The following is a 144,179-nucleotide window of genomic DNA, read 5'->3' on the forward strand; positions in this document are numbered from 1 at the left end:
CTCTTCAGGATTGTCCATGTGAATGTTGAAGTCTCCCACAATAATTAAACAGTCATAGTCAACACATATCACAGATAAAAGCTCATCAAAATCACTGATAATGTTTGTTTTGGACTTAGGAGGCCTGTAAATATTCAAGAACATGGTTCGGACCAGGCTCTTTACCTGGAGAGCCAAATATTCAAAAGAGTCAAATTTGCCCAAGTTTTTCCTGGACATGTTCATTTCTGATAGAGTTACCACTGGGGCCCAGACTGTATCACAGAGAAGTGATTTGAAGGTCCTGATTAGGAGGAGATAGGTTAGGAGGTGGTGGAGGTCAGCGGCATTTGGAAGATGTTGGTTCAGTAGCATGGCCTCGGCCACGGGGGGTGTTGAATGGAGAAGATGTCAGAGCCATTTGGGTCCCGATCTTAAGAGCTCCTTTCATGTTATCAGAATCCAGTAAAGCAAAAAGCGGGCTCAGTGGGGAGATGGGAGGGTTCTGTGCGGCCTGGGTCAGGGTCTGGGGTGAGGGGGGTTTACCGGGGGTGTCGGTCTGGGTCTGGATTTTGGGGGAGGGGGGTATAACGGGGGCATCCACCCCTCCTATGGATTTCGACGGGGAGACCTTTTGTGATGACCTCTCTGTCTCAGCCAACTGGTTGGTTGTTTCTGCTGGAGCTGTTGGAGGCTGCGTTAACATTGTTGTTGATACTCCATGTTCTCTGCTGAAGGTCGAAGCTGCTGGCGGATTATTTACTGAATAGAAGAGATTAGATGTGAGACGTCTGGCTCCTGGCTTGTTCAAGCAGAAACCATCTCGCTTGAAGAGTTGTATTTTTTCCCAAAAAAATATTAAAGTTGTCGATGAAGTTCGCAAGTGTGGTAGGACATGTTTTTTTCAACCACTTAATGTTATTAATCTTACTCATCTCCACAGAAAAACGGTGCAAAGGGTCCGCTGAGAAACACCTTGATATTGAGACCTCCAACAATATTCAGAAGACGAGTGAAATCCACAACCAGAGACAGAGAACCCAAATTCAGCCAAACACAAAGTGATAAGTTAAAAGGTTTATTCAGAAACTCACGATCAGAGAGCAGGAGAACAGCAGTCAGCTTCCAGGAACCACTGAGAACAGAGAGACTAGTTAGTGGCTGAATAAAACTCAGGATTTGCAAGGAGTTAGATAAAGCCACTAACCTTCTCAGTCTGGGGATGAGGCACAGAATCCAGAGGAGTATGTGATCCAGACAGTTAATGAGGAAGCGTCCAACAGACTGAAGTTGGATTGCCGATTGATCCAAATCCTCCGAGGAATCAGCTGAAGCAGTGACAGGAACACAGAGCTGTGATTGTCCTTTCGACAATAATTTCAGGCGGACTAGAGAGCCAGGCGGGCTCAGGCTCAATAAACCAGTGGTTAGGCTGAGGCGTAAATCCAAGGACAGAAACAGGGTCGAATTCCAGGGCTAGAGGCGTAAAACAAGGAGCAGGCAGGCAGAAAACAGAGTCGAAATCCAGAAATTCAATCCGTCAGACAAGGGGCAGGCAAGAAGGCAAAATCCGTGAGGCAAGGCAAGGTCAGAGAACGAGATCAGTCAGGAAGGAACGCTGGATAACTACTCACAAATGTTTTCGAAAATCTGGCACCGTCTGCCTGTCAGATGGCTGTATATAACTGTAGCTCCACAGGTGTGTGGCATGACGGTGATTGCGCAGCAGCGCAGCAGCAGACAGGTGAAGCAGATGAGTTGATTGCATGAGTGAGAGCAGAGCAGGCAGATGGGCCAGAATCATAAAACCTTCAGTCCTTCTGATTTTTTCTTAGCCACGTCATCCATCCACAGTGTATAATAAGGTTTTCTAGAGAAGGGCGCTTTTCTGTGATTGCAAGAATATTCTCTGAGATATCGGACACCACGTTACAGGTACCAATCATAACTTCTGTGTTTTTCTTGTTGCAGAAGTTTTTAATCCCATCCACAGCTGTGTTGGCCACTATTAGGGTTCTTGGTCTGGTGGGGAGCTCTTTCTCTGGCAATTTAGGAGAAGACTGTTTAGAATGAAGGTTGTTCTCAAACCTTTTATTGTTCTCAGAAGGTGGATCATTTTCCTGGTTTTCATTCTGTAGTGGGGCAAATCTGTTTTGGAGGGGAATTCCAGCTGTCTCACTCCTATCAGTTGTTGTGACAGCAGCTCACTGTCAAAGTCTCCTTTTCCCAGGGGAAACGGGGGCATTTCTCTGTAATTCTGGCCATTCTAATTTATTTAAATTGCTGAGATCTTCCAATGATTTTTTGGGCATGCGCCTAAAACATGCCAGGGGGGTCTGCCGGTAGGTTTATTCTCAGTGTTCTAATTGCCGGCTGAGTTGTTGAGCTGGCTGTCACTGTTTGGGATCACAGGCAGAGTTCAATCATTGCTGTACCCCATATTCACCTCCACATTCACTTCTAGTTGATGGAGTTTCATCTCCAAAACAGTCAATTTCTGTAAAAGTTTGTTGAAGTCCTCTGTGGTGAAGGGAGGCATTTTGTGCTGATTAGCAGGCGTCAACTTGTCCTTCTTTCGAGTTCAATTATGAAAACATCAAAATCCTTTAGAAAAAAATAAAACAAAAATAATAATAATCCTTGGGAGTCGCTGGTAAGAAGTAGTTTTAGTCCAATATTTCCGTAGTTTTGGCTAAGAGATAAAACGTTAAGAGTAAAAGAATGCAAGCAAGCAGGGAGCTTAGGAGAAAAGCGTTTGAGCAGGCAGAGAGGCGTAAGTAGAAAAAAATTACTCTAAATAGGGTTTGGAAGATTTTTTTTCTCTTCACTCTAAGTTGGAGAATTTTAATGATATTGGGAAATCTTTTAAAAAATCCACATTTAAAACCTTTGTTCTCAATTCTAAATAGTAAAGATGTTCAAATTTAAGGTTTAAATAGCAGCCAAATAAACCAGATAGAGTGTATAAATCAAATGAATTAGTGTCCAGTGACATTCTGAATGAACCAAGCAGGAAGTGTTTTTATTTTTATATTTTCAGCTGGACATGTCATGTTATCATAGCATCGAGAAAATGTTGGAAGTAAGTTGCGTTTATTTTGTTCTGAAATCATCCAAATTCATTTAATGAAGTGTTCATTTTGAAAGATATTCATGTGGTCATTTTTGTAAAGCTACAGCTAACAAAAACACAGTTTTATGAGCCATTAACATCCTGTAATCACTGGCTAATAATTAAGCACATCCTTTAATGGTGAAAAATGCAAAGTAGCTGCAATCTCTAGATCACTTACCAGCGTCCTTTCACTCTTTGTTACATGTGGTAAAGCTGTTAATAAGACTTGAGTCTCAGACCAAGAGTCCAAGTCAAGTCTCAAGTCTTTGGGGAAACAAGTCTGAGTCGAGTCTGAAGTCTTTTCTTTTTGCAACTGAAGAGTACTGGAGTTTGAGTCTAAAACTCCAGTCACCATCTCTGGGTCTTACCAATTAAACATTGTTTAAACATTACAGCTTACCTGAGCAATGTTGCTAACCTTGTCTATCCCAGTATGACCATAGTGTAACCATCTTCTGATAGATACTTAGAGAGGGATAAAGCACTATGTCACAAAGCTTATCACAAACGGGTTCCTTGAATAAGACAATGACTTAAGTGTACTTGATTTTTGTGGAGGAAGCACTATCATTTTATATTACTGAAAAAAACAGATAACACAAAGCGACACACAAAATATTATTTTATTGGCAACAAGGTTCTTCACAAAGATATTTTATTTAGTAGATGAATCAGGTGAAGGATGATGTGTGTATGGCTTTAGTTGCTACATTTTTAGAAATTATTTTCAGAGATCTTTTATCTAATGCAGACTTTTTAGATTTAACTCTTCATTTTATCTCCTCCATTTGTTCACTTTTGCTTATATTAAGCCCACACTCACTGTACAGTCTGCTGCCATTCTGTTTCAGTATTTGGCAGAAATATTTGTGAGAAAAAATGTTTGGAGAAAACCCACGTATGGATGGGGGAGAACATGCAAACTCCATGTAGAAAGACTGGGAGTGGAAAGGCTAGGAGTCGAACACAGGACCACCACCGTGCAGCCCTGCAATGGAAAATCTCTGAGGAATATTTCTGACACCTTGTTGAACATACTGGATAAAGAATTAGGAAATATACTACCAAGGTGTTCCTTAAAAATGTGTCTAGTGTGTGTACATGGTCTTCCAAATATCCATTGTCTGAATATTAATTTTTTCTGTTTAAATTGCAAGCATTTATTGTTTTCTTTTAATCCAAAGTGAAAGATGCCTTAGTATGCAGATCAGGCAGAAATGTCCATGATGTAAATACTACATGGACTCTAATGTGACTGCAGCCCAGAGAACAGATGCAGTGTCTAGACTATAACTAAATAAAACCTATGTTAGGCTGTCTTTTACCCTCCCAATAATTTGGCAACAGTTTTAAGAAAACTGAGCTTGATTACAGCCAGATGAAAAAAGTAAGTTTTAAGACGACTTAAAAAGATTACCCGGATTACAGTGTTGAAATTCAAAGATGAGTACTTTGAGGGCTTTGTCCAGTCACACTATGATTGTTCAGTGATTACATAAGATTAAGCTGAACAGCCTAATTCTTTTCAGAATCACACCCTTTTTAAGCACACCTATCACTCGGACTCTTGCTCATCACTTTCTTAGGTCTCCTCTTACCCTGAGGTCTATCTTTCCTCTCCCACTCTTCTCATCTCTTTTGCTCTCTGCGGTTGTAAAGCCTTTCGTGACTAGCTGTCATTAATCTTCTCTCTCCAGGGGCAGGATCTTGACTGCATGCCAGGAGGCGCCCATACAAAGCCAAGACAGCCAACCAAAACACATAGATGCTTTCTTGTTTGCCAGTGCTCTACATAGCTAAAACGCACACTGCTGCAGCCCTATGGGCAACATAGCGGCACACAACAAAAGAATAACTCTGTATGCAGCCTCGCACATCACATCTAAAATATAGGGCATATGTTCATTTACATGCGTTGTTATACAAATGCACTAAAGAATACTATAACATCTTTATTTTTTCAATCTCACATTAAGTTAACTTTTACTTATATGCTTTTACTTGTAGTATTCATACCCCTTGAACTTTCCTACATTTTGTAACATAACATTTCATTGGGATTTATTTGTTGAACCAACGCACATTTGCATATTTGCACAAACGTCATGATTGTAAAGTGGAGAGAAAATCATATATGGTTTTTCCAAATATTTCAATTAGTCAGTACTTTTAAAAATCTTTCTTTTTTTTTTGCGATTACAGGCGCACATCATTTGGGTAATGTCTCTATCAACAGTGCACATCTAGAGACTAAAATGTATTCCAAAATGTCTTTGCAAAAAAACTCAAGCTTAGATTGATTAGAGAGCTTCTGGGAATGACAATTTTCAAATCTTGCCACAGACTCTCAGTTGGAACAATGCATCATTTTCCTTCAACCTTACAATCATGTGCAACCCTGTGTTGGTCTTTCATATTAAATCCCAATAAAATACAGTGATGTTTGTGGTTGTATCATAAAAAAAACATGTAAAAAGGTTCAAGATTCTAAATATGATGTAAATTGCGGTCTAAATCGTCTTTTTAATATGCCATGTTTATCTTTCAGCAAGCATTGCCAAGTTCTTTTGTTTTGAATCTTAGAGACACACACACAGTAGCAGGAAGGGGAAAAATCAGTTACAACAATAATATGTCAGTCAACCACTGCTGACATCACAGTGTGATATGATCAAACTGCACACACCTGTTTACAAGAAGAAACAGAGGGCCTGCTTTTCAAAGATTCCAAATAAGGAGCGATAAATTGGTTGTTAAAAAAAACAACAAAAAAAACATATGCAAATAAGTATCACAAAGTGCTTCAAAACAACAGTAAAACAACTAAAAACATGAAAATACTAAAAGCTAAAGTTAAACCATGGCATTTCAATTATAAAACCTAGAAAAGCTGACGGTGACCATTAGACGTACATCAAATTACAGCTCTAAACATCTGTATTTACCTCTAACTCTGTCGGCAACTTATTTTGGTTTGAAATGAGGTACATGACTCGCTTGACCCAAACATTGCAAGCCAAGATGGACCCATAGTAATTTAATACAACATGAGTGTACTTTGTACAGAGCCATAATGGAACATTAAGGAAGAACAAATAATTATATATCCATGAGCAGCACAACAGGACACGTGTTTTTTATTATTATTTGTTTTTCCTTCAATGTGCCCTTGGCTCCATGATGGTTTTCTGGTCTCTGGTGGCTGTTAATGTTCAGTTTTGTTTGTTAAATAATATGGCACAATATTTTTACGTGCCTTTTGCACATGCCTTTCAAAAGTGCTAAATATAGATGCTAAAACAGCACCTGCAATCCATTTCACGTTGGATAAATCGCATTTCAGGTGGTAAGGGATTATAATTGCATATCCCCCTCCCACAAATTTGCACGTTTGTCTCATATGTTTTGGATATTCATGTAGGAAAACACTCTAAAAAGTTTGTGTCCACTGTTCCACTGATTTTAAACATGCTTTTTTATTTGCACCTGGTTTGTAGATGAGCAAACCCAGTTTGCCATGTTTTTGTACACACAAATCTTTTGAAGATCACGCCTAAAAAGAGCAACCTTGCCCACATTTGTTTCTGAGCATGCACTGTATTCTCCAACTGAGTTTCCTGTTTGTTATATTTCTGATTTGTTTTTCATCAAATGTATGAGCATTCAACTACATGTATAAAGGTTATAGTGCATGTTTTATAGTATTTCTGTCTTGGTCAGTGGCCTAGATGAGCTTTCAGCTGGGTGAGGCAGAGTTTACCTAACTGGCTGAGCTCAGCAGATGAACTGAGCCACAGCGTCATCCTCAGTGCGTTGGCAGCAGACTCTGGACTTTGTGTCGCAGACAGCAAATAACACACTGCAGCAATGAGGAGAAGAATGAGTTGTAATTTTAGCATTTGCCTGTCATAAAAAAACATCCTAGTCCTTCACCATCATAAAGAGCTACTGTGAGATTTATAGTCAATTGTTAGCAGTATAAATGTCAGATATAAAAGAGGCATGCCTAAGAACAGAAATGCAGTTGTGTAGTTATACTCTCTGTTCTCTGTATTACATCTCAGTGCCTTTTAGGCATCTTTGTTTTAATAATTTTTTGTTGCAAATGTAGTTAACATGGGTGCTATTCGATTATTTGAGTTACTTTATGAACTGGGAAATTTTGGTTTTATAAATATAGTTTTGTATTTTTTCTGCTGTCATTGCATCATTTACTTTTATTTTTTCTTAAAAACTTGCTCTCTCTGCGTTTCCCTTTTTATTGAGAGGAGATACAGTCTTCTGCACAATAAAAACAAATAAGGGGCCACCAGCAATAGCTGTGCTGCAGTATCACTTACGAACAACAAGTGCACCATTCAACCCTCATCAACCACATCAAAACACACACATACCCTCTTAGAGCACATCAGCCAACCTGTGCAACCACCACAACGCACTACTTAACTCACCCGCTTCCCTCCGCCCTCAGATCCTTCAAAGCTCTTTTGCTTCAGTCAAGACAGACCACCATGCTTCTACTGAAACAATCCCGCCATCTTCAGTGATCCACAAATAGGAACTTTAACCACAGTTCAGACATGTGAATAAATAAATATAAAGTGACCATAATACACACAATGCAAGGGTCTTTATGGTGAGATAAAAAATGGCTTTAATAATAAATTATAGCAGAGATGCACTTATATAATTTTGTGTCTCTTTAAATTAAATTAAAATGTCATTATGCACTTCTTTTCAACATTTTATCTATATTGGTCGTAAAATATGATACTGACCCTTGTCGAAAAGTTAGCGCACTGGTTTTGAAAAAAGCTATGACCTTGAAATGGAAATGTCCTTGATTCAGCCTTTCTATTGGCTGCTGAAAGTATCTGTCTCTTTTTATTTCTCATTGTCTCAATGAAATAGAGAAAACAAACCTGTTTAATATAAATTATTTGCTTCATCTAGAAAGATCGGGTTTTTGAGTTTCCTGCCAGCTGGTTATCGATCAAGGCCGAAGAAAAAAAGAAATTCTCCAGTTGTCCTTTTACGTGTCGATTAATCAATATGTTTTCATATCATGAAATAATTTTTATTTACAAATCTATCCACATGGTAACTTGTCTATAACTAACAAGGCGCAGTGTCTCTGACAAAGGGCAGAATGAATTTACAGGATTCTTTTTACATGTACAAATGACCTTGCCTACTATGTGCTCTGTAGGGGTTTTACACATGATGTTAATTCCAGCTTGTAATGTAATTATTTTTAAAGTGACTTGCAAATGAAAATCTTTAGCTTGTTTGAAGAGAACTTTCTGTCCCCTGCCTGAGGGCATCAGTCAGTCTGTCATATTTCAGTGCGCTTGTCTGCAGGGGAAACACATTAACGTGCCTCGGCTGTCACGCTATACTCATAGCTGAGAGTGAGTCAGCATCAGACATGCCAATCTTTCACATCAAACGAGCAGGCTAAAGTGACTCTATACAACTGGCCTTTGTGGCATGGCATGTGCCAGTTCAAAAGAAACCGGTCAGTGGACCAAATAGGAACAAAATGTTTTGAAGCAAAGGCTTCTTTGTGTTACCAGGTACCCTGAAAAGCATTAATTACAGTAGTTGGGATAGGGCTAATTATACTGGATTTGTCAGTCATGGAAACTGTTTACTGTTGCTTTGAAGTGGTTTTTGAGTATGATACACACCTAATAGTGCAGAGTTCAACAGAAATGGTGGTGCCCCTGCCAGATTTAGCACAACTGCACAGTAATAGCAAAAGCTAGTAGTTTTATAAAAAAAAGGAAATTGCAACAAATGTGTAAAAATTAATTTTAGATATTCAAAAACCACAAACAAAACACATTTTGCTCATATTTTGTTGTTTTCTTTTATTATGCCATTCAGTTGCAGAATAATTTCCCTATCCACAGAATAGTATAAGTTTTGTATTAAAATGTGATTCACTTCCTTCAGTTTTTTTGCAATTTTAAACTTACCTAACTGTTAAAAACTATGAAGGCCTCTGTGTTTACATTAATATATTATAGCAATATGCAAAATATGTTAACGCTTGCAAAATGGAGGACCTCAGAATGCAGAATAGCAGGCAGCATGACGGTAAGTGAAAAAAGGATTTAATGAATAAAAAACAAAAACTCACTCACGGACGAAGCAGGAACAAAACAAAATAAACGGGCAGGCGAGACAGGCATGGCATGATCCGAAAAAACAAGACATGAGCATGATCAAGAGAACTAGACATTAGCATGATTTGAAAATGATTCCGCAAGGAATAAACAGAACAGGTGTGTATATATGGAGTGTGAACCGGGTGGAGCAAGGAGACAGATTAGCTTGGAGCAGGTGAACCGAATAAAGATAATTAACAGACAGAACACAACGTGACAGGGGGAAAACAGAACTTCAAGGATACAAACAAATAGAAATCTAACTAGAAAATCATGAAACCAAAGCATAACAAGAAGCCCAATCCAAGTACACAACTTAACAAAACATGAATACAAAAACTAAAGCATGACCAGGAAAACAAACAGAAACATGATTCAAAAACTGAGAAGCATATATGAAAAAAACAAAACAGAAACCAAACAACCCCAAATCATAACAAAATATGGAGATTGTAATTGCAAAAATATGTTTACTTGATATTTTAACTTTACTTTGATGCTTTGCCTTGGATGCTTTTTTTTTTTTTTTTTTTTTGTGCTATAGCATGCCGAGCAGAAAGCTATGTTTTCCTACTTAACGTTGTCTTTTGATGTTTTTCATCAAACAGCCCTTTGCACGTTTACCAATTCATCCTTCTGTTTTGTAAACAAGCATTGCCATTTTCTTCTGTCCAACTTCCAAACCATTTTGAAACAGTTTGCTTGAACCATTATATATCAGCTATTTTCTCTTGTTGGTTAGGATTTTTGATTAAATATTGAGATAAATAATCATAGAAATGCAATCTTCAAATCTCATGCGTTACTTAATTTTATTGCATTTAACATTTTCTGAAGATTTTATACACGCCATTTCATTTAATTGTGGTTTTTATTCCCGTTTGGACCATTTGAATCTTTTAAACTTTTGCAGATTAGGATTGTATGGAGTTAAATTTGTCTCAATATTATTCAATCAAACAAAAAACTAATCTCAATCAAAAAAAACCTAATCTCAATCAAAAAAATAATATTCAATCAAAAAAAACTAATCTCAATCAAAAATATTAAGTTGTGATCAAAACGTTCAGAGTTTTTTCTCACAAAGAGAAAAAAGTTATTTGCAAAACATAAACTTTTATTTGCGCATGTCAAAAATCTTTGGTTACGAGTCTCGCTTTTTTGGTTTTGACGCTCTCTGTTTTTGGTTGAACTCAACGAATTTTAAATTCTGGACACATGAACATCCTGGGCGGGGCCTAAAGACGAACAATGTAAGATGTTTCCCTATTGGTTAGCGCTGACTACAGCAGCAGACTCTGATCCCCCGCATCTCTGAACTTCTGCTCGAACTGCAGGGCTTGCAGCGTCGCTTCAGTGAGGAGACATCAACTCTACAGAAGAAAACTGCGATTAAGTGAGCCGACAGTCAGAAATACGCGGTCACACCAGCCGACACCAGCTCTTCCTTAAAGATTAGCGTCGCGCATACAAGGCGCATTACGGTAATGGAGCAGAAAGGATGCCGATCCTGGCAACGGTTGAGAAAATAAGAGGAAAACAGAAAAGTAACCCACAGAACATTTATATTAATTAAATTTTTACAACTTTCACATTCATGTTTTATGTAAAAGAATAAATATTTTATATTTTACTGTACAGTTTTGTAGAATTATGTTGTCAAAATACCTCAAAATGCTCAACCATTATATGCATTTGTCCCACTTTCAGGAATTTATTTCTCCAAAACCATGAGAGGTGACAACACAATCTCTTCAGATTATATTAGAGGGTTATCTATATTATAACCAGAATTAGTATTTCATAATTTCACTGTAGGTTTCTGCAGAAATACACAACTACCCCAACAAAGTACCACAAACGCTTCTTTTTGGTGAGGTCGGTGAGATCCTGGGAAGTGGTCTGGACAGCTTAAAGTGCAAGAGCATCCAGATCTCCTCTGACCTCTTCTGGACCGGAAACGCCCCTCGCCTGTTGAAGAAGGTACAACAACAGCTCTTCTTCATCTCCTCAGCTGCTTACAGATATCTACAGGGCCACGGTGGAAAGCACTCTGTGTCTCAGCATGACAGTGTGGTGAGGGAACTGCACAGGAGAGGAAGGAAGTATCACGGGTTGTGAGGACAACACACAGGATTATGGGATGCCATCTGCCCGACATAGATTCTGTTTTATACTACACTCGGGGTAGTTGTGTATTTCTCCAAACCTTTACAGTAAAATTATGAAATACTAATTCTGGTTATAGCGTAGATGACCCTCTGATAAAATCTGAAGAGATTGTGTTGTCACCTCTCATGGTTTTGGAGAAATAAATTCCTGAAAGTGGGACAAATGCATATAATGGTTGAGCATTTTGAGGTATTTTGACAAGATATTTCTCCAAAACTGTACAGTAAAATATAAAATATTTATTCTTTTACATAAAACATGAATGTGAAAGTTGTAAAAATGTAATTAATATAAATGTTCTGAAGGTTACTTTTCTGTTTTCCTCTTATTTTCTCAACCGTTGCCAGGATCGGCGTCCTTTCTGCTCCATTACCGTAAAGCACCTTGTATACCCGACCCTAATCTTTAAGAGAGAGCTAGTGTCGGCTGGCATGACCGCGTATTTCTGACTGTCGGCTCACTTGACCGCAGTTTTCTTCTGTAGAGTTGATGTCTCCTCACTGAAGCGACGCTGCAAGCCCTGCAGTTCGAGCAGAAGTTCAGAGATGCGGGGGATCAGAGTCTGCTGCTTTAGTCAGCGCTAACCAATAGGAAAACGTCTTACAGCGTTCATCTTTAGGCCCCGCCCAGGATGTTCATGTTTCCAGAACTCAAAATTCGTTGAGTTCAACCAAAAACAGAGAGCGTCAAAACCAAAAAAGCGAGACTCGTAACCAAAGATTTTTGACATGCGCAAATAAAAGTTTATGTTTTGCAAATAACTTTTTTCTCTTTGTGAGAAAAAACTCTGAAAGTTTTGATCACAACTTAATATTTTTTGATTGAGATTTTTTTTTTTTGACTGAATATTATTTTTTTGATTGAGATTAGTTTTTTGTTTGATTGAATAATATTGAGACAAATTTAACTCCATAGGATTGCAGAATAAACGTAAAATAACTCTAAACAGCATAGTCACAAAGCCAGATTTTCTTACAGAACACTATAAGTAGATTATAGAAAAACACTATAAGTTAACAGCCTTCAAAGAAGGTAAAGCTTGGAACACAGAATGATGTCACAGTTTACGTAGCTGTGAAAGTGTCATACAATTTATTGAAATGCTTACTACTATTTGGAAAACATGTAGATGATTTTTTTTTCTATTGTATGTATTCAAATGTTATAGGAAAGTTCACAATTGAAGGTTTTACCACACTATTTGCTACAGAACTGCTAATAAATGATTTGCAACTTTCACTAAGTTTTCCATGTAAGGCGACCATTTTTAGATTCTGAATGCGGGGCTGCTTGACAAACTCTGACATCAGATGGTGGAATTCCTTCTTCAAATAGTTTTTGTTGTATTACCAACTGGGAACTTGGAAAATCTGACTTGTGAATACAAAGAGGGTGCCCCATAAAACCTTAAATACATCTGGCTGGATACAAGATGCCATAAAAGTCAACAAAACTGACAGTATACTCCATCTTTATTCTTCCAAGATTATATATATTGGATGCATACTCAAATATGTCCTTGTCTAGCAGACACACTTAAACAGTGGCTCCTTTAGCAGCTTTGTGTGCAAATTTTCAAATTCTCGCTTCACCAACCAACAATATTGCCACATCGTTAGTCGGTCTCCAGGCACACCTTGGGGTGTGAGGAATGACAATCAGCTCTTTCACAGCTCTGACCCAGCTGTCAGACCTTCTATCCAGGGCATCCACTGGCTCCAGGGACAAAGGCAATTGTTCCCATAGGAGCAGCAATGAACTGAGCTCCAAACAATAGACACAGACAAACAGCAAAGGTTAAAGTTACAGGAGAGCCAAGGGAGGTCTGTTTGCACAGAGCATTTCTGCCGTCTGCTCTAAGCTCAGAGTCTTTGAGCCAAGAAACACTAGAGAGTCTGAGAAGTATCCCTTCTTTCTTTCAGGTTGGTTGCTTCATATTCCCAATCAAATAGCCCCTTTGTCTCAATGTTTTGTCCAAGCAAAGCTGAACAGTACACTGCATTGACGAGACGCAGACAGATTATCTTGTTTGAATGGCTTTTCCAGAGCAACAGAGAGGCCAGCACAATAGGTAACTTGTTGTAGGCACAACAAATCTAATATTCATTTAACATAGCCTTGTTGTAGGCTATCCATGCTCACGCTGGTACAGTAACTATTTGTATTTGCATAATACACTTCACCTCAGCAGGACCGCTAATTGGGCTAGTCCGATTGAGCCAAAAGGCCTCTAATGAAAGACAGAAGCAGAACAGTTATCAAAAGAAACAAAAATGCAGGGATTGAAATAATTTATTTTGTGTGCTGACTAGCACACAGTGGGGATTCTGCATTTGTGAGTTCTCCAATGATAGTATAAAATATCTGTTGCACATAGCTCAGTATAAGTTATCAAAGCCAATTCGCAAAAGTGGCATAGGCATGATGGGCCGCTGCGGTGTGTCAGAACGTGTCAGACCTCTACTCAAACGAACAGTTTGTGTTGGAGAACAGCTTGAAGGAAGTGCGTGACAAAGGTTGGCACAGTTAACAAAGCTGCCTCTCATACTCCAGATTTGAGATTGTTTTATTACCTTCTGCTAGAGTTCAACATCTGTTAGATTGCAATCATTCTCACACACATCGATAATATCCACACACAGTTTTTTTAATCTTTCTGAAAGTTGTACAATGGGTAGGCACAACACATGAAACAAAGTAAAGTTCACAAAAGTTAAAAGTCAAAAAGTCAAAAGATTAGGTGAAGCCAATATTTTCTAACATCAATCATAGTCCTGTTCTGTGTTTTGAGGGGGAAAGCGGCAGTACTCATAGGGCTAGAGGCATGGCACAGCATCAGCATTTGACCACAGGGTCAAAAGGGCTTGAGGCAGATGATCATGCATGCATTCACACATACATTTTGGCAATTTAATGATGCCAATTAAACTAACATGCAAGTTTTAAAACTATGGGAGGAAATTGAAGTACAGAAAAAAGTTCCAGTTGTTTAGGGTAAACAAGTAAACTCTACAAAGAAATTGACCAGCTGAAATTCAAACTGGAATGTTCTAGCTATGAAGCAAATGTGCAAAGTACCACTTCATCTTAAAACCCTATCTTTGTTACCTTTTCTCATTGTTTTTGCTTGTTGATTTGAATAGCAGCTACACCAAATCAAATGCCTTGGTATGCATAAAACTAAACTTTATAATGGTTGAGGTGTTAGAAAAAATTGTGTTATTTTTGTGGTTTTTTGCATACCTGTGTAATATGTTGGAAAAAGACATAGCACATTGGAACATGTTAGATACTAAAGTAGTTATTGTGGTATTAAAAATGAGAAAATATTTATATCCTTGACGTCATTTTCAGGATAAGTTTCTGCCCCATTATTTCCAAGTGTGCCCTCTAAATAAAGGGTTAAAAATCAATGTCCCTTCCCCCATACCCCTATACCTTAGAAACAGCTGGGCTGCCCTACACCTTTGCATGAATGTGCAAATATATGTGTAGGAGAAAGAATTAGCAACAATTAAAACGAATTTCAGCAAAATATTTTGCAATGGTTACCTTTGTGATCCTACTTAATCTCCAAACTAATGTGGTTGAGTTAACTATTTCAGTTTTGACAGTTAAGAAACAATTGATCCCTATTTATAGTTCAGATCTCTGCACTTAGATAATATTATCTGTGCAGATAAAGGGTTCACCATCTATCAAACAAAACATCACTATCGGTTTTCCATTTTGTTTTGCTATTTCCTTGAAGATCCTGATTTAACTGGATAATTTACCAGTTCCTGAAACCACCGTCTGCATTCTGTTAACATGACTCATAGTAGGTCTACAGAATAGTGTATTGCTTAGTACGGTTATTGCGCTCAAAGTATGACTATTTTAAATTCATATTTATTCTTCAGCTGCATGTAGGTTTATTTGTGCTGTGCACAGCAGCAAAAAAAAACTAAACTTTTGTAGGTTCCTGGATAACTGGTCAATGAGGGTAATGAGAAGGAGCAAGGCGGACTGAAACGTACAGCTTTTATTTAAAAGTTCTAAATGTACTGTAAATCCAACCAGGACCTGCAAAACTGACATATCACAATTGCCCTCTACTAACAAGAATGATCGCCGGACAAGCAGAATGATGATTGGTTCACTGGAACCAGCTCGCTCCACCTTGGCTGCACGTGATAGCTGATTTAAAGTGTGTTTTTGAGTACAACATAAAGAGCGAGGTGAGTAAGGGGAGGAGCTAACATTAAAAGGAAGCACCTTATTCAGTTATGCATAATGTAGGCACTTTGTAGTTTTTTATTTTTATAACAGGGTATTTGTGTTTCATCTGAATGACTGTTATGCTATGATGTCATATTATTGTGACAACAAAAGCAGAATACAGTATTTAAAAATGGAAAACATGCTTGGAAATCAATCAAACAAAAAACTTCAAAAAGGAATACGAACAGATTTGTGCGGCTTGTTTGAGCCTCTTTGTCTATTTTAGCATCCAGCATGGTTTGTGGATTTTCTGAGCCATAGTTTATAAAAAATATATAAGTCTGAAATTCCCTCAGCCGAAATGCTCAACCTGTAATACCTGTATTATCCAGGAAAAAAATAATGATGTAATGTTAGAAACCCGTATATTCGCAATGCAAGTGGGAAAAAAATTTTAAGTGCGCTTTTATGGTTTTTCAGTTGGAACTGTACAGCGCCTTGGTCCTTTACTTAAAAAGTATATTATATATTTTTAGTAGGCTTAGTATTTTTAGAAGTATATTTAGTATTTAGTTTTTTATATTTACTATGGTTTTTTAAGTCCTCTGAAGCTACCCAACTAACATAACAACGGTGCTGCTAAACTGCAGACTTAAGTGATGACCCAACATTTTGACGTCAACTAGAAGAAGAAATAAATTTAAAGAGGTGCCACTAAAACCTGGATTCCTGTTACTAGTCAGTAAGCACATAAAGCCATCACTCAAGAGACACTTCAAATCTTCCAAAGGAAACAGGTGCTGAGTCAGTGTGGAAAGGAATGTCAGAAGAATAGGAAGGGTAGGACTGCATGTCGCCGTGGATATGCGTAAGAAAGAAAGTGTGAGGTGAGTGTACCTGGGTGGTGAGAGTGACTGTGCGTGTGTGTGTAACAACCAAAGCGAAGCCGGGGAATTGAGAAGAGAATAAGGGGAGGAGACTCTCTGCGGGTTGCGTGCGGACATCAAATGTTTACCTGTAACAAAAAGAAAGGGGAAGGTGTAAAAGGCAGAAAAAGGAGAGGAAAAAAAAGGCCATGGTTTACAGGGGTGGGCGGGGATCCGTGTGCTTCGCACGCAACTTAACAATACTACCTTTATGAAGACTGTATTGCATTAGTCAGTGAGCACACACGTGTACACACAAACACACACTCACATAAGGTATCAGAGACACACATCTATTCCTGTTGGATTTAACAGGAATAGATGACTGAATTAATGGAACTTTCAAACATGTAGAAAAGAAGTAAAAAACTTTGTGACTTAAAATATAGAGATATATAAACCAGACATCTTGAACTTATATTAGATTTAAAAAAAAATAAGTTATGATTTGAACCTTTTTCTATTATTCTTAACTTTCCCTTTGGGTTTCCTGTTTGTCTTTTATCATAAGTTAGCCTTCAAACTGAATATTCAGACCCCAAAAAGTTTTACCTTGATTGTGGTTCTTTCTTTGGCATTCTATCTCCCATTTAGAGAATCACGTCTCTTCATCTGAAGCTTTCATTATCTGAACTGCAAATAAAGAGCCTGTAATAACATGGGTTGGTGTAGATGAAATAACACATGTATAAAAGTTATATGTATATTTTGTTTATTAAGTCTTAGATCTTATTCTTGGAAACCCTAGAAAAAAGGATATTAATTCTCAACTTACTGTAGTATAGTGGTAGCATAGTTTACATTTGCTTCAGCGTTATTTGGATTTAACCCAAGGCGCCTGCGGTTAAAACGATATGCATACTATAAATAATTTGGCTCTTTAAGTTGTGTGATTGTGTGAGCGAGAGAGCTGCACACACACTCACACACTTACATCAGGGCTTTCTCTCTAGTGAGTGTCTTCAGTCAAAGCACGGGCACAATAGAGAGCATTGTTCAGCTGGCAGGCCCCTGCGTGCTGACTCCCCCTCCATACCTGAGCACACAGACAGGTGTATTCCTCCTAGTCACGCATATGCCCTGCCACAGTCCCAACTCCCGGCAAAATGCCTCACACCATCATCATCACACACACCTACAGACACAAACAGAGGCAGAAAATGATCCTATTATTTTATTTCAAATATTTCTGTTTTTATATTTTAGAATTAAAATATGGTTTAAATTACTTTTAAGTGGATTGTAAGACTGAACATCAGAAAGTTGGTTGAGCTAAAATATCCTCTATGGGTTAGTATTTAGACACTCAAGTACAGTGCAGGTCCGATGTTTGCACACAGTCATTTTGTGCATAAGAATATCACTTTAATTTGAATCCTGGTTTATGGTGTACATTGTTTTGTTTTTACTTATTTCATTTTAAATATTTATTAACTTTGTAACAAATTGCACTCTACGTGTAAAATTATTGTTTTATTTTAAGTGATTGTTTTTCTGAAGTGTGTGCTTTTGACCTATTGGCCAGGTCACCCTTGTAAAAGAGACTTCAGTCTCAGTGGTATTGTTCTACCTGTTAAATAAATTATTTTTTCAGGATCGAAAGCCAGTTCAACATGTAACTTCAATGGCTATTAGACAGATAAATTGGGTACTCAAATTTAAAATTATTGTGGATTTTCTCTTATCCACACTTGGTCCAAATTATACATACAGGGTCCATTGCACACATCGAATGACACAAATATTTGGTGAAATGTCACTTAGCAGGTTGAACCTCAACCACACATACTTTGTTACATTCAGCAAACCTCTGGCATAATGCTGGTTAAATATTTGACATCTACTCTTAGAGTGCAGTTAAACTGGTTGGCTTTCTGCCAGGGGTTTTTGGGATCATGGTCCTGTTGGATCACCCATATACAGGTACTTCTCAAAATATTAGCATATTGTGATAAAGTTCATTATTTTCCATAATGTAATGATGAAAATTTAACATTCATATATTTTAGATTCATTGCACACTAACTGAAATATTTCAGGTCTTTTATTGTCTTAATACGGATGATTTTGGCATACAGCTCATGAAAACCCAAAATTCCTATCTCACAAAATTAGCATATTTCATCCGACCAATAAAAGAAAAGTGTTTTTAATACAAAAAACGTCAACCTTCAAATAATCATGTACAGTTATGCACTCAATACTTGGTCGGGAATCCTTTTGCAGAAATGACTGCTTCAATGCGGCGTGGCATGGAGGCAATCAGCCTGTGGCACTGCTGAGGTCTTATGGAGGCCCAGGATGCTTCGATAGCGGCCTTTAGCTCATCCAGAGTGTTGGGTCTTGAGTCTCTCAACGTTCTCTTCACAATATCCCACAGATTCTCTATGGGGTTCAGGTCAGGAGAGTTGGCAGGCCAATTGAGCACAGTGATACCATGGTCAGTAAACCATTTACCAGTGGTTTTGGCACTGTGAGCAGGTGCCAGGTCGTGCTGAAAAATGAAATCTTCATCTCCATAAAGCTTTTCAGCAGATGGAAGCATGAAGTGCTCCAAAATTTCCTGATAGCTAGCTGCATTGACCCTGCCCTTGATAAAATACAGTGGACCAACATCAGCAGCTGACACGGCACCCCAGACCATCACTGACTGTGGGTACTTGACACTGGACTTCTGGCATTTTGGCATTTCCTTCTCCCCAGTCTTCCTCCAGACTCTGGCACCTTGATTTCCGAATGACATGCAGAATTTGCTTTCATCCAAAAAAAGTACTTTGGACCACTAAGCAACAGTCCAGTGCTGCTTCTCTGTAGCCCAGGTCAGGCGCTTCTGCCGCTGTTTCTGGTTCAAAAGTGGCTTGACCTGGGGAATGCAGCACCTGTAGCCCATTTCCTGCACACGCCTGTGCACGGTGGCTCTGGATGTTTCTACTCCAGACTCAGTCCACTGCTTCCGCAGGTCCCCCAAGGTCTGGAATCGGCCCTTCTCCACAATCTTCCTCAGGGTCCGGTCACCTCTTCTCGTTGTGCAGCGTTTTCTGCCACACTTTTTCCTTCCCACAGACTTCCCACTGAGGTGCCTTGATACAGCACTCTGGGAACAGCCTATTCGTTCAGAAATTTCTTTCTGTGTCTTACCCTCTTGCTTGAGGGTGTCAATAGTGGCCTTCTGGACAGCAGTCAGGTCGGCAGTCTTACCCATGATTGGGGTTTTGAGTAATGAACCAGGCTGGGAGTTTTAAAGGCCTCAGGAATCTTTTGCAGGTGTTTAGAGTTAACTCGTTGATTCAGATGATTAGGTTCATAGCTCGTTGAGAGACCCTTTTAATGATATGCTAATTTTGCGAGATAGGAATTTTGGGTTTTCATGAGCTGTATGCCAAAATCATCCGTATTAAGACAATGAAAGACCTGAAATATTTCAGTTAGTGTGCAATGAATCTAAAATATATGAATGTTAAATTTTCATCATGACATTATGGAAAATAATGAACTTTATCACAATATGCTAATATTTTGAGAAGGACCTGTATCTGAATTTTGCATTATTTGCTGTTATTTCAGTTTTTAACTTTATGTTCTCTCTCTTTTCTCTTCCTGACTCTGTGTCTACCTGTGACACCTTTCTGGAGAGGGGCATCGTCCAAGCTTCTGCTGGCAACAACTTAATGCTCACCTTCTACAGATGATCCACTTGGCCCTGTCTTTCAGTGCTTAACCCTTTCTCTCTCCTAGATATAGCAATTGACTGAGCTTTTACTGTAACTAATTATATGTGCTCTCTTTCAGACTCTATCTTTGAAAACTGGCTCCAAGTTTATCTGTTCTTTCTTTCTAGGTGAAACGACTAAAGGAGCTACATCCATTAACTGTCAGGATTTGGACTTTGTTTGTGTTTAGTCACTTTTTATGTTTATATTTAGTATGTTGGTAGTCGTGGTTGTTTTGGTTACTTCCTCTTACTCCTGATTGTTTATTTCCTCCTATTGTTGTCACTCTCCTCGTTCATTGCTCATTTGGTTATTGTTGCTTTCTTATTTTTGACATAGTATGGTTTTCTCTGTGTCATTGTTATTATTATTTATTATTTGTAGTGCTCTGGTTTCCTTGTATTTCCTAGTTCAGTTTCCCGTTCAGTATCTTTGTGTTTATTTATGGTTTGGTATTTGTTCTCTTTTATATTCTAATGGTTACTAGTCTTATTTTCTCTGTGTTAGTTTCCTTTCTAGTTGTACTCCTTTCTTGTTTAGCTTTATTCTCCAGCCCCTCTGGTTAGGTTGTGTTTACTTATTGGTTACATTTTGTTTGTTTACATTCTAGTCCTCATGTTCTCTGCTTCCCTTCCAGTCTATTCAGTCAGTGTGGTTTAGGTTTGTTTACTTTTGTAGTCAGGGTTTCTTTATGGTTTTGCTAGTTCTTAGGTTGTTGTGTTCCCTCCGTTTTCTCAGTTTCCTTTAGTTCATGTTTATTCTTGATTCTTATGCTTTATTTATCTTGGTGTATAGTTTCGTTTAGGTCTGCTCACTGTCGTGTTAATTAGTCCCTTTCCTCATACTTTAGTTTTATTAGGTTCACCTGCTCCCTCTGCTTCCCTGCCTCCTTGCCTCACCTGTTGTTAGTTCCTTTGATTACCTGTCACCTATTTTCATTGGTTCTCACTCCTCTCTCCCTCAGTATATATGTTTGGTTATTTACATTGTTCCTTGCTCGGTCCTCCTGTTACTCCCATGCTGGTTCTTGTTCCTTGGCATTTTGGAAACTCGTGTAAGTTTATCTTTTTGTTATTAAAGCTTCAAGAACCTCATATCCACTATGCTGCAGTTAAGTGTTTTTCTGGATTCCGGTTCCGTTCCACAACATACAACAACATTTACTTTTCCTTCCCATAGAAAGTACTCCTGCATCAGTGCTTCTGTATTTTTTGTGTGTCTCTGCTCTGTTCTCTCAAACCCCCAGACGGTCGTGGCAGATGGCCGCTCACACTGAGCCTGGTTCTGCTGGAGGTTTCTTTCTGTTCAAAAGGAGTTTTTCTTCTCCACTGTCGCTACATGCATGCTCAGTATGAGGGATTGCTGCAAAGTCAACACCAGTGACTGTCCACTGTCTCTACATGCTCATCCGGGAGGAGTGAATGCTGCAAATCTCTGACTCAATGCAATCTGCTGGGTTTCCTTAGTAAAACTTTTTATCCAATTTGAATAAATAACTGAATCTGACTGCACTGTTCAATGGTTAGGATTAATTGGAATGTATGTACCTGACTTCTGTGAAGTGCCTTGAGGTATGTGTTGTGAATTGGCGCTATATAAATAAACTGAATTGAAGTGTCCTGTTGCTGGGTTGTCTGTTGGAAATCTTTACATAAAGGAAAGTTAGGAATTTCAAGAAGAACTCAATAGCTAACAAAGCTCAAGCATATCATATATTAGAAGATGCTGAAACAGCATTGTTTCTGCCCAGAGTGAGGTGAATTTAACATTGCCATAACTGAGTGCCTGCTCCAAAATTTACACCTTCTTGCTTGACAAAACGTTTAAGCAGCTGACATGGATGAATTAATGTCTTTTATTTTAAAGTTTTATGGTCAGGTTAGAGAACAATTAAGTTTGGAACCGAGGTGAGGCTTTTAAAATTTAAAATACTGAAGGAAGGAAGTGGTATCATCTTCCAGATGGGATACATGTATCCCATGTATGCCATGTATCCCATGGCATACATGGGATAAAGAAAAATAAGGACTCCTGCCACATTCTTTAACTTCACCAAAAATCAACAGCTATGGTGGAAAGTTGGACACAGAGGGGTTTTACAGCAGGCTAATGTCTCTAAAGACGCATCAGAACTGGTTTTGGAATTGATGAAGCAGGACAAAATAAGCTTTTGGAAAGGTACGGCATGATCCGCACCTTACACCATTTACTCTCACCTTATTTCGCGTTTGTCATTTGTATTTAAGTTCCTGTTTTCTGTTTCCTTGTGGATTCTTCCGATGGTCTGTTCTGTTTCTCTTCTCATGCTCCGTGTCCTGAGTTTTGTGAGTTTGTGGCTTCAGTTATTATTAAAACCCTCAGTGTGCTGCATGATAGCTATAGTGTGTGCCCTGGTCCTCACAACTCCTCACAATATGACAGGTACATGTTATAATCAGAATCAGAATCAGAATCAGAAAAGCTTTATTGCCAAGTACGTTTTTGGACATACAAGGAATTTGTTTTGGCGTAGTCGGTGCAATACAATACAAATTAAACAGTATAAACATATCTACAATATAATATAAATATATGTGCACAGTTTTAAGTGAGTGAGAGTAAATATAGAGCAGTATAAGATGCAAGAGCAATACAACAGTGCAGGTGATCATTGTGCAAGCATGGCAGTGCAAGTAAAGCAGGAGTCCAAGCTGAGCGTTAATGTAACGCATAGAGTTACAGGTTACAGGTGTCCTGTCAGCAAAAAAAGGGGGGGTGAAAGGGAGAGTGTCAGGGTGGTTTCCGGGCTTTGTTAACCAGGCTGGTGGCAGATGGGAAAAAACTGTTCTTGTGGCGTGAGGTTTTGGTCCGGATGGACCGCAGCCTCCTGCCAGAGGGGAGAGTTTCAAAGAGTCTGTGACCGGGGTGGGAGGGATCAGCCAGAATCTTCCCTGCCCGCTTCAGGGTCCTGGAGGTGTACAGTTCCTGGAGCGACAGTAGACTGCAGCCAATCACCTTCTCAGCAGACCGAATGACACGCTGCAGCCTGCCCTTATCCTTGGCTGTAGCAGCGGCGTACCAGATGGTGATGGAGGAGGTGAGGATGGACTCAATGATGGCTGTGTAGAAGTGCACCATCATAGTCTTTGGCAGGTTGAATTTCTTCAGCTGCCGCAGGAAGAACATCCTCTGCTGGGCTTTCTTGATGAGGGAGCTGATGTTTGGCTCCCACTTGAGATCCTGGGAGATGATGGTTCCCAGGAAGCGGAAAGATTCCACAGTGTCAATTGTGGAGTCACAGAGGGTGATGGGGGCAGGTGGTGCTGGGTTCTGCCTGAAGTCCACAACCATCTCCACTGTCTTTAGAGCGTTGAGCTCAAGGTTGTTCTGACTGCACCAGTCCAACAGATGGTCCACCTCCCATCTGTACGCGGACTCGTCACCATCAGAGATGAGTCCGATCAGGGTGGTGTCGTCCGCAAACTTCAGAAGCTTGACAGACTGGTGACTGGAGGTGCAGCTGTTGGTGTACAGGGAGAAGAGCAGAGGAGAGAGAACACAGCCTTGGGGGGAACCGGAGCTGATGGTCAGGGAGTCAGAGACGTGCTTCCCCAGCCTCACGCGCTGCTTCCTGTCAGACAGGAAGTCAGTGATCCACCTGCAGGTGGAGTCGGGCACACTCAGCTGGGAGAGCTTCTCCTGTAGCAGAACTGGGACGATGGTGTTGAAGGCAGAGCTGAAATCCACAAACAGGATCCTGGCGTATGTTCCTGTGGAGTCCAGGTGCCGGAGGATGAAGTGAAGGGCTAGGTTGACTGCATCATCTACAGACCTGTTGGCTCTGTAGGCAAACTGCAGGGGGTCCAGGAGGGGGTCAGTGATGTCTTTTAGGTGTGAGAGCACAAGGCGCTCAAAGGACTTCATCACCACAGAGGTCAGGGCGACGGGTCTGAAGTCATTAAGCCCTGTGGTCCTTGGCTTCTTGGGGACAGGGACGATGGTGGAGGACTTGAAGCAGGCTGGCACATGACATGTCTCCAGTGAGGTGTTAAAAATATCTGTGAAGACGAGACAGCTGATCAGCGCAGTGCTTCAGGCTGGCTGGTGAAACAGAATCCGGACCAGCAGCTTTCCGGGGGTTCTGTCTCCTGAAGAGTTTGTTTACGTCCCTCTCCTGGATGGAAAGAGCCGTCCTCGGCGTGGGTAGGGGGCTGGTGGGAGGGAACTTCAGGGTGGGGGTTGGAGGTGCCAAGGCCCCTCTTGAGGTTGGAGAGATGGGGGTGGTGGATTGTGGAGGGGGTAGTTTGGTTTTTGGATCTGGTCATGCTTTAATTTCATGTGCTAGTTTCTGTTTGTTTGTATTCAAGAGTCTGTTTTGCTCCAGCCACGTTTTGTTCTGTCTGTCAATTATCTTTATTCGGTTCACCTGCACCTAGTTAATCTGTCTTGCTTCACCTGGTTCACTTTCCATATATACACACCTGTTCTGTTTATTCATCGCGGAAACATTTTCAGATCTTGCTCATGTCTTGTTTTTCGGGTCATGCCATGTCTGTCTTGCCAGCCCATTTATTGTTTTGTTCCTGCCTCTTCTGAGAGTGAGTTTTTGTTTTTTAGTCATTAAATCCTTATCACTTACCATCATGCTGCCTGCTAGTCTGCATTCTGGGTTCCTCCGTTACTCAAGTCCTAACAGTACAACCTCAACACTTTTGAAAATTCCTAGTTTATGCTTAATAGATTTTCAAATGAGCTGTATTAACTCTACCCAAGAAGAGTGGTCATGTGTCCAGCCAGAATTATGCCTGAAACTTGTTGATAGCTACAAAATGCCTGTTTCCCTCCAGGTTTCAAAGGGACATTCAGACAAATATTACTGCGGTTTTAAGCATGCAGAAATCAAAAGACTTTTTTCTTTGTAAAATGTCATAAAAATACTATTTCTGGTGAGAAATAAATTAGGATACCTCCACAAAATGGCTAGGTATATAACATCTGGTTCATATCATTAGGACTTTATTACATAGTATTTTGAAAGAGGTTAACCCTGCTTAAACCATGGGCAATTACTTCGGTGTGCTCCTGAGTGTTGAGTGGAGAGTGAACACCATGATTAGATTAAAAGAGCAGTCTAAGACACTAAGAATGAAAATTGCAGCTTGGTAACTGTAGAGTTTTTAAATTCACTGTATGTAAAAAAACAATCTACAATTAGAGAACATTTAAATCAACTACAAACATGCCCATGTCTGGTCATCCAAGCAAGTTCACCCTGAAAGCAGACTTCAAGATGCTAAAAGACATCTAAAAAAACTCTAAGGTGTCATTGTGGGTTCTACCGTGGGCTCTTGCTTCTGTTGATTTGAAAGTGCATGCCTTTACAATCAGAAGAGACTGCACAATTTAACCTTTATGCGGGATGAGCATGGAGGAAACCTTTGCTCTCTAATAAAAACCTAAAACAAATTAAATAGAAGTTTTCTAGAGAAACAAAGACCAAGAATATTATAGGAATGTTCGTTGAACAGATGAGTCCAAAATCAAATCATTTGAATATCAGAACAGAGGACATGTTTGTCATAAACCAAATACAGCATTCCAGCAAAACAACCTCATATTATCTGTGAAGCATAAAGGTGGAAGTGTCATGGTTTGAGGATTCTTTGCTGTAGCAGGACCTGGCAAGCTCACCATCACAGAAGCCACCATAAATTGTATTGTGTATCAGAGGGTGTTTGCGGAAAATGTGAGAATATCTGTGAAAAAAACTAAAGTGAGACTGGACTCTGCACTCCTGCGTTAATTAAAGCCCAGACTGTGATCTCATTAAAATGCTGTTGTATGGTGAAACAGGCTGTACATCCAAGAAACACCAATTAAATGACTTTCTTTACAGATATAAAAGAATGACATCAGACATTAATACATGAACATTTATTTACATGCGAATATGTAATGAAATGTCCATATTTCATTCAGTATATTCAGGTTGTTAGTTGACCTTATTCTTTAGGCACATGACATTGCTGAACCAAGACCTGACCAACTGCAGCAACCCCAGATTGAAGCACTGCCCCATAGGCTTGTAGGCACTAGACAGGATTAGTGGATCACTTTATGCACTATTCTTCTGACTCTGATGGGTCCATCACTCCGGAACAAGGTAAATCTGGACTCAACAGAGCACATGACCTTCTTCCATTGCTCCAGATTCCAATCTTTATGCTCCTTGGCAATCTAAAGCTTTTTTTTTTTTGATGATTAGCCTCACTGATCAATAGGGCTAGACAGATTTTCAGTCTCATTCCCATAATTTCCCTTCACACTGTGTATGTGGAAATGCTGTTTCACTGCTGAACATAGCCGTGAGTACTGCTGAACATAGCCGTGTGTACTGCTTTTGCTTTTACCATTGGATTTCATCAAATGTTTAATAGATTTAATTATTTAATTGTTGATCAGGATTATTCAAGATTATTTTACAACCCGTATTCTGCGTGAAGGTGTTGGTTCCTCAGTATCCCTCCAGTTTTTAATAAAACATTAGCAAGCGCTTATCCGAATCTTAGCATCGGCAACCTACTTGGATGTTTTGTTTAATCGATGCATGCCAATAACTTGATCCTTCTGAAACGGGCCAACATCTTTTCCATGACCACAGAATGTGTCTTCTGACATGCTTGTTTAAGAACTAAGAAACGACTCACAGATTTAGACAGGGTCAAATAACTTGTTGCTAACTGAAACATAACCATCCATGCAATAATTATCCAATGGGAGGCTCTTAGCATTTGCTTTGTTCAATCCAGGTAGCAGCTTTTGTTTTGAACAGGCTGGAGGATTGAATAAGAGTGAAGAAATTTTGCAATCCATTGGCGTCCTTAGACAACTTTTATCTGGTATTTTATGTTTTACAAGATGTGATTGTAGTGTATTATAAATCAACAAAAATTGACAATATATAATTGGGTAATTTTTTAACTCTATTAGATTTTTGTTATTGGACTAGTTTGAATAAACTTTATGTATCACAGCCACGGCACTGGTGCAGTGGTAGAGTGCGCGGCCCACATATAGAGAGGCTTCGGCCCTCGATGCAGCTGAACCACTGCCTTCTAGTCCAGACAACGGCAACCTGTGCTGTATGTCTTCACCTGTCATTAACCCATTCCTTTCTGCATTCTTTCAAGAAAAATCACAAAATAAAGGCTACAAGTGCCAAAAAACAAATCTCTTATGTATCACTAAGCAGACCTGTTTATCTGATCTTGTTTTGTAAAATGTGCTGAGATGACCTTTGCTGTTTCAAAGTAAAAAAAAAAGTGAGTCGTATATTAATGTCAAACATAAAATATATTTATATAGTACAATTTAAAAATAAACAAAGTTTGCCAAAAGCTTTGAAGCTTTTCAGTAAAGCTAAAACAAATTATTAATCCAAAGACAAATATAAAGAGGCTGCACGGTGGTGCAGTTGGTAGCAATGTTGCCTTGCAGCAAGAAGGTCCTGGGTTCTATTCCCGGCCTGGGGTCTTTCTGCATGGAGTTTGCATGTTCTCCCTGTGCATGCGTGGGTTCTCACCAGGTACTCTGGCTTCCTCCCACAGTCCAAAAACATGCCTGTTAGGTTAATTGGTCACTCTAAATTGCCCTTAGGTGTATGAACGAGTGTGTGTATGGTTGTATTTGTGTTGCCCTGCGATGGACTGGTGACCTGTCCAGGGTGTACCCTGCCTCTCGCCCATAGACTGCTGGAGATAGGCACCAGCTCCCCTGTGACCCACTATGGAATAAGCGGTAGAAAATGACTGACTGACAAATATAAAGACAAAGAAGTGCAGCAATTAAATTAATTTAAACCTAAAACAAACACATATACAGAAAAATCAAAAACACACACAACAAAATTAAACTATCTGCTAAAATATCATGTTATAGTAGAATCACATAGGTATAAAGATAAGTATCTAGCAGAGATTTAAATGTCTCTGTAGTTTAAGCAGCACATTCATAAATTGGTCCTATGATTTTTGCGCAGCTACTTCAAAGAGACAATCACCTTTTTATTTTGGTCTGGGTCTTGGAACATCAAAGAGAAACTGTCTGGTTGATCATAGTAATTACAGGTGAGTGAATGTGAGGAGATTCAAGTTCAGAAAGCTGTCAAGTAATACACCCAGATTCCTATCAACAGAACAGCTGCAGGGATCAAGACACACAGAAGCAACAGAAGAATTTGGGGTTTCCAAACCAAATGACTTCCTTTATTTTCCCTGAAACACAGAAAGTCAACTTCTTCTAAAGTTTTATGTAACCATCAAAGTTCAATTATGGTTCTAGCAAAGTTTTTGAAGCAAAGTTTTAATGGCAGATAGACTAGGACGTTATCTGCAAAAAAATTAAAGGGGCAGCGTGTACAAAAATGAATAGCAACAGCTTCAAAATAGACACCTGAGTAACCCCACACACGGGAAATGCTTTAGTTGAGAGATTGTCTCTAAACTCTACTGAAAACTCGAATTTAAGCTTAAAGTTTAAAACAGCGATTTCAATGCCAACATAATTTTTAAGTCGCAGCAGCATTATATTATTTTCAATTCTAAATATTGTTTAATGGTAATTGAAAAATGTTTGGAACAAAGAATCTCATTGTACCAAAATCTTTTTGGTTGATGTGGATCTAAAAGTAGTTGGAAGGACCTTATATTGTTAATTACATGATTTGATTCAAAGGTTTGCTCTTCTCCAGTTCTGACTCTGTGAGTTGCTGAAAGGAATCCAGCCTGATTAGTGTCATAGCACAGGAGGATTAGCTATTTATCCTATGCGCTTATGAAGAAAAGAAGTGCATAGGACATTTGTTATGCAAAACAGTCTCAGGAGTCATTTTGACCCATTTTCACATTAGAAATCCTTAACCACGTTACCTGGAGACCCTGCCTTGACCCATGTTTAGCTTCATTTAACATGTTTCCAAATTGTGGTTTGCAAGTTGGTTTAACAATGAAAAGTGTTATAGGATGGTGCAAAAAATATGAGTAAATATGTTTGGAAAAATAAAACTTTTTTTTGTTGTTCCATACGTGCTTTCTGTGCAACCATATCCTTCCAGTCCATAATACAACTCATCTCACACTAAAAGACGGCCCAAGTCCTTGTAGAACCCACATTAATACATCCTTCAGTGCCTTCTGGTCTCATAGACCTTTGTTGTCTATCTTGCCACTGAAGCTTGGCCACTCAGAGCCACATAAGGAAACATTTGTTCCCACTCTGTTTGAATGGAGCCTTGTGTTGGAGTTAGTCAAAGAGATACAAGGGAATAGGACATCCAAACAGTCCAACACAAGAGCTCAGCTCTGAAGCCCCTCTCTGTCTAGTAATGAATGTGCTTCAGTCTTAACTGCTCTCAAAGCTCACACTGAAGATATGAGTGACTTGATTGTCCTCTGTGTTTTGTATATGTAAACCCAAGGCGTTCATAGAGGCTGTGTCTTCCAATTATTTTATCAGGCTACACAAGATTTTAATGTGTAGAGAATTTTACACTTGCATCTCTGTGGAAAAAACAAAATAAACATTAATGCTTCTTAAAATTATCCTGAGGCACCCGACGCTCTTTGTGCCTAATTTTCCCATGATTTTCACGTGCATTCCTCCCATCTGTCGGAGCAGATGGGTGGAAACTTCAGAATGGTTTTTTACTCTCTGGAGATGATTAGCCCTGTCACACCAATCTGGAAAACATTTGAGTGCTGATTACTACATACCTACAACTGGACACACACACATTTGCTGGCTCTTATGTCCATGCATTGGTATGATTACAGACATATGCATCATGTGTACAACAGCGAAGCTTCATTCTTTATTTAATCTGGCTGTTTTGTGAAGCTGAGCATAAAGGTAAAGAAAGCTTCTGGCTGTGTTATTTGCATTCACTGCATAGTTTTGGTTTAAAGACTGCTACCAGTTAATTACCCTCATAACACATCTGCCTCTGCTAATCCGTAATTCAGTCTTAATTCATCAATAATGGACATGGAGAAAACTTGTGTGAGAGAGACAAGGTCAACACAGTGAACCAGACAAAAATGCATAATTCTCTTTTTCTTTTCCGTCTTTTCTTTCTTTAAAGGAAAAGAAAACCTTTCACATGGCAGCGGTGGCTCAGGAATGTGAGACAGGAATGCTGTTGATTAACTATAAAGGGGGTTTGATCACTGAAAACAATGTCTTTGTGTTTTCATCTCCAGCGCTGGTCACGCAATGCCGTGTATGCAAACCTCAGCAATTTTTCAACTCTGCACACAAAAAGGCAATCAAGTACCTCCAATTGACAGAATCGCGTGCAATTCAGGTACTCCTGAACACAGCTGGAGCGCATCCAAAGGAGCTTGGGAAAAGCTGGAATGGAGCTTCATCTGGTGCTGCACAGATGGAATGTATGAGCATGTGAAATTATGTGTATTATAACTTTAGTTATGTCAAGGGAAGAAAAGGGTTCTAAAAATTTTGTTTTTGTCTACTGACTGTGATTAGCTCAGTTGCTTTTGTTTTCATTACAGTGCATTGCAAAAGTGTAAATATGTACCTGTTGTACTTGTTGACATTTTCTCACATTATAACTGCAGACTTCAGTGTTTTTCATGGGAGTTTGCATGATAAACCATCGCAGTAGTGCATATTTTTCAATATAAGGAAAACAACTAAACCTCGAAATGGGAACCAATTGCTTTTAAAAAGTTACCTAATTAGTGAATTAAGTCTACATCTTTGTGATTTAAGATGGGTACAATTACATCATAGAAGTGTTAGGTTATAAAAATTATTTCAAGCAATATTTAAACACCTTATAGAGCACTGTTTAAATAATTAGAACAAGTATAGTAACACTACAAACCCACCAACACATCTGCCTAAACGGAGAGGTAGAACAAGGAGAAGCAGCCAGGGGGCACATGGTTTCTCTGGAAGAGCTGCAGAAATCCACAGCTAAGTTAGGAGAATCTGTCAACAGAATATCCATTAGTTCTGCAGTTTAAATGTCCAGACTGCATTGAAAAGGGGGGGGGACGTAAAAAGCTTCTGTTGAAAGAAAGAAGTCCTTTTTGCCGGGGACACAGCAAATTGTTATTTGTAAAACAACTTGAAGACCATCAATAATTTTCATTCCGCTTGAAATCCATGGCTTTTTATAGTGCTATATATGATAGACCTCTTAAAATAAACACATACATTAAAATAATTGGTGGTAAAAGGGAAAATGTGTAATAATTTTAGAATGAATAGTTACTTTTGCTGATTTTAGCATTTCATAATCAACCTGCATGGTTTAATCTTATTAATAACATGTAACAAATGTACTCTTTTCTATCCAGAACATTATTGTTACACCATTTAATGTATGACAAATGCAAACAATTGCAAATAAAAGTTTTTTTTGTTTTGTTTTACTTCAGAGCACAGAAAGCAGATATAAAGCTCTATTTCACTGCCCCAAGCTGTATTGCAGGCAGTCAGTTAATATGTTATAACTATTCTTTCATTCTGTGCTCCACTCCTTAAAATCTAGGCGTCTTTTTTTGTTTTCTCTCCTTTTCAAGTTTAAAGGAAGTTATGATCCCAGATATACGAGCAAGCCTGGAGGTGGTTAGGACATGAAAGTGAGGTAAGAGAGACATGAGATTCATTCATGGGAAGGTGATTCAAGGCATCTCTGTATCTCTGTGTAGTGAAAGATGATCATTATTACTCACAAACACTGCTCACACGCAACCTGGAATCAGTCCAAAAGATGATAAGTGAATACAGTCACAATATAATAGTTTGGATTTCTGACCTAATACATTTCTGTCTGTTACAGGACAGCAACATAAACCTTTAAATTAGTCTTAGTAAAAATTTAACAGGATACATATTTTTTTGAATAAAACTTACATTTTTAAGCTTGCAAGTCACTGTTTTTATTACCAGAACAGGTTTTTTATCTCAAGAAGAAATAGATTTTCATAATTTTTATAATTTAAACAAAAATGGAACCATTTTGCCAATGCAATATAGACTTCAAATGTTATATTTTTTGTCCTCTAATTTGCAGATGTTTTTGATTTGACGTTATTCCTTCGTGTTAGAAACCGCTTAGTTAACTCCATTTACCATAATGCCATTCGTGCCTACGTCAGCTGACAGAAGCATGAGTCGCACTGCTCTGTTCAAACTATGGCTCATTGAGGCTGCGGCTCTTCACGGGGGAGTATCGTAACAGCGGAGCAGCAGCGGAGATCATCACTGCACTGAACCTTAAGGAGGATCCAGCATCTTTGAATTCAGATCGGAAATAACCTCCTGGATCTATTTTGGTTATGGATTCATATGACGGATTTAAGGGGTTAACAACTAAGTTGCGTTTCAGCGCTGACATGTGTGGAAAAAGTTATAATTTCTGCCTTCATCGGTTCGCAACAGCTGATGGATTAAAACAAAGTAAAACTATGGATCGTTTTGACTGGAATAGAGGAATTATTCTCCTCAGGATGAGTTGGATCTCTTCCTGTCTTGATCCTGGTGTTGAACAAGTCGGATCACGGACACTCGATTGTCTTGGGAGACACGGATGGTCCAGAGTGGTCAATAAGAAGATGTTTAAGTCTATCTTACTTTTTTGGATACCTGTAACTTATCCACTTGTGGATTTGGACGTGTCACAAGGAAATATACATTTATAAATACCCTGGAATATAACTGAAAGCTGTGCTTAGTGGATATCCGGTGATTATTATGGTCAGTCAGATTCTCCTGAACAAGCAGGTATGTGGGGAAAAGTAGACTTCTTGCTTTAGCATAATAATTGTTTTATATGAAAGTGTTCTTTTTTTTTTTTTGAGCTTATTTAGTGGATAATGCTTCAGCTTCTCCACTGGATCTCTATTTGGAATAATCTATTATTTCCAGAGTCTGTTTTGGTCAAAGGTTCCATCGTTATCTCCCTAACACACCCTTTTGGCCAATTTTGTCTCTACCAAATTGCAGCTTAAAGAGAAATTCTAATATGGGACTCTGAGGGTTTGTTTCTGCTGCATAAAAATGTCAAATCTTGACATAAAAACTTGTCATAGCTACAAATCAAACCTTGATAAAACAAACTGTTTTAATTCAATCAATACAATTGGCATAGAAACTGCATACACCTTATTTGGGTAGAGTGTAAATAATGCAGAGTCGTACATCTGAGAGGCATGTTAAAAAATGTGTTAAAATCCAACCAATTATTAATTTTAATGATCATATTGGTCATTGGTTTTCCCTCCTATGAAAAAAAAAAAAATTTGGGTTTATGATTAAGACACAAGATGTTTTTGAAATAGTTCTATCAAGGTTTGTGTAAACCATTTCCTTGACAACCACAGATGAGATTTGTTGTCTTTACTTTAGCATTAGCACTTTCACTAAGCCTGTTACAGCTGGATACAAATTTTTTAAATTGATCAATGTGACACGTAAAACATTTCTGTGACAACCACAGTTAAGATGTGCTGTTTATTAGCAATGACTGCCTTGCTAGCAAGTTTAATAAACTAGCTAATGCAGGATGCAAACTTAAACTCCTGCTCCAACATAGAAAGTCTCCCAACCACAAGTCTAATCACTGTTCTTAGCAGTTAATACGTTATTCATTCATCATTTAAACAATATTATCACATCAGCCATACTGTACTCTGCTGGACATGTGAAAATAACTAAAGGCTAACATTTTTCTAAAATCCTAATCAAAATGTTTTGGTATGATTTGTTAACCAAAACAAACCAAGTAATTTTGTTAGAATTTTAAGTATTATTCAATATCTCTCTTACTTACTAATATGCATGGTTGAATAACATTTTAGATGGCTAATATTTAACAACTTACAAAATTCATTTTTAAAGTGTATGTATTGTTCAGGTTCACCTGAAAGTAGAGCATCGTGGCTTATAGGTGCAGATATCTAATCAAAACCTTCTCCAGTTAATTTATATAACAGCTTGGCTCGTTCAGTGTCACTGCAAACCCATTATTTAAAAGTCAGACCTTTACATAGTGTAGCCATGCACCTGTTTAACATCTCAGCACTGACTTGTTAGGTTGTTAAAGATCACTTACGACAAAAAATAAATGTATGCACAGTTTGGGTCCTTGTAAGCCTTCACCTCTTCCACAGTGACTCCATTCAGGTGACAGTAACCTGGTTGTGTCTGAATTGTCCTGTCCTGTCTCATTATCGCTGGCTCTGTCTGCCTGACGATGCAGGTGTGCTTTCACTTCTCACATACTTCATCTGCAATAAACAAAATCCCCCTATTAGCAAAACTTTAAATATCTAGCCCTACTGTACGTATGCATAGAGAGTGAAGGAACTTATCATCCCCCCTTTCACCCCCTGTATTAAAAATCTTTTTCAAACAAGACCCCCTTTCTCCGCTGAAGAGGGATCCTCTGTCTAATGCCAAGTGACTCTCATGGCCAGCATTGACGGTGGGACACTCGCTGCACAAAGGAGGCTGAAGTGTCAAATAAACTCGGCCAGAGCCCCCCGACACACAAGAATTCCTTTATCTGGCACCCAGGGAGGCAGACAAAAACGGACTTTGTGTCAGTGAGCAGGCCTTGACTAAACACATGAGTTTTTTTTTTTTTTTTTTTTACTCCTCACAACTCTAGTTCCCTCTTCCTCCTCCTCCTTTTGTCATTTAAACAGCAGAGCGGGAGCATGTCTGTTGGTGTGACCCCAACTTGCTCATCATCTGTACATGTAAGGCTCATACCCTGAAAAATGGACATCAGTTGTTTGGAAAAAACATAATTTGTAGACTTATCTTTATGTTTTATTTTATACTTGTGTTTTCTCTTTGCTCTGTGAGTGCTGGCTGGACTGTCATATGATACACTTGCGGTGAACCGCAGCAGAGAAATATACACACCAGAGTTGGACCTAACAGCCCTGGTTCTATTTTGCTAACCAGTTTAGTGGAAATATCCCATTAACTGCACTTCTTGATGAATTAAGGCTAAACTGCTGTCTCATATTTCAATAGAATGGGCTAATTTTGCAGTTTTGCAAGTTTTCCTATGATCTTCCTTTCCTGATTTGAACCATTTCACTTTACTGAAAAATGGTCCCTAACTGATCACCCTACCCCCAAATGTTTATAGAGGCATGTTCAGGTATTTGAAGTTGAAACTTTGTAGTAAACTTGGTCAATTTAGAGTGGGCCCAGTGATGCACGTGTGTGTTAGCATACCCCCCCTCCCTCCCCGGGGCTGCTAATAGAGGCTTAAAGAGAGAAAAACAGCCCCCTTTGCATAGTACTTTAGGCAAACCGATAGAGTTGGTTTGGTAGAGTGTGTTAATGGTGTGTTTATGAGGTTAAGTTGAGTAGTGATTGATCATGTATGGTTTCCTGACTTTGATCGAGCCCGTTGGTGCAACAACCGTACCTGGGCTTTGATTTAATGAATATTGTTTAACCCTTATTAAGCAAGATTGGCTCATTTTTGCATAAAGATTTTGTAAGTATTACGTCATGTCATGTAGAAAATCCGTATTGCAGGAAAAATCACTAGTGTCGGATAGAAGGTTATAAACCTCCTTGTAAATTACATGTTGTGTATCTTTTCCTATAGAGTGCTATTTAAGCTCAGCTCAAGTGTGTTTAGAATAGGCTCTAAAGTTCGTCTAAACAGGAGAACTGTCATTTATTAGTCGTGCAGGAACAATGGGGAGCTTGTCTCAGGGGTGGTGGTGGTGGGGGCTTAGGTGGGGGGTCGGTGGAGCCAGGGGAGGGTGGCCTGAGATTGGGCAGCAGCCTCGGACCAAGAACAAGCCCCTGTCTGATGAAGAACTGCTGACCCTTCCTGAGTAAAATGGCACCTTTGTTTCGAGGTGTATGTGTTTGTGCCTATTTGTTTATGTGCGTGTGAAAGGGAGAAGTGGAAGGGGTTTTGAAAAAGCTTGGAGTGAGTTTTATTCCCTTTGTGCTCCATTTAGGATTTCTCCTTCCCTTTACTTTTGAGATGGGTTCTTACATTGTTTGCATATCTTAAAAGCAGGCATTCTCTTCCTTATGCATGGACTATGTTTAGAGAGATAATGCACCATGTTCTGAAGCTCAGCTTTCAGCTGTTTTATTTTGCATCACATACCTCAGTTGGGATGTCAAGATTCCTCTCATAAAGCGCTTCATCACAGAGATGCCACACACAGCTTCATCCTCCTCTGATGCAATGACATCAGACCAGACTTTAGACTAATTAGTTATTTTTAGTTTTTCTCTGGATCTTTACCACAGTTGTGCCAACATGGTTCTTTGTGTCTCTTTCTACAGGCCCACAACAATTTTCCCCTCTGTAATGATACTCATTAGTGAGGGATGCTTTTATTCCTTCACTGAATGAGGGTAGAGAAAGGGGAGGAGAGTGGATGCTGGTGAGTAACAGCTGCAGATTTAAGATTTTGTGCTGGAAAATTGCAATCAGATAGGTTAAGTTTGTGTATATTCGGATTGGGGGAATTTATACTGGTTTGGGAACCATCCGGAATGCTTGTAGCTTCACTAAGAGTGGTTTAGAGGGCCTTCTAAGACTAATGAGCCAAAGTAACATTAACATTTTCTTTCTAAAGTGTCCCTATTCACTTCTGTCATTTATGTTCTGGAGGCATACATGAGTGCAGAACAGCCTTATGCATCCCTCATACCTTGCCCTTGACCCCGCCAAGCACAAGTGTACAAACTGTAGAGCAAACAAGCAAAGACACACAGCTCAGCACAGGGGCATCTCTGTCTGCACAGATGGGTAAAAAGCACTCCATTCAGTCAGGCTCAGATTAGCGGCACTCTACTCACCACACCACCTCACTATAAGGACGCTATGGGTGTCCAAATAGGAGGGATGCATTCAGGCATTGGAAATGTTCTTGACTAACCTTGCACGAGAGAGAAAAAAAGACCAGGTGGAATTATCTAGATATTCAAAAAGCTTTAAATTCCAGACTTTTTTCAAATCATGTTTTTGCCTTGTATTTTTGTTTTGGAGGGAAAATTTATCCTTTTGTGTTCCTCACTCTAACTGTCACATTACAGCGAACCTTCGACCACAAATGACCTTTTTTCCACTGGGTGTGTCTCACAATGGCAACCTCACTGCATTTCACTGACCCATTACTTTATAAGTTACCCATCCTCATCTGGTCCACACTGTCAGATATCTTCTCAAGTTTAGTGCGGGAGGATAAAATAAACATCTTTGTCTTATAAAAAGACCAGAACATGACCTTTGTGACCTCTTTGGGAAACAGCAGACTGTGGACCTTCTGTAAAGTATTACCTTATATTCAAAATTTCCAGTCATATTATGATATGGAAGCAATCTACAGCTTTTTTCAATTTAAATACTGTGGAAATAAGACTAGTTTCTGAGATTATTTAGTCAGCTTTTAGATTATAAGACATATCTAAATTAAAGGCTTTAATTAGTGTATTTTTGGGAACTGACTTTTGTAGACGTATTTCTTAAGCTCTGCTGCCCCCTTGTGGACATTGCAGCAGCTTACACTAAAGAGAAAGAGGCCACTTCTCTGCAGTGCTCAATTTGGCCACTTCAATACCTAAGGCGGTAGTAAGTGTGGAAGAACACAATGTAAAAAATATTTTTTAACAATGGAAATGTGATGGTTAAAAGTCCTTGATTTTTATGTTATTAGTCATCAAAACTGTACTTTTAATAAGAAAAAATAGAACAAATAAAGTCAAGCACATTAACGTTTTTAATGACATACAGTCACATTCAATAAATTAGAACATTGAAAAGTTCATTGAAAAGTTCATTTATTTCTGTAACTCAAGTGAAACACATAATATATACATAATTATTTCCACACAGACTGACGTTTTCAAGGCTTAATGTCTGTTAATTATGATGATTTTCTGCTTACAGCGAATGAAAACATAACATTTAAGTTTAGAATATTACATGAGACCAATAAAAAACATTTTATGTACAGATATGTGGGCTTAATGAAAAGTATGTTTAATACCTGCTTAAAGTTTATTTTCAAAAGGTACTTTTAATCTCACATACGACCTTCGTCAGAATGGATATTACAATTTATTGAATATGACTGTACTTTAAATCCATACTTCAATATTTACACTAGTATTATTAATAACCACAATTTGTTTGTAAACATAAAGATGACTATTAACATTATTTTTCACATGTCAAATTAAACAGATTCATTTTACGTGTTTAAATATGAACCTCCTTACTCCAAAACATGTTCCTGAAAGAGCATTTATCAGATCACCTAAATCTTAACAGTGGAACAAAGTTTCAAGTAATTAGGAGTAAAGTTAACATGCAAATACTTAGGTAAAGTTTCCAAATTCAATCTTAAGAGTCCATCATTTTGCTTCTCAGCAAACGTGACACAACAGAAAACTAAATGTTATCAATTGGCAAACATGATTAGTGGACTCCCAATTAAATAGGAAATATAAAATACTTAACTTACACTAACCTCCAAGAAAGTGTTTTTGAGAGTGAACTTAAGTCGACACATCTTTTAGACCAGAGATCCCTTTATGCACTGTTGTATGTAGTTGCAGGGATTATTCTTTGTTGAATATCATTTTCTTTAGAGGTCCACTAGAGGTCAGAATTTGGTCATTTTTCTAAGAACATTTTTTTCAAGTACAACTGAGGAAAACATTGTTTTACTAAAAGAGAATACTGCATAAACCGTGAAAGGGACAATTGCATTTAAACTGCTGTTATTTATGATTTTGGTTTGCATTTTGAAGGAGAAGTTCATTCAGTTTAGTTGCTTGGCAATGTTTTAATCATTAATAGATATAAAAGGGAAAATGCTCATAATAATAAACAAGTGTGCTTCATTTCATCTTGTAAATGTGGCTGATTTAACCTCATTTACCCCAAGGCCACATCTTTAATAGTATCCCTTGTGTCTAAAATCCAGCAACTGAAATTAGTTCAATAAAAAATCTTTTTCAACCTGTGTTTTAAAAGTAGTGTTTACTATTACACCTAATTACTAAATACACCAGTACAGCTCATATCAGGTTATATAAAATTGGGCTTTGAATCCCTATGTAAAGGCCTTTACAAGAACGCGTATACATTCTTACTTATTTTAAGATCTAAACAGAGTTATAATAACCAATTTGAGTTGCTGATCTTCAAACCTTATAGTTGTTTAGCAATTAGCTGCTTGCTTGTTGCATCTAGATACAAATTTCTCATTAGATGTAATTATTAGTTTTACTTTCATGATGCATTAATTTGTATTTGTTCACGCATTTAAACTTCTATTCTATTAGTATCAAAAAACAGCTGAGTAATTGCGTCGTATCAATGTCTTTTCCTCCATGTTTGACCGCATGTGAAACAGTTTAATCAATGTTTAAAAGTTTACTTTCACTACATTTAGGAAATGTCTGAACTGAATTGTGCATGATCAAAACTTAGCATTTGTTACCACTAGATGGCAATGTGGTTACATCTAAAAGGGCTTCCCTGTTTGAGGATAAACCTGCTTTACTTGCTACAGTAACCCTGTGATCTATGGAGTAATGGATGTAGATTGGCATTATTATCTTCTTATTGCCCCTCATTCCGGCTCATCTCCCTTTGAAGATCAAAGTGTTAAAGTGCCTCTGTGTGCACCGACACTGATAAAACCAGAGAACCTTCAATAAAGCCAACTGTTCACTCTGTACATCTCGCTGTCTTGACCCCTTTTCTGGCCTTGCAAGTGGTAACGTTGCTAAAACAACAGTCCAGACTTTAACTTTTTATGATAGCTGGACAATGTAAGTGAGAATAAACTAAGCAAAACTTAAAAAAAATGTTCATAATCAACAGCACCACAAAAACAGGTTACAACAACCATCAACCAGTCTTGGGTGTTGAAATATCGCGGTATTGTTAAACTAGCTTTGGTCCACCTCTGGTAAATTCAGTATGAATGAAGGTAACAGAGATACAGGTGACTTGGTTAAAGAGCAGGTGTGGCAGCCTGTGATTGGGTGGCTGCACAAAGCCAGATCAGGTGATATGTCTCAGTTCCCACACTGGCAGTCTATAAATGTGTTAGTCCTGTTTTGGATACAAGCAAAGGTCAACAGAGTTCTTTCTTATTTGTAATTAGTATCAACTCATTTTAAACCAAAAAAGTGTTTTTTTTTTTTTGTATCAGATCTCTTGAACCCCTGTTGAAATATAATAAAGTCATGTTCCATAAATCAGAATATCTGTTCCGATGAGGCTTGTTTGTCGGATTACTTTTTAAAAAAATAGAAACCTTTAAGCAGGTATTGAACATATTTTTCCATTAATCTCACTTTTTTATTGGTCCGATGTACTATTGTAATCTTAAATGTTGTGTTTTATTTTTTTATGTTTTTACAGATGAAAATGGTCATAATTAACAGAAAAAAGGCTTGACAGCATCATTCTGTGTGCAATTAATCAATGTAATATATTTCACTTAGTGATTCAAATGACTAAAACAAATGAGCTTTTAATAATATTCAAATTTATTGAATGTGACTGTTTGTTCTAGATCGAGCCCTTGTAAATGTTGATCCCTTCCTTTTAGGAGTTGTGCTGTTTATTTAACTGGGCCCAGTTCTTGTTTTCTTCTGCTCCCTGTACGATGTTGATTTGTTACCTTTAAACAAATCAAAATTGAGAATATTTTATTCTTCATGTTTCTGCCAGTGGGAGGTTAAGAGGGAATAGGCTCTGATTTGGGGCAAGTTATTTTGTAACCAGTGTTTTAACTAATGCTGAGTTCATGTATGTACTTTGCATTTCCAAGAAACTAGGTGTGCTATCACCCTGTGTAGCATAGGTGGGTTCTGGTTTATGTTTTTTTTTTTCAAGAAAAAAGAAATAAAAAAGTCCTCTCTACAGTTTACCTGAAAACCCACTAAATCAACGTCTTGGGTTAAGGTGTTTCTTTGTATACTAAGTGGAGTAACATATAAGCACACTGGAAAAGTGCTGAAAACATAATTTGACATTTATGAAACCTTTCTTTTTTTGTGAAAACTCTGTTTTTTGTTTTTTCTTTTTGGTATAAAGAGAACCTTAAATGAGACAACCATGTAAGCAATAATCTGTTACGGGTCAAACCCAAACTACATTATTTTACAGTGATTACAGATTTTTTTAAAGCATATATTTGATTTATGAACCCAATTTTGCATATTATGCATTGAGAACAGAAGGAGGAATTTGCCCAGGCATTCATGTAAGAATTGCCACTATTTTCTTCAAACCCATGCTGTCCATGGCTATCCATGGCCTGTTTTGCTAAAGCGAAGGTGGAATTCCAACACGTTTCTTATCAGAGCCACTGTTATCTACCTCTGGTCTAATTATTCATTTGTTTCCTATTTAGCAGTAGTGAAACTTAAGAATTTGCACAGTTTACTTATATGTTAATATGTTTGCTGTCTCCACAATTCCTCTTCTCTTAATAAACCATCACTAAAATCCTTCATCAGCTTTTGATAACAGCTACTGCAGATTAGTGGAGCTGACAACCTGACCAGGCCTGTCCTTAGCAGACAGGTGGGTACTGTCACAGCTCCAAGAGGAGCTCTATGTTTTTTCCCCCCAGAGCTGTTTGCTGTAGACAGTCTGTGGAGGCAGCTTTTAAGGTGTAGCTGTATTAGAGATACAGAGGAGGAAGTCTGCAATGTATTTTTACTTTCATGTCTGTCTAGTCATTGGCTCGGTTAGACCTCGGTTTGCGTTAATCATTGATGCTGGACTTTGCTGTAACTCTCAACTTTGTAGGTGGGCAAAGCTTCAGGAAAACATTTGTTCATTAGCTGCATGTTTTATAATTTGTACCTCAGAATGGTGGCTCTTGCATTATCCACATTTTGCAGCTGTGCAATAAAGCGTCACACGGTGAGCCTTTCTCCCCGAGCATTTATTATCGCTCTGTGTCTTTTCTCCCTGCAGTCGATGTTAACGGGGTGTTGTTAGCTGCAGCCGCTCCTTTACAGGCTTTTCCTACAGAATGTAGTGCACTTTTTCATCTTTCCACCGGGGTCGCCTTCACTTTAAAAGAGGCAATTAGAAACTAGGAGCCACCTCTGCACAATGAAAATCTATGTCTTTTCCATCTGCTGCTTTCCTCAAGCCTTAATGGCTCTCAGTCAGCAGCAGGGCTAAACGCGGTTTACGTGTGTAGGTGCATTAGCTGCTGTAGAAAGGGAGTCTGGGGCTGATTTGTCATGTTGTTTTAGTGGACACATGTTTAGTCATAAAAGAGCAAGTTTAACAATAGTGCATGCATGGAGAGTCAGGTGGGCATGTGTTGTGTGTGTGTTCTTCCAGTGGTTTAGAAAGGCAGCTTTCCTTCAATGTAAACTATGCAGGCTTAGCCTCTTGCAGACTTCTGTCTCACTTTTTCTCTCACACAAGCAAGTGTATACCGGCTGCAAATTCAAATCTAAACCCAGCATCGACAATGTGTACATTAAAGCAGGATTGATGCCACTTTGCATTAATTTCATGAATATTGAATGGAGAAATAAGATTTTTAAATCAGTCTACTACTGAAAAGTTGGACTCTGATCAAGGTGGCTTTGACCAGGCTGAAGTCACTCAGGTGAGACTTGACTTTTCCAGCCCTCCCAGAACTATGGCGCCATGCAGCTGACTAACCAGGCCCTGAGCTCTGGAAGGCCGGGTCTGGTTGAAACCAGGGAGGAGAGCCAGAAGGTGGATTGTACTGAAAATATTTTTGGAAAATGTGAGTTAGGTGGTCGGGGACCTGGTGGCCACAGATGGCAAGTTTTCCTCAAGCCAGCTGCCAGCTTATCAACTTTAATGATGTGAGAGCGATGGCCAGTCCTTCTGCCCCCTGAGTTTCTATGTCCTTTATGTCCGCCAAGGCAATAGGAATGGTAGCGGTGCACCAATAAAGCTCCACATGGTACTGATTGAAAGGTATTAAATGTCTTCTCTTGTCTTTTTCACAGCAAATGAGATTGTTTTTTTTTTTGAAGACCTTTCTTTAGACAAACCTCTTTTCTGATCAGCATTTTGAAAAAAAATTAAACCATTATAATTAATAAAATCTGTGGTTTATGGCAAAATTGAGTGCCGCTCATGCATCGAGCCAATCGAGAATATGTGGAAAGACAAATAAATGGCTGTTCACAGATGCTCTCCATCCAGTCTGACCCAGTTTTATGCTATTTTGAAAGCATATGTGCAAAGGTCATAGGGACCATACCACAAAAGACCTGCAGGTGTAATTGCAGCATAATGTCGTTCCACAAAGTATTGACTCAGGGGGGTTGAATGCAAATGCACACCACATCTTTTTATTTATATTTTGTCAATTATGTTTTCATCTTTCATTAGTTATTCATTGCTCTGTGACTGTCCCAACACCCAGAGGCACACACATGTTAGTCCCAGTCAGGTGGGAATAGGCAACTACAGTTTTCCCATTGGTCACAAGAGAACCAACTCTGGCAGTTTAGAAATATCTCCATTTGCAACAAAACATGGGAAATCATGATGTGGAAACTAAAGGATTCTTAATGAGGTACCACTGCTTCAAAACTGCGCTTGGCGAACTGAAGGAAAACATGATATTTCTGCTCAGAACCGTAAGAATGACATACCAACCTACGTCTGTTTCCAAACCAGTTTTTATTTCCACATATTCCTCCTTTACTGAGATCCTTTAGCAGGGTCAGCACTCTGGTATCAACAGACATTAAAAAAGCAGCATGGTCCTAATTAGCCGAAGCTAGTTGGAGATTTGCCGCAACTGTGTAATGTTTCTATTTCAGTGAGCGAGTGAGTGCATGCTGTGTCAGGCCACTGTGCTAATCACCTAACCCTACTTTTATTGCCCTGTGCAATGTTGCAATGATGCTGAAGGGAGGCAAACACAGAGATTTCATTCTGAGGTCGAAGAATAATGGTCACACTGCCATTTAGAGGCTACTTACTGCTTTCTCTCTACGTCCAATAGAGTAGTCCACCATTGGGCTCATATTTATTTCTCTAATCAGGTTTATTTTAGTAACTTTGGTTTTACTGTTGAACTGCCAGTGATTACAATAATGAAAAGGGTTTGCTCATTTTGCAAAGAACTGCCTACACCTATGCTGTACAGTGAGGCAATCATGTTATGACCCAGGTCATAAAGAATCAACAAGAACCATAAAAAACACCTTATGATGTCTGGTTTTCTGTAGCCAGGCTATTAAGCTGTAAAGCCATATTGTAAAAGCCTTGAGTGGACTGATACAGTTAAGGAGAGTGCAGCAAAGATGAAAAGAAAAATTGCTTTGCCATACTTTCATAATCCTCCTCTGGGCTTGGTTTTTTACCAGTAAGTACACAGGAAGATTCTTTGAATTCCCCGGCCTCACACCCTCTCTCTACTCTTTCCGCCAGTGCTTCTGGCTGCATGGACGCTTATTTGTAGCACATTTGACGTCACCGAGACTTAAATTAGTTTTTCAAATATATGGCTCGTTAGTTTTGCCATTGCAGTTTGAAAACACTTTATAGTTTGTACGTTAGACTAAATCTGTTGATAAGGAAGAACAGTATGCAGGAATGTGTACTTTTAACCTCACATAGAGTCTGACTAGTTTTCAGCTCCTGTGTAGGTGGGCTACATCGCATGGTATGACAACACCAGTGGTTTGGACGAACTGTTCCTCTGTCCTTTTCCTTTTGTATTTCATCTCTTCTATCTATCTTTCTATAATTGTGTCCCAGACCCAGACATGTTCATAAATAAACAGGGTTTTCCCTCCTCAACCAGACCCAAGCCATGTTTATGTTTAGGCCTGTGCTAGGAAAGGGGGCCATCTGGACCACTGAGTCTGCCGCACCACCTTCTGCTTGAGTTCAGGTGGAATCAAGATGTGCAGTTAGGGTTTGCTTAATAAACTGACATGGGCTCAAGAAACACAATGTAAGATCTGGGAGATGTTTTTTCAAACCTTTTATTAGGGGTTAAATAATCCTTGACCTATGATCCACATATTTTATGGTTTTATGGCATCAACATGTGTTGAAAAAGAGAAGAAAAGGCCCAGATGATTTTGTGCTTTTAAAGCAAGAGAAGATACAGGACTAAAAGTATTTACAACTATTGAACATCTTCACAGTTTGTCACATTATGAGCACAAACTTCACTGTATTTTGTTGAGATTTTAAGTGGTAAAACAACAAAAAGGAGTGACCATTCAGAAGTAGGGGGAAAATAATACAACGGTTTTAATATTTGTTTATATCTTGCATTTATATTCAGCCCTTATGTGTCAGTAGAACTTCTTTAAGCTGCACGTTTTTCAGGGTATGTCTCCACAGCCTTGCCCATTTGTCTTTGCAAATGGGCAATGCTCTGTCAGATAGGATCAAGGAGCTTTGTGAACATTAATTTCCAAGTTCTGCCACAGATTAGGATTTAGTTCTAGACTTTGACTGGGCCATTCTAACATATTATGCTTTGGTCTAAACTGTTACATTGTAGCACTGGCTGTATGCTTAGGGTTGTTGTCCTGCCGGAAGGTAAACTTCCACTTTAGTCTCAGGTTTTTGTCTGCTGTTTTCTTCTTCCAGAATTGACCTTTATTTAGGAACGGCCATCTTCTTATCAACTTTGACCGTCCATCCATACATTTTCTATACTCGCTTTGTCCGTACAGGGTCGTCGGGGAGCTGGTGCCTGTGTCCAGCAGGCTACGGGTGAGAGGCGGGGTACACCCTGGACAGGTTGCTAGTCCATTGCAAGGCAACACAGGCCAAACAACCACGCATACACCCATTCACACCTAAAGGCAATTGAGAGAGACCAATTAACCTAACAGTCATGTTTTTGGACATGACTGTTAGGTTTCCCCCACGTATACACAGGGAGAACATGCAAACTCCATGCAGGAAGACCCAGGAGTCGACCCCAGGACCTTCTTGCTGCACGGCAATAGTTCTACCAACTGCTCCACCGTGTAGCCCCTAGGTTCCCTATCCCCTCTGATGAAAAACATTTTGATTGCTTGGTGCTGCAACCACCATGTCAGATTTTAATTGATAAAGCCATTGCAAACAATATATTATTTTTCTTCGAGTACATAATTATGTGCTACTTGGTCTATCACATATAAGCACAATAAAATACAAATTTTCTGGTTGCAATGTAACAAAACATGAAAAACCTTCAAATGTATGAATACTTTTGGAAGCCACAGCATATACAGGGGTTGGACAATGAAACTGAAACACCTGTCATTTTAGTGTGGGAGGTTTCATGGCTAAATTGGACCAGCCTGGTAGCCAGTCTTCATTGATTGCACATTGCACCAGTAAGAACAGAGTGTGAAGGTTCAATTAGCAGGGTAAGAGCACAGTTTTGCTCCAAATATTGAAATGCACACAACATTATGGGTGACATACCAGAGTTCAAAAGAGGACAAATTGTTGCTGCACGTCTTGCTGGCGCATCTGTGACCAAGACAGCAAGTCTTTGTGATGTATCAAGAGCCACGGTATCCAGGGTAATGTCAGCATACCACCAAGAAGGATGAACCACATCCAACAGGATTAACTGTGGACGCAAGAGGAAGCTGTCTGAAAGGGATGTTCGGGTGCTAACCCGGATTGTATCCAAAAAACATAAAACCACAGCTGCCCAAATCACGGCAGAATTAAATGTCCACCTCAACTCTCCTGTTTCCACCAGAACTGTCCATCGGGAGCTCCACAGGGTCAATATACACGGCCGAGCTGCTATAGCCAAACCCTTGGTCACTCATGCCAATGTCAAACGTCGGTTTCAATGGTGCAAGGAGCGCAAATCTTGGGCTGTGGACAATGTGAAACATGTATTGTTCTCTGATGAGTCCACCTTTACTGTTTTCCCCACATCCGGGAGAGTTACGGTGTGGAGAAGCCCCAAAGAAGCGTACCACCCAGACTGTTGCATACCCAGAGTGAAGCATGGCGGTGGATCAGTGATGGTTTGGGCTGCCATATCATGGCATTCCCTTGGCCCAATACTTGTGCTAGATGGGCGTGTCACTGCCAAGGACTACCGAACCATTCTTGAGGACCATGTGCATCCAATGGTTCAAACATTGTATCCTGAAGGCGGTGCTGTGTATCAAGATGACAATGCACCAATACACACAGCAAGACTGGTGAAAGATTGGTTTGATGAACATGAAAGTGAAGTTGAACATCTCCCATGGCCTGCACAGTCACCAGATCTAAATATTATTGAGCCACTTTGGGGTGTTTTGGAGGAGCGAGTCAGAAAACGTTTTCCTCCACCAGTATCACATAGTGACCTGGCCACTATCCTGCAAGAAGAATGGCTTAAAATCCCTCTGACCACTGAGCAGGACTTGTATATGTCATTCCCAAGATGAATTGATGCTGTATTGGCTGCAAAAGGAGGCCCTACACCATACTAATAAATTATTGTGGTCTAAAACCAGGTGTTTCAGTTTCATTGTCCAACCCCTGTACATATCTGTATAGTATAGTTAAATATTTAAATGCATGTCACATTATCCTCCATTTTATTGAGATGCACAATGTGCCCAAACATGTTTTGTTTCCATAATTACACCAGAGCACAAATTGTTCTTTCAGTGGCAGCTTAATTGTCTAGTTCCTGCAAGCTGTTAGAGAAAGTGAGTGAGATTTGTCAGGACAGACAGTAGAGCAGATTTCTGGTTTATTTACATTAGTTGTATGTGGTCTCCTGGTCTTCGTTTCATTGGCTCCAGGAGCTGGGCTATTAAAACTAATGAACACTTATTACTCTGAGCTGGATCCTGGGCTCTTACTAAACATCCCTTCTGTAGCTGTTTGTTTTACTTGTACCTGATTATTCAAACAGAGCGGTAAAACATGTGGCCGAGCCTTTAGCCCCTGGTCTTAACAGGTAGTCCCGTATATAGTCTGATCTATGATATGTGATTGGACTGTCGGGAGTTTTTATGTGCGCAAACACAGGTGGGCTTCTCTTTTTCTCTCATGACCATCTAAGTGTGCAAGTTTGTGCTTTGCCATTGTTTGAAAACAGAATGGTGTGTCTAAAATTTTATGACCTTTGTCTTGTGAGGAATGACAGGCTTTGCTGGTGCCCTCTGATCCAAACATCTGCTTCCCAAATGTGTGCTGCGCATAGAACCTATAATTTATCAGGTATCTTGGTTTACATTTGCATTTAAATTTGATACCAATTTAAGACCATTTTAAGTTTGCTTTCGGAGGTATAACTAACAGCTTTCTGCTATTAGCATTCAATACTTTTATTAGGGGGTGATTCTTTTATAATTACACAAATTAATCTTAACGTTTTCGGATTATCTTTAGTATCTTAAATTAGCAATTAGCATGATTGGCTGGCACAGTTACTAGTAATATGTGGTTATTCTCTAAAAAATGCAAACTTTCCTTAATTAAGAAGTTTCCAAAGGGCCTAACACCCCCCCCCCCCCCCCCCCCCCCGCCCCCACCCCCCAACTTTGGCAATTTATATCAGCAATAAGCATTACCTTGTGTAATCTAGATAATGTCAATTGTTCCCTTAACTTTAAGATTTCCAAAAGGCTATAAACATTTCCAAATCCAGCATGTCCCATAACAAAGGTTTAAACCTCAAATGATAAAATTGAGTAGAGCTGCATAATTCAGTAATTATTACAATAAAAATGTCTGCAATATCTTAATTGCAAGAGACTGCTCAGATGCAGTATTTAGTAAGACAATACATTTCAAGTGTCAAGCCTGCATGCTCTACTCATCGATCATATTATCGGAAAGTTTAATGGACTCTAACTGCCCTTAATCCTTACACCTGATGTATATTTTTGGTAGCTGGGATACTAAAACACAAGGAGAGTTGTAAGGACATCCTGTAATGGTACAGAAAGAAAGGTTTCTTGATAACATGGGGTAGTTGTAAACAATACAGTTTTTACCATTTTCATCCATGTATTGCAATAAAATCCTTTTTTTTAAACTGTGCAGCCTTGAAAAAGCAATTTAGCTGTTAAAGTTTTAGTCTTTCCGCTGCTTATCCAAATAGGCTTTAAGTCAATTTGTTACAAGGACAAATTTGAGAATGCTATTTTTGTGAGTGACGTTAAATCTGCACCTCTGAGCATAAAACATACCAGCCTTTTTTTAAAGAAACCTTATAAGGTAGAATTAAAAGGTAAGACATCCTGTGCTGATCCGTCTGGGTTAGAGCAACAGTTCCAACTCTCTTGTATTACATTTCACTTTACATGATATCATTGTAAAAATCTGTAATTAAATCCAAAGCACGAGGCACCACACCTATAAATCTAGCACCATTATAATGGTCTGTGCTGGCTTGATATCTGGACTCCACCTATGTCAGTGCTGCAGCTGGCACCCACTGACTGTGTCCGTGTATGTACCCAGGCTTTAGACTATATCTGTCCCTGTTGTGATGAGTCACCTCTACAGCTTTGGCTCCAAAGAGTTTAGGGGATCTCATAACAGTATGAAACCTTTTATAACCTTGTTTTTTTGGTTGTTTTTTTTACAGAAAATCACAGGCCTTGACAGCAGTTTAGCAAATAATGAAAGGAAAAGATTAGGAACACTGTGATGTCGGGAAAACATATTTAACCATTAAAACAGACTCTGGATAGCTGTGTAACTTAAAGAAACATAGCAAGAAAATGTAGGCTATGCATTGGGAGAATTAAAGACAGACGGGTCTAAAGAAAGAGTTTTAGGTCTCTAGAATGTGTTAATGTAGCTACTGGTGGAGGAAATCCTGAATCCTCACTGTAGGGGCCTTCCGCTGTTCTCTTTAGCAGTGAGAGTGCCTCTGAAGTACCTGATAGCGCACCTTTTTCTTGGATCCCTCACAAAGTCTTCCCTCCTCTTTCCGAGAACATCTACAGATGTATTTTTTTTTTAACCAGAGGATAAATGACAGGGGTAATCCTTTGGTGTCCTGCAACCCCCAGCTAACCATTTACTTCCTCTTTATGTTTTGCTATCCTCCTCTTCCTATACCTCCTCCTCTCATCAGATAATCCATTCTCACATAGAGCAGTCAATTAAGGGAGCTTAGCTGATAGAAAACGAGACCATTTCGGATGCAAGGAATGTGTGAAAGGGTCGTGAAAAAAGGAGTGGGTTGTGACTGGCCCTCCAAGTGCAGAAAGGAGGGAAATGGAGCTTTTTTATGGGATTCGTTTCCTAAAGGACATTCTTTGTCACTGCTGAGGGTCAGACACCGTCCTTCGAACAGTGAATTAAAAATCTCACATCCCTAGCTCCTTTTTTGTTACACAAGTGGCTTAGATGAGGGATTGTAGACAAAACTATTAGATAATTCTGTTACTGTAACTTTGCCATGCACTGACCTTAACATTCCTGAGCTTTATTGTGGATGTAGAAAAAAGGCAACATGCTGCACAGCACTCGCAAAAGTACATGCAAAGTTCCTGATCTGCTTACAAAGATCAGACATAAATAACCGGGATAACGACTCTGAAAAACGATCTGGTACAAAAACCTTTAGAATTACAGTTTTAAAGCTTAAGCCAATACCGGTACTTTTTTTTTTATTTCAGGGACATGAGTTTCACATGACTCATGTTTAGAGTAATCGAGGACCTTTACTTTATTATTTGGTAACTTTGAGGAATACTTTCACAGTGGCTTGAGAGAGTAGGTACTCCAAGGTTTGGTCATTTCAGTAAGCGCTGGTCAATCCATCATCTGAAAAAACAGAAAGAGTAAGGCAAAGCAAACCTAAAAGACATTGTAGGTTTGCAAACTGACCGGCCATGGAAGGATAGCATTTACCAGAGAAGCAGCCTAATAACCTATGGTAAATCTGGATAAGCTACAGAGACGCATAGCTAAGTTGGGAGAATCAGGACATCTATAAGCTGTGCTTACGTTAGCCTGGACGAAGAAGCTGGTCAGAGCTTATGGGAGGACAGACACATTTAAATATTGAGAAACTCTAAAAGAAAACCTATTTGAAGTTGCAAAACATTTGAGATAGAGCTGGATGCTACTAAATACACTGCCAGAGTAGACTGACATAAAGTGATCAATTGCTATTGCCTAGCAAATCTTGCAGCAATCACCCAACAGGTAAAATTGATGTTTAGACTTGTCCCATCTAATCTGACTAAGCTTGAGGTATTTTGCAAAGAAGAGTGGGGAAATATCTTTTATGAATCATGTATAGTTTTCTTTCCAGTTCAAAATTCTGCACTACTTGTACAGCATTAAATGCCAGTGTATTGTATTAAAGTCTGTAATTGTAACGTGACAAAATGTCAACAAGTGTAGGAATACTTTTATAAAATACTGCACTTGTGTAGATTTTTTTGAATTCTATAGTTTTCTGTGCTTTGGATTGTACTAAAATAGCCCTAACATTTGTCTTTTCTTTCTTACTCTTAGTAATTTATACTTTGCAAAACCATTTTCAGCTGTCCACATATGTCTAATCTATTTTAAGCTGAATTTGTAGCAGGCCATTTCTGTTGCAGACTTTGAAAACCAGCTGGGGGAGAAAGATATGCATTATGTGTACAAAACATAAAGGAGATGTGATTTGGGACAGACTCCACACTGTGCCACTTGGATAGGAGAGACGAGGTGAAGGAGAGGGAAGGGTGGGGGGTAATTGCCACATTAAGGAGAAGGAATTCAAAATAAATTTAATCTCCCAATCCCTTTTGCCCTCCCCCTAAGAGTTTTACAGCATGCATGCTCTGTCTTGTTATGGGACACAAGCAGAGAACAGAGAGGGAGAAACCAAGATGTTGAAGGAGTTGAGGTCCTGGCAGCCAACTGGCTCCACTAGGATGAACTTTTGTGGGAAGGTTCATGCTGACAGGAGCAACTTAATGTGCAAAATCTTAGAAGGTTTTAGAATGGTGTTTGTTCTGTGTATATATGTTCACACCCATCCAAAAGGAGATTTAACTGTGCTCTTCTCACCCAGTACCTTTACCTTAATGCAACGCGTTTGGCCAAATACAATCATTGGTGTCTGACAAATTAGGGGGTTGGATGTAAAATGTGTTGATTTTGACATTACATACAATGACTCAATGGCTTCTGAGGCACAAATTCTTCTTGGCCATTTTTCTACCCACAATAGTCTGTGGCAATTGCCCGAAATGAGAGATTGTCTAGCTTGCGAAAAGCAGAGGCCATGTCCGACCTCTGTCCCTGTGCTTTTTCAGGCAGCCAGTCAGGAGAACATATGGTATGCTCTACTTTTATATTAAATCATTCCTTCTTCTTTGACTGCACTGTTAACTTTTTTCATGCTGAGGCAAAAATTCAGTTCAGGCCCCTCCTGGCTCAGACACAGCAAGCATAAACATTGGAGCTAAGGCTTTCATAACACACGCAGCTCTGCATATCTATTGTCAGTGTTAAACAGGAATTTATTTCCTGCAGACTGTGAAGATTTTCCCTGTAGTTGTTTATTTTATTACTCTGGTTTTAACATTAATGTGCATAGGGTTGTGTGCATTATTCCATAGTGGGTCGCAGGGGAGCTGGTGCCTATCTCCAGCAGTCTATGGGCGAGAGGCAGGGTACACCCTGGACAGGTCGCCAGTCCATTGCAGGGCAACACACAAACAACCATGCACACACTCATTCATACACCTAAGGGCAATTTAGAGTTACCAATTAACCTAACAGGCATGTCTTTGGACTGTGGGAGGAAGCCGGAGTACCTGGTGAGAACCCACGCATGCACAGGGAGAACATGCAAACTCCATGCAGAAAGACCCCCGGCCGGGAATCAAACCCAGGACCTAGTGCAAAGAAAAGATCTTGAGATTTTCTAACCTTAGAGCAAGACAATAATAACTAAGCAAACTGTTTGTCTTTCTTCTCACTCCTTCACCAGCATGTTTTAACAATGGCTAGAACTGTTCATACCTCTGCACATGATCATTTGGTTGCAATGGTCCTCGCAAGCTGAAATTGTTAATAATTAGTTCAAATTGGGATCACAGATGTATCCAGTTATGCTCTTCCCTGTGATTTTAATTGCAGTGGGCACACAATTTCCGGTATGAAGGTATATCAAGATTCAGAGATGCTCACAAGTATTTTTTCCAAGTACAAGCCAAGTCTCAAGTCTTTAAGGGGCAAGTCCAAGACAAATATGCTGCCTCTAGTGATGTATAGAATTACAGTAGGTCATCAGTTCCTATCACCACAATTAAAACTAATTTGACACATAAGTATTTAACATAGTCTATTTATTTATGGAATTAATTTCAACATGTAAAAACTGTTAACAGCTGTAATTTGTATTGAATATTACTAAGATGTAAAATTTACCCAGTAAAAATACAAATATCCATTTATGTTAAAAGGGAAATAATAGAAATGTAAATCCTGAAGAACCATAACAAAGTCTCTTTGTAATGACAATAACTTAACAGCAAGAGAATAAGATGGTGGAATTAATTTTGTTTTGAAAAGACCTGAAGCCTCTTATCCAAGAGTTCAGTTTAAGAGACATCAGTGTGGTCATTATTATAAAGGGACCTTTCCTGTGGATTAAATTAATTTGAGATGACAGAGGAAGTTTATGTGAAACAGAGAAACCCGGGAATACCCCCTTCCCCATCTGTTGCTTTCCACTGCCGAACTCCCCTCTATGAAGTGTGTACTTTGTAGAAGTGCATGAAGGGGTTCGAGTGCGCAAGATACAGGCGTGCAAAATTGGAGAATTTGGACAGTAGGGGTTAAGTCATCAACTTGCACCTCTGCGTCATCACTGCAACATCAAAAAAGGCGGGACCCATTGCTGTTTTTGCAGTCTTACTGCTAAAAATTATTTTAAAACTGCAACAAGCAATGTTTTGAGGAGAAGAAAGTGCAGGAGCTGAAGGAGGCTGATACACCAGACTCTTGCCGCAACGCCAGTGTTTGTTCGAAAAGTAATTTCAATGTTATGGGCTACTGACTGCAAGGATACCTGGAATCATCCTGAAGCCGGGTGGCGTCTTTCAATGTTGAGACTGGAAAACCAGCAAAAAAAATTCTATATCGTCGGCTTGATGTATAAATTTAGGCAATTCTTATTCTGATTTGATGGTTGATTACATTTATGGTTATGATTGGGTTTTGCTCAAAACATCACATGCAGCATTGAATTGTGGGTAATATACTTCGGTGAAGTGCACTTAGCCGAAGTGTGGATCGAGGGTGCAAAGGGGGCAGGTCAAAAGACCACTAGAAAATTAGGACACACTACGCAGTCGAACCCATCAATAGAAACGCAGAATTGAGGGACACAGGGGGGAAGGGAAGTACAAGTACGGGGACTGGGACTGGGCTGTATAATAAGTACATTTTTCCAATTCCTTAATTAATTTGCATCTATAAGTAACTTTTTCCATTACAAATATCTCTCCCACAACACTTGTGATGGCTTTTTGTACGTGCTGATAATACCTAAATAAGGTATTCATTCTCTTTTTGTATTATGTCGTATGGAAGATTTCCCAAATAAATTCTTTTTCTCAAACTAATCCACATTTTATCCCAATATCCTTTTATTTTTTTGATACGTGTCTTCTTCAGGTTTTTGTTCCTTCAGTTCTTATTGCAATTATTTTGTTGTGTATAGAAAGGCTTTTTTTTTCCTGCCATCAGATCTTTGTATAGAGTTCTGCATTTTTTCCCCTTGTAAAATAGCTCAATATTTTTACTTGCTGTGTCAGTTTTTAGTTCCCTTTCATAATAATCCCTCACTTGTAAATTATGATACTGCTCATGACTTTCCAATCCAAATTTTCCCCCAGGTTTTTGAAACTCTACAACTTACTCTTCTTGACCATCTTACACATTGCTTTGATATTGTAGTTTTGGTTATTAAATCCAATTGATTTCAGAATTTAGCCAATATTGTTGTGTGTGCATTTAAGTTCCTTAATTCTATGTCCTCCATATCTATTTCTAGACTTTTTCATTTTGAAACATGTTCATCTTTACAGCGGTATATCAGAAGTCGGCTTTGTGCAGCAGAGAAATGTCCCCCCACCCTGCTGCCACAATACGATTGACAGCCTGATTGCACAGGATTGTCTCTGCCGCTTCCTCACCATCTCATTAGAAAAACACCCGCCTGGATTTTAGGGCGCTGACAGGCTGATTCTGTGTGATGTGTTTTGCCTCGCTCACTGACATGCTGTTCCCCCGGCTGCCAGGGCGAACACTGCGCCCTGTGTTGATGGGGACGGCAGGCGAAAGGATCACATTTCCAGCAGAAGCAGGAAGTGAGAATTGGAGGGTTCCTGCTACCAGGCCCCCTTCTTTCCTTCAAGTCCTACATGGAGCCAAACTGAAACCATGTGTGCTCTTACCCCATGGATCTGTGAGCACAGCCGGCCTGGCTGCCTGGTTGACTGGTTGGCAAGGGTTGTGGACTTCCTAACAACATGTGATTTCAGGAAACACCCCCCTCCCCCCTCTGGCCATTGTTAGTTGAATCCCCCATTCTTGTGTAACTCTTCTGGGGTCTCTTTGGGTAAGTGGAAAGTGATTCCTCTCTGTGTCAGGACTCTTGAGATGCATGCTTCCTCCCTTCTTGAGCTTTCAGTCAGGGTTAGGCACACGATGGATGTGATTGAGGAAGTACAGTAGTGTGTCCCTAGGGTCACAGGTCATTTCCCGCTGCCATGGGTTAACTAGGAGCAGATTAAGAGAAATGTCTTATACTCACAATGACAAGAAAGGAGCTTGTTTATGTATAGCTAAATACATCATTGAAGAAGATAACTTTCATTGTAAAATGCAATCATTTAATACTGGACGTTTGTATTGCTGAAAAGATGTTTTATCTTTTCAGTCATCATCTAATGCACGTTTCTGTTGATTTGCATTCTTTTTTGCTTGACTGAACCTTTCTCTAATTAAAACTGTGCATAATGCCATCCGTGACAATACCTTAGTCAGTTGAGACATGCTCAGGCTTGGGAATATCCCTGGGATAAGGTATTTATGTTGATGAAAAGTGAGGGTGTATGAGGTTTATGATTCTGTAAAGTACCCGTCTTTTATTTCAATCCTTCTAATGCAAAATGGCTGTTTACAGAAAACACTCACTGATGAAGGGATAATCTTTGAAAATATGTCTTTCTTTGGCTCAGCCATTGTGCCTTAAAGAGTTTTGATTTTCAGAAAAAATGCCCATTAACTCTTTTATATTAACTTCATAGAGTTTCAAAAGTTAAACAAAATGCTGGGATGGCAAGCTGGTTCTTCAGCTTTGGGCCTTGCTCTTTCGTTTTTTCCTCCTTTCTATCTCATGTGAAAGTCAGTTCTGAATACCCCCCATCCCCAGTCCAGCAACAAATTTTATCCCAATGAGACATCCTTTGTGGGGACACCTGTGGGTTGCTATTTCTATTGACAGGGGTGCTTGAGGGATGGGGACATGGCAGCAGTACAGACTTTTAATCAAGACGCGTTGACTAATCACCCAAGGATTAGCTTCTTAGACAAGGCCTCTTTCATTCTGATACTTCGTACAGTGTAAAACCTCATGAGGCCGGGGGGTGGAAGGATGAGGGAGTGCAGATGGCATACTGTATTAGGGTGTGCTTTGCTTGATCATGCCTGAACCCTCTACATGTACACACATCACCCATATACATCCTGAGACTGGGTCCACTTCTCGAACTAGAAGATAGCTCTGCATATTTGTCGCAGTAGTCACATATTGTGACTGTGCAATCACTGATGTTTATGACTCCAGCTATAGCCATAAGAAATCTAGAACAGGATTTTGCTTTTGAGCAACCAAATCTTCATGCCATCTCTTGTACTTTTGTGCATCTGTGTGCTGGCACCCTCTGACAAAGATTGAGTTTAGCATCCCATGAATTGTTTGTTTAAGTGTTTTTGTGAGCAGGCTGTGGACCTGTATATTGTTGCATGTAAATGAAGCAAGGAGACACTGTTAGGGCTCTGTAGCAAAATTCAGACCTGATGTTGCCCAGGCCCCACTTGTGTGTATTTTAGTGTCTGATGAGGTAATTCATAACATGCAGTACACACACTTGGCCATGAGCAGCACAGGGCAGGCCCAAAGGTAATGGTGAAAGAGAAAAGTAAACCTTGTGTTGCTCAAGACCAGGTGTAGGGTGATTGCTGCAACATTTGCAAAGCAAAGTAGTAATTGATCACTTTTTATCAGCATACTCAGCAGCAGAGTTTGTAGTTGCATACTCAAAAGCAGAGCTTTTAGTTGCCAAATTGGGGGAGAAAAATGCAAATAAGATGTTTAATTAATATGTCCATTTTCTCTTGAGCAGTGTTTGACGAACCAATCTATGGCACAGCCTAGAGGCAAATATGGTTAGTTTAGAGGTTTAAGACTTTTGAGCCCCAAAAACAAGCATAAATATACAGGGGTTGGACAATGAAACTGAAACACCTGTCATTTTAGTGTGGGAGGTTTCATGGCTAAATTGGACCAGCCTGGTAGCCAGTCTTCATTGATTGCACATTGCACCAGTAAGAGCAGAGTGTGAAGGTTCAATTAGCAGGGTAAGAGCACAGTTTTGCTCCAAATATTGAAATGCACACAACATTATGGGTGACATACCAGAGTTCAAAAGAGGACAAATTGTTGGTGCACGTCTTGCTGGCGCATCTGTGACCAAGACAGCAAGTCTTTGTGATGTATCAAGAGCCACAGTATCTAGGATAATGTCAGCATACCACCAAGAAGGATGAACCACAGCCAACAGGATTAACTGTGGACGCAAGAGGAAGCTGTCTGAAAGGGATGTTCGGGTGCTAACCCGGATTGTATCCAAAAAACATAAAACCACGGCTGCCCAAATCATGGCAGAATAAAATGTGCACCTCAACTCTCCTGTTTCCACCAGAACTGTCCGTCGGGAGCTCCACAGGGTCAATATACACGGCCGGGCTGCTATAGCCAAACCTTTGGTCACTCATGCCAATGCCAAACGTCGGTTTCAATAGTGCAAGGAGCACAAATCTTGGGCTGTGGACAATGGGAAACATGAATTGTTCTCTGATGAGTCCACATTTACTGTTTTCCCCACATCCGTGAGAGTTACGGTGTGGAGAAGCCCCAAAGAAGTGTACCACCCAGACTGTTGCATGCCCAGAGTGAAGCATACCGAACCATTCTTGAGGACCATGTGCATCCAATGGTTCAAACATTGTGTCCTGAAGGCAGTGCCATGTATCAGGATGACAATGCACCAATACACACAGCAAGACTGATGAAAGATTGGTTTAATGAACATGAAAGTGAAGTTGAACATCTCCCATGGCCTGCACAGTCACCAGATCTAAATATTATTGAGCCACTTTGGAGTGTTTTGGAGGAGCGAGTCAGGAAACGTTTTTCTCCACCAGTATCACGTAGTGACCTGGTCACTATCCTGCAAGAACAATGGCTTAAAATCCATCTGACCACTGTGCAGGACTTGTATATGTCATTCCCAAGACGAATTGATGCTGTATTGGCCGCAAAAGGAGGCCCTACACCATACTAATAAATTATTGTGGTCTAAAACCAGGTGTTTCAGTTTCATTGTCCAACCCCTGTAGGTCTTAACTAAAATAATGTCTACTCTCCAAAAGCTTTCAGCTCTGAACACTTAAGCATTTGACATTGGTTAACTTCTGTGATGAAATTTTATTACATCAAGCTTGTGCCTAAACAGATGAAGTTCAAGGTCTTTTGATACACTTGGATTGTGCTAACCAACATTCTTTGCAGGTTTTTTAGCTTTAAATCATTTTGCAAACGTATGTAGTGATATACACCTCTTAACTTTGACCTTTCATCTCAGACTGTTTGCTTTTCTACTCATTTTAATTGGCCAGTTGGATTTCAACTTGAATTTATTTGGCCAAAATGACCCACTTGGTTTTGACAGTTACTTAAAGTAATAAACTAGTGTCTCAAACTAATGGATATTAATCCACCCTTCCACACTATTCTTGTACTGTTCTGCTTATATAAAAACCATCATAAATGAAGCTATTAATTCATTGGTAAATTAAGACTTTACCTTGTCAACTCATGGTAGTTGCACCAAAATAAATCTTTGGTGCAGTTGTCTATTTTTGAGAAAAGATCTGCAAGACTCTTTTGTTCTTGTTTCTCAAATAATGGACCAGTGTTCAAGCCTTAATAACTTATTTCAAGCATCACCTTATTACAATCCAACTTTTATGTGAGCTTACGTTTGGACTCTGCAGGACTTATGAACTCCTGCACCAAAAGAGAAACCCCTACTGCTGATACTTCATAATGGGGACCTCCTGTCTAGTAAGGCAGTGGTTTGTTATAAAATACAGAATCCCTACCCCTTCTGTTAAGCTTAACTGTTAACTCATTAGTTATCCCATGTAATCTACTTTTAGCGTCATCTAAGATTTTTTTTCATTCAAACGGTAAGCCTCTAAGCTTGTCAGTTTCTGGTTTCAATCTCCTATCAGAATTACCTGCTACACACTTTATCTCTGAATAAAGCTCGCCAAAAGAGCAAGCAGAGGTCTAAGACAACTCTTGTAACATGACAAAAGGACGAATTAAGGCAAACACTGCCAGGATTTGTGTCATTTTCAAAACATCTGTAGTGGCAGCACGTCTCCGAGGTCTTCTTTTGTGTTTATTTGATTAACCATGACTGAAGGTTATGTTTGATCTGGGTTTCTTTTAACCAGTGGGCTGTCAGGAGATTTCTAATGGTGTCGGATTTGTCACAGTGGAACCTCTTTGTAAATGTGTGTCAGGTGAGTGGGAGTAGAGTGTGTATTGTCAGTAATGTTTAGTTAGTAGTTTTAACAATGTACACTGTCAAGTATCCCTGGTTCGAACAAACATGGATGTAGAAACATACAAAAGGAATTACACTTTTGTCCAACTTCTATAATCATAATCTGCTACTTGAGACTTCATTGGAAAGCTTCTTTGCCTTTCTGAGATATTCCACTCATTTGAGAATAGATTGCATTTTTCTGTGTTCTCGATCGTAATAATGATGCTGCTGTTTGTCTCTCCATGGGAGCAGCTTGGAAGTAACTGCCAACCTTGCTTTGGAGGTGGTGTTTTGCTTCATTCATCCTGTGTGGAAATGATAATAAAGAAAATAAAGTAAACATCTCTAAAGCAATTGCTTGAAATTGTTTGAGAGACAGAATGGTGAGACATAATTTACAGGGAATGGGAGGTGCAAGAAAGAAGCTTGGCTACAGATCTTTAACAGTGTGTGTGTCTGTTTATATACATGTGTGTTTTCAGAGGCTGTATTTATAAAGCACAGTGCTGGGAACTAAGTGTTTGGCCCTCCAGGTGTGTGTGCTGGTGGTTGTCGGGGCTTGTGAGGCCCGTTGCGGAGGCGGCTACGTGACAGCCATAATGATAGGTTGTGGCAGGTGAAGGCATGAGTGTGTTGCTGAGGGCAAGTGTATACTTGGCTTTAGCTGACATAGACATTCACACACATATACACACTACAGAATGAAAACGGTCAACAATGTGCTGTGTATCGGTCTCATATCCCACACAGTACAAGCAATTAGATGCCCGACATCAAGACGAGTGAGCACTTGCCAAGTTCTACAAGTCAGGGTCACATAATCACAAAATAAAGATGCTGAGATAAGTTGACAGAAGGGTCAAATGGAGGTTGAACTGTAATTTGGCAGAAAGAACATCAGGTGCCTTTTCTCTACCACAGCCTGATCATTGAACTAGATAGTTCGCATCTTCAAGCTCTTCTGGGAGCATGTGAACCAAACTAAAATATAACTCAGTCAGAGGGTTATTATTCTACTTTTGAATGAGAATGGTTCAATCATAGTGATGTGAAACAAGTTGGAAGAAGGGCCTCCTATCTCAAAAGCCTGGTGATGAAGACAATTTTTGTTTCCTTTCAGTTTGGTTGTCAACTTTGAGATCGTCAGGAATTAAAGTTGCTGAAAGGCCATAAAAAGTTATGCCTAGAAGTAACTTTGGTATCTTTTTTAAACTTACTTTGATTTTCATCTTCTCTAGTATGAATCTGAAAAAAATCAGTTGATTATTTCAGGTATTGTATTGTAACACTAATTTATTTTCTCTTATTCATAGTACTGTAAACAAGCTGCAAGAATGATGGAAATAATGCAAATAGTAAAATGTGTCTTGCTACCTGATTACCAAAGTATAATACCTTACAATAATTGTATTTACCTACAAAGAGGTAAATATAAAGAGGTCAGTTTAAAGGGTCTGGATCAATTTATGTATTTGCCAATGGTAATTGCAATGGTTTCATATTTTACTATTGAATGTCAAAATAATTAGGTGTTTTTGATAAGTTATTGAGTCATGGTCATAAAAATTCTCTTCTCTTGTATATCTTATATCTTGCAATTATTTTCTTATATACCACTAAATAAAAACAATTACTGTGAATTGTCAAAGAAATGTGAAATATCCCTCTGGAAGATAAGACCCATTGTTGGCATGAATGATAAAGTCTATATAGGTTGCCTATGTATTGTACCTGAACAGTTTCTGCTTTGTCATCAGCATCTCAAACAGTAACACAAACTCAGATCTGTTTATTTCTAAATGAGCTTTTTGGGTTTTTTGGACAAGAACTATAGCTGGAGGTCATTAAAGTGGATATTTACTTTTTTTCTGGTAGTTATGTATGATAGTAATATTCCCTCCTGACAAAGATGTTCATTGTTGTGGCTTGCAACAAGGCCTTGCGTCTCAGGGAAGCAGATCCGGCTGTGGCTCTTCGACCCCGAAACTAAAAAGCTTTGAGGAGGACCTTTTTTGTTACCGGCAAATTCCGCCATTGTCTTACCACTTTTGCCGCATCCGTTTGCCCTGTTCTGCATTTGTCTGTTCTGTGATACCACAAAATGTGAAAAGAAGTATGGAAGGAAAGAAGAGCAAGAGGAAGAGAGACAACAGGCAAGTTATTGTCTTGCCTCACACATAACAGCCTTAGAACTGCTTATGTCTGCACGTCTGATCCGACAATTTGATTTGCGGTTTTTAAGGCAACTGGAAGTGCTTAATGTCAAGATGACTCTTAAACATGTCAGCTACCTTCTAAAAGTGAGACGCATTAAAATAATGACACATACAACAGATGATTGTCAGATAGTCATCTTGAAAATCTTTGCAACAATCCACATACTGCACCCAAGGGAAAATTAATAAAAATCATACCCGTTGACAGATCAACAGTGGGAAACCAGTCATTCATTTTAGAAGCTTTTGTCCACAAAGATCAGGAACTATTATCCGGTTCTTGGGGGATTATTTGCATAATAGACTTTCTATTTGAATATGACTCAAATGGTCTGAGATCAAAGGCATCAAGAGGATATTTCCTGCTGTCTTAGTGATTATGGCTCGTTCAAAGAAATCCAACTGTTGACAGCAGCTGTTCTTCTCAGAAGCTTTGACTTTGTCTAATGGAAGCTGCTGCTTAGTCCGTTCCATAGCAGTGCTTTGGCTTACACCCCACCCCCCTATGAACAGTGGTAAAAAGTGCTTCATGCTTAAGACAACACTGTTAAGGCCTGGAGAGATCCCAAAGATACTTTATTTCATTTTTGACTTGTTTCTCCTCATTGCATATCTTTTCCCATGCCACACACAACAGTGATGAGAGGCAGTATCAGTGGATATATTTGAGATTTTCTTTCTTTTTCTTTTTTTTCTCTCTCTCTTTTTCTTTTTGGCAGAAGAACAATGCTTTAGTTTAGACAGTGCATTCCTGATTGTTGACACACTGTGGCATGGAGAGGGATTAGTGAGAGCTTTGGCTTTCTGATTCTTATGCCTTGGCTCATGAGCAACACCTGGACGTATCTATGACGACGGACATCACAATGAACTGAATCTTCACCACCAACCGGTTTGACAGAGAGTCTCTTGCCCAGCTTGTGCAAGGAGGGTCACTTAAGAGAGTCGAATTGGAAAATATTTGCTTGACAGTTGATGCAAAGGCAATTTTATTTGTTTTTCCCAACATAAATAGTTTTATGGGCTGTAGATGTTGATTTAAAGTTTTTGTAGAAGGAGCCATTCGTGTTGTGTCAAAACTGATTATCTGTGTTTGTTGAGTCCATATGTGGTCTGAGTGTGATGGTTTGATAGCTAAAACTGAGGCATTATTGTTCAATAACATTTAGACTGCTGAGGGTCTTGCTGTGAGCTGCTCTTCAGTCGTATCAGGGGAAGCCCATAAGGCCCATATCCAGAATCCAGGAGGACACTTTCTTTGACATCACAGCCTTTAAAGTCTGCGCTGGTGCTGGTTCTCAGGAATCTGCAACCTGTGTTTGCAAACATTCATCGCCTGTAATGTTTTAGGTTTAAAGTAGTCTCCTCCTTGAACCGCCACCTTAACGTGGTGGAGGGGTTTGAGTGCTCAAATGATCCTAGAGGCTATGTTGTCTGGGGCCTAAATGCCCCTGGTAGGGTCTCCCATGGCAAACAGGCTCTAGGTGATGGGTCAGACAAAGAGCGGTTCAAGAATCCCTCATGAGGACGAAAATATTGAGGCACGTGACGTCGCCCGGTACGGCAGAGCTGGGGTCCCACCCTGGAGCCAGGCCTGGGGTCGGGACTTGCCAGACAGCGCCTAGTGGCCGGGCTGCTCCTCGCGGGACCCGGCCGGGCCAAGACCAAACAAGAGACGCGAGGCCATCCTCCAGTGGGCCCACCACCTGCAGGGGGAACCGTGAGGGAACGGTGCAAAGAGGATTGGGTGGCGGACGAAGGTGGAGACCTCAGCAGCCCAATCCCCGGATGCTTAGGCTGGCTCTAGGGATGTGGAATGTCACCTCGCTGGGGGGGAAGGAGCCTGAGCTTGTGCGGGAGGTCGAGAGATATCGACTAGAAATAGTTGGGCTCGCCTCCACGCACAGCGTGGGCTCTGGAACCCATCTCCTTGAGAGGGGTTGGACTCTCTTCTACTCTGGAGTGGCCCACGGGGAGAGGCGGCGGGCTGGTGTGGGTTTGCTTGTTGCCCCCAAGCTCAGCCGTCTTGTGTTGGGGTTTACCCCAGTGGATGAGAGGGTTGTATCCCTGCGCCTTCGGGTTGGGGATAGGTCTCTGACTGTCGTTTCGGCGTATGGGCCGAGCGGTAGTGCGGAGTACCCGGCCTTCTTGGTGTCCCTGTCGGGGGTACTGGATAGTGCCGCTCCCGGGGACTCCATTATTCTGCTGGGGGACTTCAACGCCCACGTGGGAAATGACAGTGACACCTGGAGAGGCATGATCGGGAGGAATGGCCTCCCCGATCTGAATCCGAGTGGTGTTTTGTTATTGGACTTCTGTGCTAGTCACGGATTGTCCATAATGAACACCATGTTCAAACATAAGGGTGTCCATCATTGCACTTGGCACCAGGACACCCTAGGCAGGAGGTCGATGATCGACTTTGTTGTCGTATCATCAGACCTTCGGCTGCATGTTTTGGACACTCGGGTGAAGAGAGGGGCTGAGCTGTCCACTGATCACCACCTGGTGGTGAGTTGGATCCGCTGGAGGAGGAGAAAGCCGGACAGACTTGGCAGGTCCAAGCGCATAGTGAGGGTCTGCTGGGAACGCCTGGCGGAGCCCTCGGCCAGGGATGTATTCAACTCCCACCTCCGGGAGAGCTTTGACCAGATCCCGGGGGATGTTGGAGAGTCCGAGTGGACCATGTTCTCTGCATCTATTGTCGATGCTGCTGCCCGTAGCTGCGGCTGTAAGGTCTGCGGTGCCTGTCGCAGCGGCAATCCCAGAACCCGGTGGTGGACACTGGCAGTAAGGGATGCTGTCAAGCTGAAGAAGGAGTCCTGTTGGCTGTGGTTGGCTTGTGGGACTCCTGAGGCGGCTGACGGGTACCATGAGACCAAGCGTGCTGCGGCCCGGGCTGTGGCAGAGGCAAAAACTCGGGCCTGGGAGGAGTTCGGTGAGGCCATGGAGAAGGACTACCGGTTGGCCTCGAAGCGATTCTGGCAAACCGTCCGGCACCTCAGGAGGGGGAAGCAGTGCTTCGCCAACACTGTTTATAGTGGGGGTGGGAGGCTGCTGACCTCGACTGAGGACATTATCGGGCGGTGGAAGGAGTACTTCGAGGATCTCCTCAATCCTGCCATCACGCATTCCGTGGTGGAAACAGAGGCTGAGGATTCGGGGTTGGACTCTTTCATCATCAAGGCTGAAGTCACCGAGTTGGTTAAAAAGCTCCACGGTGGCAAGGCTTCGGGGGTGGATGAGATCCGCCCTGAGTACCTCAAATCTCTGGATGTTGTTGGGCTGTCATGGTTGAAACGCCTCTTCAACATTGCGTGGCGGTCGGGGACAGTGCCTCTGGACTGGCAGACTGGGGTGGTGGTCCCCCTTCATAAGTCCGGCCGATAGTCGAACCTCAGCTTCAGGAGGAGCAGTGTGGTTTTCTTCCCAGCCGTGGAACACTAGACCAGCTCCATACCCTCTACAGGGTGCTCAAGGGTTCATGGGAGTTTGCCCAACTGGTTCACATGTGTTTTGTGGACCTGGAGAAGGCATTCGACTGTGTCCTTCGTGATGCCCTGTGGGGGGTGCTCCAGGAGTATGGAATCGGGGACCTTTTATTAGGGGCCATCCGGTCCCTGTACGAGCGGAGCAGGAGTTTGGTCTGCATTGCCGGCACTAAGTCGGACCTGTTCCCGGTGCCTGTTGGACTCCGGCAGGGCTGCCCTTTGTCACCGGTCCTGTTCATAACTTTTATGGACAGGATTTCTAGACGCAGCCAAGGGCCGTAGGGTTCTGGTTTGGGGACCAGTGGATTTCGTCTCTTCTTTTTGCAGGTGACGTGGTCCTGCTGGCCCCCTCTAGCCAAGACCTATAGCATGCGCTGTGGCGGTTCACAGCCGAGTGTGAAGCGGCTGGGATGAAGATCACATCGAGAGGAGCCAGTTGAGGTGGCTCGGGCATCTATACCGGATGCCTCCTTCCTCGGGAGGTGTTCCAGGCACGTCCCACCGGGAGGAGGCCCAGGGGACGGCCCAGGACACGCTGGAGGGACTATGTCTCTCGGCTGGCCTGGGAACGCCTTGGGCTCCCCCCGGAGGAGCTGGAGGAGGTGTCTGGGGAGAGGGACGTCTGGGCGTCTCTGCTGAGTCTGCTGCCACCGCAACCCGGTCCCGGATAAGCGGAAGACGACGAATACGAGTACGAGTCGTCTTTTCATTTTCAGTTCCTTCTGACTAGAAGTAAAGTTAAAGTTTTTGGAGATGCCCAGCCTAATTCCACACTTGAATCTGATACAGCATTTTGGGAGAAAGCTATAGATTAGGGCGACAGCAAGGAGGCTTGCCAGTCACAAAGACTAAGAGCTCATCACCAAAGATAAGTTGTCAAAGTATCAGTGGAGACAATCATATTAGCAGTACCATTAGGTGTGGGAACAATAACAGAAGAATTGGATAAACTGCAGTTTGCTCTTGCCTCCACGGAGTGGGGGTGGGGGTGGGGGGGGGTGTTATTTGTTGGGGGGAAACCGTTTTAATTTGGTAAGTTGGATGTAGAACCATCAACATACCTTATGCTGTTGAACAAAGCTGACCTAAAGCTTCCATTCAATTCACCCTTCTTCCTCCACCTTCACTGTAGTTGACTGAGAAACCATGATCATCCCAAACAGCACACGTTAATGATATTTGGGGTTCCATAGGCTCTTTTTGGTTTTGTTATCAATTACTTTTGGTTGTGGTACCTTCTAAACAATATGTACTGAAATAAAGAGTTTTGCACTTTAGTTTTCCGCAGAAATGCTCTGCCACGGCACAAGTTTAAAACAAAGCTGCATTTCTTTGTTACATATGTATGCAAAACCAATGGCCTATACTAAACATTTTTGGCATGTCTACATGTACCTTCATGCTTCTTTTGTTTACTAATTCCATATTTCTCTTAAGCTGTAATTTAAAATATCTGGTGTCCTAAAGAATTAGATATGACAGTTCATTATTGTACTTTGACATAATATCACAGTTTACACAGAAGAGGACAGCATATGAATATAAAGCTACCTGTTTATACCTAGTTTTCTTTCAGTTTGCTTTGAATTCTGTACTATGTGTTCTTAATGTGCATGGTGAGGGATGTGTTTTGCCCATTTGACTACCTTTTTGTTCATAGAGAGGGGATGTTTCATGGCAAGCCAGACAGAGGACAAGTATGCGAAATGGGGAAAACCCATCAATTTAAAACCTGTCTGAGTCACTCAGTGTTTCCATCTTGCTCGCTGTTCACTCACAAGGTATTTATTGTGAAATAATGATTTCTACTGATGTTTGTATTGAAAATGTTCTCAGGTGTTGCAACCTCATTTGTTCTCATGAGTAGAGGCATTCCAGTGAAAATTGTTTCTTCGGAGTTTCTCACTTGTTAATAAAAATAATTATTTGAAAGCAAGTCTAATCCAGTGAAACCTCTAGATACAAAATTAACTAATTTCAATGGGCATTTTGTATCTGGAAAATTTGTATTTGGAAACATGTTTCCTCCCTGAAAATAATACAAATTTAATAATTCAATCCAACCCACATCCCTGGCAGAACATGCACAGAAGTAAAAATTTCACTCATGTTGAGCATACTAGAAAAATTAATCCTACAAGCGTTGTCCAGTGAAAGAATAATGAATCGATAAAAAGGCAATGAACCGAGTCACCCTGTGATGGACTGGCAACCTGCCCAGTGTGGACACTGCCTCACATCCAGTGTTGAAAACAACACAGGAGAGGGAGAGCGCCTGAAGCAACAACATATGGAGCAAAAGGGCTACTGGCAAAATACCTTCAGGATGCGAGAGACATGAAGTGGTCTGGCTTGATCTGCTAAAGACATCCTACACATTCACGTTTGAAAGAAAATTCGTAATTGGGGCAGTCATGTGCTATTGTTTTTGGAAAAATTCGGATTTTGATGAGTTAGAGGTCCTACTGTATAGAAAGGCCACTGTTGGATAAAATAATTTACAGGTCCTTCTCAAAATATTAGCATATTGGGATAAAGTTCATTATTTTCCATAATGTCATGATGAAAATTTAATATTCATATATTTTAGATTCATTGCACACTAACTGAAATATTTCAGGTCTTTTATTGTCTTAATACGGATGATTGTGGCATACAGCTCATGAAAACCCAAAATTCCTATCTCACAAAATTAGCATATCATTAAAAGGGTCTCTAAACGAGCTATGAACCTAATCATCTGAATCAACGAGTTAACTCTAAACACCTGCAAAAGATTCCTGAGGCCTTTAAAACTCCCAGCCTGGTTCATCACTCAAAACCCAATCATGGGTAAGACTGCCGACCTGACTGCTGTCCAGAAGGCAGCTATTGACACCCTCAAGCAAGAGGGTAAGACACAGAAAGAAATTTCTGAACGAATAGGCTGTTCCCAGAGTGCTGTATCAAGGCACCTCAGTGGGAAGTCTGTGGGAAGGACAAAGTGTGGCAGAAAACGCTGCACAACAAGAAGAGGTGACCGGACCCTGAGGAAGATTGTGAAGAAGGGCCGATTCCAGACCTTGGGGGACATGCGGAAGCAGTGGACTGAGTCTGGAGTAGAAACATCCAGAGCCACCGTGCACAGGCGTGTGCAGGAAATGGGCTACAGGTGCCGCATTCCCCAGGTCAAGCCACCTTTGAACCAGAAACAGCGGCAGAAGCGCCTGACCTGGGCTACAGAGAAGCAGCAGACTGTTGCTCAGTGGTCCAAAGTATTTTTTTCGGATGAAAGCAAATTCTGCATGTCATTCGGAAATCAAGGTGCCTGAGTCTGGAGGAAGACTGGGGAGAAGGAAATGCCAAAATGCCAGAAGTCCAGTGTCAAGTACCCACAGTCAGTGATGGTCTGGGGTGCCGTGTCAGCTGCTGGTGTTGGTCCACTGTGTTTTATCAAGGGCAGGGTCAATGCAGCTAGCTATCAGGAGATTTTGGATCACTTCATGCTTCCATCTGCTGAAAAGCTTTATGGAGATGAAGATTTCATTTTTCAGCACGACCTGGCACCTGCTCACAGTGCCAAAACCACTGGTAAATGGTTTACTGACCATGGTATCACTGTGCTCAATTGGCCTGCCAACTCTCCTGACCTGAACCCCACAGAGAATCTGTGGGATATTGTGAAGAGAACGTTGAGAGACTCAAGACCCAACACTCTGGATGAGCTAAAGGCCGCTATCGAAGCATCCTGGGCCTCCATAAGACCTCAGCAGTGCCACAGGCTGATTGCCTCCATGCCACGCCGCATTGAAGCAGTCATTTCTGCAAAAGGATTCCCGGCCAAGTATTGAGTGCATAACTGTACATGATTATTTGAAGGTTGACGTTTTTTGTATTATAAACACTTTTCTTTTATTGGTCGGATGAAATATGCTAATTTTGTGAGATAGGAATTTTGGGTTTTCATGAGCTGTATGCCAAAATCATCCGTATTAAGACAATAAAAGACCTGAAATATTTCAGTTAGTGTGCAATGAATCTAAAATATATGAATATTACATTTTCATCATGACATTATGGAAAATAATGAACTTTATCACAATATGCTAATATTTTGAGAAGGACCTGTATTTGTTACTCTATGGAAATAAATTTGAGCTCAATTCAAGTCAGGACACTTAGGGCACAACTATTTTGATGTTCTCTCCAAACCTTTTAAATATAGCTTTAATATCAATGAATTAAAATTGTTAAACAGGGTTAGTCTAAGAGGAGTGAAACTTATCTGTGTTAAATACAACAGTTTCTGGTCTATTCACAGCGAACGTGCAGAATGCAAACCCAGAAGTGACAGCAGGTAGGTGTGGGCAGCTGCCAAATTTGGCTCATCATTTGTGAAAAACCAAACTTAAATGAACTGTTCTTCCTGATAGCAGACATATCAGACAGACATGTTTACAATTGGAAGTGCAGGAGGAATGGAATTTAGTGAAACCGGACCTTTAACCTGACCAAGAGTGCACTGCAGTTGGCTTGTTTGGCATGGACTCTTTTTGTTTACACAGTCAGGCACTCACACCTGTTCGATTACTATTGATGAACAGGAACCACAGGGCTTGTACTGGTTTTACTCTCAAATTAGATAATGCTTGGAATTTTGTAGCACTAGCAAAAAGTTTGTCGTTTGCCTTTAGTTTATTTATTTATTTGCAGAACTACATGACGTACTTTCATTGTTTATTTTATCAGGCAGACATCCTGAATATTTGACAGTTGAGGATCAACAAGAAAATCATTTGTGTTCTGCAAGTCATTCCAAAGACCTATTTTTCAGTCTAATTAATGTTTTTGCCTTCTCATGCTGATGAGGAAGTATTTTTGGGACAGCTCATCCCAATGTAGGTGCTGAGGTGTTTGCTTTGGAAACAAACAAAATTCCCCTGTCCATAATGAAGTGTAGCAGGCATTAACCATGGCCCTATGGAGGGTGTCGTGCAGCGTGGGAAGTTTGGTGAACTTCCTGACCCCACGCACCACCACAGGGCATTGCCCTTCGTTACGTGATAAAGGAATGCTCCTCATCTTTTGTTTTAACATCCACTGCACTCTTTTAGTTGAGAGCAGTTTTGCATACTATAGAGTGATCACTAGCTTGGCATCTTGCCTCCCCATTCTCCTCTTGAGTTATTCTCAAACAGGATTTGTGGGAAGCTCTCTCCTGCATCTTTTAAATCACTTCAAGCATCACTGAAGGCTTTTTTTTCACTCAAAGCAGGCTCTAATCTAATGGCATCATTTGGACCGTCTCACATCCAGAGAATCAACCCTTCTTTTTTCTGTGCTTTAGGTTTTTTTGAGCAGGGGAAAACAAAAGGCTGGCACAGTGAAGCGCATCTCGGCTTGCGAGCTGAATAGAGGGGCCCCTTTCATGGCTGTTTATGAGCTTCCTTCTTCAAAAACACACATACAAATCACATCCAGTTCTCCCAGTAGCTCCATCTGAAACGAGGATGATTGCACCAAGGGAAGGGGAACAGGCCTAAATTTGATGGTGCCACTCTTCACTTCTTTGTCCCAGTTGGCGTTTTTTTCCATCAACCAAACTGTATTGACATGTCAGCATGTTTTCATATTCTAACTAACTTACATGACAACAAGCTTGGCCTTATGCCAGGCCTGGTGTAAGATATTTACTTTTACTGACTGTCTGCCTAGGAGCTGTAGTAACGAAAGACACAATTTGCAGGGGGATGAGTCAGTCTGCTGACAACATGTCAGATGATGAGTCCCTAAATCTGCAACTAATGACTACTAACAATATAGCAATTGATATTCGTTTCTTGATTAATCCAAATCACCATTTTTCAAAGAAATCGGCACCTCTAATTAACACTCATATGTGTTAATGAGCCTCCCTCCTTCAGTTTATCTGCAACCTCCCTTCCAACAGCTGCTCCACATCTCATTTTGTTAGCTCTTCTTGTTCATTGGTCATTTCTCAACCCTGCCTCTGTATTGATACTCTGTTTTTCACTGCTCGCCACTGGATCCTCCTGTTTACTACCTGCTCTACGTCCGTTACCTCAACGACACTGTTTACCTGCCTACTCCATGCCTGTTGTTCCATGTACTGCATCTACTTGTAAGTTCCCAGTTCATTATTAAATGTTTCTACTCACCATGTGGCTCCTACGCCCTTGTCTGCAGATTGGTCCAGCAAAGAAATAGCATTACATGACAAAACCACAAAAACTATTTATGTGAGAATTGTGGAAACAGTCTTGGAGCAATTCAGTCATTTGCCAATTATTTTCCTCCACTTCCTAGCCACACATTGCCTTTGTTTCCCTTTCTAAGTCCATTCTCTGTCTGTAAGCAAACCATTTACTACCTGTTACTTGAGCAGTGGCATGTAATATCATTTTTCTTCACAGATAAGTATTTTGTAGAATTATGAGATTGTGAAAGTTCTTAAATCCAACCTATAATTTAATGCAGTTGTATATTATTTTCTCAAGACTATTTCCATTAAATTTGATCCTTGTTGGCTTTTATGAAATGTAAGAAACCTTTGATTCTCCTATCCTGTAAATATTCTTTATTGCGGTCATGTAATCATATTTCCCTTCCGTACACCATGAGTAGGTTACAGAAAATTACTTGCTTATCAAACAGGGATGAAAACATGCCTTGGTGGGTACCAATTGATATATAATCTGTATTAAATGTTATCCCTGTAAAAGTCTGGTACCAAAACCACAGGTACAAAACAATTAGGTGCCAAAATGAGAGCAAATATTAAGTAAAACTAGGAACTCCATAGTTTTCAGAAATAAAAATCCTGCTGATTTGGATTTCAAGGTAACAGGTTGCTATCATGCTAAATAAGGGACACATATACAATTGCGCTGCACCAATTTAACAAGCTTAACAAGTTTTAATTTTTATCTTGAAAGTTCTGGGTTGTTCTAAAGCGTATCCTGCAACATATGATAACCCTTCGAACGTAAAGTTTTAGGGTTTCACATGTTGTCTTTTTTCTTTTTTTTTTGACTTTTTCTTTTATTTGCATTTTACAAGCATTATGTTTTTTGAAAAAAATCGAGAACCCATTTTTAACGGCTTAAAATTATTGGCATTTGCAATGCAATTAGATTTTACTAAGAGACTCTTCTATACTGCTACTCTATATCATCATTATTTTAGCTCCAGAAACATCAAAGAGAATCTGTATAACTAAAGTTCCTAATTTGACTGTAAAAAGAACAATATTGGATGTGAACTTCTCTCTGTTGATTGTTAGATACAGACAGAGAACTGACCTTCTCTTGACAAATGACAAGTCACCTAAACTTGAAGGAGCTCTTCCCCTCAACCATTTTTTCCCCATTCTTTGTCACATCTTGTTGAACAGGTACAAGGTTTGACAGACAGGAGGAATGTGAACTGAGAGATTTGTTTTGTAATACTGGACCATTCTTTGTGTGTTCTTGAGCAAACAAAACAGCGCTGCGTCCAGTTTTTTATGGGTTTAACACGTCACTGTTCAAACTCAAATAGGCCAGTCCCCAAGTGTACATTTAGGCGAGCAAACATTCCTCTAATACTTTACCAATCTAACCTTCTACTAACTTAAAATACATAAATAGACAAACACGCACACACCTTTTATACAGCTCTGTCTGAAAGGGTGGGATAAATCTTAATTCAGAATTATCTTTGCTGTGCACTGTTAATGTTAATGGAATTTCTGCTTTATACCAACACACGTTCTGAACCAGCTTTAACAGCCCCATAGCATTCAGCATGGTCTTTTTAATTCACTGTAATGAATGTGTTTTTATTGTCTTCATGTGCCGCAAAAGCAATGTATTCTTAGTGCACCACAGGTCTTATAAACATTAGGGGTTGGTGCTGCATGTCATGTTTGAGTAACACATGAGTGCAGTGTTTTGGCTCCATACTTCATTAAAAGTGCTGCCTTTGTATGTATGGGTCAAATGCTCAGAAAAGCTGGTGGGAAATCTTTGGGAAAACTTGAAACCCAAATAAAATGATGGATTATCAAGTTCTCCTCTAATTCCTCCAAAATGCAATGAAATTGTGCAATGTCTATTTTTTATTTAAATGGCACATAAAATATAGAGGAAACGTATAGCCTCCCCACTTACATGCCAAATTCTGCACATCTCGGGCTGATTTATTTTATGTGAAGAAGTTAGATGTGCATGTCTCTGGGCTTGAACAATGCTGTCGAACTCCCTGCCATGTTATTTTATTCAAACATAAAATATTTAAAAAAAAAACACCTACTGCTTATATACATCCTGCTGTAATCCTGTCTTTACTGTCCATTTTTTCCATCTTATGCCTCTAATATACAAGGCATTCCTTTGTGGTTGTGTTATGTGATTTGGGGCACACAGCTAAAGAAACCGAGTTGGGAGAGAAAGCAAAGAGATTTAGGGGGTAAACACCTTGTCATGCTGGGCTTGGTGCACGGCGCGCGCTCGTATTTTTGAGCCCAGTTTCAGCAGCAGCGGGTAGCTGGCTTATCATCAGCCTCTTCAGCTGCTTTTCTTTTTTCTATCACGCGTGGCCTGCCTTAATCTCTCCCGTGTACTGTAAACCGCACCTAATAACCCTGTGCGCGATTAAAGCAAACATCTTAATAACAGCCTGCCTCATTATCAGCTTGCATTGGGAAAACGAGTGGCTAAGCCTGAGCTTTGCAATGTGGGCTCCTGGAGAGGCCAGAGAACAAGATAACTTGCTTATTTGCTTACCTTTCATTGAGAAAATCCAGAAATATAACCTTGTTTGATTGCTGTTTTGTTTTTCAGAATGCAGAAAATGATTTGCAATGCATCTTCTCATGGGACCTAACTGTTTTCAGGGTATAAAGAGACAGAACACAAAAGCAACGGTGAGCTACAGAACTGAAAGTGGCATGTCACTCTAGAGGGTGCTGTTTACTGAAAAAACGTCTTCCTATCACTGCAGCAGCACTCCACAGTATAAATGTATTCATATCTATTTTAAAGTCTTAAATAAGTCAGTTCCAGAAAGACTTATCAAAGAAAAAATATGCTCCACTTTGCTCATGAATTGTGTTGTGCAAAACATTTTTGACACGCTATTAGCTGTTGTAATCCTACTGTTTCCTGCTTGTGTGTGTCCACAGTCACACACGGGCACAAAGATGTTTACACAGGTTTTACACAGTTAACAAGAGCAGATGATGAGCTGTCATTCAGACCTCCGCTGGCACAACGTTCACAGAGAAGAATGCATCCGCGGAGATGGTTACACCTGTGCCGTCTGTGATCTCCTGCGCCGGATTGCAGGGTGTAATCCCTAACATCACTTGTGTTTATGCTTGTGTTTTAGTTACAGGCCTGACTCTTGCGTGCTTTTGTGCTTATCTGGGACCTTTGTTACAATTAGTGCTTACTTTGACTTCAGGGGCAACCTCCTATTCCTGCTGCACACGGGCTTACAGACGTCATATCTCTTGATCTTTTACACATTTTGTTTTTTAAATTGCAACCACAATTTGTTCTGAGGGAGATGCGTGATAGACCAACCCAAAATGGTACATAATTGTAAAGAAGAAAAGGATAAATGGCTGGTTATCCTTTTTTTATAAAAAATCTGAAAAGTGTGGGCCATGCTAAAATAAATATACTTTTAGCTAAACCATTCTGTTGTATTTGTGGCTGTATGTTTTGGGTCTTCTATCTTCCCATCAACTCTAACCAGCTTCCCTGTCCCTTGCTGAAAAAAGGCCTCACGTCAGCATAATGCTGCCACCACCTTGTTTCAGCATGTGGAAGGTCTGTCTAGGGCAATGTATGGTAATAGTTTTCCTCCTCACTTAATATTTTGCATGTAGGTCAGTTTCAGTCTCATCTCACAAGGCCATCTTCGGCATATGTTTGCTGTTACATGGCCTGTTTAAAGCTGCAAACAGGGCTTCTGATGATTTTCTTTCAAGTTTTGCTTTCATCATGCACCCCTTTTATAAAGGATTTTTGAAGATCCTAATTACTGCCACATTGACAGATTCTCTTTCCTGAACTGCAGCGTCACCACTGTTAACATGGCACCCCTTTTATAAAGGATTTTTGAAGATCCTAATTACTGCCACATTGACAGATTCTCTTTCCTGAACTGCACCGTCACCACTGTTAACATGGCCTATTGGCTACAACTCTGATCAATGCTCCAATGAGCAGTGACATGTGCAATGTTCAGAACTTTAGTTAATGTTTTAGAAACTAACCCTGATTTCAACTTCTTCACAACTTTATCCATGACCTGTCTTGTGGTCATGGATAACAATAAAGACTTGTGGTCTGGGTCTGAGGCCTTTACACAATAATACTAAGATTCAGTTGCACACAGCTAGAGTATCCTTAATGATTGAATGATGTTTTGAAGGGAGTTCTTTACAGTGGATTGTATGCAGGAGTATCAGAGTAAATGGGGGAAGAATACATGCGCATACAACACTTCAAGTTTTTATTTGTAAATGAAATTAAAAACCATGTATCACTTTCCTTCCATTTCACATTTATACACTACTTTGTATTGGCCTATCACAAAAAAAAAACAAATGCATAAAAGTTTGTAACTTGACAAAATGTGAAAAGGTTAAAAAAGTATGAATAGTAAGGTTCTGTAACATGGATGAATAAACTTGACTCACATGGTCAAACAGCTTATCCTCTAACTAATTCCATGTTTTTGTTACGTAAATAAAAAATTCACTTCCAAATTTAGAAAACAAGAAAAACAACTTTTTAAATGCACTGGACTTCCACAACAGGATCATTTACAAGAACCCTTATTTTAGAACTGTTTCCTTATGTACTGACTATTTGAGGAGGTCTTTCTTTGTTGTTTTTTTATATGGTTAGTATTTCGTCATGAGTGACGATAGCTCCACTGTTGAGCTCATTAATAGGGAGGAGAAACTTTCAATGCCAGATTGAGCTCATTTTTTGTTTAGTAAATATGCTAAATTTAGAGTTTAACTACTGCCAAAAGTTTTTCCAAACTTACTGAACGACACACCTTTCAAGAAATGACTCTTCACATTTGCTATTTTTATCATAATCCCGCTTTCCCTAATTTTTTTCCGTTCTTCTCTCTCGTCTTCTGACAGACCCACAGTACTTGTTTTTTTTTTTTTTTCTCAAAATGCATTGGGTGGATTATAACTGAGTGTAGCCTCATTTAAACTAAAGGAAGGGCATGCTTCAGCTCTCAACTCTGACGTGAGTGGAATTGAAAAACCAGTAAAAGGGCCTCACTGCTTACACACCCTTGGAATGGCACTGTACTGTTGTAATGGTGGCATTTTAACCCTTCAGGCTTAGCCAGGCAATTAGATAACAGGATTTAAGTTGCCACTCTTATGAGTAAACCCAGCTGTGACGGTGCATAAAGCTACAAAAAGAAAACCTCTGCCGACCGAGAACGATTACAACACTACGTAAAGCCTGGCCCAGTACGAGAAGAATATTTAAGCCTTATGTGTTTTTTTTCAAGGTGATGTGATCCATCCGTCTCTCATCTGGTTTTTCTCTCACCGATTTGTCAAGGACGGAACTACACACTGCTGTTCAGTGGTCAGTGTTTTGGAAATGGATCCCGCAGGCTTTGAATCAATTTTTTCATTTGTACCCGATATTATCCAATTTCACCCAGGGATCAATAAAGTCTTTCTAACTTTGACTGTTACAGGCCTTAACTCTTTTTCACCTAAAGTAACCTAGCTCAGTAAAGTGAAGATGTAAAAGGTATGGCAATGGAATATACTTGCGAAGTGGGAGAACAAAATACTAGTCTTCTCTTACTTGTTTCTAAAAACACTGCTATCATAGCAGAGTATCATAAGGCTTCGACTATAATAGTTTCCTAAGTTATAGAAATGTGTCATATTGCAGTTAGTTTGTAGAAAGTGAAAAAATCTCAGAGTGGTGGAACACTAATAACAAATATGAAAACTGAAAATGTTCATTCTTTAAGGTGTTACTAAGCCAAGTTACCATGGCAAAGTCTGCCAACATATTCAATTGTGAGTCTATCAGGATAATTGCCAAACAACTACAAGATATAAAACACTTTAGCACACTCTGATGTACACACAGGTTTCGTTCTTACTCTTCTTAATGATCAGTGGGTGCTGCCTTCCAAAGCACTCACAAGAGGCCCAGTCCTTGTGCAGCAGTCTTTCCCAGCTGCAGTTAGAGCAATAGATGCTCACCCACTCCTCATCAAGACTCCAAAAGACTTGTGGCTGATCCCCTTGACTCAGCAGATGTAAATGTTACATTTTCCTCCTCTAAAAATAGTTCACTATCAATGCACTAAAATAAATCACAACATTTTTATTGTCTCTTTCAGGTCTATTTAGATTGATTATAAATACAGTTTATTTTTTCACATTTTACTATGACTTGTTGTAGGGAAGGTAAAGTAAAGAACCAAATCACACTCAAATAAACATAAAGAAAACAATACTTTAGAAAAATAAAACAAAACAAATAACTTGTCTATTTTGAGTCACTTTTGCACGTCCTGGATCTGGATTAAAAGTCCAGGGTTGGATTTGAATAAAACTGAATTTATGTACAGTATAGACCAAAAGTTTGGACACACCTTCTCATTCAAAGAGTTGTCTTTATTTTCATGACTTATGAATATTGTAGCTTCACACTGAAGGCATCAAAACTATGAATTAACACATGTAGAATTATATACTGAACAAAAAAGTGTGAAACAACTGAAAATATGTTTTATATTCTAGGTTCTTCAAAGTAGCCACCTTTTGCTTTGATTACTGCTCTGAACACTCTTGGTATTCTGTTGATGAGCTTCAAGAGGTAGTCACCTGAAATGGTTTTCACTTCACAGGTGTTTAATCTCAGGTTTAATAAGTGGGATTTCAAGCCTTATAAATGGGGTTGGGACCATCAGTTGTGTTGTGCAGGAGGTGGATACAGTACACAGCTGATAGTCCTACTGAATAGACTGTTAGAATTTGTATTATGGCAAGACAAAAGCAGCTAAGTAAAGAAAAATGAGTGGCCATCATTACTTTAAGAAATGAAGGTCAGTCAGTCTGAACAATTGGGAAAACTTTGAAAGTGTCCCCAATTGCAGTCGCAAAAACCATCAAGCGCTACAAAGAAACTGGCTCACATGAGGACCACCCCAGGAAAGGAAGACCAAGAGTAACCTCTGCTGCGGACGATAAGTTAATCTGAGTCGCCAGCCTCAGAAATCGCAGGTTAACAGCAGCTCAGATTAGGGAACAGGTCAATGCCACACAGAGTTCTAGCAGCAGACACATCTCTAGAACAACTGTTAAGAGGAGACTGTGTGAATCAGGCCTTCATGGTAAAATAGCTGCTAGGAAACCACTGCTGAGCACAGACAAGCAGAATAGATTTGTTTGGGCTAAAGAACACAAGGAATGGACATTAGACCAGTGGAAATCTGTGCTTTGGTCTGATGAGTCCAAGTTTGAGATCTTTGGTTCCAACCATCGTGTCTTTCTGCGGCGCAGAAGAGGTGAACGGATGGACTCTACATGCCTGGTTCCCACCGTGAAGCATGGAGGAGGAGGTGTGATGGTGTGGGGGTGCTTTGCTGGTCACACTGTTGGGGATTTATTCAAAATTGAAGGCATACTGAACCAGCATGGCTACCACAGCATCTTGCAGCGGCATGATATTCCATCCGGTTTGCGTTTAGTTGGACCATCATTTATTTTTCAACAGGACAATGACCCCAAACACACTTCCAGGCTGTGTAAGGGCTATTTGACCAAGAAGGAGAGTGATGGGGTGCTGCGCCAGATGACCTGGCCTCCACAGTCACCGGACCTGAACCCAATCGAGATGGTTTGGGGTGAGCTGAACTGCAGAGTGAAGGCACAAGAGCCAACAAGTGGTAAGTATCTCTGGGAACTCCTTCAAGACTGTTGGAAAACCATTTCAGGTGACGACCTCTTGAAGCTCATCAACAGAATACCAAGAGTGTGTGGAGCAGTAATCAAAGCAAAAGGTGGATACTTTGAAGAACCTAGAATATAAGACATATTTTCAGTTGTTTCACACTTTTTTGTTCAGTATATAATTCCACATGTGTTAATTCATAGTTTTGATGCCTTCAGTGTGAAGCTACAATATTCATAGTTATGAAAATAAAGAAAACTTTGAATGAGAAGGTGTGTCCAAACTTGTGGTCTGTACTGTAAATTAGCTCATGATGTCATTCAGACAACCTACTACTATGTTCCTTGCTGAGAAGAATATCACACTGTCTTCAATGGTTCAAAGGTTTACTCGGAATTACGAGTCACATCTGATCTAGCAGATTGCCTTAGTTAACAGACATTTTTCAGCTGAAAAAACATGTAATAAACTTAGCAATGGTGTCTTTTTAAGGTATAGATGATTTTTTTCCAGTAGTGTAACATTGGATGCCACAGGTATAAGCAATACTTTGTTTGTGTTATTTTAAATAGTTAAAATAAGCTAAAACAGGGAGCCTGCGTATTACTAACTGTTCCTTTCACCACTCTGAGATTGCTATCTTTATCTTTCTACTAGATATAAGGGAATCATTTCTCATAATAACTTAACAGAACTTCAGTTAAAAAAAATCTGAACAATCCCTTTATAGGCGATGTGTTCCCCTTAGTAGCTCATCCTGATGGCCAAAATGTTCCGTGCCAGAAATGTATACTGTTACTGTGATTCGGGCCTGTTAAACGTTTACTTCCCCATTGGCACAACTGGTAGCCAAATGTTCTTACCTATTTAACTCAACACAAGGACCTGGAACAGGATTTATTGGTTGATGTTTGCTGCGGTACACTTTAAAGATTGTCGTTATCCTCAAAATGGGATCTTTACACAAACCCTGCCATTACTCTACTTTCCAAGGCTTTAGCCATCCGAACTGTTTGGTTACTGTACTCCAGCCTGCTTCTGATTATTCTGTTTGCTTAGCTACTCTCCCACCACCTATAATGCCCCCTCTCCCTCTGTCCGTCCCTCCCTGGTGTCCCTTTCCCCTGCTTACACCAAACAGTGGGAGCCTGTCACTGTGTCACCCACAGGACGATGCCCCTCTCTCAGCCCCTTGGGGCCCATTTGCCTCTGTAGCACTCCATGTTTGCCCAATCATTCGAGATCCGGATACAGGGATGAATTGTTAACTACTGCAGGTCAGTCATTGCCTCCCTCCCTCCCGTCCACATCCCACTCCCCAGTTTTTGTTTTTTTTTTGCTCTCTCAAATTGCTGTTTACTCATCTAGAAACCAAGCAGGTTTTTTTTTCCTTGATGCCAAAAATGCCAAACACTGATGATGCAACCCCCTCTTAATACAGGGGGATATCAACTTTTAATGTCTTCAAAGTTTTGAGAAGGCTACATTGTTTTTCAACGTCAGATTTGCACATAGTTTTCATTGTTTACTGTAAATAAAAATTAAATGTTTCTACTATAAAATACTCCAATTGAAATGTATGTAATCATAGTTACATAAACCTATTGACTAGCCTAAAAGTATGCATGTGTTAGTGTGTGTGTCTTATTTGCTCAGGGCAGGTGAGTGTTTGTCTACCTGTCTCCATTTATGAGATTAGTGTTTGCTCAAGGAATGCACCACGTCCGATTTGTCATTGACTGTTATTGTTCGGCTCATCCGACTGGTGCCTCGAGGTTCAGTTGCGTTGTGCCCCGGCAAGTAGGAAATATTTGCTTTTCTTGGTTTTTCCTCTTTGGCTTAGCATATTTGCACATGGTCTTTACAGGAAAGGTAACTTATGGAGAAGTATGTCTTTCAAACTGGCTGTAAACTAGAACATCTGTATTAAGACAAAAATGTTTGGTCAACTTGATCAAGTTGAGTGTCAGTAACTGTAAGAAAAATGTTTCCCTTCACTTTCTATCTGCATGAAAAATTTGTGTTCAGACCTTTGTTAGCTAAGACAGAAAAGTTTATAAAGTAATAACTCTTGAATAGAGATTAACAAATAATGTTTTTGCAGACTTCTGATCTCCATTTTTTTTTATGATTTGACCCGCAGATACAAATTATAACTGATTTCAACTTCTCTTTAAGAACATACTTTTAGCGCTAGATTATTGATTTTTATTGCATTAAGTTTAAGATTATTCATATGCCAGACATTTTACGGGTTAAAGTAATTGTTTATTTTACCAACATATTTCTGCTAACTGGAAGTAATCTTTAACATTTGGATCTGAGCGAATCTGTGGACTGAGCTAAAGATTAGGTTGATGGTAAAGAGCCCTTCCAATCTTAAAAAAATGGAGCTTGCCAACAAAGATAAATCGTCAAAATACCAATAAAAACATGCAGAAAGCTGTTATAAAGCAAATGCTGTAATGCAGATAAATATTTTTCCACTGATTTCTGAGAAGGGTATACCTAGTTTTGATCATTACATCTTTTAATCAAATAGAAAAGAAAACATAAAAAATATTCAAAATTGATACTGCTTCTATGTGTTGCTTTAGGTATTTATGTATTATCTTTTGATAGATACCTTTCTCATTTCGTATCTGGAACAAACGTCTTTGTTGAATGAAAAAAAACATTTAATATTTAAAGGAAAATCTCCCAATAGTATGAAAAACCTTGGGCTGTAGAAGCAGCAAAGGTGACATTGCACCACTTTTAGAGTGCAGTATCTGTAAAACAGGATTTTACAGAAAACTGATGCAAACTGTAAACACTGCTTTTGCAGAAATAATGTTCTAGAAAAGTTAATTTTGTAGAAACAGGTAAAACCAGATGAGTAAACTTCACATGTAAGGTATGAGGAAGCTTCAGCAGATGTATTGCTCCTACTCTGAGCAGCTCAGATCGATTATGCACAGCATTTACAGCTTTTTAGACTCAATCTACAAGTTTTTTTTGCATCTTAAACATTGCATTGATGTTGTTTTTATATGTTAGTGGTGTTTAGCATTTTTATGACTATTAAAGTGAAGAAAAACGTGTGGGTTATGTGTGTCTCCCTGTTTATCGGTGTGTGTTTGTCGTCTTGTACCACCATCTGGGTGGTCCTCACGGCTGGTTTGATCATAATAACCCAGTCCCATAAATCAGTGTCCGGACTCTGGCCAGGAGCTGATTCTATGTGCCTCACTGGAGCGAGGGACTCAAGGCTTTAAGCTAAGACCCCCGGCTGCTGCCCTGCCCCGGCATGGCCACACGTCAGATCTCCACACCACCTTTAAAATAACTTGTCATGCATGATAGCCTTTGGGAAAAGACCTCATTCATGTTTTTACCAGCTACAACATAAATGTATGAGTACTTTTTAAAACATAATTTATAGTTTTAATTTATATTTTTGTTTACAATTTTAAAAGGTTTTTTTATTTCACAGAAATGTTTGCTTATGATAAAATGTGTTTCCCCTGACCGTTGGCTAACCTAAAATGGCTTTGATAGCCTTCTATAACACTACTCTAAGAACAAATGTTTCCACCTGATCTAAAGATTAAAGTCATATTTTTGTCTTTGTAGGTCCTCTGCCTCTCACTGAGCTTGAAGAGCAAGGATGAAGGCCTGTCGGAGCTGTCTGGCTTGCATACATCACTCTCCGCTGTGCTTTTATCTAGCCAGACTGGCCCGCGCTCCATCCAGACCCGGCTCCCGGCAAGTGCACTGTCCTGAGACCTGTGGCATTAATAAAGATAATGCTGTTTGGAATAATAACCACCAATTCGGCTCAATAGAGGAAATAGAGAGAACATACAAGTGTCATGGAATACAAAAGAAACCAAGATGAAAGGCTGAAAGGTGAGTTTGTGCACCTCTTCTGCTCTTAGGTGGGAACCTATATCAACATGTACACATGCGAGCAGTACTGAGTGGGTTCGTATGCCAATTTTTAGCCTTAGAATCATGACACAGACATGCAATTTGTTCTTTTGTCTGCAGAGATCACAGAGGGAGGCAAGTAACTAGTCATTCTTTTTATTTTTTCTCATTTCCCCCTTTCTTTGCTTTCTCTTTATTCGCAATTGTGAATGTAATTTAGTTTGTTGAGCAGGTGGTCTTTTTATATATATCTGACTGTGCTTTTGGTTCCCACCTCTGGCGTGTGGGGCTTTCAGTTGGAGTCAGTCATGTAGGCCAGGATTATAGGGGTGAAAGAGGAGGAGGAAGTACAGTCGGAGTCTAGGTAGTGGCAACCTCAGCGCCCTGCAGTCAGAACCATGCAGTTCTGCTTGAAAGAGTTATTTTTTTGCTTAAGCTCTCACACACACAGCAGATGGCTTTTGTGCCAGTTGGGGAATTGCTTTGGGACAGAAGAGTCCTTCAGACTTTGTAAGTCGCTGGGCACAGCACGTAAAATGCTGGAGGCAGATAGACAAAGCAAGATGTTATATTTTCATCACCTTTTCCACACTGAATCTAAACATAAATCTGAAACAAAGTAACTGGATTAGATCAAAGGGCTGATTTTAATCGCCCCTACATTTACAAACTGTTGTTCAGATATTAGAGCTCCTGAACATTCAGCCTGTTTGAGTCAAAACACTTCCTGGGATGTAATATATAAGACAAAGCAAGTGTGTCGGCATTACCAGTGGAAGCTGTTTTTACAATAAAAAAACTACAACCTGCTTTCACTTCTTTGTCTTTGACCCATGGTTTTATAACACAGATCAGTTAACCAATCCTGTTACTCTTTGAGGGAATTATGGGTCCTTACATTATCAGTCTAGCATTCTTCTGCAGTAACACCATACTGACGCACAGACAAGCAATCAATACTTTGTCAATAAACAAAACAGGTTTACTGTTTCATGTTGTCTTAAATAAGAACTGTGGGTTCTTGTATTGGTTTGCATAGAAGGGAAATTGTTGCCTCACAGCAAGAGGGTCCTGGAGTCGAATCAAAGGGCTCTTATGTCAATCTTGCTTGCTCTCTCCATTAATTTGTAGGTTCTCTTAGGGTACTCCAGCATCCCTCTACTGTTCTAAAGTTACAATGTTAGATAATTGGACACCAAATTGTCCTTAGGATTAGTGTGTGCATACATGATTGTTTGTCCAGTGTGATGGACTGGTAACTTGTCCTGGGTGTACCTTGAGTCTGACCGTTGGAGCCCTACAAACCTGCAAGGATTAGACAGGTGTACAAAACAGATGAATAGAATATTAACAACAATTAAAACTTCCTGTCAATTTGCCAACTGAAAAAACTTGACCTGTGTCTAAAATTTGTTATAACGATTCTGAGAATTCAAAGTTACAACAGTCTGACTTTTCCTGGTCAACACCGATCTTAGGCTTTCTTTGAGGTCTTACCCTCCCATTCCCATTTTCTTTTAAGGCACTATAACAAAGACAAGCCCTTTTTGGTATCTTTGCTTAATTGTTGAAACATAACAAACTTTAACAACTTTGTTTTTATTCAGCAAGACAAATGTAATATTAATTGACAATGAAAGGGAAAAGGTGCTGCGGGTTTCTTGATTGAGGGAGCAGTTTTGAATCCAACAGAAAATAAAATAATAAGTTTATTTATGTATCAAAGCATATCCATACCCTGAAAAACAAATTGCATCACAGAATGCTCATAAAAGTGCAGAATTCATATGTTATGCCTTTAGTAATCAAAAAATTAAATCTAATTGTTTAGTGTTTACCTTCCAGAAAATTGACTGAGTGATTGGTGCATTAGTACATAAATTGATCATGTATTTACAAATAATTTAAAACCTATTGATAGTGTTAAAGTTCTTGCAATTTGGGTGCACTCCTCTTTTGGAACAAACAGATTTTCACTATTTCAACTTCTTTTGTTTCTTTACTTCCTTGGTTTTGCTTTCTGTAACGGTCAATTAGTTCAGCCCAAGTGTTGCCTGAAAAATTACAGTACCGGTACTTTCCTCACTAAAACATGTTGAAGGCCAAATCAAATCATCAGCCCATAGAAAAAGACCTAATAGAAAGCTGTCACTGTGAAAAATAGAGTGGTATGAACATAGCCAGAATATCTGGCTGTGGTGTTTGAGGTCTGATCTGTAAACCCAACTAGGAGGAGTGATTTGGTTAGACTGCTCTGTTAGCTGTTTTCTGTTTGTCCCCCAAGCGTTTATCATGGAGGTTTAACAAGTGGCCACTTCTACGTGCATTGATAAACAGCAGGGATTGGATCCAGACCCTGCTGGGTTCTAGCTGGAGCCCTGGGGCTTGAAACCACACAGGCAGGAATGCTAGTCATTTGTTTATTATTGCTGATATTCGCCTGGTCCTAATCCTTGCAGGATTAGCTGGATTACATGTTTTTCCTCATTAACCTTTATCCAATAATGCAGACTTTTCATTTAACATGGTAATATTTGCAAGTCTTGTTAATTAATGCATGGACAACGTATGTGCAGAGGTATGCATTTAGGTTTGTGCTATGATGCACGCGTTCCTGTGTGTTATGTCAAATGTTTTTCTGTTGGATGTTTGTTGTCAGGGTACTTTAACAAATACACCCAGAAATTATGTTCTATTTAAAGCTGTGACCGGGTTAAAGAAAACTCAGCTACAGTGACTTACACTTTTTATTTTATATTAGATCATCTTGCCTTGTGGTTTTCTTGAGGCAAAAGGAGTGTTTAGATGTAACAAATCAGTGCTGAAGAAATGTTTTTTTTCCTGGTTTTGGTCGGAAATACTCCAAGAGCCCTGTAGGAACCAATTAATCATAGAAGACCAAATGTCAGTGTGGCGTCACTGGATTCGGAAACTAATGATGTCATGAAGGAGGGATAAGTGGTTTGAGTGGTACCAGTTTGTAGAGAAGCTACTGGCTTTGAGTCACCTGGATTGAAGACCGAGCTGTATTCACTTAGTCGCGTGAACTTGTTCAGCATGACCTTTTCAGAGCTGATCTAGTCACTTTGTAAAATTCTTTCCAGTTTCACATCATGGCCTCGAACACGCTCATTAACATGCCGTCCTCTTCCAGCCGCACAGTGTGTTTGTGGGTCAGAATGTCCAGCAAATCTACTCAGATGCCCTGCATGCAATCCCCACTGCCCAGTTCCTCTCACAAACACAGAGAGAAGGGGATACACTATTGCTGCTGGACTGACAGATGAAAAACATGCAATTATCTTAGTTTATGGGAGGACAAAAGGTTAAGAATGGAGATTCCTAATTTTCTGGGATGCTCAGGTATAGCCTGTCTGGTTGGGAATCCATTTAAGTAAGGTCTTCTACTAGATTGCATATGTTACAAAACCAATTCAAATGGTTGACCTAAAATCTGCATAAGCAATTTACTCACCAAAATCCAAATATTTCTGTGTATTTAGAAATGTAACGAAATGTAAAAAATGGTTTTAATTCAATTTTTCACTTTTTATATGCTTATATGAAGTCTGGCAAGCCCTATCCCTCAAACCACTCAGCAGTGGATACAATTGCGGGGTGGAACTGACAAAATGAATGTTCAGCCCTACTCCTACATCCTTCCTCGCCCTGCATACAAAGTTGTTTTACTTGCTGCTCGCTTAAAAGCTCTGCAGCCGACGCAGTCACAGCTGAACTTCATGTGGTGTTGGTTAATTGGCATTTTTTTGGTAAGCGCAGATATGCTCCACTATGCATATCTTCCCTAATGTCTCTTGCGCTGTTTGCCTTTATAAAGTGTCTGTTAATTGGCTACATGGTCACAGTCTCCTGCATTAACTATCCCCTGTGGTACCTGAATGTGGCCCATTTGACCTGGAGGCACTGAGGTGAAAGTGAAGCATTCAACAGCCTCAACTTTTGGCCATTTGCCAATTTTTTTTCTTGTCTAACCACCGTCTGTGTTTCTCCTCTGCCTCTTTTTGGTGTTTAATGTGAGCTTTGAAGGTGATCTCTCTTTTACCGGGACAGTTTTGGGGTTATATAAGCAATATCCAGTTCATTTCAACACCTTTCCATAAGCTTTATAGTCTGTTTTTGTGTGACTGTCTGTCAGCTTCTGTCAGGCACTTCTACCAACTTCCTTACTTTCGTGCCTCCTCAAAACCAAAGAATGGCCTTTCCTTTTGGCCTTATGCCACCAACCTATCCAGTTGATTTCACCGTGCCTTCTGCCTGTAGTCAGCCAAGCCTCCAACTGAGCTGCATCAGCACTGCTCAAAGACCAAGGAGGACTATGATCCCACCATGGGGTGTATAGCTGTGGCTCCAGCTGTGCTAAACGTTAATCCCCATCTCTTTTAACCACAATGGAAAACATGTGGTTTCTCTGGATAGGGTGCAGGCCCACCATAGATGATGTCGTTTACCTATGCTCTAAAACTAACATCTCACAGCTTTTGTGACCACTACTTGTGACATGTTTTGTTATTGTTTAAAAAAAAATGATAGACAATTATTTCGTAACATATTTATTTAAAATAAGATACATCTTTATAGTTTGAGATGTACCCATCCAAAATTTATGGCTGATTTCGATCTCAGTTTTTTGTAAAGCTTTGGAATACCGTTATCAGTTTTGGCCACTTTTGATTTTGCTTTCAGAACTATATCACAGAAAGATACAAAAATACAATTCAAAATATCTTTTTTAGCCTTTTTGCCATGAGTTGTCATTAATTATTTCCAGAGGTATTGTTGCAATCTGTGTGTGTGTTAGGTGTTGCTGTAAAACAGTTTGTTTTTTTTTATAAATAAGGAGATGACATTTTAAATTTTCTTTATTTCTGTTTAATTCTGTCATACTAGCGATTTCATTGGTTAATGAAACAAGGAATATTACATTAAGAAAAGGTAGATCCTCATATTAACTCAAAGGCTTCCAAAAGCCTGTGTATTTCTAAATCTAGCGTGTTCCGTTTCAGAGGTGAAATAATCTAAAAGCAAAAACTAAGCAACTCTGCTGTACTCAGTTCAGCGTCCCTATTATGTGCCAAAGGTTTCCCTCTTTCCTGCTCCCTTGCATCTGAAGGGAGCAATAGATATGTCCCGACATATTGTTGAAATGAAAGTTTCTTTTAGGAATACCATCTTTCATCTCTGTGTTTCTGACATTTTTAAAACCCTCACTGATACTGAAAATAGCTAACTTCCAGTCCGATCAAAAAACCATCAGATTTTATGTTTCCTACTGGTCAGTCCCTGCAGATCCCAATCACCAGTCGATTACTCTGAGTTGCCCTACATAATTAGCTCACCCCTTCTAATTTTTTCTCATTTTGTCCATAGCAAAAGTGTGAACCACTCTTGTGTTTTTGTAAGAAAAACAGCTTCTTGGTATAGTTTATTTATGATCCTACAATTCCAAAAAGGGGACAGCATAAGGCTTTGGGAAATTACCTTGTTGCTTTATGGTGAAAGAAAAACTACTTCTAAACATAGTCCATTATTTTTCCAGATAAGTGGGTAATGGCAGAAATGTAGTGGTGTAAAAAGTCTCTTGTTTTTTTCTGTTTGAACCTCTTCTGTTGATGAAATGTGCTTCACATTGCAGGTTAATCATTTGATCGGTTTGGCCAGTTCATCTGTGCTAAACAGGCAGCGCTAAACATCACTATTTTGTTGGCTGATTTCTGTCGATCTTGTTTTAACCTTCAGAATTCAACATTTTAGTTACTGTCTAATGGTTTTTATAAAACAGAGTATTGGCGAGGAATTTATGTTATTCCAAGAGACTTCTTGCTGTTAACTCTTTGGACAGCCGTCCTTGTAGTCCACCATGTCACCCTGCTATGTCAGTTGTAGTTGTTGATAAATTTTACATCCTATTCCCTGCCGTTGTACTTTGTGACCAAATCACATCCTGGCCTCCACAGGTAGGAAAGGTGATCTGACGGTTGAATGATCTCTTCCAAGTGTAACAGTAACCACGGTCAGCTTCCCATGTTGTCCTGCCCCGTTTTGCCCTTTCCTGTCACCTTATCTGAACATCCAGTGCAGTCTAAGCTCCTCTGTTCTCCACACTGCCCATCTCCACTGGTGCTCTTCTCAGATGTCTCTGTGAGGACAGAATAAGCTCACTTGAGCTGAACTTGAGTAAAACTGACTGACAGAGTCCTGACACCCCATTGTGGGCTCAACCATCTCAGCTCCCAGCCACCCACAACTCTATGACCTCTACAGCAACAAGGGCATAGATGGCACAGAAAATGAGCTTCACATCTTTGAAGAACTAATTTATTTAAAAATAATCAGTAATGAGAATGAGATTTTATTATCAGTTGGGTCTGAGGGAATTCCTGTGCATTGTATTTGTTGTGTTTTCTATTTGCTTGAGTAAGACTTAATGTATATTACTCATGGCAGAGTGTACTTCCTCTTGCTGTCTGGATTTGATTAAGAGAACCAGTCCCCCAACAGGCAGCCAACCAACTTTTTTCACCCTTTCTCAGAGCCAAAAACTTCACAGTACACTCACAGAGCGTCAAAAACTTTCATCACCTGATAGGCAGTGTAGACATGAGTAGCCAAGAAATATTTGCACACTCACTCTGCTATCCAGGGTAGCGGGATTCAGCTATCCCTGCTTTTATTTATCGGCTAACTCAGTCTCGCGCTGGAATGTTTAATGTTGTTTAACTTGAAATCACTGACTGAGGCCAATTTGACACTAATTGAAGCAGAATAAATTACTGCGATTTTTGTGTTTTCAGTACGTGGTAACCTTAAGAGAACTTGAATCATTCACAAATCATCTATCATTTGCATTCAGACCAAACCCACTATAAACATGTTTCCACATGTGCTCATTCCACAGCGTCGCTGCCAAACAGCAGTCGAAACACTGCTGAAAGGGAGCTTATCAAAGCCCTCTATGGTTTTCATGGCACTCTGTGGAAAGAGAATGCAGTCCCTAAATCTTTCATGTTTGTTTGAGTTGTATGTGCAGTTTTTCGTAGCTGAACCCTGGCAGTGTTTTTTTTTTTACTCTCGCAAAGTCAGAAGGGTTTGTGGGGCAAAATCTGATTAGGTTGAGTGTTGTGTGCGCTTGTGCGTTCGCATGCGTCTGTTTCATGGACATGAGCCCCTTAGCTTTTAATGTGGGTGTGTACTTGCAGACCTCATGTAATCTGATTTGCAGAAGGGAATGGGTCATTTCACATGACTGGTTTAAAAGACCGCTGGCGCAAGGTTGTGCCAGTGTCCCTGATTGGTCTGTGTGTATGTTCTTTTGTTCACATGCTTGTGCACATACACACACACACACACATCGTTTATTTGTTTTCAAAACATACTCTGTGGAAATATGAGTGTTTATTGGTACAGTCTGCCACACAGTAGAAATTGAAAGGTGTTGAAGTTTGTGGCGTAGCTCAGCGAAACCAGGTTGCTGCATTTATCCTGTTGGCCTTAGTTTTTAATTGCATAGACTTCCCCAAACAAATGCTAAGTAAGGCCACCACTAATTAACAGCCAATTACACATTTGAAAATATATGTAAAACTCTGCTTTGCTGTCTGATGCAAGTTTTTGTTTGCAGCTTTCTGTTTACACATATCTGATAATGAACTGTTTATTTTGAACTAATGGACTATCAGAACCATTGGCAACAAACTGAAATTATCTTCTACAGGTAGTTGCAAACCAAAACCTTCAGTTTATTTTATCTGGATGTGATACACCAACACAAGGTAGCACATCTTGATTTTGATTAGGTCTTTTTACCATGTGATATTTTTTGATCCTGCACTGTAATTCTGGCTGTATGCGTAGTGTTGTTTTGGTGAAGGGTTAAGCTCCACTCCAGCCTTAAGTATTTTGCCGTGTTTAGCTGCATCTATCTTTTCAAGAATTCTGACCAGCTTGCCACTGCTGAAGAAAACTATGTCCACAGCATGATGCTCCCACCACTATGCTTTACCCTGGGGGTGGTTTGTTCAGGCTAAAGTGCAGTGTTAGATTTCTGCCACACTTTGCATGTTGCATGTATACCAAAATGTTCATTTTGTATGTATCCAACAGAGCAGCTTCTTCCATACATTTGCCATAAGGGCCTTTGGCAAAAAACTATAATTGTGGCTTTTCATTTCTATTTTCAATAGTTTTTTTTTTCTTCCCTTTTTTACATAAAGGCCAGATTTGCACATTACTGTTTACACTGAATCTGTGGCACACAAGGCAGATGTCAATGGATTCTTCAATCTGAGCTGTGAATCTCAGCAGCTCCTTCAGATTTTCCATGGGCCTCTTGGCTGCTTCTCTGATTAATTATCTTGTTGCACGGCATGTCAGTTTAGGTGGATATCCATGTCATTGTACGTATCCAATTAAGCTGTATGCTTTCGATCATTCTTCAGACGACGATAGAAGTAGTTTATTGTGTTATTTTCATTAGAAAGGGCTGTAGGCTGCAAGCTGTAACTATAGCATGCACAGGTTTTTCTGAGCTATTTGGCCTGTTAATAAATTGAAATATTTTCAGTCTTGAGATCATTAGTTATGGTCATGACAAACAAGTAGAAGACATGAGAAGCAGTAGGTGGTGTTTGTAGGTGCATTATTGTCAGTGTATTGGACTGTTTAGAAAATGTAAAACAAATCTTGCATGATTGTCATGATCTCATATTTTTCACGCTTGTCTGGTCCGAACACTTTTGAATGTGTGTTGTTGGTGTTTGTGTGTTTTCTCTTCTGTCTGTGGCAAGCTCATAAGCAGCAAGCAGGAGCCTCTGATCCCATCAGGCGTGTCAGCGGGTGCAGTTTTTCATAAGGTAGTAATCTTACCACACAAGAGGGTGTCCAATATTAGAGAAAGCCCCCACCTCTGAGCTAATCAAGACCTGACTGACTCTTCTACTTGCTCACCAACCTCTCTAAACATTACCTCATCTGGAGGCTCAGCTAAGCATTATGCACCTCCAGTCATCTGGTGTACATGATAACTCGCTTAGCACAGTGTGATAGGTTGGAAACAAAAACTGAAACACAAGAAAGGGCATAAAAGAAGCAAAAGCAGCACACAACTACCTGTGGCGTCTGGTGCCAGGGAAAGGTATTTTTAAAAGGAAAGAATCATTTTACCATGTCCTCCAGAAACTCTGTGAAGCAATTTCCCAGTATTCAGTTTCTCTCCCCACTGTCTTATTATTGCTGTTTTCCCCTTCAACTGTTGGAGCCTTCAACCTGAAAGGAGGTTTTTGAGTTTGGGCTTTGTGTCACTCGGAAACAGTGTATTCGTTGCCCAGGTAACCTGTCTGGAGCAGAGTAACTTAGACGCAGCAAGCGCCTTTGACTTTGGCTTGGAAGAAGAGGAACCAGGGCTGTGATTAGTTTAGCGAGTGCAACTTCAGGCTGAAACGTGTTTGCATATAAAAACCAGTTTACTGTGCCAGTACCAACCTGAACCTGCTAACCTTGTAGTACCTGTAGTACAGCTCAGATTAATATTTTGTAATTAAAAGGCAGAGTGTTGTTGTAGGCAATCCTTAAAACTTTAAATTTAACAGAGTTCGCTGAGCTATTATTTCTAATAAAGGTTTTACTTTTAAATGCCCCTCATAGGGGAACTGCAAAAGGCCTTTACTCTGCTGTGACCTCAAGTTACCTCTGGTTGAGAAAGACCCAGAAGATTAAGATGATGGTGACTGTTTTGTTTGCAGCAAACATGGGATCTCAAATGGCTACAAAAATTAAGGGAATCACAGTGCATGCTGAACATAAGAAGGCTGTCAAATAATCTGCCTAAGCAGGTTGCGGTAACTTCCGTATACAAAGAAATGAAAACCGTCAAGAAGCTAAGTAAGTAATGATGGCAGATATAGTTTTTTCTACCCGATACAAGCATTTGATTCTCAGAATAAAATAACAAAATGCTAACCAATAGGGCTGTATAAAAACATCACAAAATGTCTCGTCAAAGTGAAGCACCCAGGTACCCAGGTACTGTCAGTCTGTGACATCTAGTGAAGTAAGTTCAAGCTAATATTACGAGCACCTGATATGATGGTATAAAGCCTGACAGCATGCATGTTTTTGAGCTCTTATTTTAAAGTAAGAAAAGGAAGTAGATCTGGAGTTGCCCTGTTTTGTTGAAAAAGTTGAAGAGTTGGCATTGAAGAAGTTCCCAACACTTTTAAATTGCCACCAGGGAAATTTTCAAGCACCCGTTACTGCTTAAAATGTTTCCAGTTTCATTAAAAAGTGAACGGGGAAAAATATGAGTGGTTTGTAAGCACTGTGAAAATATTGCCACTGGCGAACCGCTAGGTGCTAACAATGGTAAGGTTGGTAACTGCCTCTTGTTGATGCTCAACTAACACAGTTTTTAATGAGCCTTTGATCCCCTGTCATTCAAAATCTAAAACACCTTTATGCATGAAACCCGACTGGATAACCTCACAAAACAGACATTCTTCAAATGCAGTTATTCATTTATTAGTGAATTTATGAAATCTTTCATTCCTTGAAAACCCTAAAACAGGGCATTTTCAATGTTTTTCTTAACATTTGGCTCTTCTTAAAACTAAACAAGCACAAAATCCTTATTTTGGGGACTACTCAAACTGGGTTAGAATATTCTTCATTAATTAAGCACATCATAAGTTCTTTAAAAAAGAGTTTGTGGTTTGTGAAATCTTTCTTTTTATTATTTTCCCATAAGTATTGCCAAAATGCCATCTTGTTCTTGTGAACCCATTCTTGTGAATTGTCAGATTTCATCAGCTGGCTGTAGTCTTGATGCCCTAATTAATTATAGGCTTGTATGTAGGGGTATGAAAGGTTTGATCACAAAACTTTTCACAAGTCTCACAACTTACTACCACTCTACTCTTTTAGAGGCACCTGGTCAGGATGACAGCATTAAAATGCAAGATAAAGAAGGAACTAGGCTTGCAGAGCCTGTTGCTTTTTTTTGTTCAGCACTGAGCAACAAGTTCTTCATTTTCCTGAGAAGTATGTCAAGTGGGAGGAGCAGAAGGCCTGAAATCCTTCTCTGACATGTCTGCGATCAGACTAGGGACAAATAGCAGACATCTGTCTTGTGATCTGAGATAAAAAGTGAAAGAAAAGCTGAATTGGAATACTTTAAGATATGAGAGTTGTTACTTCATAATAGCGTTTGTCATTTATATTTATCTTAATGTTACGGGACTCTAAGCCATCGTCATATAAAAACAGTTTGGTAAGTTATTGAGACAAACTTTAAACAAGGTAGTCAGCGTCAATAGACACAATATACATCATCAATATTTGTTAATACAAATGTGTAGTTTTCATTTAATTACTAGAACCTCTGTAAATGAGGTAATTTAAGGTTGAAAACCTCTCATTAATAAATATATAACAGTTTTGTTGTTCCTGTCTAATATAAGACAGCAGAGGTTAACATCACATGTCTGACTTTACCAGCACATCCTTCTGCACAAATTTGAATTTTTCATCTAAAACCGCTTTATCTAAAGGCCAAAGTAATATCCAATCCATACATAATTTGCATCATGTAACCCCTTTAAGTTAAGTTACTTATTAAATGTATTTTTCAGATTTTAATCTTTCATCGTGTCTTGAACGATGGCAGCATGCTGTGAGCTTTTATCTTAGAACTGAGACTTTTTGGTTTCTCACCAATTTTATGTACATCCATTACATACACCCACAAGATGAACTTGGGTCCATGTCTTGCCTTGTGTGTCATAGTTTCATTAAACTTTCTAGTTATTGCTCTGACTGTATAAGTGGACATGTTAAGGTCGGCAGCTGTTTCATGATAACAATTTTCTACTTATCTAGATCAAAACAGGTTTGCTTATTTAATCTGCATGTTCTTTTGTCTTTCCCATTTCGAACAGTTAAGAGAAATGGGCCTCTGTGACAAGTCATATTTATACCCCAGGCAATCAGGAAGCTTTGGATTTCTGAGTAAAGGTCTCGAGATGCTCCAATCAACTTGAAACAGTCAAGTATAAATTGAGAAAATGCTTCATGTACATTTATTCTAGAGGAATTGCTAGTGATTTTTCTTTTCTACTCGATAGATGTACTCAGCTAAATTTTCCGAAACCTTTCAGTTGGAGACTATGTTGGCTATTAAAGATGAGGTTCATTTCAAGCTTTTTGTAGGGGAGTCGATGATTGAGAAGGGCACTGGAGATAACAACTTATTACAAAGCTCACTGTGACCCGAGTTGCCCAGAACCCACCAATAGTCTTCAAAATAAATATGCTTTGTAATTTCAGATCAGACTGTAAGGCAGATTTGAAAAACTGCCATTGAGATCTACACTTCGTGAGGTACTCCTTACTAGCACAAGGTGGGACCTTTCGCCTCCAGAAAGGTCCAACACAGAATTTTTATGGACATAGATTCAACAAGTTGTATGAAAAATTTCTCTGAGATTTAGCTCCGTATTGTCATGATAGCATCACACAGATGCAACAAATTTGTCCTCTGCATATCTATGATGTGAATCTCTTATTTTATTACATTATAAATGTATCGGACTGAAATATGGTGACTCTGGAGTCTGTTAAAGTGGAGTGAACTAATTTTTATGTCGAAGAACCACTTTGAGACATGACACATTTCCCTTCTGAAAGTAGCCATCGGAAGACAGGTACACAGTGGTCATAAAATGATTAGGCTGGTTTGGCAGCAATTCTCAGGTAGACTTTGGCCTTTTAAACAGTGGTGGTTTAAACAGGTGGTACTACGTGGCCCAAGGTGTGCCAAGAAAACATTAAATTCTTTCATAAATTGTCTGTAAATGCTCACACCAGTTCTTGTTTCACCAATAGCCATTATATTTTCAAAGTTATATGAATCAAACTTTCTTCCTTCTTTAGATGCTTGGTTGGAACAAATCATTTTCACCAGGGCTAGATGCCTAAATGCATTGAGCTGCTGCCATGTCATTGGCTGATTTACTATTTGTTAACAAGCTATCGAACGGGTATATCTAATAAATTTAGTGTCCATGAAGCATAGATATCTCTATTAAGTGTTAATGCCACAACAATCCAGACTAGGTGGCATTTCTATGTTGCCCAAATATTTTAAATGTATTTTTGTCTTATCTTTAGTTATTGTTCTTCAAAATGAGTCCCAAGCTCTCCATACATGGAACTGTGTAAATGCAAGTCTGGGCAGTGCTGATCCAAGCTGAATTTGACCTCTCGCTTTTCTTTTGAATCTTTAATGGTCTGCCATCAAGAAATGTTTTCTGAATCATCTTATTCCTGCATCTTTGATCTTTTTCAGATGATCCCAGGTGAGAGAAGAGGCTGAGTAATGGAAACATTATACCAACAGTCCCCAACATTATCCCAAGGTAGGGGTGTCTCTGATTTCTCTTTTATCATTGGTGAGTGGACTGTTTGTTCACACACATTGCAGCCCTATTACTAATTCTGACAGTTTCCACACACAACTCCAGTGTGGTACAGTTACTGATAAAACAGAGATTGTGAGACGCATCTGGTAATCACATATCATCGGGTTAACGACACAGGATTAATGCCCTCAATTTTCTATTTTTTTTTATTGTGCAATCTAAGTCATGACAGTGAAGTAAAGAATGCAGTGGCACTCAGATATCACTTCAAACACAAATTCTGTCAGGAGCATCAGATCCTTTCAGTAGAACTGAAAAGATATGCTTTGATGGCCCACCACAGAGTCGGTGGCCTTCAAAGGAACCCGTTGATGGGCTTCTGCAGGGTGGCCAACAGGCTAAATGACAGGTACTGTATAAGTGTGCCTCTCAGGGTGGTCGTAGGTGTTCTCAGTGGAGGTCATACATGCTTGACCTTGAGGTGAATAGTTATTTTCTAGATGTTTTTTAGGCTCATAATATCTTCTTCTACCGTCTAGTTGGTTCTCTCAGTAAGTGAAGGGGAACTGTGTATGGGTGGCAGGGCGCCAGCAGACGGGTACAGTAGTTCAGCTTATGGGGGAGGGCGATAGGGGCTGGCAGCCCTAGTTGCAGCCGCAGGCACAAAAAGACATACATGGGCAGGCAAAGACTCAAAGGCAGGTTGGGACCTGGATTCTGTGCGGTGATGGTGCTCTCGTTGGTTGCACTCCAAGATGAGACACAGGAAAGAAACGTGGGAAGGGAAAAACCAGAATGGAAGCCAAAAAAAAAAGACAGAACCAGAAAATAAGCTAAAGTAGCACAGAATTTGCCCAGACAGCAAGTAAAGGTAATAGATTTTAGGAAAATCACAGACTTGATGCTTTGAGTTGCAGAAGAATGGAATTGAGGAAAAACTGCGAGACTGAAGTCACATCCTTTGTGTTGGTGGAACGTGACTTCTTGGAGGTAAACCAGCTCATCGGTGCAGACAAGCACAAAGACGATGAGAAATAGCGATGGATGACTACTGATCCTCTGACACATTGTTCCTTCCCTTCTTTCGGCAAAGACCGGGCGGGACGGGCCGGTCACACCACTTTGCTGCCATAACAACTGCAGGGTTGAGTGGCTGCTGTGCGGGGGTGGACGGAATTATGTCATTTTTCTGGAGAGATTACAAGAACAAGTGCAGATACAGCAAAGTCTGGGTTGTCGAGAGGCCACCTACCTGCATTACCTAATCTGAAGCTGAACACCAACCTCATCTTTATCTTTAACTGTTTTTTTTTTTTCTCTTTTAAGTAAAATAGCATTTTTCTTTTATTTTGAAGCTTTGGTATGACACATGAGGATCTTTCAAATCACATCTTCAAGCCTCCACTTGCTGAGGCTAATTTCAGACATTTTTATACCGATTTCAAAGCTCCTTTATGCAAAAGGGAATCTGTGCCCTCCATTAAAAAAAACCACAACTTTTAGAGGGATAGTTGTCTTGAGATTTTATACACTGTCAGTTCGTCAGCTCAGTTTAGTAAAACAGAAACAAACTCTGACCAGATTTTTTTCACCTAAAAAAATTCATTCAGGTTATTGTATGTTTTATAAATATTTACATTGCTGTCACGTTTGCATTACATTTTTATTTGCATAGAGATATGTTGAGAGATAATTGATCTTGTTGGTCTGTAGACTGTTGCTAAATGTGATTTATCAGACACACATTTTGCATGTCAAACACTTTTAATATAACAAGGTAGACAAGGAAACTGTGTTAGAATCAATAAAACATGAACTCAGGTAGAACACTTTGGTGAAAGTTTTTTTTTTAACAGAACCACTTTGCAACATGTTTTTCACATGGAGTAATATAAAAACAGTGAACAACTTGGTCTTCAGTATGCAGGGGCATCTCAGTAAAATAGGATATCATCAAAAGCTAAATTAAATATGGCTTACTGCTAATGAAAATCTAAAATTCAGCTTCTCTGAAAGTTAGAATAGTAAGTTCAAGACCAATAAAGAAAAAAGTCATTATAAATACTACTACAAAGTATGTCCACCTAATGTACAATATGCACTCAGTACTTTGTTTGGCCTCTTTTTGCATAAATTACTGCATCTATGTAGCTTTAAATGGAGGTGATCATCCTGTGGCTCGGTTGAGGTGTACATGAAGTACAGTTAATAGCGGCCTTCACTTAATCTCTATTGTTGGTTCTGGAGTCTCTCATTTTTATTGTGACAATACCCCAATAATTCTGTTTTGGTGGTTTGCTGGCCAATCGAGCAACGATACCATGGTCATTAAATTAGGTACTGGAACTGTCTACAGTGTGAGCAGGTACCAAGTCCTGCTGGAGAATAAAGTCAGTATCTCCATAAAGCATGTCATCAGATGTAGGTATGAAGTCCTCTAACCTCCTGGTAGATGGCTTCACTGATTTTAGAGGTAATAAAACACAGTAGATTAACAATACCAAACAACCCTCCTCTCTACTTCAAGACTCTGGGACCTTAATTTCAAGATTTCCAAAAGAGGACTTTGGATCACTGAGGAATAGTCCAGTCCCTTTCCTCCTTAGTCCAGGTAAGAGGCCTCTGATGTTGTCTCTGGCCCAGGACTGGCTTAAAACAAGAAATGCAACAGTTGTAGCTCAGGTCCTGAATATGTCTGTGTGTGGTGGCTCTTTAAGCTCTAACTCCAGCTGTAGTCCACACCTTGTGAATATACCCCAAACTCTTGAATAGGCTTTGCTCCTCGAACCTCTCAAGGCAGTGGTTTTTCCTGTTTGTGCACCATTTTTCCAAATCCCTTTGTACTTCCACTCATCTTTCCATCAATATGCAATAATTCACTCTGTGAACAGCTAGCTCTTTTAGCAGTGATCTTCTGTGGCTTAGTCAGTGTGTCAAATGGACAACACATAACATTGCGACTTTAAACACTTTTGTTGTTTGTTTTGGTCTTATATAGGATTAAAATTTCTGGTAAACTGAATTTTTTGTTTTCATTTGCCAGAAGATATCTTAAAAAATAACATAAATAAATGCTTGAAATATACCACTCTGTATATAATGACTTTAATAAAAAAAAAAAAGTATTTTCTGTGATATTTTAATTTATTGAGATGCACCTGTAATCAACCAAATTAGTAGATATCAAATCATATACTACACCAAAAAAAAAAGAGAAAAAAACAGCCTAAAGAGAGCAAACACTTTTAATTTTCTGCAAATCGACCCCACAAATTTGTGGATGTTTAAGTTTGTGTTCTTTTGTGGCCCCAGTCAATCATAACTTTCTGTATCATGTTTCTAGCATCGCACCTAATCATGACTTGGACGGTGGACCTGCATCCTCCTGCAGCAGATGTTCGCTCCTGGCACAACAGATGACAGAGTGAGCTACTTCCTTGACAATCTAGCTGTCAGGATGGAGCCAGGAGTAAGAACTTGGAAAAAAGCTGTGACATAAACTCGGAGGCAGAGTGGAGAGGATTCAGCAGCTCAGACACTGTGGAACACATCTGTCAACACATCTGGATACACGCTCAGTAGACAAATCAATGTAATATATGTACTAATGCCACAGTTACATCAACCATCTACACATTGTTTGACTTTCTCATTTTTTCCTGAATTGAACTTGGATAAATATTGTTTCTGCATGTGCATCTGCTCTTGATTTTCTGTGTTTCTTCATGCTGTGACATTTGTTCTTGACATGGTATCACAAACTGCTGGAAAACTTAAAGGATACAAATCAGAGAGATTTTTCATTGTGTGCTCTAATTCTTCTACATGTAAAGTAAAGAACATTGCTTGCAAAAGTATTTGTACCTACTGAACTTTTACAGCCACAAACTGCAATATATTGTAATGGGATTTTATATCAGACAAAAACAAAGGAGAGCATAATAGAAATAAGGAAGGAATGGAAGACATGGTTTTTAAACATTTTACAGATAAATATCTGAAATGTGTGGCCTGCATCTGTTTTGCTGCAATTACAGCTTCGAGTTTTTTGCATATGTCTCTACCAACTTTCCTCCAAGATAGACTGTGTTATGATTGTGGGTGTTTTTGGGTTTTGTTGGTCTGTTTCACAGTTAATGTTTTGAATCATGTTTCTGTTTATTATTTTCCTAGTCATGCTTTAGTTTTTGTCTTCTAGTTCATTCTAGTTCATGTGTTGTCAAGTTAAGTTTGAATTCCTGTTTTGCTCCAGTCACGTTTGTTCTCTCCTGTCAATTAGGTTTATAAAGTTCACCTACACCTAGTTAATCTGTCTTGCTTCACCTGGTTCACATTCCATATATACACACGTGTTCTGTTTATTCCTTGCGGAAACATTTTTTGGATCATGCCAAGCCTGTCTTGCCTGCCCGTTTATTGTTTTGTTCCTGCCTCTTTTTATGAGTGAGTTTTTTATTTATTAAAGCCTTTTTCACTTACCGTCATGCTGCCTGCTAGTCTGCATTCCGAGGTCCTCCATTTCGCAAGTCCTAAAAGACAGATATTTTTTCAATTCGTCTTTGCAAAATAGTTTGAACATAGTTACATTGAAGAAGAACACAAACGTTCAAGTCTTGCTAAAGATTTTCAATTAGATTTAGGTCTGGGCTTTGACTGAACCATTCCTACACATGGATATGCTTTGATCTAAATTATTCCATTATTGCTCTTATTGCATGTTGAGGTTTTTTGTCCCTCTGAAAGGTGAACTTCTGGTCTATTCTTAAATATTCTGCAGCTTCTAACAGGTTTTCTTCCAGGATGGACTGTATGTAGCACCATCCATTATCCCATCGCCTATGTCCCTGCTGAAATACATCTCCCCACAGCATGATGCCACCATTACTATATTTTACCATAGGGATGGTGGTCTTATTGAAAGAAATCAGACTAAAGGGGACCTAAAGATGTATGCATGCAACACATCATATTTATATTATCTTAAACTTCACAATATGCACTACTTTGTGTTCCCATTAAAATGCATTGAAGTTTGTGGTTGTTATGTGGAAAGGTAAGGTAAGTTTATTTATATAGCGCTTTTCAGCAACGAGTCACTCAAAGCGCTGTACATACAATTACAATACAATCACAAAGCAAATAAACACAGATACAGACACAGAAAAACAAATCAAATGATAAAATCAAACAACAGAGGTAATTAAAAAAAATAAAATAAAGAGAATAGAATGATGGACAAGAAAATGAAAGGAAAATTGGACTGAAAACGCAACTAATCATGCCTAAATGGCACAGTCAAAGGTCACTCTAAACAAATAAGTTTTTAATCTTGATTTAAAGCAACTTAGGGTTTCGGCGCTTTTACAGTTTTCTGGGAGTTTATTCCACATTTGTGGAGCATAAGAACTAAAAGCTGCTTCTCCATGTTTGGTTCTGGTTCTGGTTCTGCAGAGTAGATTTGAACGAGATGACCTGAGAGGTCTGGCTGGTTGATACACTGACAAGTCTGTAATGTATTTTGGTGCTAAGCCATTCAGTGATTTCTAGACTAACAGAAGTATTTTAAACTCTATTCTCTGAGCTACAGGGAACCAGTGTAGGGACTTTAGAACCGGGGTGATGTGCTCCACTTTCTTAGTTCTAGTGAGGACGCGGGCAGCAGCGTTCTGGATCAACTGCAGCTGTCTGATCGACTTTTTAGGCAGGCCTGTGAAGACACCGTTGCAGTAATCAATTCTACTAAAGATGACCGCATGAATTAGTTTTTCAAGGTCCTGCTGAGACATTAGTCCTTTGATCCTGGAGATGTTCTTTAAGTGATAGAAGGCCGACCTAGTTGCTACCTTTATGTCCCTCTGAAGGTTCAGGTCTGAGTCCATCACTACACCCAGGTTTCGAGCCTGACTGGTGGTTTCTAGTTGTATTAACTGAAGCTGTGTGCTAACTTTTAAACGCTCTTCCTTTGGTCCAAAGATTATTACTTCAGTTTTGTTTTGATTCAGCTGAAGAAAATTTGTAAAGAATTTCAAAGGCTGTCAATACATTTTCAATGCACTACAAAATGAACTCGTTTGTGATCAAGGTGCTGCACAGGGCTTGTTTATTTAGTGGAAGTACAGCTTCTGTCTTCCAGTTACCTTCACCAAGAAGCCATTGTTTCAAGTTTTTGATAAATGGAAACTGAAAACACTCCCAATCACATTTCTTTGTAACACATTGGCAGACTTTTAATGTAGGCTGAACGTCCTGACAAACTGTTCACTTTGAACATGAGTTATAGCTCTGCCACTTTTGCTATGTTTGCAGAAACCTGTTGGCAGAAATAAAAGACGTGTATTTAAGCTACTGTCTGTTTGTTCTGTCACTGCACCTGGGGATTTATTTGACAAAAGACACTAAGATGTTTTTTTTTATGATCGCTACACATCACTTTTGTTGTTGTTATGATGTTGGCTTTATTACAGGTTTTGTGAAGGTGTCATAAAGCTCATTATTTTTTTTTTTACTGAGATTTAGCCTCATCCAACTTTTCTACTTCCCTGAAATAATTAGGTTTAGCAATCCTAAAGGTCAGCGGGGGTTTGGTTTCAAATGATAATGGAATGATTATGCAGAATACAACTGCAACACTTTTAAAAACGAAAACTAGGGCTGTGAGTTTGAAATGATTGTGGATTTTCCATAATTTACACAAGGTCAAATTATAGATGCATACAAAATTTGTATACATATACCCACACAAAAACTTGGATATATGTCAATTAGTGAATTAGAGACAGAACACATGAAGTTATGACGAAAATTCAATCTGGAAGACTCACCTCGTCCTCTGCTCCTTCAAATGACTCCAAAGCAGATGAACTCTGAGCCAGTTTTGAATTCTAGACTATGGATGTGTAATTTGCAACTGAACACACTGACAAGCCATATTCCTTCTGGAGAAAGATTTTATGGTGATATGAAACAAAGATGGTCACAGAGACAAGTCGTATGTTTAGAGGAATTTCAACCTAAGAACACTGCACAAACTGTCAAGCATGGTTGTCACAGCATTATGATGAGGGTCTGTTTGCCAGTGTTGCTGGCCAAATTCTTTAACCTCACCTCAGTTATAAATGGCTAAAGGGTTGAAACTATTATGTATAAGAGGAAGCCAAACATTTCAAATCCTCCCTATCAAAAATTCAAAGAAATGTAGCTAAATTTGTAGCCAGAAATATGCCAGTACCTTGTTGATGGCTACAAAAAAAGTATTTTTTTCTACAGGTTGCCACAAGACATTTAGTAAAATATCAGGGTGTATATATAAATCTGAGTCTGCATCCATAATTTTTACCCCGTGTGACCTACAGAAAATCCACTATAATCCACTATATCAGTAAATCTTATTTATATGTTTCTCAAATGTATGTTTATGATGAAACTGAAAATATATCTGTGTAATAATATGAAATTTCAATGGTTACTGAATACATTAGATATAGAATGGTGGAGATGGAGCTGCTGGGCAGAAGGAGAAGAGGAAGACCCAAGAAAAGAGTCATGGATATAATAATGGAGGACATGTAGGTGGTCGGTGTAACAGCTGAAAAGGCAAAGTGCGAAGAAAGCTGGTGTGTCAAGAGCAGCCGTAAGAACAAGAAGAATACGTTTTGGAGAGAAATAAAAATGTATCAAAAGGTAAATTCTTAGGGCTTTTAGGAGAAGATAAGATAAGCCTATGGTAAATAGTTTTTTTTCCCGCTAAGGTATTTCATATCACTTTCATATGTATGTTGTCGACAGAGAGGTATCTAATGCCATAGGCTAATTCAGCATGACTGAAACTGCTGGGAGTTTTTCAGCAATTACAGGACAAAATCCCCACAGGGCCTTTTTTACATGTAGAAATCCCTTCCAGTTTAAATGGTAAATACAATTATTGTTTACAATTAGTCTGAATTTGTCCAGCAATGTCATTTCTTATTCTACTGTCATTCACTGTCAGTGTCTACTGAGAATAGGGGGAGCTTCATCCCTTCGAAGAAAGGAGCATGGGTGGAGGTGCTAAGGGTGAACTGTACTGAACTTCATGCTTTTGTTCTATAGCTTTTTGTAGTTTTGACAATTTTTTTCAGGCATCATATGAATCAGTTAATAATTGAGAATAACATCTGATGGAGACATAAATGGAATAGGAAAAGAGAATGGAGGGCCCTCTCGCTGATGTTTTGTAACTTGAGCTTCATGACATCTTTATGGCTCTGCTTTTAGTCAACAACATTAGCATGTCCACAATGCATTTCTCTGCTTGTCTGCCTCCCCCGCTTCGTTTTTCTTCTGGGTTTTTTTTTTCACACACGTACACATAAACACATCTCTTGGATTGAGGGGGGAGTGACCTCTATGTAGCTCTCAATTCACTGCACTTCTATAGCTTTGAATGGAGCGGCTCAACAAAAGGTGACATAATTTTCTCAGGGTTTGATAGGCCCCCTCCGTGCCACAAGATGACATCATATAGCCCCTGCAGCAACACATTAACACTACTACCAGCACCCTCACCCCTCTGTTCTTGGATGCTGGGCTGTACAGGCAAGAGTGCTAGGCCTGGCCGGTGGGGCAGGACTTGGCAGTATGTTGCATTGCAGCGTGGCTGTCCATAATGAGCCCAGGCAGCGCCGCTCTTGTGTTTGTGGTAAACAGTCTTGGGAAATTATACAGAGAGATGGGAAGAAAGGGAGGGGATGTGAAACACATTCTTGGATATAATGACTTACTATAGTTCTCTTGATGCCTTTAAGTTGAGGTAACCTTATGCAGCCAGAAAACGTAACCCAGGCCAGATTGTTTGAAAGATGGCAGCATGGAGAACATGGAATATCAAGACAGTACCTCTGGGTTCCGTTTTCTTTTATTACTTGTATAGCAAATACAATAGTGGTTTGGTCTGTCAAAGATTGCTTTGACATTGCAAACGGTACTGATCTCCTTGCGCTGACTTTTTGCAAAGCTGGAAGTACCTCATAGTTAGTGCAAGATCATTACAGGAACGTCACAGAAAAGCTATATGAATGTAGCAAAGCTTATGATGCTAATGAAAACAGTGCCCATTCCAAACAAGTTAGAAGTGGAGATCAGTCCTCTTTTTTGCTGGGTCTAGATTCTTTCCAAGCCTGAGAACTCTATCTCAGAATCAGAACTCTATCTCAGAACCCGGCAAAATCCGGTGTAGCAGACATCATGAGAACTGATCAAAGCATATCAGACGTAAACTTCAGGAATCGTGAAAGCCATGTTGAACTAGACAGTCAAAAAATGTGTTTTAGCTTTAGAAAGACCAAAAATGACAACCATGTATTCTTGGAGATTAAATCCTATATGTCTGAAGCTGTTTTCACATTCAATGTTCAAAACCTGTAATCATTCTATGAAAAAAAAGAAACTGATTCAAATTAAAGATTTAACAATTAATATTTAAAAGTCTTCAGTTTTGCCGTTGCGGTGAAGAGAGAGGTTAGCCGAAAAGCGAAGCTCTCGGTTTACCGGTTGGTCTGCGTTCCTACCCTCACCTATGGCCATGAACTTTGGGTCATGACCGAAAGAACGAGATCCCGGACACAAGCGGCTGATATGAGCTTCCTCCGTAGGGTGGCCGGGCACTCCCTTAGAGATAGGGTGAGGAGCTCAGCCATCCGGGAGGGGCTCGGAGTAGAGCCGCTGCTCCTCCACATTGAGATGAGCCAGTTGAGGTGGCTCGGGCATCTATACCGGATGCCTCCTGGACGCCTTCCTCGGGAGGTGTTCCAGGCACGTCCCACCAGGAGGAGGCCCAGGGGATGGCCCTGGACATGCTGGGGGGACTATGTCTCTCAGCTGGCCTGGGAACGGCTTGGGCTCCCCGCGGAGGAGCTGGAGGAGGTGTCTGGGGAGAGTAACGTCTGGGCGTCTCTGCTGAGTCTGCTGCCCCCGCGACCCGGTCCCGGATAAGCGGAAGACAACAAGTACGAGTCTTCAACTATGTTATTTTTCAAACTTTTATGAGCTTCAAGATTTGCAACACTAATAATATTCATATGTGAAGGACTTAAAATGCATTTATTGCAGGCATTCAGAAATAATTATGACTAGACTTATGACCCAACAAGGATCCTTTTAAGGTAAATAAAAGCAGTTTTGCTGAATGTAAGGTCGAAGATCTTTATTCTGTGCACTAAGCTTATACATTTTGTTTGTATTTTTATTTCATGTAAAATGAATATGTTATCCTAATTTCCAAAATACAAATCAATCACAGCATGTTTAAGTCAAGTATCTGATCATGTGTCTTTGGTGGCTCCCTTATCAGTACATCTATCTGAATATTCCCAATCCTCTGACCGTTACTGGTCCTTTCATGATCACAACTGTGCTGACGACTTAAACATTGTATTTCTTCCATTATCTTTCAAAGCTTCTTTATATGAAACGCAGGAACTCCAACTTTGCCCTTGTTATTTTGGTCAAAAACTACATGTTTTTAGATATAAAGGCCATTAGACAGTTCTACCACTTCTATTTGTTTTCATCCAACAAGTTCCAGAACAGACTTTCTTGTCAGTCGCTTGAAAACTATGTGCTTTCTTTTTCTTTTTTGTCATTTTACATAAATATATTAACATCTTGAAGATTTTGTTATAAAACAAAAGAACATGAATTAATATTAATTTGAGAAGAAAACTAATATAATTTTTCTAGCTTTTAAAAACCTTAAAAAAATCTTTTTTGTTATTTTACTGTTTTTTAAGGATCATGTAGGTTTTGTGACACTACACAACTTTTATTTACTAGTGAAAGCAGAAAATGGGTCCTCAGATTGTAAAGCCTGGTATAGAATGACCTCTTCATGAGATTTACTGGATAATAAATATAGAAAGCGGGGAAGCTAACTGTAGTTTTTAACTAGTTTGAACAGTCAACACAAGATTTCTTGTTTTTCTTCCTGAGCTAATGTCTTATCTCCATCTTTTTCATTATGCCCAATTGTTCTTTCAATAATTTTATTAGGTAAGAGTTTTTTACAGTCGTCCATATTTAATCAATTAATAGAATAACATAGGGAGCCATTATCTTTCTAAAGTCTCAGAACCAAGAGAACTTCTACTGCCTGCTTAGTTTACTAAGGCAAAACCTGTGATACTGACTAAAAACGTCAATTTTCATCTTGGTTTTCATCCAGTACCCTTACAGACTGTATTAACGTCACACACACACATACAAATGGTCACTTCCCCTTGGAAATGTCATTAATGAGGATAATTTGAAGTGAGGTTGATATGCTGCCCAGAGCCAACCCGTGTTGGTTCCCAACACTCCTGCAACATGGACGCCTTTAAACACACTCCAAACCATTTCCTCAAATTGGTGCGGTATTCAAAGGGAAAGAAAAATTACAAAATTACCGCTTGGTTTTGGAACAGGTCCACTCTTCATGTAGATTGCTACTTTTTGCATTAAAGACTCATGTGAAATGCATGATATTGCTTTTGTTGGTGTACATTCAGCCTGTTTAAATACTTTCTTTTGTTTCTTCTTCCAAACTGCTTTCTGTCCTTTATGACAAATATATTTCCCATAAATAAAAGTTCATCTAAACTGTTTGTTTTTCTCTGTTCTTACTGTTTCCTCTAGGGTGATGTGATTAACTCTTGGTAGTCCTCTACTTGGATTTTCTTGGAGGGCAGAAATGCTGCAGTGTTATTTTTTAAACTTGGATGAGCACCGACTGGGTATTGGTTACTTTTGGCATGTAGAGAATGCGTGGGCCCCCGGTGTCCATGACGTCGAACCACTCAGCTCTTTTTCCTCAGGAGAAATGGTGGGAATCCACTAACTAGTCATCTCTGTATAGTTTTCCCACAATTCTTAATAACGTTTTTTCCAAGAAGTTTTTACTTTCTCTAATGTTTATTTACCTTGACTTTGTTATGAATGTATTAATGCTTGCACTGCAAATAAGATTGTGACATAAAAGGTATTTACAGTGCCTTCACACCCTTTAGACTTTTAAAAATATTTGTCATGTTACAACTACAAACGTCAATGTAATTCTATAGGATTTTATGTGATTGACATTAACAAACCGATGCTTCGATTGTAAAGGAAGGAAAATGACATGGTTTTCAAACTTTTTTCCAAATATAATTCTGAGATTTATTTTGTATATTGGTATTTACTCCCATGCCCCCAGAGTAAATATTCCTTTTAGAACCATGAATTGGTGCAATTAAAGTTGTATGTGTGATTGTGTATGCTTTACCAGTTTTGCACATCTAAACAATAATATTTTCCCCTATTGTTTCCTGCAAAAAGCTAAGCATAAAGAGATTAGACGAAGAGCCATTATAGGGGCATTTTTTTATTTTTATTTCACCTTTATTTATACATCTAAATCTCATTGAGATGCAAGGTCTCATTTTTAAGAGGAACCAGCATAGGGCGCAGCGGTAACCAATACAAAACCCATTTTTTCGATTTTTATCCTCCAATCCATGTATCACTTTTCTTCCCCTTTACAATTATGCACCAATTCATGTTGGTGTTTCTTGCAAAATAACCTAAAAATACATTGCGTTTGGGGTGTGTGAAAAACTCTGTACTTCTCTCTTAGTCGTAAAAAACCCAGTGTCATCTCATGTGTATAAATGGCGAAGGCCTTGATTGGCAAACTAACATGGATGAGCGAGCTGCATGGCAATGAATTCTTCTGTCTCAACCACTTCATCAAATCGCCTCCGTCACTCTCCTCTAATCCTCATTGAGACGGAAAAGGGGGAGACTCGGAAAACATGAGAGGTCGAGGAGGAGGGGAGTGACAAAGCAGGCCAAAGGCTCCGCTGACATCCATGGGAATCTGCGGATCCATTCATTGGCAATTATCGGCATCAATGCGGAGAGCCAGTGGCAAGGCGAGTGGCAGGGGCAAGGGGGTGTGGGAGAGTTTTAGAGGGTGGAGTTAGGCATTATAAAGGCGGCTGGGGGGGGGAGGGTACGTCCAAGAGGGAAATAATGGTTGACTGGGAGAACCAATGGGATGCAGTGAGAGTGAACGTGAAAGAGGTGATGGTAGTAATGTAGGTTTTATTTGAGGGAAAAGATGATGTGGACTTGACCTTCTGAGCAAACACATTTTGATTCACTGAAGTATTTCCCCTTTTCTCTGTGTCTGGTCTCTGGACAAGTAATTACAAGAAAATAATCATTTATAGACATTAACTATACAGTGCATCGTCATATGTTCTAGACTAAGTGTTCCTCCTTAAAACAAATCATCAAACAACATCTAGGTGCCATTTTCATAGATAAAAGAAATCACATGCATTTATATTTCTGTCTTGTTTAAACATACACACAGACACTCACACATGTATCATACATCACTCTGACAGGCTGTTTCACTTCTGGACTCAGAATTCAGGCTGAAAGACCACCTCAAACAATCAGCGCTGGCCCCGCCTGGTGTAAAAGTCACTCGCATCCTGCTGCACACCACGTCTAAACTTTTGCCAATCAAGAGAGTACCAAATCCTGTCCAACAGCAAGAATTATGACAAATAATTAATATTCTTTCCAGACATGTTTCAGCAGAGGGAGATTTTACCACTTCATCTATGAGTGGCCTGACCTTTACTGGCTGTAAAAGAGGAACCACTGCATTTAGGTGAAAGACTCTTAAACTTTCAGAGGTTGAATTTCTCTATCAGTGTTGCTCATTTCTTCTCCCAGTGAAAAAAAAGTTAAGTCAAAGGTCAAGTCAGCCTTCACCCTCTTCATTAGAAGGTCCGGCGACATTTTGGAGTTTACCTCGGAAAACACTGTCAGTTCACAGTGTCTCATTATGTCTGTGATGAATTTAGACAGATGGTGTCAACTTGTCAGCTGCAGAGATATATGGTGTTTTAACATGAAGCTGTCAAGATGAAATATTGTAGAGTTTAAATAAAAGTTGAGAGCATGAATAGTAAATCTTACATTCAGGTGTTGTAGATTAAAAAAATTAAATATCTTGAAAAGGAGGATCATTTATCAATGGATCCTTCAAGTCATGCAACGATTAAAAAAGAAATATAATCGCAGAATACAAAAATACTTGGCAAATGGCTGGGGAAGTGTTACTTCCCTTGAAACTACAGTTACAGCTAAACACTTTCAACCTAGAAACCTTGCTTTCTTAAGCATTACTGATAGTAATAAAACTATTAAACTATTATGCTTTGGTCCGTCTCAATATTGCATTGTTTGTCATGAGTTAAAGAAGTGACACTAAATTGCCAAAAGTGTTCACTCACCCTCCAAATCATTAAATTCAGGTGTTCCAATCACTTTCATGAACACAAGTAAGGCTGCACGATATCAGGAAAACGTGTATTGCAATAAAGATATCAGTTAACCAAAAGTTGTTTTTTTTCCTTCTGTTTCTCCATCACAATCCAAGAGTACCTTTGGGCAGTCACAGGGCTCTGCCATATATCCAATCAATGCTGGAAGTCTCAATCGCAAGTTAAAGAAATTGTCTGATTTCTTTAAAAACGTTTTCATTTGTACTCTAATTTCAACGTTTTTATTTGATGTGAATGACTTCTGTCTGCTGTTTGTAGAGATACTTTGTATACTGTTCTTTGTTTACTTGTTTTGTGTATATTTGTCCCAATAAAGTTCAGAAACACAAACAGAAAAACTATATACTTAGCGTATGTACATACTGACGATGTCCTAATGCTAAGCTAAAGCTAAGCTAACGTTAGCCCAGACCATTGAGTCGTTTAGTATCTCAGCCACTAAAAACATACATAAAGTGTGGTTACTGAGTGCAAGAAAAGTCCAACAAATATATTACTTTCATTCAGAATTTTCATGCATGGCATTTGAAATATGATATCATATCAAAATGGCATTCAATTAGTTCTTTGGATTTGCCATTTTGGCTTCATGGATTTTGCAGTGGTGATTGCGATTCAATGTGTTGTGCAGCTTTGACCACAGGTGTATAATATTGATGCCAACTGCTTCCAGAAAACTATAAAGTGAAGTTGATTGGGAATGACAGCAACCCAGCCATGAAGTGGCATTACACAGAGGTCAACAACTTTGTGCAGCACCAACAGCGACAGTCCACCAAAATTCACGTGGCCTTCAGATTATCTAGAGAAAAGTTTGTAGAGAGCTTCGTGGAATGTGTTTCCATGGCCAAGCAGCTGTATCCAAGCCTTACATTACCAACCGCAATGTAAAGCACTGTATTCTATTGTCCAGCCACCACTAGAGTCTGAGTATAACAGTTGCCAGGAGAAGAGCTTCCCTGACTGCACTGTGTCAAGTGTAAAGTTTGGTGCAGAGGGGATTATGGTTTGGGGCTGTTTTTTCTATAGTTGGACTATGTAACTTAGGTCCAGTGAAACGAACGCTGAATGCTGCAGCATACCTAGACATGTTGGATAATTCCATGCTCCCAACTTTGTGGATATAGTTTGGAGATGGCAGTTTCCTATTCCAAGAAAACCGCACACCAGTGCACAAAGCAAGATCCATGAAGACATGGATGAGCAAGTTTCGCGTTAAAGAACTCGACTGGCCTGACCTAAACCAGACAGAACACATTTGGGATGAAGTAGAGCAGAGACTCAAGCCAGGTCATCTCATACTTTTAAAGTAAAATAAAAGTGGCAAAATATACAAATAAAGTCAAGATCAAATCAAATCATCAGGGCCTTTGATCTTAAAAAGGCCCTGCTGAAATAATAGTAAATATGAGTTGTGCAGGTTACATGCATAATGCTTTATTTTCAGCATCATTCCCTTTTTTTTCTATACATATTCAAAGGTCAAAAACACAAAAAATAACTTGTTTTCATATAAAACCATTTTAATGATTCATCTTTGTCATCTCAGTTTCGAATACTATTGATTTAAGTTACAAACACTAAAATATTCACAGCTGGTAAAAATCTAAAAGCAAGGCCATATAAGCTAATTTCTCTCATTTAGGATCAAACCCAAAAAAAAAACATTCTAGTAAAGCAGATAGTTTCAAGGTGAAGACACTGCAAAACAGAATTATCAGTCCAAATTTCTACTTTTAAAGTACACTAAAAGTGGCAAAATATGCAAATACAGTCAGGATCAAATTAAATTTCTGCTCCTAAAGGGAGACGTGACATAATTTGCCATTGCAGTATACGTATTGGTCAGAATATGATTTTTCATATGTAATTCATCAGACCACCAAACCTATGTTGAAGCTGTGATATTTGTTCAGGATTTTTAAGATAAGAATTAATTGTAAAAATAGTTAAAATTATACATTCATCTTTTACTAATGTTTTCAGTTACAAAAAAGGGAACAAGTACAGAAATTAACACAAAAATTGTCAAAAGAGATATGATTTGGTTTTTAGTATTTGGTAGCTTGTCCTACAATGTATTGCTGAATGTGTACAAGCATACTGAGGTATATGGGAGTAGGTAATAAACTGGTGTAGACCTTAAATTTTCCATGTGGTTACATTCTATGACTGTCATAAAATTCATCACGCTCTAAATATCAGTTTTCCACAAAATAAACTCACACATTTCTTCAAATCTATAACAGTCAGGTTTTTGTTGCAATGCACAGCAAACTCTAAATGTGAGACTCTTCACATGAAAACACATATATTCATATTCATACAATCAAATCAATTCTGATAGATATTGTAGAAAAGAAGCATTAGTGTAATAACATATTTAATGTGAGGTAAAAAGTAAAGTCAACAGTTGTTGCTGTCAGTGGGCATTTATGGTCAGTAATAACATTTACAGTCAGATGTGCATACCTCTAGCCCTTATTTTACATTTTAGGTCTAAATTCCTTAATGATCTAGATTAATCCCATTTTCAGCACACACCCATTCACACCTAAGGGCATTTTAGAGAGACCGGTTAACCTAACAGTCATGTTTTTGGTCTGTGGGAGGAAGCTGGAGTACCCAGAGAGAACTCACACATGCACACTCCATGAGAAAGACCCCTGACTGGGAGTTGAACCCAGGACCTTCCTGCTGCAAGGCAGCAGTGCTAACCACTGCGCCCACCATGCAGTCTAAAAATACTGACAATGTAGGTACATACTTTTTTTGCACTGATCAGTGTGCTGCATCCTGACCTGCAGGAATCCTTTGGTCAGGGAAAACACTGACCTTTTGACACACACATACTCAAAGTTCCTTTTTACATGCAGCACTTGAGTTTAGGTGGCTGTTAGGTAAATTTGGCAGAGAGTTGAGGAACACCAAGAACTCTCATGGTCACCTATCACACTGGTTCCACAAAGTTATCATGCAGCAGTCTGCATTCAGTGGCATAGTTTGGTTTTTCATTGTTCTACATTAAATCTAAATGTTTAGCTCATCAGAACACAGAGTTCCTGTTCACTGTGCACATACATGCTCTCATAAATTGACGTAGATCTCAGAAAGTCAATCGTTGAGCCAGATAAGACCTGTCATATCTACCCTGTCGCTGGTCAATAGCCATCAGCTCAGAGGATAGCAAGCCTTTGTTTACACAGCCAGTCGGGCCCAAGGCTGCTACACTTGAATCCAGCAGCTCACCTCACTGCTTTACCTCACTTACTACAAAGAATACCACAAAAAGAGGAAAGAGACAACAATTCATAATTTGTTTTATCTATTCTTAAAATGGATTTGTAAATCCTAAATTTAAGTTGTGTGGTAATGGGGAATAATATTTCAAAATACAGTGAATAAATGATATTCAACTTTCATCCTGTGTGCACAGAAATTCAGGCCTGCTTTTATCTTGAAACAGAAGATGGTCAAAATCCTGTAGACTCAGGCTTTTTGTTCCCTCGTGTTTGTATTTCAAAGGCTGCTTTGTCTACCCATTTATCCTGCTTGAAATGTAGCCCGGAAAGTTGATGTTTCACGATCTAATCAGAGAGCCTCAGAATGTCCCCATTCCTGCCAGAAATTCATACGCTTTGTATTTTTTGAAAGCTCCGGGTTCAGCACCTTTCTCAGTTCTTTGCAGAATGTCATGTTGACAAGCAACATATTTTAGAATTAATTTTTGAGAAATTCAAAAATGTTTGATTCAGTTTTTGTAAAAGATTAGCAGTCCGGACACTCACTGGTCTCTACTCAGAAATGAAATACTACACCAGGGAACAACTAAATTCATCTTACATTGCAGTAGCATAATAAATAAAAAAAAGTAGAGCAATCAAGTCTTTAGTTTGAGCAAAGTCATAAATGCTTTGAACAACCACCCCAGTCCCTAAAACAAAACCTCTTAGCCTTCTATAACATTTCACAAGGTAGGAGTATAAAGAGAGAGGGATCTTTAACCAGTGATGACAAGATTCATTGGGTTGTACCTAAAATGTTTGTTGCAGAAATGCAACATTTTTGTGCCATTTGACCAAAATCCTAGTTGTGCTTTCAACCAAACCCAAAACATTTCCATTTGTGGTGATAGGACAGAAACAACATTTTCCTGGCATGTCTCAAAAACAACCTGTTAGCATGTAGATTGTGTCTAATGGTTGTTATGGAAACTTGGTTACCCCAAGGTTTTGCTCTTTGCTGCCTTTCTGTAAGCTGTGAAGACATTTTTACATTCCCTTACCATTCTGTTGACTGTGCACTGGGAAAACAGTATTTATGCACCATGGAAAAAAGAAGTTATCACAATTTTAAAGCACCAACACACTTTGATTATTATCAAAAACATCTCAGTCAGACTAAAAAAACCTTCACTTCCATGTCTTTATAGTGAATATTTTCACATGGAATTTTCTTTCCATGGACTTCATATACATTTAAACATAAGATTTTAGTGTGAGATAGGTCCCCTGCAATAAAAGATAAAACTAAAGAAAGGTTTATTGTCATTACAATACACACAGCTGTAGCAGTAGAGTACAATGTAATTAGATTTGCAAGAGATGCATGTATTACAATAAATAAAACAGGGTAATAACAAGTGTAGTGAAAAAAAGTAGTATGAAAAATCAACATTGTTGAAAATCTTATGTGACCGTGTAGATGCATGTGTGGACTGAGCAAGGAGAATAAATACCGTACATGTATCATGTCTATAAATATGTCCTGTACAAATATAGTATGCACAGTACGAGAAATTAAGCAATGAAACAAGGCCTTCAAAATTTATCAGTGGGTTTTTATCTTTTTCAAGCTTGCTTTTTAACTAGAAAGCCTTTATACAAAAGGCAAAAGGTTCTGTATGTATCATAAAGCATTAAAGTTTTATGTCTCAGACTTGCAGCAGCAGAAAAGCTCTTAGAGTTTTTGTCACTTTTTTTCATTGCTCAGTTTGAGAAAATGCATGGACCTACAAATGTGCTGTGAAAGCATTGTTTCTGTTGTTATGTCAAGTGTGTGGTACAATACATGCTATGATTCAGTTCTTTCTGGGAAGTCTCATTGTTCCTACTTCTGGATAAAAAGCAGTCCCACATCAAATCTTCCTGAGAACAACAACCAGCCAATATCCCATCTCCACCTGAACCAGCTTGAATGACAATCTCAGTTTTTGGAGGTTAGTGTAATCTGGCACCTGTCAGGGCCTAGTTTTCCATGCACTATATAGGAACCTACTTATTGTATGATTATAAATAACTCTGAAATCATGAAAATTACACTTATCTTCTTTCTTTGTTATGTGAGAAAGCTAAACTCGTAAATCCTCTTGTTAAGCAACCTTTATTGACCTCTTGTATAAAAAAAGTATTTCCAGTTACAGTACAATCTTCTCACATTTCACCCTCAGTACCCATTAAGTCACCTGGGAACTCCCCTTGCTAATGGGAGAGCAACAGCTTGCTCAGTATAAGAGAAAGAGGGAAGTGATAGTGACATTGTGGTCTAGACTGTGGAAACAGTCATCTTAGCCATCTGAAAAATTCCTTCAGCATAACATGTGCTACACTCTGCTTTATGTGTTTACACCCAAGGCGGGTTAACATCCCTCTAAACAGCGCGAAGCTGCGGTTTTACTGCAAGAGCCAAGATTCATATATCACATGATTAGTATGATATGTGACCATAATGATAATGCCAGTGGTGGGGTTATCAGGAGGTCAAAATTGACTAAACTATTGACCAGGAAGGCTTCGATGAAGAGCTTATTCATAAATTGGTGTGAATTTCAACCATTTGAAAATATTTATAACTATTTAATGCTTCTACATGGAAATACTTAGTGTGACTGATTACAAACAGATAGAGTAGGAGGGATGAAAGGGAAGGAGTATCTTGGGAATGGTGCACATCCTGTCTCTACCTCTTCTTCCCACTGTTGGTCCATGTAACAGCTGGTCATCTAAGCTCCAAGCAGCTCAGGCTTATGTGTGGGCTGGAATAGTCTCCCTTAAGAGTCTCCAGCTGAACTGCAGCCTAGCCTGGAGTGGTGCTCTGGGGTTATCTGACCTTTTGCCCACCCCAGGTTAACCTTCAGTTTCATCTCTCCCCTGGGTCAAACCCATTGCCATACTGAAGACATTAACCCACTGACCCCTTGTGTCCTGCCCACTGATACATGGGACACTTCATTTTTACTCAGTGGCAACAATAGCTTTTATTTCAGGCATCAGGTAATCAAGTATAAAACATTTAAATCAATTCGATTGAAGGACATATTATTGAAAAACTAATTGTTTACACCAGAAGAAGATATTGCTTTTAGATAAGACATGAACATGCAATACCCAAAAACTGGTTAAACAAGGAAACTGCAGAACCTTGCAAAAGTATTTATAGTTGTTGCACTTAATTAAAATTTCATAAGTTTTATGTATTAGGCTTACATAAAACTGTGTTTAACTGCGAGATGGAGGGAAAAGGAAAAATTGTTCTTTTTTAGGGTGGGTCTGTACAATCTTTGTACATCTAAAGACTGAGATGTTCTGCCCGTTCTGCTCAGCAAAACAACGAAAACTCAGTCATATTGGATGAATAGCATCTTTAGACATCAATTTTAATGTATTGCCTCCAATTGCAACAGATTCTATGATTGGTTTAGGTTTGACCTTTGACTGGGCCATTTTAACAAATTAATATGCATTAATCTGAGCCATTTTATTTTAGTTTCTGCTTTATGTTTAGGGTCATTGCCTTGCTTCATCCCAGTTCCAAATTGCACCTTCTAACAAGTATTCCTCCAGGATTGAATTTGAATTTCTTTGTCCCTGTTAAAGTAGGACAAGTAGGAAGGTAGTAGCATCTTCTTCCAGTTGTGTCTTCCGTATGGCTTGTGGAAACATAAAATATTGAGTTACAAATGGCCATCGTGAGTGTGAGCTAAAATATCATAGTGTGATTACACATTGTGGACCAGGGGAGTTTAATTCAGTGTGTAGAGACAGTGGACAGTCCCTGGCGTTGACTTTGCAGCAATCCCTCATACTGAGCATGCATGTAGCGACAGTGGAGAGAAAAAACTCCCTTTTAACAGGAAGAAACCTCCAGCAGAAACAGGCTCAGTGTGAGCAGCCATCTGCCACGACCGACTGGGGGTTTGAGAGAACAGAGCAGAGACACAAAAAAGACAGAAGCACTGATCCAGGAGTACTTTCTATGGGAAGGAAAAGTACATGTTAGTGGATGTAGCTCCTTTAGTTGTTTAATCTAGAAAGAATGAACAGATAAACTTTGAGCCAGTTTTCAAGGATAGAGTCTGAAAGAGTGATCATATAATTAGTTACAGTAAAAGCTCAGTCAATTACTATATCTAGGAGAGAGAAAGGGTTAAACACTGAAAGACAGGGCCAAGTGGATCATCTGTAGAAGGTGAGCATTAAGTTGTTGCCAGCAGAAGCTTGGACGATTCCCCTCTCCAGTCAGGCCAGGTGTAGCTACTAGGAGGAGAAAAGAGAGAGAACATAAAGTTAAAAGCTGAAATAACAGCAAATAATGCAAAATTGGAGAGTAGTGTGAGAATGTAGCGAAGAGGGTGAAAGTGGTCATTATGTCCTCCAGCAGCCTAAGCCTATAGCAGCTGAACTACAGAGATAGTTTCAGTTTCAGTTTATTTATTTATATAGCGCTTATTTACAACAATGTTGTCTCAAGGCACCCCACAAAGGGTCCGCAATGGGGCGGGGCTGCCAGGGAGGCCAGACCAAACCACCGAGTGCCAGAGCCTGGCCACCCCAGAAGGGACCACGTGTAGGGGAACTAAGTAAAATAATAAACTGATGAAGTTTGTCCATCTAGAGTCCACTGATGGCCATTGTTATACCAAAAACCACAAGGATCGGGATACCTCTCTCTGTCTGACTGATTATAACCATTGGAAAAGAAGAGGGGTCATACAGGTAGCAGAATTGAAGGGTGTGTTTGCACCTCAACCATAACAGAGCTGGTTTAGGCTAAACCTGACTCCCCCTTACTCCATCCAACAGGGAGGGAGAAAGGCGGAGGTAAAAATAAAGAAGATAGCCTAAGCCACTCTAACTATAAGTTGTATTAAAAAGGAAAGTTTTAAGCCTAGCCCTAAAAGTAGACAGGGCGTCTGCCTCACGGACCAAAACCGGGAGCTGATTCCACACGAGAGGAGCTTGGTAAGTAAACGATCTGCCTTTAAATGACATGTCCTGGTCAAAAATAGACCACAACTTCTGTATTGTCTGAATTTAGAAGCAAGAAATTTAAAGTCATCCAGGTTTTTATGTCTTCAAGACATGCTTGTAGTCTAACTGGTTGGGCTCATCAGGATTTATGGATAAGTAAAGCTGAGTATCATCAGCATAACAGTGAAAATTTATCCTATGCTGCCTGATAATTTGACCTATTGGAAGCATATATATAGTAAAGACAATTGACCCAAGTACTGAACCCTGTGGGACTCCACAATTAACCCTGGAGTTTAAAGATGATTTATCATTTACATGAACAAACTGGAATCTGTCAGACAAATAAGATTTAAACCAGCCTAGCACTGTTCCCCTGATCCCTACAGCATATTCCAGCCTTTCTAAGACAGTATTATGATCAACTGTATCAAATGCAGCACTGAGATCTAAGAGGACAAGTACAGACACAAGTTCATTATCTGAGGCCATAAGAATATCATTAGTGACTTTCAGCAGAGCTGTTTCAGTGCTATGATGAGCTCTGAAGCCTGACTGAAACTCTTCAAACAGGTCATTGCTGTGTAAATGCTCACATTTGATTAGCAACTATTTTCTCAAGAATTTTAGATAAGAATGGAAGATTGGATATAGGTCTGTAATTTTTCAGGTCATCTCAATCAAGCGAAGGTTTCTTAAGTAAAGGTTTAATTACAGCGACCTTAAAAGCCTGTGGTACATATCCATTTACCAAGGATAGGTTAATCATACCTAAAATGGGGCTGGTAATCAGAGGGAACACTTCCTTAAATAATTTGGTTGGGATTGGGTCTAACATACAAGTTGAAGGTTTAGATGAAGCTAACTCAGGAAGCTCCACAGGATCAAAACAGTCCAAACACAAATCAGGTTCTACAGTTACTTCCAATGTTGTCTCACTTGCTGAGGATGAAGTAATCATCTTCGGGAGTAGGTCAAAGATTTTCTTTTTAATAGAATCAATTTTTTTTAAGAAGAATCCCATAAAGGCATGACTGCTGAGAGCTAATGGAATTGATGGCTCAACAGAGCTATAACTCGGTGTAAGTTTAGCAACTGTACTAAAGACAAACCTAGGATTATTCTTGTTCTCTTCTATTAATGAGAAATAAGCTGTTCTGGCTTGGCGAAGTGTCTTTTTATACAACAGTAGACTATTTTTCCAGATTAAGTAGGAGTCCTCAAGGTGTGTAGAGCACCATTTTTGCCATTTAACATTCTGCTTTAAAGTTTAGGACAAAGTCACACCAAAAGCTGGCTCAAAGTTCATTCAGTCAGAATTAGCAGGGCGTGCTGTGCATCTGCTGATTAAAGCTGAAGGCTGAATGTTTGAGGCGGTATGCTGCAGGGCTGCCGGGATGGTCAGGTGGATAGCTAAAGGCAGGAAGACTGCCACGGGGTAGCACCACTCCTCCCTCAGCCCCTGATCTGGCCTTCGTGCACAGGACTTAGGGCAAAAGCTGAGGATTATCTCCACTGCACTTCCACCTCTACCACCCACCGTCTTTTTGTAATGCAACACAGGGTCTTACTTCCTTCTCCTTCTCTTCTAACGTGCAAGTGGAGACAGGGCATTGAAATGCACGCATCAATTTCTTGTCAGTCCTAGACATATTGACTCAATTTTAGCTTCCGAAGCAGTTTAAACACAAAATCAGCTTTTAGCCAAACTCTGTGTGTGTTTAGGAGTACTGTTTGATTTCCAGTGTAGCTTTATTTCCCTTTATCAAATAAGGCTCCAAGAAGCTGACAGGAAACAGTACTTGTTTTACGTGTTCTTTCTAATTCCACCTTGGCTACTCACCCACACCATCAGTCATCACTTACTGATCAGCTTAGACACCTTTTGGAAACAGAAAAACTGTAAAACTTAGATGTTAAGATAAAAAGTCTCGTCTTGGTTGCTTTTACTGAAGAGTAAATATAACACACAATGATTAAAATTATTTTCTGAAACCTGCGTTTGACTTATTCTTTTTCTTTAAAAGGTCATGCATCAGTCTTTTAATGTGACTAGTTTAACTGAATGACCTCCCAACTGTTAGACTCTGAATTCGAACGATGACCACAGGACCTGAAGGCCTTTCAACTCATCCAATGGTGGGCTCCTCTCCACAGGACAATGCTTTAAAAGAGAGCTTGAGTTTCATTCCCTCATAACTCATGGCCTACTGGGACAAATCCACATTTCTGCAAATTCTCCTCATCTGTGTTTGTTGTGCAGGAAGAATATGCTCGTAGTGCTTTCTGATGAGTAGGTTTTCTGTCATGATGTCATTTATAAGTTCTGACAAGCATCTTGCCATGTGGGTAAATAAACATTAGGTAAATGAGACTGCTGCTGAAGTAAACACTACAACAAATCAGACTTCATGATCAGATGACATCAGTTGTAGCCCCTGATTGACCCTTTAATGTGTAAACTGAAGGCTTGAGATATTTAAAACCATAGAAAAAAAAACAAAAACAGAAAAGACAGAGGATTTATTGAAGGTAGTAGGATTAAGTAAATTACCTCGTTATAATAAGAATAAAGTTGCATTGCTTTATGTTGAGATTCAGTGTTGGTGATTGCAGTTTATATCTCTCTCTTCCTGAAAGTTCTTGCTTGTGATTTCCATCTAATCTAAATGTTGTAGCTGTGATGAGAGGAGTTGCAGAGAAATGTGTCATTCCCTGGTGCATTTCTTTGCCTGGGTTTTGCCGATGTAAACTGATATCAAAAAGATTAGAGTCATATTTATTTTAGACAAGCTCAGCAAGCAAAAAAGGCCTGTACGAAAGTGAATGTGTGGTGACATGTTCTGATGGCGCTGCCTTCTACACACCCTGGCTCAGTCTCTGGGGCAGAGGTTGCAGTTATTGTGTCTGTATGTAGGTACATGCTTACCTTATATATCATATTGGATGAACAGCCATTTCAACCCATCCTTGCGATGAAGCTAGATGAGAAAATACTTTTAAGTGATGTGATGATAGCAGCATTGGAAATAATGATGAACAATATATATGTCCATTGATCTATTTTCTATACACGCTTCTTCTATACAGGGTCGCGGGGGAGCTGGTGCCTATCTCTAGCAGTCTACAGGCGAGAGGCGGGGTACACCCTGAACAGGTTGCCAATCCATCGGAGGGTAACACAGAGACACCCAAATATGCACACAGCCATTCGCACCTAATGGTAATTAAGAAAGACAAATTAACCTAAGAGTCATGTTTTTGGACTGTGGGAGGAAGCCAGAGTACCGGAGGGAACCCACGCGTGCCTGGAAGGAACATCCAAACTCCGTGCAGAAAGACCTCTGGCCGGGAATTAAACCAAGGATCTTCTTGCTGCAAGGCAACAGTGCTACCAACTGCTCCACTGTGCAGCCCCAACAAGAACAAGAAACACTAATAAGAGAAAGGGAGAAAAAATGTGAGTTTACGAACCATCTGGACCGATCAGCTTTCAACACCAGAACCACTACAACAGAACAGGAAAACCTTCCTTACTTGGTCCGAAATCAAACTCTTTTGGCAAAATCAGCTTATCAAATTGACTGGAAGATCTCTATAAGGCAGCAACACTGCTCTGGTCCATGTCATTGGATGACAAGGTGGATCATCTGATTACATTCAAAGCAAGGGTAGATGCTAGATATGAAGAAAAGCATACTTTAAGAAATTGATGTGATGCAGAGCACACATCCAAAGTGTTTCAGAATCAGGATTAGATTTCCCGCCAAGTTTGTACAGATAGACAAGGAATTTCACTCATATATATATATATATATATATATATATTATATTATTATTGTTCGGTAAAGTGTTTATTTACAACTGGGTGAATAATGCAGGACACTGGAACCAGGAACTGTAGAAATAAACAAGAAGGTAAGCAGGGATAACTCTGGGGCTGAACTCATGAAAATAATAAATCTGTCTTACAAAGAATGGTAGAGGGATCCGTCAGAGGGGGAGTGGAGAAACCAAGTGGTTGTTTGCCGGTGAGACTGAAGTTGGTGGATATGGTAAGCCAGGAGAGTTTGTAATCCACAAGGTGCGATGGAGGAGGGTGGACAGGGTTCGCAGATGGAGGTCCGAGGTACGCAGGAATCAGGAGGCTGCCAGCTGGCGTGATCCAACGAAGTCATGAGAGACTTGAGGCTTTGTTCATGGAACTGGATTGCTTCCTTCCAGAAGACGGTTTATTCAGGCAGGATTCAATGCAAGGCAAAATAAGGTTCAGGAAACCTGCAGGATACAAAGACAAAGTTACTTGGTGTACAAGGCAAGGTCAAAGGCAAAGTAACGTGGCTGAGTAGTACCACTAAGGGCAACACTCTGGCAGTGAGTTGCTGGCAGCCTCCTCCTTAAATAGTCCTCTGCAGAAAAATCAGGGGAATAGCGAACACCTGTCACCTCTCCTCCAGATTCCACGCCATCTAGGGGCTGAGCACAGTAAAAGCACCAACAGACACACAAAGCACAGATCCTGACAGAAACAGCCTGGGGGATAAAACTATCTCTGTAGTGCCGACCTGAACGTAACAGTCTAAACAGTTTGTGTGCAGGGTTTGTGGGGTCTGCAGACATTTTAGCTGCCCTTTTTCTGACCCTAGACCTGTATAAGTCCTGGATAGAGGGGAGGTCAGCCCTGATGATTCTTTCTGCAGACCTAATTGTTCATTGCAGTATGAACCTGTCCTGTTTTGTAGTTGAGACAAACCACACTGAGATGGACAAAGACAAGACAGACTGAATGATGGCAGTGTAGAAGATGACCAGCAGCTCCCGTGGAAGGTTGTGCTTCTTGAGTTGCCTCAGGAAGTACACTCTCTGCTGGGCCCTCTTCTGAAAATTGTCTATGTGTGAAGACCATCTCATGTTTCGAGAAATGGTGGTTCCTAGGAACTGGACGTGGTTCACAGTAGATACAGTGTTGTTGAGGATGGTGAAGGGGTGTGTGGGGGTGCTGTTGTCCAAAAGCCCACCATTATCTCCACAGTCTTGAGTGGGTTAAGTTCCAGGTGGTTCTGACCACACCAGTGTACCAGCCGATCCACCTCCTGTCTGTATGCAGACTCATCACTGTCCTGGATCAGTCCAGTAACAGTGGTGTCATTTGCAAACATCCGGAGTTTAACAGACTGCTGAAGTGCAGTCATTTGTGTACAGGGAGTAGAGGAGCGGGGGAAGAACACACCCCTGGGGGTGCCAGTGCAGATGGTTCTTGTGCGTGAGAAGACGCTCCTTGGCCTCACCTGCTGCTGACGGTCCTTCAGAAGGCTGGTGATCCAATGACAGGTAGAGGCCGGGATTTTGAGCTGGTTGATCTTCTGGTGAAGGATGTCTGGGTTGATGGTGTTGAAGGCTGAGCTGAAGTCTACAAACAGGATCCTTGTGTACATCCCTGGGTACTCAAACATTGCAGGATGAAGTGTAGTCCCAAGTTGACTGTATCATCTACTGACCTGTTTGCCCGGTAGGCAAACTGTAGGGGGTCCAGCAGGGAGCCTGTGATGTCCTTCAGGTGCTACAACACCAGTCACTCAAAGGACTTCATGACCACAGACATCAGGGCGACAGACCTGTAGTCATTTAATCCTGTGATGGTGGGTTTATTGGGTACTGGGATGATGGTTGTTATGATTTGGGGTTGTTTGTTTTTGGTTTTGGGTTTTTTCCTTATGTTTTTCACTGCTCAAGTCTTGAATCATGCTTCTGTTTATTATTTTCCTGTTTATGCTTTTGTTTCATGTTTTTCTAGTTATAGTTCTATTAGTTTGTTTCCTTGGATTTGCGTTCTGTCCAAGCCATGTTTTGCTCCTGTCACGTTGTGTTCTCTGTTAATGAACTTTATTCGGTTCACCTGCACCTAGTTAATCTGCCTTGCTTCACCTGGTTTACACTCCATATATTCACACCTGTTCAGTTAGTCGTCGCGGAAACATTTCTCATGCTCATGTCTTGTTCTCAGATCATGTCTTGTTTTTTGCTTATGCCTGCCCGTTTGTTGTTTTGTTCCTGCCTCCTGTAGTGAGTGAGTTTTTTTTGTTATTAAATCTGTTTCACTTACCATCACGATGCCTTCTGGTCTGCGTTCTGGGGTCCTATATCTGGCAAACCCTAACAGAATATTTCCGCCAACAATGGACCTCGCGGATGAGCGTCAGGCTAGCTCCATGGACCTCTTTACATACCTGTCTCGGGAGGCGGAGAAGACACTACGCCGTTCTGCAGGGCTGTCAGTGACAGTGACAGTTGGCTTATGATGGATCTAGGTTGGCGATTCCATGTCCGTCACCGTTCTCCGCATGCTCCCCTGGCTGCGCATTTTGGCCTGGCAGTGAAGCCCTCACCCTCCTCCCGCCGCAAAAAACGCTGGCATGGAGCACCTTCCTGTGGTTCGGCTGGTGAGGAGGTGGTTTCCCAGCCAGCCTAAGTGAGCGCTGCAGCAAGTAAGCCCGCATCTTCGTCTGCCACAGCACTGTCTGCCGGGCTCGCTGCACCTCCGCCCATGCCGTCTGCGCTCGCTCCAGCCCGGTGTTCTAAGGCAACACCTGTCGAGCTGGAGCAGCGCTTGAAGTTCTATGCACGCCAAATAAAGATCCTCAGAACGACTGGTCTCCTGTATTCCTCTCCTGAGCTGATGGAGAGGATAAGGCAGATAGAGATGGATTATGAAACGGCAGTAAGGTTGTTTTACTGCCGTCCTCCTTCACCCACACCAAGCCACATGAGTGCTGCTGCAGAGCAGCCCAAGCCAGGACTCCAGGGAGCTGCTGCTGCTGCAGAGCAACCCACGTTAGGTCTCCAGAGCGCTGCTGCAGAGCAACCCACGTTAGGTCTTCAGAGCGCTGCTGCAGAACAGCCCACGTCAGGTGCCCACAGCGCTGCTGCAGAGCAACCCACGTTAGGTCTCCAGAGCGCTGCTGCAGAGCAACCCACGTCAGGTGCCCAGAGCGCTGCTGCAGAGCAGCCCACGTCAAGTCTCCAGAGCGCTGCTGTAGAGCAGCCTGACTTCAGGCCAGACACACCACAGCCTGACCCTAAGTCAGCCTCTGCTCAAGTCACTGAGGGTCTCGGCGACGCCTCAGCTCCTGCTCACGTCACTGAGGGTCCGGCCGACGCCTCAGCTCCTGCTCACGTCACTGATTGTCCGGCCGACGCCTCAGCTCCTGCTCACGTCACTGAGGGTCCGGCCGACGCCTCAGCTCCTGCTCACGTCACTGAGGGTCTCGGCGACGCCTCAGCTCCTGCTCACGTCACTGAGGGTCTCGGCGACGCCTCAGCTCCTGCTCACGTCACTGAGGGTCTCGGCGACGCCTCAGCTCCTGCTCACGTCACTGAGGATCCCGTTGACGCCTCAGCCTCTGCTCACACCACTGAGGGTCCGGCTGACGCCTCAGCTCCTGCTCACGTCACTGAAGATCCCGTCGACGCCTCAGCCTCTGCTCACGTCACTGAGGGTCTCGGCGACGCCTCAGCTCCTGCTCACGTCACTGAGGGTCCGGCCAACGCCTCAGCTCCTGCTCACGTCACTGAGGATCCCGTCGACGCCTCACCCTCTGCTCACGCCACTGAGGGTCCGGCTGACGCCTCAGCCTCAGCCTCTGCTCACGCCACTGAGGGTCTCGACGACGCCTCAGCTTCAGCCTCTGATGGTTCGTCAGGCTCTGCTTCTGCCTCTGAGGGTTCGCCAGGCTCCACGCCTCTGGGGTTCCACAGAGTTTTTGGGGGGGCATCTACTCTCCTCCGTCGGCCTCCTGACCTACCTGCAGGTTCGCGTCGCAGGCCGCCACGGCTTCGCCGCCGACCGCCCAGAACTCTGTGGTGCAGGTCTGGTCGCCCGCCGGAACTCTGTGCCTGCTGGGGACGACCTCCTGGTCGCCCGCCGGAACTCTGTGCCTGCTGGGGACGACCCCCTGGTCGCCCGCCGGAACTCTGTGCCTGCAGGGGACGACCCCCTGGTCGTCTGCCTGAACTCTGTTCTTGTTTCTGGCCCTCCTGCCAAGGCCCCCTCCACCCACCCTGTGTGGGTTGTTTGTTGTTTCTGGCTCTCCTGCCGAGGCCCCCATCGCCCGCCCTGGTCGGGTTGTCTTTTGTTTGGACTTTTTTGGGCGTCTGGTATCCGCCCTTAAGGGGGGGGTTCTGTTATGATTTGGGGTTGTTTGTTTTTGGTTTTGGGTTTTTTCCTTATGTTTTTCACTGCTCAAGTCTTGAATCATGCTTCTGTTTATTATTTTCCTGTCTTTGCTTTTGTTTCATGTTTTTCTAGTTATAGTTCTATTAGTTTGTTTCCTTGGATTTGCGTTCTGTCCAAGCCATGTTTTGCTCCTGTCACATTGTGTTCTCTGTTAATGAACTTTATTCGGTTCACCTGCACCTAGTTAATCTGTCTTGCTTTACCTGGTTTACACTCCATATATTCACACCTGTTCAGTTAGTCGTCACGGAAACATTTCTCATGCTCATGTCTTGTTCTCAGATCATGTCTTGTTTTTTGCTCATGCCTGCCCGTTTGTTTTGTTCCTGCCTCCTGTAGTGAGTGAGTTTTTTTTTTGTTATTAAATCTGTTTCACTTACCATCACGATGCCTTCTGGTCTGCGTTCTGGGGTTCTATATCTGGCAAACCCTAACAATGGTGGAACGTTTGAAGCAAAAGGGAACCTCACACAGCTCCAGTGACTCATTGATCTCAGTCAGGCATGACGGGGAGACATTATCAGGTCCTGAGTTCATCCTTGTTTTCAGGTGCCGAAAGAGCCTATTTACATCTTCTATGAAAGACCAATTGGAATCTTGTACAACTTTACACAAAAAAAGACAAATGTAGAGTAGCGGATATGACAAACAAAACATTTATTGCAGTTGAATCTCCTGAAAGGGTGATGACTCCTCCCTCTAAAATCTTCTTGATAGATTATTAGGTTCTCTCTTTCTGAATCTCAAAACTCAGGCCCTCAGCATCATGCACTTCTGGGGGAGGAGGTACCACGAGGGAGTGATCAGTCAGTCAGAGGCAAACTCTGGATAAAATCGGCCTCTGAGCTCATAAACATAACGTTACCCAACGTCACCCAACGTCACCCAACACACACACAATTCAGTGTGTTGTGTGAATGTTACAGAAGTAAGAGAGAACACTAACTTATGAGTTTTTGTGTTTTTCTGTGCTTCATTAAAATATCTTCTATGTGTTCACTAGTACTCTGTACAACTGCAGGTAAAATGTTGAGCTGTATGTAAGACTGACAACTATCTTTCTGTAAAATTTGGCGGCAGAAAATGCATGTAGCGCTTTACAGAGAAGAGAAGAAAGCTTATTGTATATTATCTTTAATTTGTATTTCCTTTGTACAACCGCCGTACTAGCATGTCACATAACTAATGGAGGCAACACCAGCAGAACATGGCATTTACAAGTGGCAAATATATATGGAAATCTAACAAATTACAAACCGTAAGAAGGAATGTAAATAAAATCTTAGCGTTTTAAATTCTGCACATAATCCCGAACTTTATTACCATTTGCTTCAGCCTCAGCATCCAGGAAAGCATCCATCATGGCTTGTAGATCATCACAGTGATATTCTGGCTTAAATAGTTAGAGTTGAACCCCTTGTAGCTTGAATGCTCCCTCTGGCTGACTTGACTCCTCAGGGAAAAAAGGTCCTCTAGAATTGAGGGCAGAGCTCCAGAATCCTAATTGCTGGTCAATCATGATATTTACTAAAGCCTATGGCCCACATTGAAACTCACTTCTTTGCATCAATCTTTGTTGCTTACTTCAATTCTCAACATCTAATGTCAATCCTTACAGCCTGGTGCTTGTTAAGTGTTAAATGACGAGGTGCTTTTCTAGTGTACTATTTTTTTTTTTTCATATTGTATTTTTACTTAAATCGTGCAACGGAAATTCATTTTAAATTTATCCTTCTATGTTTTATTGTAATTGTGCAGTTGTTGACAAGAAAATTCATCCATGGCTGTTTAAGTGAGTCAAAAAAGGGTAGACAAAGGAGAGACAATGGTTAAAAGGTTCTTAAAGACATTGCACCTCAAATGAAGGGGAAGTTGATATGAGTGTATGCAACCATAAGTATTGTGTGGAACTTGAGTTATTTGCCTACTTCTTAGTATGCTGTTGTACATAGTGTGTATGACACTTTTACATTAAGGTAGGACCTGGTGCACTTTATAGAAGATTTATCTAAAGACTTTATCCAATCCTCCTTTCCCTCCTCTTGTTTACCATGCTCCTGGTCCTGGCCTCAGTAAACCATTGAGCAGGCACGTAGCCACTTCAATCCTGCCTCCACTTGCCTATGTCTGAATGCAGATTGCCTTCACACACTGCTGGCAAGTGGCCACGTTAGTGTGTGCAGACCACATTTGCCTGGATGACTGAAAACCCTCACCTGACAGACAGTTAAGCCACAATGCTGGTGGGAAATGACTTGCATCAAAGTAGATGCATATCATTCAGTCTTTTAAATGCAACAGATATGAGGACCATCAGGGCCTGCAACTCAGATTAAATACAGAGCTAATTCCTCCTTGCTAATTTTAGCAAAGTGCAGCAGTTCTCATCAGGAAGTTCTGGGAGTAATGTAGGAAGTCCAAAGAAAGAAACTGAATTTACAGGTTCAACAAGTCAGGGTTTACAGAAGACAACCAATTTGTCTTGCTTTTGTCAGGTTTTGTAATAGTATTGCACACACTGCACTAGTAGCTGTCAGTAAGCAATGAGCAGGCCTCATTTTAGAAAGCTTACATAGTATTACCAAGACAAAAGACCTCAGTGCATGACTGACATGTACATTTTGTGCATCAACGTACATGCTTGCACAAGGGTTAGCTCACTTACTTTTATGGTAAAGTTTGGATCTTTGAGTGAAGGCTACCAGCAACTTGAGGTAAGACTGATAAATGTGTTAGCCTAGCTTTAACAACACCTGGGGCTGTTTAGCATCTTGGCTAGAGCTACAGTAAGCTTCTGGAGAAGGTTCAGCTCAGTGGGAGAAATAAAATCTACAAAGAGAGAAATGACTTTCTAATGTAAGCTTGGAGGCAATGCTGCCACATGTCCCCCATGTCAAAGCCATAAACCTATTCACACTTTATGTCTCACTTTGTCTACAGTACATCTGGTACAATGTCACTGCCTTGGTTCACAACTAAAATTAGATCGAAATAAAGTTCAGATGAAACAAACTGAGGATTAATAAAACAAATCTTTAAATGGATAATTTTACAAATTAAATGTTCTGTTATCATTTTGACTAACCAAAATAAAACAGTAAGAACCAGCATACTAATATTTGAACACAAGTTTCACAATTTAGAAGTTTGTGAATACAACTTCAAAATGGCAAAAGAAAAACCTATATCATATTGAATTGCTTTGGATGATGTAATGTATATAAATGCATTAATGATGCATAACATTATGATCAATGTTCTAAGACTGTGTTGGTACCCCTTTTACTGCAAAACAGCTTTGCTCTGACCACTCATAGACTCCATTGTGATATCTGACGCCAATATATTGGCAATAAAGTTTTTCAGGTCCTGCAAGTTGCAAGGTGGGGCCTCAATTGATTAGACTTGTTTTTTCAGCATATCACACAGATGCTTGAATGGATTGAGTTCTAGAGAATCTGGAGGCCAAGGTTTTGTTTTGTGGCAAAGCATTTTTTCCTACTGAAAGAGGCTTATAGCCGTCAGATAATACTATTTCCATGGAAGGATATAATTGGTAGATATTATGTGTCAAAGTAACAACCATATGGATGGCAGGAGCCAGGTTTCCCAGCAGAACAGTGCCCAAAGCATCACACCGTTGTTGGCATTTTCAGTGGTGGAGTGCATCTGCTCCAGTTCTGCTGTGTTCCTTCCTTGGATAGTGCACACCACTGCAGGACCCTCCACAGCTGAGGGTGTTTAGCTGCTCTGTTATGGCTAAATGTCTTACAACAAAATGTCTTCCATCAGCACAACTGCCAGGTGTACTGCATTTTAAAGCAGTAAAGAATCTTTCATTTGCTTTTCTATTTAGCTCTTCCTGTGCTTGTCATGTAATGCAGGGTTAGAGCTTTGGTCCCAGTAGGCAGTGATCCTTCTTTTGGCTCCACCTTCCGCAACAGTGCAGCACGACTGCAGCTCAACCCTGTTACAGGCTGTAAGGGTCTGGGTCAGAAACAGTTTTCTGACACAGTCATGTGAGACCTCAGGGTAAGCCCTGTGTGATGGGTGTGTAAACGTTCCACTCCTTGTCCAGAATTGACCAGACGAGACAACCACAAGCTCTTGGTTGGCTCAGACTTACTTTTTTGGGGCCGCTATCCCACCTCCATTTTCTGTGCTTCATTTCTGTTTTCTTGATTTGTCCCGAACAAAACTACAAAAAGAAGGGCTGTCGAACAGCTCCACTCTCTGCAGAGCAGTGAGGTCATAGACTGTAAGCCCAAGCCTCAAACTTGGCATGCTGCATGTGAACTGATTTTGAATCTCCTTCAACACTTTGAGCCTCCTATTCCATCTTCTTCTCATGCTGTTTGCATTTGTCCTTTTCTCTCGGAAATCTGACATCTTAGCACCTCATCATCATGCAATCGTCTGGTCTGGAAAAGAGGCGGTGGAACATATGGGATCCATAAGACACATATAGATTACTCATCTTTAAATCTCTTAAGATCTTATCCATACATAGTGGACTAGCTTTCACACAGCAAAAATCACTGGTGGCTTCTCTTCTTGGCACTCAAATATAGTGCCATTATGTGATGTGTTACATATTTACTATCAAATGGGGTACATGATTATGACTGGTTGTATTTCAAAGCATATACAGTGCCTTGCAAAAATATGGAAGTATGAGTTTTAATTCAAGGGGTGTGAATACATTACTACCACAAACATTAAGGTATTTTATTAGGATTTCATATGACAGACCAACACAAAGTAGTACAATATAGTGAAGTGTTTAGTTTCATTATTCTGCTGGAAGGTGAACCTTCCTGATTCAAACGCAAGCCTGGTGTCTCTCTGCATGGAGTTTCCATGTTCTCCCTGTCCATGCATGGTTTTTCTTTGTGTACCTTTTCCAACTGTCCAAAAATGTGATTGTGGTTATTCAAAATTATCCTATGGTTTGAGTGTGTCCATCCACGGCTGTTTTTCCCAATGGCCACTGGAGATATGAACCAACTTCCCATGAACCTACACAGTTAGGAGACTTTAGACAATAGATGAAATAATGACCTCATTTGTATCTCCTTCTATGCTTACATTTTACTTGGAAATTATTAAAATATATTTTTTCAAATTACAACATGTTTTTTTAGGTCCTAATATTGTATGTTCTTTAGTCTTGTGACAAAAGCTCCAGATACTGAGACTATGTATGCTAGCTTCTTCTTCATCATGTCTAAGTGGACATGCCCACCGCAGCCTTAAAGTTTTCCTTTGAACAAATTCTATCACCTGAACTATGAGTCTCAGCAGCTCCTCCAGACTTGCAGGCCTCCTGGGTGCTTCTCTGATTAATACTCTTTATCCAGTTTATGGATGATGGCTTGAACAGAACTCCATGAGATGTTCAAAGCTTGGGATGTTTTTTTTGTAATCTCAACCTACTTTAAACTTCTCTACACCTGAACACCTGACTGGTCTGCTATGTTTCTTTGTTTCCATGAGGCTGTTTGTTCACTAATGTTCTCCAACAAACTTCTGAGGCCTTTGTATAACAAATGTATTTCAATAAGAGCCGCACATTGTCAGCATAATATTTAATTGAGATGTTATTGCTGAATATTCTGATAACAATATCAATTATCGATTGCATTCAACCAATGTTTTCTGGATGTTTTTCTTTGTTTGCTATTAAATAAAGGTCCAACTCCTTCCCATGAGCTTTATCATCACAGCTACTAAAAATATCCATCTGGTGTGGGCATTAAGGGCATTTAGAGTCCACCCAAGTATACAAAAAATATTATTAATATGTACAGCATGAATGAACACTTAAAATATAATATCCTAAGAAGTATTGCATCCCAACAATCATTTGCTATAATTCACATTGAAATTAAATTGCTCACAGTTGGATCTTTTTACTATGGAGAAGACCTCTGAAGGTAATTGGTTGCATGCGATTTTAAATAGGGCCTTCAGACAGCCACAAATAGACAGGTGTTTATTGATGCAGGTGTTGGCTTTCATATTAACTAGTTTCAGAAAAAGTTGTTTGTAATGAAGAAAGATGAAGTGACAGCAGAGTAAAATCTTTAAAAAAACTGAATGCTTTTGGTTTGAGTCGGGTCTTTAATAGCAGTTTGAAAGTGTTACCCTGTGAAACGTGTGCCAAGCAATTGTAAAAAGAAAAGAAGAGAACTTTGGCTTCATTTCCATGTGTGCAGCTCCAAGGGCCATTTTTTTCCTCCATGCAGTATCCTTCTCTTGTTCAAACCGTGCTGAAATATTATACATGATGGGACATGAAAATAAGTCTTGGGAACATATTGCTTGTCAGTTACACATCACCTTGTTTTTTAGGAACAACACCTTCACAGACACAAAGGTGCCAGCATTTTTTCTGTAATGCCCATTCTGCTGGGTTTATTTCTTTACTTCACAGTAAGAAATTACAGAATCCAAAGAAAAATAGCATACTTCCTGCATTAGGACGTGTCATGTTTCTGTCTGACACAAACAGCGCCTTGTCTCCCAGTGCAATTTACCTGTCCCGTAGCCATAAGGGTTGTTGTTCCCCTTCGCTTCGTCAGGGTGCAGAGCACAGTTCACTGGAAGGACATGCTGATGTAAATGTTGTCTTGGTGATGCAAAACTGCTTGACAATGAATCTGGCCTAATCAGCAAGAGGGAATAACCTCAACTCCTTTTTTGTTTCTCCACTGGCACAAGCGAGTAAAGGTTTTCCAGAATTTTCAAGAAAGAGTTGCCCTGTGATGGACTGGCGACCTGTCCACGGTGCACTCCGCCTCTCACCCATAGACTGCTGGAGATAGGCACCAGCTTCCCTGCGACCCACTATGGAATAAGCGGCAGAAAATGACTGACTGAACGACTGAGAAACTATAAATAAATAAAACTGTTTGGAACACTTAACAAATTGCAAGAGATACTTAAGTTCATCTAAAGTTGTGAAGTAAATCTAAAAGACTATTGTGCTGCCTTGGCAGGTCTGGTACCACATTTATAAGTAAGCTGTGCCCCACCCTGCAGTTACAGCCTACTGTGCTGAAGGCCACAGGCCAAGCTCAATGAAAAAGTATATGAATACACTGGTGCACTGCTCAGACTTGTTTTGCCTGTCACTGTAGCTGGAGAATATCACTCAAAGGGGACTGTCAGCAGCTCTACATCTGATTGCCCAGTGTACACTCTGTGTTTGGTTTTTTGCACACTTGTTTTTTCTGGTGCACATGCATGCATAGGACCTGCAAACTAAAACGAGTGATTAAGAGACATAAAGTGTGATAATGCATTGTTCTGTTTTTAAATGTTGACAAAACACAAAAGCGGTGTTTTGCTCTTTATCCACGAGTATTTTGACAATTGAGGCCCATGAACAGATTGGATCAAGCAAGCTTTACAAATTTCCATTTATGTCCTGAAACATAACAGATTTTATTGTGCATCATTTAAAAAAACCTCTTTCTGACGTTACAATAAGACTGGAGTCATATCTTTAAGAATTAAGGTGGAAATTTAAAAGGGGAATGAGAGGGAAATCAACATACTTGGGTGGGGGTGCAAAGATTTTATGGTATATCCTGCTTGTAAAAGCACTCTGCTAATCGCGTTCCATTGGTGGAACATTAGCATAGTGGTTTTCTATAATATACATATGAGGCCTAATTAAAATAACAAAATGAATAACGCTAAATTGCAAAGATGTATTTAAAAGGTTTGAAGAAAATACTTGTTCAAGATTTTACTTGCTCTCTAAACGTGAGCTATGCAGATTTTTATTTTTTGTCTCACCTTCCAATCTGCCTTTTATTGCATGGTGGCATCATAAGCTTGGGTTCTCCTCCAGCCATTTTTGTCACAGTTTTAACTGTTTTAAATATTTTTATTATTGCTTCAACTGTATCCATGGTTAATTATAGGTGTGTAGCTATTTTTGCTTCAGCTATTTCCTGACTTATAGAATTAAACAAACATCTGGCTTACTTAAACAGCATGTTCTCTTGTCTGTCCTATTTTGAAGGGAGACTAAGAGAGTTGAGTCCCTCTGTTGCATCAGTCACACCTTTGTGTCACTGGAAGTATGTGATTATTAATTAAAAGTTCCTTCATACTTAATCAAGGACATTTTAAATGGAAAAAGCTTTAGTTCCATGTATTCTCAATGAATATTTTGAGATTTCCAAAATTGTGGCACCTATAATTTTTTCAAAATTAAATATTTGTTTATTTGTGATTTCTTATTTATGTGCCTCTTGGCAAGGCACTTAGCCCCAAATTGCCTACCAATCTTCTTATTGGTGTATGAAAATGTTGGACTTTTACTCATCAATAACAGGTGTGCCAAAAATTTTAAGGAAGCAGTATGGTGCGGTTTGAACACATACAGACTTTGAGGACTAAATACATTGTACAGGTTACCGTTGCATTTTAATGGTTAATGTACATGTTTTGCCTAAATATGTAGTGTTATTTTTGATTAAGACTAAATCTTATTTAACAGCAATGGAAATGCTTATGTCCTTCTCCAGTGTTTACAGAATTTCCTGATAAAAGAACATGAATGGACTGTGGGATGCAAAATTAAGATGAATGTGACATGAAATCAGGACTTATGGTGTGTGCTGAATACTTTTGAAAGTGGTGTGTCTGGAAACAAATTGCATTATGGCAGAATTATTATTTTATGAATGTCAGGTTTCATCTGTAGAAAACTAATATGTATGTTTTTCCACATCCCCAAGAAGCCTTGTTGCCCCAGCCTATGTTCAGAATTTGTAAGATGGCAACATATCCTTTCTGTTCTTCTTAGGAACAGAGTACATGTAATATATGACATTCTAGGTATAGACATGTCTCCTTTATCAGCAAGTTTCTGGACATAGGCAGGGAGGGTGTCTTTCCATCAATCCATTCATCCCTTAGCAACACTGTCCAGCTCATTTTGGATGATCTTCAAAGACTTCATATGCCGGTTATGGTCTCACTAGTACAGGTTTTTCCCTGTGGTCTCCTTCCTGGGAAAAAATGCCTGGAAAAACAGGCACCCATCAGCCAAGGATCTTGAAGTACCAAGACCGCAGAATTTGAAAAGACTGAGTGAAATGTGAGCTGGGTGGCAGGCAAGGGCTGGGGCCTGGTCATGTCAATTCCTGGCATCATTATCTGGCAAAATTAAAATTCAGGCCATTGATCATCTTGCTTTGACATGACACCAAACCACCATGCTGGCCAACCCTTAACCATCTGCATCCTCTGAAAATGTAAAATGTTTAAACCATGATTTGTTTTAAAACTATCACAATGTATGTTTGTCCAAACTAAATGAATAGTAAGACATTAGTAAAAAGTGAAAGAACTGAAAAAAGTCTATAGAAAGCATCAAAGCACCTTTCAGTATTCTTTTTTTTTCCTTCTTTTGAGGTTATGCATGCAAATCAACATTTATGAATATCTAGATTGTCTTGTAAAGAGACAACAAAGGTCTGAAATTGTTATTTAGTGATACGCTACATTACGTCACTTACCTTCACAAACACATATGAGCCTCATTGATTTCAATTCTTCACCCATCGGGTTTAATGTGAGGTTACAACAGCTTCAACTCCTCTAGGACAACTTTCTGCAAGGTTTAGGGGCATGTTTATGGGAGTCTTATGAAGTTTTTCAGAAGGGAATTGGTGAGGTCAGACACTGATGTTGGATTATATGGCCTGGTTTGCAGTCTCCGCTCAAATTCAGGTCAGGTCAGGACCTGCTTCAGGCCAGTGACGTTCTTCCACAGCAAACTCGCTTCGCTCTTCCATGTCTTTAGGTACCTTGCTTTGTGCACTGGTACACAGACATGTAGAAACAGAAAGGAGCCATTCAAAACTGTTCCCACAAAGTTGGTAGCATTAAATTGCCAAAATATGTTGGTAAGAGATTGTAGGATCTCAGCTTCTCTCCTCCTGGTTGGTTCTGGCAGCTCGTTATCAGCAGCTGCAGCTCATCTCCTGATGAGCTCACTGGGCTTCTTAAGGCAGCTGCTGGAACAGGTCTTTGCTGGAACATAACCTCAGTTATGTGGACTGCCTGTCTGCCTACCTGCCCGGCTACCTACCTACCTACCTACCTGCCTGTCTACCTGTCGACCTGCCTATCTGCCTGCCTGCACCTGGTAAATACTCACCTAAGGACTGCACTGTAAATATACTCACCATCAGCACTCTCACCTTGGATTCCTGGATTCCGTCCTCCTCCCCTGGTTCCTGGACAACACCAATTTATTATCCTAGGCAAGCCTACACTAGGAATAAAACTTCACTTACCATCTACATCCTGTGTTTTGAGTCTGTTTTCATTCTCTGGTTTGTTCTACTTCGACTACCTTAGTGATTCATGATAGAGATGGGCAACAACTACAGAAAATCAGACCTACATCATATTCCCCTCCGTACCAAACTTTACACCAGGAAATGCAATAATGGGAATAGTGCAATCAGTATGAATGTGTGTTTTGATTTTATGGTTTCAGCAAATTATTTTTTTCCTATGCACTGAGCAGATAGCTTTTCTTTCAATTTCATTGTATTTCTAACAATGACAATAAAGTATATCCTGTTCTTCATTCTAATTTCACTGTGCTCCTGACTGCAACCCTGCAAATGATTTGAAAAGCTTAAGTGGATGGAAAACCCAATACTTTTGGCAATGAAGTGCTAATAAAGTTTCTGGGTATTTACGAAGTGAAACACAACAGGAAAATATAGTCACTGCTGTTTATGAGCCTTCGTTGTTAAACTCCAATGTATCCATAGCTCACGAATGATTTTGCATGTTTATTATTGCACATTTGGTATACAGCTGGTTTGTATTTGAGTTGTTCCTTCTTGATAATAATTTTGCAAGTATCTTATTCAAAGCTCAAAGTACAAAAAGGAAAATTATTTTTCTCTTTATCTCATTGATCAGATTTACTTGTTTTTAATGCAAAATGCAAACTAGGAAAATGTCTGAATTTTATTATTTATTGTTTAGAAAAACTGACTCAGATTGGATGCCAGGAATGAGAGATAACTGTCACCGACTGCACCTAAATCTGTACCTTCCACTGAGAACTTTCCCTCAGTCATATTTGTTTCTTTTTGCACAGTATCTATGAAAACAGGCAACCAGTCAGAAAATATGAGTCATGCAGAGCCCATCAGCTAAAAGCTTTAGTTCAGTAAACTGTGCTGGTAGGTGACACATGGTAACTGGTATTTGCTACTTTATATCATTCTTTTTATCTTGATCAAACAGTATTTGCCTTGTGCATTATATTGAGTTACAATGATAACTGCATACCTGCCAGCTTTGCTAGGAGCAATTCAGCTTGTATAGCTCCTGCTGCTTGGAAGCTCTTTCATTTAAATGTCTTCTATATGTTGTGCATAGGTTGCTTTGGAGTGATAATTTCTACTTTATTACAATGCCAAAGGTAAAAAAATATATATATAGTAAGATAACTGTTGTTGAATTGTTGCTTGTTTTACCATGTTTCCTCTAGTTGGGATGCCTTATCAATGGAGATCAGGGTTGCCACTAATAAGCTAAAAGAAGCAAAAACCTGAAAACGCTTGGTCATAAAATCCTGTGGTCGTTTAACATTAGAGATAAGGACTATGTGGATGGGTGAAGTGATGCAAAAATGCATGGTGGATGACAAAAGCCTGTCAGCACTTCTAGCCATGAAGGAGCCCTGCCATCTCTATGGTGATAGATGAGTATTTTCTTTAATGATAGTCAAGCTTGTGTACATCTAAACTTACTGAAACATTAACAGCATCTGTCAAAGAGGCCAATTTACCTCACACATGATAAGCTCATCAACTACTGTGTGTACCTGGAAAGGCTTATGTTTGATACACCCACACAGATCAACATGAAAATTCAGCTTTATTAAACAAATAAGCAAAAACCCAGGTACTGATGTTATAGCTTCTGCTTGACAAAACAAAATGTTACGTACACTCGGAGGAACTCAGGAGGAAGAGAATGAGAGGAACAAATTAGCAATATTGTTCATTGAGGGATGTTTGGTAGCCTGCATGTGATGTTATCGCTGCCATCTGATTGTATCTATCCTTGAAGTTGGCCTGCAAGATACAGAGCGGGGATGGAGGAAGCCTATGTCACGTCTCATTGCCGTAAGCAGGATAACAATGCAGATGTTTAGAGCTGGAGGCAGCCTGAAATCTCAGCCTGAAGTTCGTTCGCTTCCGAAAGACATTAACTCACAATCGCCCTGTGCTGTGAAGAGATGAATATGATAGCTACTAAACAACGTGATTTACTGACATCCAAATAAACTGAGCTGTCATTTTCAAAGTATAAATCTGCCAACTGCAACCTGCCTTGGAATGAGGGCCACAAAATGTGTTTTTTCGTGTTTCTTCACACACAGATGAGAACTGGTGACTCTGCTTATTAAGCTTGAGTACAGAAGGTGCTCATTAAAAATGAAATTGATATGGGCCTGTATCTCCAGTTGCTTAATGCCTTTGTTCAGTATGGGAAAGCCTCTGTAACCCAGAGTGCTTGGCAGTGAAGCACCGGCTCTTTTTGGCTCTGTGGCCTGTTGTGTCTTATCAATCACCCAGCCCGGGGAGGAAATGGCTGTGTGGGACAGCAACAACCTGGCAAGCACCTTGGACAGCTGATACCATGGGAATGTACATTAAATACAAACTCAGGTCATTTATATCATTGCACACTGTCATTGTATATGGAGTACATACTGTAGTCTGAAGACATTTTCTTTGGTTGGGAGATCCTGTGAAAACTTAACCCTTTGAACATGGTAATCAAGACAACTTTAAGCCACAATGATCAATAGTTTCATGATCAGAGATTGTTATTATTCTTTTTTTATTTAAATAATTTTCTTCATATTTTACAGATCAGCAACTTTTCTGCCCAACAGAACTGCTGATGGTAAGTCTATTTAAGGTGAGAAAAAAAATAAAGGAATTAAGGGAGGAAGGGGAAAAAGCAAACAGAAAAAACCCAACGAACCACTAATATGAGATACAATGCTGTGCAAAAGTCCTACGTCATCAGTCACGTCTTTATATTTTGCATTAAAGAGGCCAGACATTCTTGACATTAATTATTAAGTGCAATATTTTCTCCAGGCACTCATGAGAGCTCTTAGAAACTTCTTTGGACTTTGGCTGCTTTGTAAGAAATTTCTGGATCAGTTCATTATCATTTTATTATCTTTTTCTTGGTATTTGCTTTGTTCTTGAACAGCAATTTAACTTCGACCTATTAATCACTGAGTCATAAAAGAATACCAACCTATTAAGATAACCCAATTTCATGTCTACACATAACAGACTGCTTCACAAACAACCAGTTTTAAATTTTGATCTTTGGATACAATTTATTAAAATTTCCTTGTTTGAATCTATGGAAAATACTCCAGGGAACACAGTTTAAAACACTTCAAAATGATATTTTGGTATCAGCCTTGCTGCTACTGTCAGAATCCGTGGTGTGATCTTCCTGCAGCTAACCAATTTTATCACCCGGTGTGGTTTTCGGGAGGTGCTGGAGCTGGACAGGTGCAGCTCATCAGGCTCATCAGCTGGGCAGTATATGAAGAGGTTGCACCTGCACTTCGTTGCCTGAGCGTTTTGCCTTTGCAGTACAGCTGCTGGCTATCCTAGAAATCTGATTTCGTTGTTGAAAGCTAAGTTTGATGTGCTTCACTTCTGTACTGATTTTACCCTGTCCTGACACTTCCAGGTGCATTACTTCTGGATCCGACGGAGTTGACCAGAGACTTGGAGTGAATCAGTTTGAACTGATTCCCGGATTGAACCTTTGGGCTGACTCTTCTGTGAGCCTCCAGCTGAGCGAATCCTGTCCACCCTCCCAGCACCTCCTGTTCGGCCCGTCCCGACCACCACGGCGGGTGAGGCTTACCGCTCTCTCTCACACCCCAGGATTTCTGACAGTTCTCCCTGGCGGATTTACCCGTGCTTACCTGTAAGCTGCACAATCATTTTGGTGCATTTTCTGGGGTCCGGTTTACAACTCTGTTCTTCTCCCGCAGCCAGAGGATTGCACTCCCGTTTCCCGATTCCCAGGATTATTTGCTAAAAATAAATATTTGTCTAAACTTATTTGTCTCTGGTTGTTCTCTGCATGTGGGTCAGGTCGGCAGTCAACATAATGACAGCTACTAAATGCATAGATCATCTCCCAGGTCTTTCTAAGAAACTCTAAGAATAGTTTTATTTAATTGAGATCAAATATTCTGGCACCTTGGAAGGAAAACATAAATTATTTGGATCCACTACTTTTTCATTGTACTGTCTATACATTTAAAAGATGATTGCTTTCATTTACACAACAGTGTTCAGGTTTGTCTGAGGCCTGATTTTATATATATATATATATATATATATATATAACTGTAATATATATATATATATATATATATAACTGTAATATATATAACTGTATGTATACAGTTATATATATATGTTATATAACTGTAAGATACATAGAACAGAGTGTATTTACTCCACCCAGGAGTTGGGATTTGCTAATATTCACGCTATTTTCTAAAAAAAAATACTGTTCTTTGATAGAAAATATCTGAAATTGTTTATTGGACAGGTGAAGTAGAAGCCATCATGATCAGACCCGTCTTCTCCCTGCAGATTTTTCATGACTTTGTAAGAACACACACAAAATGCAAAATATATTGGTTATTAGCACATGCATGAATCACCCTCTGAATAGTATCAGAACTATGGTGTGTGTCAGTTCAAATGGAGGGTTATATGAAACATTTATTCATTTATCTTACATAATTTATACTGACCTAATTTGTAATATTAGCAAGTGGCCAGTTAATAACTTTGCAGCCTTGCTTGCTCCAAATTATTTCACAACTAAAATGTTCTTGTTGTGCAGCCTTTACCAATATTAGTTCATGCTATATTCATTTTATTAATCTTCTGAAAAAACTGAGCCTCACATAAAAGCCATGGATATAGTAACATTGCGTTGGCTACAGAAGACCTTTATATGTAACTATATGACTTAAAGTGTCATGACTCTCTAATCCCTTTGAAAGATGTTACAAAGAGCAAAGCCAGAGTTTAAATCTGATTCAAACCAATTTGTTCCGTACGGAGCTGGAAAGTGGAAATGGATACCCAGTGTGGGACTTAAGTTCCACTGTGTTCAAGAAAATGACTTCATGGGACCAAAAGCCTTTAACTGTGGCTCATGTATTTCCCCCATACCATGTGCACCGTTCACCACAGATTTTCAAAACATGTTATGCTATTTATTTACATGAAGATGGTGATATTGGTCAAATTTGACTGGAGTCAAATTTGACCAATATCACCATCTTCAAAAAACAAAAGTTATTGTTTAGGTATTTGTAGAGTTACTGCTTACCTCTTAATGCTAAATATTCTCAGTACTGAATCAGCCAGCTCATGTTTGTTAATATTAGTTCTGTGAAAGGATATTTCCCCTTTATTATTTCTCCTTTTTGTGAGACAAAAGTAACTAGAGTAATTACAAAATGCAGTTTTTAAATGATTATTAGGACAAAAAGCCTACAAACCAACCTGGCCCAATGTGAGAAAGTAATCCCCACATTGTTAAGTCAGAAAGTAGCCATAATTAGCCATTTTTGTTTGGAAAACTGACTTTTAATGAGCCACACCTACCCTGATTTATACCAGACTTGTAGAATCAAGGAATCACTGAACTACAACCTGTCTGACAACATGAAAGTCTCCCAAAAGAAGACATCATGCCCCATTTTAAAGAAATTCAAGAACAAATGACAAAGTCAATGATATCTGTCAGTTTGGAAAAGGGTGCAAAGCCATTTCTAGGTCTTTGAGATTGCAGTGACAACATTGTGAGCCATCATCTACAAATGAAAACAACATGGTATTTACCAGGAATGTCTGGCTTATCAAAGAGGGGTGTGGGGGTACTCCTTATATCTGGTGTAAGACTAGCTTATCATTTCAAACAAGAAAAAACATCACACTTACAGTTGAACATGGTGGTGGTGAGGTGGTCTGGGAATGCTTTGCTAATTCAGGACTTAACTGATGAAACCATGAATTCTGCCTTCTACTACAA

The 144,179-nt window shown here is 39.9% G+C and overlaps 1 long non-coding RNA gene across 2 annotated transcripts; it reads left to right on the forward strand.

Annotated features, from left to right (window-relative positions):
• Nucleotides 1-32,542: 32,542 nt before the first annotated feature.
• On the forward strand, nucleotides 32,543-101,373 carry LOC124862576. Of its 2 annotated transcripts, none has more exons than XR_007036946.1 (4): nucleotides 32,543-33,067; nucleotides 83,450-83,725; nucleotides 97,104-97,173; nucleotides 100,520-101,373. It is a non-coding gene; the product is annotated as an uncharacterized LOC124862576 (long non-coding RNA). The 2 variants fall into 2 exon arrangements; XR_007036947.1 differs by lacking the exon at nucleotides 32,543-33,067 and adding an exon at nucleotides 71,881-72,006.
• The last annotated feature ends 42,806 nt before the right edge of the window (nucleotides 101,374-144,179 follow it).

Source organism: Girardinichthys multiradiatus, chromosome X, assembly GCF_021462225.1.
Source record: "Girardinichthys multiradiatus isolate DD_20200921_A chromosome X, DD_fGirMul_XY1, whole genome shotgun sequence".
NCBI classification, from domain to species: domain Eukaryota; kingdom Metazoa; phylum Chordata; class Actinopteri; order Cyprinodontiformes; family Goodeidae; genus Girardinichthys; species Girardinichthys multiradiatus.